Below are 142,082 nucleotides of genomic sequence, written 5' to 3'. Positions count from 1 at the left end.
ATCCCGATTCGTATCCTAAAACTTGTCCTATACCGGAACACATCCTTTTTAACCGTTGGGGCTTGGAGGATCAAGTATGAATTAAATTTCGAATAATCTAAAGTTAAGAGTGATACGATAAGACTTATGAGTTGCACTAAATTGAAATGAGATTATGAAAACAAACTAATTGAATTGAGTTTATTTTTCTCTCTTGTATTTACCGTTTTTAACGTAAATTTATGACTCTTGTAGGACGTAATTTCTTTCATTTTGTATGTCCTCTAACTATAGCCTCTTCTACTTTTCTTTAATTCTACTTGTCTATTAATAGTGCTATCACTTTATGGTGGAATTGGCATTGGAGGAACCTCCTGACTTTCGGGCGATCTCAAGACATTCCAGTGGATGTAGGAACATTTATTGCAAAGAAAGTAGAGGAGAATGAGAGAGCTCTCAACAGTAACACGCTAAATATAATGGCTCCTAACATATCTAGAGGAATTCGTAGAGAGATTTTCATCAGGTGGATTGCGCCGCCTATGGATTGGGTGGCTTTAAACACTGATGGCACAGCTAAAGGTTCGCCTGGTGATGCTGGAGGGGGTGGGATTCTTCGTGATAATCGGGGAAAATTCTTTCGTAGTTTTTCAGCTAATTTTGGTACTTGCACAGCCTACAAGGCTGAACTCCTTGCAGCCAAAAGAGGATTGGAAATGGCACTCGAATTCGGGGTCCAGAAGCTAATCCTGCAAATGGACAACAAAACCTACATTGAAAGCCTGCATTGAAAGCCTTATGAATCCAGATTACCACAGTGGAAAATGTTTTCATATTCTTAATAATTGTCGTAGGATCATTAGCTCTTTTGGTTGTAATTTTAGTTCGTTTCATTGTTTTAGGGAGGGGAATAGAGTTGCAGACAGGCTGGCCAACATTGGGGTTGGGTTGAGGGAGAGTATTGTATTTTTTGATACACCTCCCCCATCTATATCCCTCCTCTTATGGGAGGACATTGTTGGTGTTGCTTCAGCTCGTCTGGTTCCTTAACTCTTCCCTTTTAGATTTTGGTTTTTTATTTCTCACTTTTGTACCGAAGGTTTCTTCTCATTTGCACGAAAAAAAAAAACATGTCTATTAATAGAAAGTTACAAATATTCATGTTTTTATGAGCATTAATTTAAAAAAATTGCACATACTAAGAAGTCTATGATGAATGAAATATTAATTGACTTTTGATATACTCCACATGTTTCAAAATATAACATATTCACGCTTTACGAAAATTTGTTTTGACCACAAATATCTCTCAAATACAATAAATAAAAATTATACTCCCTTCGTCACAAAATATAGTTCCCATTTCTATTTTGACTGTCCCAAAACATAGTTCCCATTTTCATATTTAGTTCCATATTTTTTCATAATTTGTCTAGAAAAATCGTGTCCTATCATTTATTTGTTTTTTGAATTTTATTTTTTCCTTTGTTTATTCAACCAAAATGTTACAATTAGTGCTCTTTCACCAATTATTCTCCATTCTCTCTTCTAAAATCATCTTTTCTCATACAATATTTATTTGAATAAATAAAAAATCTTTATTATCTCTCTTGGATTCTACTTGCATAAATTATCGTAAGAAAAAGGAAATGGAAACTATATTTTGGGACGCAGGGAGTAAAAATTATACTGTTGTATTCGTCTTGAAAAATACTATAATAATATTATTTTTAAATTTTTTGTTATCAATCCTATTATTCTTGATCATCCTTCTCTATACTAACACACATTTCCCCTTTCTCTACACGTTCCGTTTTGTTTTTGTTTCGGGAAGTATACTGTATTGGGTATCCACAGTATCCTTATATCATTAACCCTTATTTGGCAAAACCTAAGTGAAAGATGGATTGAGGCGAATGAAAGAAGCAAAGATGGTTTTGGGCCAGTCTTCTGCCCATGGAAAATCAGCGGTGCAGCACACATCAGCCCACATTTCTTCCGTGGCCCAACACATTATTTCTCAAACACATTTGCATTTTATTAACTAATCTACTTGTCATGTGGGGTCTTGTTTGATTCGTCTCAATGAGTACTTTATTAATATTCAATTATTATAATTTTTACTAATATGTAATGAAAGATATACTAATTTTTAAATATAAGCATGATCTGAACTGATCTGATCTGAACTTACTTTTTCTAATTTGATCTGATCTGATTTGATTAGATCTGATTTGAAATAAGCAAAAATAAGGTGAACTGAAGATAGCCTAAGAAACTAACTCGCCAAAGAGATGCTTCAAAGTAGTAAATTATTCTCTAGAGAGAGTCGAGTGTGTAAGTGTAGTGTAACCGTGTAAGAGACTAGCCTGATAATCACCCAAACATTTATTTTTTCCGTATTTGGCAATCCAGTTTAAATTTTGAAGCATTGCAAGAAAAAGTTATTATTCCAAATCTACAAAATCCCTAATCCCCAAAACATGTTCCCGCCCAACCCAAAACACCCCCGCAAAATCAAAAATGAAAATTTCAATTTCATCACCACCTCCATTATCAATAATCCACTATTTCTTCCTCTTCTATGGTGACTTTAACCAGAACCAAAAACCCTACAAATTCACTCTTTCTCTCTCCTTATAAACAAAACCCTTTATCATCACACCTCCATTATTCTTTTTCTTCTTCGAATGGGAATGGTGGGACCCAATAGCTTCGCCAAAACAATATGTTCAATTTGCTACGAAGATCTAAAACCCATTGTTGAAGACCTTCAAGCTATCTCCATTTGTGGCCATGTCTTCCACGAACTTTGGTAATATTTTTTTCCTTCTTTTTTAAGATTAATTTGTATTAAATTGATTGAAAATGTGATTGAAATTGTAAACCCTAGTTTGCAGCAATGGTTTGAATACTGTACCAACACAAAAAAGCAGACTTGTCCTGTATGCAAGCAATGTTGTACACACAAAGATGTGGGTCGTCTTTATTTTCAATCAGTTGGAGATCCGATTCTTTCTCAAACACAGGAATCTGGCAAAAATGGGGATGCTGAATGCCCGGAATCTGGCAAAAATGGGGATGCTGAATGCCTTGAATTATTGCGAATGGAGGTTAAAAGATTGGAAACTAAGGTTTCTGGCCTTGGTTCTGCTTTAGAATTGCATCAGAATGACCTTAAACAACTTAATAATGAGGTATTTATATTATGTTAGTGTTGTGATTGTTGTTTTTGTATATGTTTGGAGTGTTAGTGATGGACCGGCTTTGATTTATAAGATTGGGTGCGAATGCAAATGCGACTTCTTTAGTTTTAAGCTTGTGTTTTTTTGTCTTGATGTTATTGTTTTAGCTAATTAATGAGATTGTTCTGTGTATTTGAGCATTTTGTTTAAGTTGGATGTTTGATGTTTGTGTTCCATAGATGCTGTTTTAAAATCGTCTTTGGTTAATGTTCTCTTGATGTTCGTTTGGTCGGGGAAGATCAGTTGACGCGGTTGGCTTTTTACGTGTTTCAGCTGGAAGTTTGTAAAGAACAGTTATCCAAAGAACTGAAATTGAAGAATGAAGCTTTGAGGCAAAAGGAATGTATCCAAGCAATGCTTCAAACAAAGTCGAGTGTGAGTTTTAGCTTTATTGTTTATTTACTGATGTTGTCTAATGCGTCAGATTTCAGCTCATCATTTAGCTTTTGGTTAAGAAGCTTAGAAGCCTTGGTGAATTGTGATATAGGATCTCGTCAAATCGAATTTGGAATGCTCAAAGTTGCAAGAGAGGAATTTGGCGTTAGTCAAAGAGATGGCTGCCCTGAAATTGTTAGTATAAGGGTTGTGGATATGTTAAATCATTTTTCTTATCCTTTTCAATGGTATTCTTGCCATCACACTGTGATTGAACTGTGTGTTTTCTTGGCTTTGTCATTTGTGCTCAGGGTATCTGATTGTAATCTAGAAGAAGAGGAGATATCGAAGCTTGCTACCGTGGGTCATGCAAGCAATGCTCAAGATGCAATTGACGTACTCAAAAAGTCATTGGTTATTCGTAATAAGTAAGTGATGAATGTTGCCATTTTTGTGTTCTGCAATGTATGTTGATATGAAAGTCTCTCTCTTCATTTCACAGTAAGGCCTCTAGCTTGCACTTCACATTTGATGATTTAGGCAAGTCTTGGCATCAACTGGCTGAAATGTATTCTACTTTTCTCTATACTACTCCCTAGTTGTAAATTACAGTGTTGTGGTGGAGTTTTCACAACTAGAGGCTACACAGTAGGATGGGAACATGAGAAATTTTACTGAAGCTTTAATTCTGCTATTTTGGTGGCCGCTGAGCAAGTGCAAGTTTAACCCTTCAAGGCTGAATTTGGATTTGAGTTTGCATTATTAATCTTGAATTTTCTTTACCTAGCAACATATACCTGCAAGGGGTTGTTTCTTAAATAGGTACAAGTTGTCATTATCTTTTTGCCTTCTGTAGTATGTTCGTAGTTCACGAGCTCCTTACCAAGGAATTTTATTGACAACTCTTATCTCACTTTTTATCCTGATCTGTTGATAGCTGAATAGCCCAGACCAATTTCCTCCTCCCTCCATTGCAAATATCTTCAATTATGGATTCTGTTCTAATTATTCCTCTAAGCAGTAACATGAACTTGTGAATGAAATGAAGTCCTTTGTCACCTTTGTGGTTTCAGTTTCATGGTATGGTTTCACAATAGTTGCCTGCAGAGCAGCATTTGGTTTTGAATGAAGCAGTTCCAACTTCTGCATAAATCTTCCAGCTGTCTGTTGTTACTCTTTTTGTAGTTAGGCACCCAATATAAACCTTCTGTAAGGGAATAAATTGCATGAAACCGCCATTGATCTTTGATTGCTGGCTTAATTTTGTCTCATCTATGACTCAATTAAAATTGTCTACAAGTTTAAAACTTAAAATCAGGAGTTTAGAGCTAAAACATGTGAATCTTTTTTAAAAGTTTCCTTGACAACAATGATAAAATGATTTACTCCATTGATAGTAAATATCTATGATGTATAGTTTTCTCTTCCTCTGTTTCTTCTTCTGTTAGAAAGGTCAGTGTATTTACACCAGAAATTTCTGACATGTTTTTCTTTTGGATCTGATTTTGAGAATTCACTTGCAGTAAGTTTATTTTATGTTACTTCAGTGCTGTGCAACTTGTTTCGTATGCCTAGCATCAAAAAAAAAAAAAGACATAATGAAATTTCATTTTCTCATAGGAGCTACAAAGAATTGATGGCTAAGTGCAATTCTCTGGGAAGGGGAGAAGCTCGTTCCACAAGAAAGCTTGAGAAGGCAAAAGAAAAGATATTGAAGCTCAAGGTAATAAAATTATTATCATTATTATTTTAAGACTTCATACAACCTTCAATGGTTGACTTCATCTGATTATCTGCTTCTACTCTATTGCTATTAGAATAGAGTTCAGGAATTGGAGACAGGTATTGAAGCAAAGGAGAATGAAGTATTAAGGTCCTTAAAAGCCTCCAAAAAAATAAACTGTAATGATGTGACTTTGCCAAGTGCTAACAAAAGCAAAAACCCATCATCTGTTTTCATGCGTTCACCTATTGAGCAAAAAAGCCAGTCCCCAACATCAGTGATTGATTTGGATGAAGAAGAAACTGATAATCCTTTTATGGTTAAGGAAACAAGTAAAAGTGACGCCACTGCTAAATGCAAGGGTGATGGAAGAACACTTCAACATAAGGAAGTTAAACATTATGACTATTTAATTCATGATGAGGATGAACCACAGAAGTTGAAGACTGTGGATACCTATTCAAAAGCATGTAACAGCAAGGATGGATCTTATGAGAAGGGCAAATCAGTGGAGCCTGTTGATTTGGAATACAAGGAAGATCCAATGCAGCCAGCAAATCAGCAATGTGGATTGTCGGGTTTTGCTGGGAGCAAAATGCTCAACGATCATTCTGTTGCCAAAGGAGCTTCAGGGTTGCTTCTTCAGGATATAAGACAAGTTCAACCTTCATTTAAGACCAACGTCGATTTCTCTTCTCCAATTCCCCTTGCTGAGCCAGGCATGTAATATTTTTGCAAATCTCTAGTCTAAATGTAATTTATAGTTTTTAAATCTTATTAATTTGCCAAGACTGTGCTGTACTTTTAAAAATGTATAATGAGTCATGCTAAACTAAATTATTCTGCCATTAAAATTTGATGATTTCCCTTATAATCTCCAGGAAATCAATGTTTTACTGGAGGGTTGCTTGGACCGGATGGAGCTAATAGGTATCTTGGAAAATGGTGCAAACGGCCACAAAACAAGCCACCTCTGGGATCAAGCAGTGATACTGAGAGTTTGATAGCTATGGGAGCAGATGGAAGGGGTGGCAGGGTCAAAGTTCTGAAATCTCTAAATCAGACTACTACAGTAAGACTTCGACCTCTAGTATTGGTTTTGGTTTATTACGTTCTCTGTTGGCTTTATAAGCGTATATGGTGTCGTATTTCGGGTTATTTAGGGGTGTTTTCAGGAACTTTTGCTAAAAAAAAGAGGCAATTTTTGGGTTTTGTGGCTGCTATATGTAGTAAAACTATGCTTTTATCATAAATCACGCAAGGACAAACAGGGGTGTTATATAATTTGCACAAGTATTATCTGCATGAGGGCAAACAGGTTCTCGGGCTGTTATTTCTTGACATTTTGTATGTAACATTGCAATTTGGTGTTCCTAGTTGATAGGGTCATCATCTGAATCAAAATTTCATCTCAGTCATTTCTGTTCTATGTAGAAGAATCCTTTTGTTTCTCTAGGAAATAACAGATCCACAACTTGACTTCATATGCATAATTTTCAAATGTGAATGCATTTATTCTGTGAACACAGGACTCAAAGGATAGCTTTGGTTCAGCAAAGAGATTCAAGTTTGGAGCAAAATCAAGCGGCTTGCAGTCTCAAGGGTGTCGACAAATAGATCATTTCTTTAGGAAGGCAAATGATAATTAGGTCATAACTGTATATTTTTTTTGTTATCGTATTGTAAAAGAAAGAACATACGACAAGCCATGAGTGTAGAACCTACCTATCTCATCCTTGCGAATGATCTAAGACAACCCGGAAATGAAAGAATCATACCAACTTGAAAGCATAGGGAAAATTTTAAGGTCATGAATGTATATTGGATGGAATTTTGGGTTTTCTAGCAAAATTTTATGTAGCCATTCCTAGTGCATTTAGACATGGCAAAGGGGTGTAGAAGGGCACAATTATTGTCCCTATATGCTTCCATTACAGTTGGGGACTTAAAATGTAAATAGCATGGAATGAAAACTTGAAGTTCTAAAGAGTTTTCTAATTTAAGTTTCTTGTACTTTTTTTGCCCTTTATATATCATTATTTTATTAAACGAAAAATATATATTTGAATTCGAAAAGTCTTTTCTCAAGATTGATCTTTTTTATCATTAGTGCAAAGATATGGAGTATTACTTCTTTTTCTATTATGTGTCTTTTAAGGTTATCCATAATATTGTACAAGTTAGTCTTTATGCAGTACAATAAAAAAATGTCAAGTTGCTTTTTATGCATTGTACTAATATATTTCATTTGATTTTTTTTTCCTTATAATTTATAATACTACTTCAGTTTACTATTATTTGCACAGATTAGATATTTTCTACTCACACTTTGGCTCCGTTTGGTAGGGCGTAAAACGTTTTCCCGGAAAACTGTTTTCCTCTATTTTCAGTTTTACATTGTTTGGTTGGCAAAAGAGTGTAAAACCATTTTTCCTTGGGGTAAAATTACTCTCCCAAGGATGGAAAACCATTTTCCTTTCAAAATGATGGGAAAACTATTTTCCTTCTCTCTCTTGTACACTCCTCTCACTACCTCCTTACTCTCCCTTTCATTTTCCTTCCATTTCATCATTTTTTTTACATCGAACCAAACAACGGAAAACTAATTTTGGAATTGTGTTTTTCAATGTAAATTGTTTTCCATGAAAATCATTTTACACTGAAAATATTTTACGCCCTACCAAACGGAGCCTTTATGTCAAATTGTTGCAAATAATATGAAACGGAGGTAGTATACTTTGATAGTTCAATGTATATCTTAGACCTTCCATGCATATCTTGTACCTTTTGATTCTTAAAGTTCATGTATACTCTTTTGCAAATGATTTTTTTTTTATTTTTTAGCTATAAAAGTCTTTGAAGGCTATAACCTAATTTGGATTGTTTTCACATTGCTAATTATACTCAACTTTACACATATTGTACGTCTAATTATAAAGTCATATTCCTTTTAACTTTTGAAAATATAGTCTTGCTAATTATTAATTTTGATCAATAATCAACTTAAATCAATAACTTCATACAATAAAAATTATCGGTGACTAGTAATTAGTTTAGAAGGCATATTAGACTAAAACTGAATTGCATATATAAAAATTGACTTCTCAAAGTATTGATTTCAATTGTAGTAAGCTACGTAAATTGAATTAATACATTGCAGTCTACCAATTAAAATGGGATTTTATATCCAAATCTCTAATATTATGTGGACCGTCAAGTTTTCTTCTCATTAGAGACAATTCAATTCAAATAATTCTTTCTTTTCCAAGATTCTGTTCTGAGGAATAGAACCAACTACTACAAAAGTGAACCAGAGATTGACCATGGTTCTTCCACATTGACATACTGATGCTCAAAGAAGTAAGGTAAAACAAGCAACTATATCTACATTGACCTCTAATTTCCACATGCCACAATTTCAACGAATCACCCCCTCCCCTTTTCTTACAATTTTGTGTCACAAGGTAATTACTCCTTTTATAGAGCAGAAGATTTAGGCGTGTTTGGCACAAACTTTTTAAGTAGCTTTTAAACTTTAGTATCTTGATTAGGTCAAAACACTAATTAAGAAAAATAGTAGTGTTTGGCAAGATAGTGATGTAAGTAGCTTTTAGTGATACAAGTAGTGTTTGTGAAAAGCTACAATTTATAGCTTTTGGGGTAGCTGTAGTGGTGCATAAATTATATATTAAAGTTTTGTTTGAGTTTTTTAATTAATTATTTGTAAACAATTACTTTGACAACTTCTTTTCCCGATCGAACATCAATATCTTATACCGCTACTTGGACAGCTAACAACCACACACTAACCACTAACAGCTACCAGCACAACTAACAGCTAAAAGCTACTACTACAACTATTGTTGCCGAACACGCCCTTAGTCTCTTCCGTAATTCAAATATGACGATATGGACTACTAATATAAAATAACATAAGTAATGGTACAAAAAAGTGGAACATAAGTTTATCTCTTTTGATCTTTTTTTTTTCATTCATCTAACGTTTCTAAATTTGATGTTTTGATATACAGTATCATTTTGGATGACCTATAGTGATGTTTTTCATTACAATTATGATGTCAATTTTTCATCATAAGTTATTAAATGTGATATAAGTGGAGCATTGTTGAACTTCCTAGATTTGTTTGGAGATGTAAGTTGGTCCAGGTGTTGCACTTCCAGCTGCATGACTAGATCATATTCATATCTATATATAAGTTGATAGTTGATCATATGATAGAAACTGTTAATTAGCGTACCGTAGTTGATCTATCTTTCTCTTTTTCTGCATGATAGTGGCTTTCATTTTCATTTACATTATTAATTGTTCATTAATGAGTTTTCATGTAACTGGAAAAGTAATGGGAAAGAGCAGTGAAGAAGAAGCTGTCATATAATAAAACTAGGACTATGTAAACCCATAGATTAAGGAAATCTACCAGCACATATGAGGGGGTTGTTAGTTGTTACACAAAGCCAATAGATTCAAATTTCAGCATTTACTTCCATCGAATACTGCAGGTTGCGCGTATATGCATCAGTCAATGTTTTAATGATTTGTTAAAGTTTTACTGGCTAGATTTGCTTTTACACGGTTCTCAAAATCAACTTCTGACAATATACTAGTTTTTACCCCGGACGACGCTCCCGATTATTAATATTACTATTCAAACCATCTTTTTCTTCTTGAATTTACATTACTACTCAAATCATATTTTCTTTCTCACATATCTAATTTACATATTTTTAGCATGAAAATGTTAATAATCCGGTATCGTTCGAGAGTAGATGTGTGAGAGGGAAAAGGTGGTTTGAGTAGTTTCTACGTGTGAGAGAAAAGGTGGTTTGAATAGTAATGTAAATTCAAGAAGAAAAATTTACAGTTGGAGGTAGAGGTGAGCATCTCAAGGCCCGATCCGGCCCGTTGTCCGCTTCGTCGGACGTGGGCCTGCCACGGTCAAGAATTTCTATTTCCAGCCCATCCAGACACGAGCCCGCCAATATGGCCCGTGGGCCGAATGTTCATTTTCTATGTTTTTAATCTAAAATTGCTAAAAAAATCAAATAAACAACATAATACACGGGACTGGCCTGCAGGCCTGAGTCGGACCGTAGAGAAAATCTGAAAATTTCAAGCCTGGCGTGGCCCGCCATTCAAGGGTTCAGACCCGACCCGTCGATTCCCAAAGTTCGCGGGCCGAGCCCGTGAACAGACCAGCCCGGCCCATGTCCATGTCTAGTTGGAGGATAAAATTTCATTATCATGAACATTGATAACGACATTTTGCTACAAAATATATTACCTTTCTTTTTAGATATGTTGATGTTCTTCATTTTCTTGTGTCTATTGAGAGGAAAGTGTTTTACGTACGATTATAGTATGGTGTAGTATTTAAATTTTGAAAATGTGTTACACGTTTGTAAAGAAAATTATCTGTTAATGTTTGTTGTTAGTTGTTACTCTTCCTAAATATCTGTGTTTGTTTGGTTACACATGAAAAGTTAAGGTCCCGTTCGGTAATACTGTGGTTTTCTGTTTTTTGTTTTTTTGATTTTCAAAGTCATATGATATACTACCTCCGTTCTCTTTTAGTTGCAACATTTGACAAATTGCACTATTCATGTTCTCTTATTTGACCACATTTATTGATTTATATGTTAAACAAAATATAGTCATGTGGGGTCTTGTTTGATTCGTTTCGATGTAAGCTTTCATAATATCAAATTTTTATAATTTTTACTTACATACAATTAGAGATAAAACGATTTGAAATTGTATATTGGCAAGCGTGAAAGTCAAAACGTTGCAACTAAATAAAAACAGAGGTAGTATGTACTATATTGAATAAAAAATTAATCAAATGTATTGGGAACATGATGATTTTGAGAACTGACAACTAAAAAGTGAAAACCACTTTTTCTAGTTTCCCGTTTTTGGTTTTTAGTTCACAAAAAAACTAAAAACTGAAAATAAAAAATGGTAACGAACGGGCCCTAAAGTTTCCAAGAATTAGCATTATGTAGAATTCAGAAATAATGAATAATAGTAATATTTGTTTGGTTGAACACGGAAAGTCCCAACTTACCTAGGTATTGGCTACTGAGCTTTAGAAAATAGCTAGACATTCCACCAAATAACCAATTACTTTTTCTTCAAAAAGTCCTCATTATTTTTTTGAAAGACAACATTAAAACCTATGATCTATTTGAACTGAAGTTGTATTACCATGAATCCAGAACTTCTTTTGCAAGATTATGTATATATTATAGGCAAAATAATACTCAACACCACAACTTATATCTTGAGTGTACCCAACAATCCAAACATTCACTAGTAGCCAAAATACCACAAATCATTGGTTTGGGTGCGGTGTATGTTCTAAATGATGCTGCAGATAATGATAGTTAGAAGAACTTGTCGAGTAGTGTAGCTAGAGGTGGTGAGAAGTGACACGACCTGCTAACCCTACCCAAAACCGTCACGAAATTAGCGGGTTTGGGTTAAGTTTTTCAACTCGTTTAAGTAAGCGGGATGACTTGACCTGTTTATTATACGAGTTAGGTTAGGGTTGAACATTTAACCTGAATCCGATGCAAAAATCATTTTAACTACTATTCTACCATCAATATTATTAGTAGGAGTACTTGAGACAATATGAATATTTTTGGAAAATTATACATGGTGGCTCCAACTTTCAATTTTCTATATGGTGGCAAGACAAAAAAAAATATTATACAAAGTGACTGCCAACTTTGAAAAATTCCACCTAGTGACCTTTCATTAATGGCTAGAATTATTTGTCAACCAAAAAATGACTTCCTCAATCATACTTGTCAACAATATGATCTTTTTGGTCCTAATTGTGTTTAGGGCAAATTTCGCATTAAGGCTAATTTGCTTGGAGAGGGAGTTGATAATTAACTTGTGAATAGAAATAACTTGTAGAAAATAAAGTTGTGAAAAGTAAAGAAAAGAACACAACAAGTTTTACGTGGAAAACCCTTTGGAATTAAGGGAAAAACCACGAGAGAATTGGTATCCTGCCAATTCACTAAGTTGCTTGAGTTTGTGAGAGAATACAAGTGATGAAGCTAAAGAAAGAGTAGATAGAGTAGTAAGTGATGATTTACAAAGTGTGAGGTAGCATACTATATATACTGATTTAGAATTATAACGTTGTGATGTTGCCGTTTTCCTCCTTAATCGATCTTCATTGGCCAAGATCCTATTTTGTTGGAGGATTGAAAATATCTCTGAAGTAGTTCAACGTCTTCCCACGTCCTTGATCCTTGCCTTTTTCGGCCAACCGTTCAACCGCTGCCACTTCATCATGCAAACTAACACATTATGACTTCATAATTTGCTACCACGTCAAATAAACTGGCCCATAACACTTTGTATTCTTCTTTTCCATACAACATGGCTAATAATAACTTTGCTCTTTCTCGCTAATTAATTTCGATTTTCTATTTTTCTTTTTAGTAATTTCAATTTTTAAATTTTGATTTGGTGTAGTAATTTGTCGAAAAAAGAATCATGTAAAGCAGTTGATACTTGGTATTGTCATCTGGATTTTCGGTCATTGGTTTTTTCTTGAGTGATTGAATTTACTTTTATTTTTGAGTAATAAGAACAAAAAGGTCGTCAGTTAAGGGTTTTGTAGTTTGGTGCTTGATTTTCGGAGGGAAGGGGATTGTGCTTTTAAAGGGTAATAGTAATTAGTAATCATCTAATTACACCTGAAGGGAGCAGCTGGAGTATTCTGAAAATCATGTCACTAGGTTTTTTATAAAGGGGATGAGAGACGAGAGAGAAAAGTTATATATATATTTTTGAAAGGAAACATGCAAGTTATAGTTATAGTTATAGTTATTTGGTTAGCCATCAATTAATGAAATAAGGTCATTCGGTGGGATTTCTCAAAGTTTGAAGTCACTTTGTATAATTTTTTTTTTCCCTGCCAACATATATAAAAATTGAAAGTTAGAGACCACCATGTAGAATTTCTCAATACTTTTTTTTCGTAAATATGATATTTATTCTTTGGTTATTTGACTTCGTTGTTTAGGTATAATATTAGTATATGAGACATGAATTAATTAAGAAATATATGACATACATTTATTTAGTTTATGTTTATATGTGCATTTGATAAATAAGTCGGTAATACGTTTAACAAATGGGTCGGTAACACGTTTAATAAATGGATCGGATTATAATTGAGTATCGTTGACCCGTTTAACAAACAGGCCGGATTAGTATTATAGATGTTCAACACATTTACAGTCGGACCCGACACAAATTTAACACGAACCGACACGTTTACCAACTCTAAACGTAGCATAGATCGACTTTTCCGATGCAAAGTCTCTGTCAAACAAATTTTCCAAAGGGTCAATGTTTCCACAAAAACAGGAATAGGGTTCGTGTTTGATCTACTTGGTCGAATACGGGCTCATTTGAACACTCGAATGAGTATTTGACTATTGAGGATTGACTATTAAGGGGAAAAAAAGTAGCTCCTACTCGCCAACCAAACTGATAAACTCTAAGCTGAAAGCACTTAAAAACATACACTAGCTGATACATTTATTAGATTTAGTTTTGGTAAGAAAACACTACCAAATTATTTTACTTAACTAATCTCTATTATACTTACTGTCTCATTTTAAAAAGTCCTTTTTGTTCTTAGATAAATATATAATTGGATATTCAAATTTTCTATAATATATCCTTTTCTAATTAAAAGATGCTGTCAAAATCTTAATGATCAATTAAACTAAATAAGCATTAATAAAGTAACTTGACACAATGAGAAAAATGGTTATTTAATTTTAAAAAATTACAAATTTAATTTGACTATGAGATCTTACATCTAAATGTTCATTACAATTTCTAAGCATTTTACATTAGTTTGTACAAAAATTTTATTATGAATCACACTTCTAATTATATTTAGATGAAATATTAAGAACGGACTCAAACAATCGACGCACGCATTGTGTGCATATATAGAAGGCTAGTGTCTAATAAGCAAAGTTTCGCTCAGTTAATAAAGAGTCTTACCTTAAACTCACGAATTTTGAAGTTCGGATTTTACTAAACATATTTCAAGATAAAAAAAACCTTCTTTTTTAATTACGAGCTTTTTTCCTACTCTCAAATATCTTACCTGTAATATTGGACTAAAATTTCAAAAGAGTTAATCAGAGTTGTTTTGCAATTTTAAAAAATAATACTCCACTATTACTCCCTTCATACCAAAATATAGTATTTAATTATCTTCTTTCACTGACATTAAGGTAATTAAAATATAAGAGGAATATAAAGAGCTTTGTTTAATTAGTTTTTCTACATTAATACCATTGTATTTTTTGGTTTATACATTATACCCCTACCTTTTTAAAATTACATACAATAACCTCAAACTTACCAAGTTTAATAATGCACAATGCCCTCACTGCAATTATACATCATTAATTTTGTTTACTTTTTTAATCTAGTAAAACTAATCTAGTTTGTAAATATTCCCTTCAAAAGTTAAACTATGAATAAGTTAGATTAGTTGCATCGGATTACAAACAATAAGCAAAATTAATGATATTTAATTAGCATTAGGGTTTTGTGTATTTAAAAAAAGGTAAGTTTAAGAGTACTATGTAGAATTTTAAAAATGTCAGGGTACAACATAGTAGCTTGAAGAAACACAGAGATATAATTTAGAAATACCTTGTTTATTTAAATAAGAAACAATAAAATAGTAAATAGGTACTATCACTAAGAGAGTGAATGATGAGGATTAAGGGAAAAGAAAATTTAAAGAAAAGGATCAAAGATGTCATATTTTCTTTATAATATTAAACATGTATACTTGTCCATCAAATAAGGATACGAGAGGTTTTTTTTTTTCCTGCAATGAGGGTATATTAGGGGAAAATATGTTTTTATATAGAGACAAGTACTATATTTTGGCCATATTTCGTAAATGGATTTTTCATTGACTTTTGGCTTTTCAATTTGGTCAAACAATAAAAAAAAAGTATTTGGTACAGGCTTTTTGGTTGGCTGAGAACCTGACTTTCAAGCCAAAATGAAAAAGTTACATGAAGCAGCTTTTTGGATTGATTTATTGGCCGACAAACTATCTAATAAACAGTCAACCACCACAACCAATTTTACCAAACACTTTTGCAAACAGTTAGTTTAAACAGCTAGTTTAAAAAGCCAATACATACCGTCAATGCTTTTCGCTAATCATAAGCAAAATAAACCAGCCAAAAGCCAATAATTAACAATCGATTGTCAAACGACTCTTTTGAGATATCTAAAATGAAAATAAAATAATACTATATTTTGAGTCGAAAAGAGTAAAAATGATATATATGGAGCATAGGAGCAGGATGTCTTTTCTTCCAAGTAATTTGACATGGTATGAGAATGCCAATTTAACTTTCCCTACTCATCATCACACCATGTCGAGTTCTTTTGTCGCACTTTGTTCTAAAGGCTACTAATTCTCCACTGCTGACTATATTTTCTACTGTAATAATTTATGGAGTTTTGACTCCATTGGCCTGTCGGTATTAGATATTCTTTATGTAACGTATTGTCCAAGGCTAACTTTTCTTTTCTAATTAATTTTTTTTAAAGAGTTGGCATGAACACACTATTCTATACGAAGTGTTATATGTGTGCAATGTTGTGGGGACTGCGGGTGATTTCTCATCCAAGTGACATCAATTAAAAGATGATGTACTCCTTCCGTTTTAATATACTAGAATTTTTTGCACGCGATGCGTGCTTGAATTTTTTTTCGAAACAGAAACTCGATTTTCTTCGGCATAAGAGTCAAAATTTGAACATTAGACATACGAAGTATAATTGTTTTTAGTTGCAAAATTGATTGGTTTAGTTTCTGTCACTTAAGTCTCTCACCATTCTTTTTTTTTGTTTTTTTTTTTTACTTTTCAAAGTTAAATTCTATGAACAAAATAGAAATTTTATTGAATTTATTTATGATTTCTAATATTATAATTTTTAGTTGATTTTTGAATTAAGTACAGTACTTCATAAATTGTAAAGAAAGTAGACACTTTGATTTCAAGTCAATTTTTTCATAGGTTGTAGTTTGTAAGTGAATTTTTAAGTTTTTGTAAAGTTTCCTCATTTTAGTGATTTGCATAACGTAAATTATCAATTTTATGATTTTAGTTGACTTGTGAGTGATTTTATAATTATATTTTTGATATTTTTGTTTGAAGCCCCCTTTGATTTGTAAGTGAATTTGTAATTTAGAATGAGGAAGGTAACATAGTCTCTTCATTCGGGAACACCATACTCCCCTTCCCTTATATAATAGAGATATGTTGTACTTTAATTCTTGAATGATATTTTACATAAACCTTTTTACCTTGATAATTAATCGCTATTATATAATAGAAAAAATAGGTCCAAATATATGTAAAAGTTTCATTATATATAGGAAACACTATAAAAAATAAATAATTTTTTTCCTTGTCTAACTTCTAAATTTGATTTCACTACAAATACACCTCTATTTTTTTTATCATGACCCACCATTAATTGTGAATGGTTCTTGAGAATAGTGATTTGTAAGTAAATTTTTGTAAATATTTTGTATGTATTGACTTCTAGGTTATTAGTAGTTTAGTTTGTATGTTAATTTTATGTTTTAATAAAGTTTCCTGATTACTTGAGTGATTTGTGTGATTTTTATAACGTGATTTTCTCAATTGTATGGATGAATTATAAAGTTTCTTCTTTTAAGTGATTTGTGAGTGAGTGTTGTAAATTTATTTTTGTAGTTTTATTTGAGTGTCAGTTTTGATTTTAACATTCCTTTTGTAATTTAGAATGGGAAGGGGGGCAAAATAGGCGTTTCAAAAGAGGACACCATTGCTCCCCCCTTCCCTTATATAATAGAGATAAGGCACGTACGATGTTTGAGATTGAATTTTGATCGTTAGTTACTCTTAATTTATGTGGATAAAAAATTTAGAAAATTAATGTTATTATAGTATTTTTCATGACGAATCCAACATTATAATTTTTAATTATTATATTATGAGAAATATTTGTGATCAAAGCAAATTTTCGTAAAGCGTGAATGTCTTATATTATGAAACGGAGGAAATATGCGTTAGTTTGTAAATCCAGTTGACAACATATAATTAATAGGACGGATTAAAAGAGCCAAGATACCGGACATGGCGAGTGATTGGAAACCTCCTAGGAGTATATATTAGGAGGTGTCGCCGGATTGAGGAGAAAGTGGAGTAGAATGTAACAACCTTTGGCAAAGATAAACTAATATCTCTACAAAAATGGATCTCAATCCTATTCAGGGATCAGGATATCAAACATATATCTAGTCTAACTTTGTAAGTCAAACTCTTAGGAATGGAGAGGATGGGTAACATCCTCAAAGATTGCAGTTAGTAGAAATCAAACCTGCTGTGATCAAGTTGAATTCCTACCAATTACAATACGAACTCGTGATCAAATTTGTGTACTTCCTCTGTTTCACATTATTTGTTACACTTCTTTTTTGGACATTAAACTCTTTCTATCTCTCTTCTCTCACATGGATCCCTTTTCTTTTTACTCTCTACCTCTTTTTTCTCTAAAAATTGTCCGTGAATTGAAAAATATAGCGAATACTGTGAATATGAAACGAAGGAAATATTGAAACCCGCGTAAAAAATGGATCTACTATATTAGGATGCATGGAGGACGAGTAACTGATCTAAGTCAAAAGTTTGAGTAGTTTTGAAGACTATTGATAAATTTAATACTCTCTGTCTCAATCTATATAAGTCAAAGAAACAAGTGAACAACCATGTACAAGTACAACACATTCTTCTTAACGGATATGATAGCATAGCCACGTACTACACTACTACTTATAAGATCAACCAAAACACGTTCTTTGGTTAAGCCACCCAAATCCTCAAACTCGTGTAAACTTTCCGTGCATCATAATTCATAAACATAAACACATGTTTAATGACTTATGTTGCCTCCGAATAAAACTTCTTTAATCATATATTTATTCTATAATTATATAACTTCGCAAATTTAAGGAATTATTATTTGGTGTAATATACTACCTCCATTTCTTAATAAGTGCAACATTTCCCTTATTTGGAATAGTCACAATAAGTGCAACCAAGCTCAAAATGGTAAAAAAAAAGTTCAATATTATACAAATATGCCACCCAAAACCAAGAGGGGACCACAACTTTTTTGTTTCATCACTTGAATTACTCTACTTTATTGTGGTCCCAACTTTCTCTCTCTACATTCCTTGGTATTTCCCCACTTTCTCTATGTTGCAGTTATTAGGAAACGGAGGAAGTACTATATTAACAATGTATCAAGGGCATAGTCTAACTCCTGATCTAGTGGTTTTTCAACACTAATATATATTTAAAAATTATTGTCGATATAAAAAAATCTTCTAGTCACTTTGCCTAATTAATATTTTAATTAGATGAAATCATTCTTACATAATTCTATTAAGTTATACTTCCTCCGTTTCCTAAAGATCTTTCTTGTTACAGTTCCTACAGATACCAAGGAGGATCCATTTATGTGGGGGTGTGGGGTAAGTAAAGTAGGAGAGAGAAAGAGGTTAAAATAAATAAACAAATAAAAAAGGGGATAAAGTAGGAGATAGAAAGGGAGTAAAATTGAATTAATAATGTAATGGTGGATCATATGATAGTGACATGAGAGGGTAAAAAGGAAAAAAATTCCAAATAAGGAATAAAGTAAAAGAGGGAAGATCTTTTGGAAACGCACTTAAACGGAAAGAAGGAAGATCTTTTGGAAACGCACTTAAACGGAAAGAAGGAAGATCTTTAGGAAACGGAGGGAGTATTAATTGATAAAAATAGTAGATTTCATTAATTAAATATACTTTTGCTACCCATAGAAATTTTTTATGACAAGTACTATCAATAGAAATTGATATGTATGATTTGAACTAATTTCCTAATTAACAATTTATCTTAGCCAATTTCATAATTTTGCTAGAATATTGTCACTAATAATAAGTTTATTATTATTGTATTATTTTTCAAGTAAAATACTTCTTATTTTCTTTAGTTTTTTTGTATTACTACTATTACTTAATACTTACTACTATTACCATGAAAATGCAACCGATGACATAGTTGTATTTGTATATATACAGAGCTATATATATGCATGAAAAGTTTATATGTATGAATATAATGGAAGGACGAACAATTTGTTGAAATGATATGTGAACTAAATTATACTTCCTCTATATCTCTCTAATTGCATCATTTTATTTTTTACATTTTTTGAGACATTTATTCGAATGTCAATATTTTTAATTACAAAAATATTAAAAGAGACGGTCTAATTTTAATATAGATTAAACTAGTCATCAAAAGAAATTAACCTAATCGTTATTGGGTCAATTCTTTTTTTAATATTGAACTTATTACCATTGCCTAATTTTAATTTAAAAATAGGACAAGCTCTTTTAATTATGTATAAGTAACATAATAAAGTTTTAATATTTAAAATACTTGCATTAAGAGTTAAGACGAATCTAATAAGATTCTATTTAAGTAGATATTTGATATTATTATACTCCCTCCGTCCCAAATATAGTTCCCATTTCTCTTTTTTCACCGTAATTTATGCAAGTAGAATTTAAGAGAGATAGTAATTTTTTTTATTTATTTAAATAAATGTTGTATGGGAAAAGAGGATTTAGAGAGAATGGAGAATAATTGGTGAAAGAGCATTAATTGTAACATTTTGGTTGAATAAACAAAGGAAAAAACAAAATTCAAGAAGCAAATAAATATATGGGACACGGTTTTCTAGACAAATTACGGAAAAATGTGGAACTAAATATGAAAATGGGAACTTTATTTTGGCACACCCAAAATAAAAATGGAAATTATATTTTGAGACGGATGGAGTATAATGATGCGAGATAAGTTAATGAGGTTGGTTGAGTAATGGGGTCAAAATCGAAATGGCACAATTAAAACAACATAGGAAATATTTTGTAATCAAAGTACAAAATGAAAGTGCGTAAATACGTCATTTGTGATCTAAATCGAGGAAATTATTGTGGGTGCGTGTAATGCCGAATATGAAAGCTACATACGCAAATTTGAGTGGGGGAATGGCCACGTTGAAAGCAGTTTTAAGTACTCTATCCACATTTTTGGGACGAGTGCGTGGTTGATTAAGGTAGGATTGGCTATTTGGCTATGATGAGTCACATAGTATTAGGCTAAAAGTCCATTTCACTTGGTTTTGAAAGTCCATACAACAAATGAGCATAATTGTTTTGACTTTTTTTCTAATAATTTTTAAAGGTTGTTTTTAGCATTACTTAATTATTTATACGGTTGAAAATAAGTTGGTGTTTGGTGAGGTTCAAAATCACATGAAAAATCACTTGATTTTGGTGTAGCCTTTTCTTAAGTAAAAGTCATGGAATTTAAGATCGATATTTGTAATTCTTTTTGACAAATTTAATTTAACTATAATGAAAGCACTGCTCCTCAAACTTATAAGCTGATTGTTCTTTCCTAAACTGTATGTCTGTACCTACTCTCATGTGTACAACGAACAAAAAATTCAATGATTTTCATTTTTCCTCTTTAATAACGATAATGATAATAAAAAGTTAACTATACAACTTGTGCTACATCCTAGTTATTCGTGTTGGCATTTGTTTATAGTGAGGTTGAACAACTTCAAGAAGCAACTTTTTAAGATGTCATAAGAGTAAATACATTAAAACAGTTTGTTTACACATCATAACAAAATTTGAATGAAAAACTAAATTACTAAAAATCCCAATCCCGCATTACATGAGCATAAATAACTCAAATTCCACACTACTTTGTAGGGGTGAAAGTTATTCGGATAAAATCCAAAGTCCAATCCAATCCAATCCGAATTAGTAATTCGGATCGGATTTGAACTGTGTTCGGATTGGATTCGGATTGAGATTTTTTGATAATTTGGATTTTCGGATCGGATTGGATTGAGGGTGATCGGATCCAAAAATCCAATATAACCAAATAGTAATATGCCTTGTATTATGTATCTGGATTGGGTTTAAGTGTTTAACTGATTTTTTGTATAAAAAAACTTACTCCATAACCCAATACACATAGCATTTCAACCCTTCCCCTAAAACACTAAGTGCACTTAATTCCTCATTTCCTAAATCTACTAAGTTATTGTTGTGCTTATTCATTTAATCGAAAAACTAGAGTTTTTAAAAAATCGGATTTTCGGATCGGATCCAATCTATAGTATGCAAATTCGGATTGGATTGGATCGGATTCAAACCCTAATTGGTTTGGATTCGGATTGAAAAGTTGAAATCCAAATTTTGTTCGGATCGGATTGGATTAGGCCCTAATCCAAACCGCACACCGAACTTTCACCCCTACTACTTTGTTTACCACATTTTGGACAAGTATCTTAAGTGTTGACCTAATTTTAATTAAGGGCTTATAAGTATCAAGCTTGTGGAATACTCTTTATCTACAATTTTCATTATTTGTATTTGACTGAAATTCAATAATCATAAACAACTACTTCTTTTATTTTTTAAAAGTTCTTACTATTTTGACCAATTTTTTCGTAAAAAGATTCTAAATACAAACACCAACAAAAAAACGGAGACAGTACCCGAAGATGCGCCGTCCAAATACAAACAACAAAAGAAAACGGAGACAGTACCTATACATGTGCCGTCCAATTAAGTACAGGAAAAGAGAAGAAGATCTAAAAATAGGAACAGTCGTATTTTCTGCGATATGCAAAAGATAGTTTCATGGACACATGTCAATTAGATGTGGGCTTTGACTAAATTACGTTAACACTATGAAGTATTTATGAGTAACAATTAGTCGAGCAAGTCCCACTATACTGTAAAGATGGAATACTTTAGATTTATTTTTCATAATATTTAACCGAAAGCAAAGCAAAATTGTCCACAAACGTGTCCGGATCCGCGGTTTGCTTGCTCATACAGACGCAGTATGACTCAACACAACATGTACAACACCTAAAGTAGTAACAACGGATCCCAAATTGATGTTTGACCTTTGCATTTTGTAGTCATCGTCATACTCCTTTTCTTATGTTTCACATGAAACTTGATTTTCATCTTTTCTGATGGAGATTTTTTGTTTTTAAGTGTTTTTTCAAAAGTATTGTTTGTCTGATGGGTTAGAGTCTGTTATTCTCAACTTATTTTCAGTTCAGTTCAGTTCAATTCAATCAATTCAATTCAATTCAGTTCAGTTCAATTCAGTCCAGTTCAGTTCAATTCAATTCAGGTTAGTTTAATTCAGTTCAATTCAGCTCTGGACAATACTTTTACTCTCACATAGCAATATTCAATCCAGTTCAGTTCAGTTCAGTTCAGCTGTTTTATGCCGAAGAGAACATACCCTTAGTTTAGAATTATAGTAATTAGTAATATGAATGAAAGAGAGAGTTAGAAAGGGAAGTGATAATATTTTGGAATCATCATCGCCACAACATCAATAATGTTTGTTATAACGGATGTGAGAAAAAACAAATATTATGAATGCAGAAAAGTAATATATAACACACAGATTTACGTGGTTCACCAATGGTGTGTTGGCTACATCCACGGACAAAGAGAGATAATAGTTTTATTGATGTTGAGGAATTTCATATACAGATGTGATTAATGACTTAATTAACGAACAAAATAATTAGGTTGAAAGCCACCCGACTTGAAAATCGCTTCCCCGCGCCGGTCCCCTGAGACACCGCCCAGTCTGGCGCGCAAGCCAAAATCGCAGCCATCACACGAACACCTATAGCTAGGTCACCCGTGCCAAACCCCCCACCGCCCAGCTGGGTGAGCTCCCAAACACGCCAATTTGCCTATGCTTCACCAAATTCAAGGCACTCCATCTTACAATCACTACAAGAAAATAGGTTTTGGGCGACGAAATTGAAACTTAAAGGCGACAAAACAAAATGTTGTGGCCCATAGTTGAAAACAAGGGCAACGAGCTGTATTTGTAGCCCTTAGTGTAAATTATGGGCGACTAAATTCATTGTTGTTGCCCAAATTTATATTTGGGCAACGAGATCAATTTTGGGTTGCCCATTACTAAAATTAGGCGGCGGAACTTTATATTTTGTTGCCCTTGTGTAGTAAATTGGCCCATTTCAAATTATATTTCGTTGTACAAAGCCGAAGGAAAATCGCGAAAAAAACCTGCTAATATGTTCCCACAATCCCACGAAATCACGTTTTGTGTACAGTGTATTTCACTTGTTCAACACATCAACTGCTCATCTCACAGACTCACACACACGGCCCACCCACTTTGGTCCGCCAAACTCTCTCTTCTTTTCCGGTGAATTGCTGCTGCTTCCGGCGACTTGGTCCTGCTTCCGGCGACTTGGTCCTGCTTCCGGCGAGATCATAACGGTTTTCAGGTGACGTTTCTTTAGTTAATTATGGGGAAAATTGGATTTGTGGACAATTCGATTGAGTAACGAATTTCTGCTCTACAGTTTACCGTAACTTGTTTAATCATGGTAGGTGGTGAGTCGGGTGGAGGTCAGTAGCGAGGCTAGGGGCAATTTTGGTGTCAAGGTAACTCAAGAATCAAACTCTATTGGTTACCTATATTTGATTGATTAATGTTAAAGTCTTAATACTATTAGAAAATTTCGAAGGATTAGTAATCAATAATATTTCATCTTCAAAAGTTGGTTACGTATTTGCTTATTATCGATCTTCACAAAATTGACTCCTAAATTAAAAAAGACATTAAGAGATTTTATTTCAAGCTTACCATTGATGAAGCTTCGCTAATAATGAGGGAAACAAAGATAGCTCATTGAGACGGGAATGATGTGCTTGGCTTAAGATTTAAGTAATATGAAAACAGAGTAAGGGAGAATAGAGAGCTCTAGATATTTGACAACTCAAAAAAATTAATATATTTTGCATCTTCATGGTTAACATATTTGATTGATTATATTTGCGCTAGTGAAAGTTGTAAAGTTGTAAAGTTCTATTTTTTCTTCTCTTAAAATAATAGTTTAGCAATGCAATCTTGGGTTTACTTGGTGATTGGTAAATTAATTAGTGAAGAGAATTTATGGATTTATGGATTAGTAGTTAATAAATTGTTACTAAATTGTTAATTGTATAAAATTTTAGTGACTTTTAATTGCTAGCGAGCATTAACAAATGTGTATTGGAGAAATTGGAAATCTATTAGGGGACGGAGGGAGTATAATTCAGTGTGTTGTTAGTAAATGAATATTTAGTGCATTGTAATTGTGTGAATTTTTAATTGAATTAATTGTTAGTGAGCTGTAATTTGTGTGAATCGCCATTAGTTACTTGTTAGTGAGGTATAATTTGTGTGAGTTATCGTTTATTACTTGTTAGTGAACTATAATTTGTGCAGATTATTAGCAACTTATCTTGAGAAAGATTTGTTTTCGGATGTAAAAGTTGATCGAATTTTAAATCGTTCCAAAATATCCAGATACTTTTTAATATTTGATAGTTCCGTAAAATTACGCTATCCCCTCAGCGTAAATCCTGAATCCGACCTGTTTGTGAGTGACATCTTGATTTACTCTGCTTATAAATACTCATTCGTTGTTGGACCCAGCTTGGGAAAATAAGGAGGCTTAGCTTGTAGAGTTGTCATAGGTGACTTCCAGCACTATATTAGATCACAACGAGTCATATACTCATATTTGCCACAAGATAAATGAAATGAGCTATTAGAACGTTCTAATATGTAATGATAGATATTACAGTTAAATCGTTAAATTTGTTCAATAACTTTGTATATATTTCAAGCGAGTAGAACTTACGAGAATGAAAGAGTACACCACTACCATCTTTACAATTTGGTAATGACTAACATGACCTCTCTTAATGTTTAACTCCTTTGGTTTTAACGTTGAGAAAGTACTTTTATAATCTTCATCACCTAATTAGTCGATTCTATGAAAATGTTATACGTAGTCGTTAGGGATCACATTAAGAAGTTTAAAATGGAAATATTAAGCAAAAAATAAACATTAGTTATATCGATTGACGTGTAATTGTACCATCAATTCTTCAAATAATACTATATCTAAAAATGTATTTAATATTTTATAATTAACCCTAAGACTAATGAAGAATTGCTTAGAAAATTATTACTTATGCGAAGAATGAAAAAAGGAATAATGATAAGAACTAACACTAGACGGAATGAATATTGAGTATTGACTAGATAAGTAAAAGCATACCATACATCTACTTTCTTCCCCTCACGTGCTTGTGAGACATTAAAGTAAACCCAAGACGCAAGCAATTACGGAATTAAACCGGCCAACTGCGACAACATTTTTTTTGAGGTACATATGGGTCCATTCTTCTTAACTTTTTTTTTTTTTTGGTTAGAAAGATATTGATAAGAAGACCAATATCTGCTAGGCTACTAGCATGTAGGACACACCAGTTTAGAGGCTGGGTACAAAATTAAGCAGTACAAAATTAAATGCCCAAAATATTATCGGGATGAGAATTCGAACCCCGGACAACGCCCTAGAATTCGGGTGGTACTCCACTGAGCTACCACCTCTTCCTCCTGTTTACTACTTTTTTTTCATCCTCTATTAGGTTATGCTTAGGCAATTTCCTAAATTCTTACTTTAAATTTTATTATTGAAAAATAATAATACCTTTCTAAAGGTTTGAAATGGACTTTTCATTCATTTCTTAACCTTGATTTCCTTATAAATACTTGGCACATTATCCCTTCTTTCTTATAATCATCTCTTATACTTCTTGGTCTTTGGTCTTAACAACAAAACATTCCTTCATAAATTTTCTTCATTTTCTCTACTACCATAACAACAACTATTATCCTCTAGTTTCCTTATACCCAAACAACACCTAACCACCAACTTTGGTCTTCATCAAGATTTCATAAAAAAAACTCTTAATACTAGTTGAAAATATCTTGTTGATTTTTCAAAAAAAAAAAATGGAGTCATCAATGAGTAATGGTGCTTACCATGATCAACAACTTCTTTCAAAGATAGCAACCAACAACGGTCACGGCGAAGATGTGGAGTACTTTGATGGATGGAAGGCTTATGATAATGATCCTTATCACATTACCAAGAATCCTAATGGTGTTATTCAAATGGGACTTGCAGAAAACCAGGTTTTTTTTTTTTTTTGAACTTTAGAACTTTTTATGTAATCTTAAGAAAATAATCATATATGTAATGTCAAATGTCATTAATTCATAACATTTAACATATATATGGTCTTATTACTAACATGTATGTATGTGTTTGTATTTGTCATTGCAGCTTAGCTTTGATTTGATCAAGGAATGGATGGTGCAAAATCCACAAGCGTCTATTTGTACCAATGAAGGCGTCGATAAGTTCACTGATATTGCTAATTTTCAAGATTACCATGGCTTGCCTGAGTTCCGACATGTACGTTGTTAAACATTTTCACGTGTAGTCTTATTTGAGAGGGTTAACTCGTGTCAATACTTCATCCGCGTTCTGATACTCATAACTTCATAAGCGAAACACTTCTCTCCTTTCTATGATGAGAGGTTTTTGATAAAAATGTTTCACTTATTTTAGAATCGAGGAAATTATATATAAGAAAAATTCACAAGAGAAACCCCAACTATTTACCTGTTTTCTTTTATAAGTATCAATTATAGATTATTCCCTAGAGGTTCCAAGTTTACCATTTTGTGATTTTTATAGGTAGTGACTTACTTATAACCGGTTTAAAATGTAAGATTTTTAATGTTACTCCCAATTTATAAGTGTCTGTCACTTGCTGGAACTGCAAGTTCGAAGATGGTAAACGTTTAAAAATCTTATTTTCTAAACCAATTATGAGTAACTCCAGACCTATAAAAATCACAAGATAGTAAACTTGGAACCTGTAGCGAATTATCCATAGTTGAGACTTATAAAAAAAACAAGTAATTGTGAATTTTTCCTTATATATATTAGGAAAATTACTAAAATATATTAAATGTACAAAATATGAAGTATATTTATTTTTCCTTATACTAAGTTTTTTGTTTTTATTAGTACGTAATAATAATTTCATGTGTGATATTTCCTATTGACAGGCTGTCGCAAAATATATGGGGAAAATGAGAGGTGATAGCGTTAGCTTCGACCCGGAACGAATAGTAATGAGTGGAGGAGCAACCGGAGCGAATGAAACACTCATATTCTGCTTGGCAGATCCAGGAGATGCTTTTTTGGTCCCCTCTCCTTATTATCCAGCGTACGTATGACAAATCATCATCATCATTTATTGCAATTTGACATTAATAGAATTTCGTAGACTTTTTCTATTTGTCCAGATTAAGTAGGTAAAGATATAATTAATTGAGTTGTAAAAGTGCAACTTCATATAATACTAATTTCCTCATTTGTTGAATCTTGAGTCTTAAGGAAAGATAAGTACAAGAAAATGCTAGATTTGTTTGGTATATGAAGTATAAGTTTAGGTACCACTCACAAGAAATACGGTGTTTTAACCTGTAAAAGGACACAAAATTAGTACGGACAGGCGACAAATGAATTTTTGCATTAATTAGATAATATATGTTCACTGTAATATTGATTGCCAAATAACTTATATAGCTAGTAATAGACTATCGATTAGTAGATTTTCATACTCCGTCTATCTTGTAAAATTTTACCCTCTTGTTTTTCCACACTTCTTATGATAAGTACTTCCTTCATTTCTTTTTACTCTCTACACTTTCCATTATGGGAAGTTTCAGATTACTTGCTACACTTCTTTTTTTGGACAATAAACTCTCTCTATCTCTCTCCTCCCACACGGGTCCCTTTTCTTTTTACTCTCTACCTCTCTCTTCTCTAAAAATTGCATAGGAGTCCGTGAAATGAGAAGTGTAGCGAGTAAAAAGAAACGGAGGAAATATATAACATTGTGGATTATAATCAACTTGTTTTAAATTACAAAAATATTTAACCACAATTATATCTAATTACGTATTTATAACCATTGTAATATATAGTTGATGTTTGCATGATGAAAGGAGTAACAGTAGTTGAGTTTCCACGATCAGCCATGCATTACAATTAATTATTTGGGCCACTTAAATGGAAAGATGTCTTATAGTAACGTTATAGAGGTCATTAGGTCAATAGTCAATACATGTATTTACCTTGGACTATGAGGTGTATTATTTAAATTTGACTTAGGAAGTAATAACATAGAGTAGTCAAAGTGTGTAGTCAAGTACGTGGGGGTATTATTATACAACACAAGTATGTAATTCCTCGTATATACTTGGTAGTAATCAAATAATTTCAATGTCAGCCAAAAACTTCAACAAAATAATATTCCCTCTAATCAAGTCCATATCATATCTATGTGTCAAAGAGATGGCTGTTGCAGATTTGTACACAATCTAATTAGTGGTTGACAACTATCTAGCAACAAAATCTCAAATTGCGGTTATCTAATTAAGATGATTTCCCAAAGCACACAAAATCTTGAAGAGCGAATATTGAATATTTGGCTAGTCTTATAAATTAGTTCCTCCGTTTCAAAATATACGGTATTCACGTTTTACGAAAATTTGTTTTGATCACAAATATCTCTCATAATATGATAAATAAAAATTTTACATTGGATTTGTCCTGAAAAATACTATAATAAAATTAATTTTTAAATTTTTTATCCACGTAAATTGAGAGTAATTAACTGTCAAAGTTCGATTTCAAACATTGTAGGTGCCTTACCTTATATTTTGAAACAGAGGGAGTAGCACATAAAAGTTTCAAAAAATTAACCCTTAAACAAATAAGTATTGACACGGAATTTAACTTCTTGGCTTTATTAGTCTTACAATTTGTCAAAAAGAATATTACTAGACAAAGAAGTTCCTTGTGTCCTACAACAAACCAACATATAACTTATACGTGTAGGATACATTGAAAATGATTTAGCAATAGTATACTAATGATATGTTTTGTCATTTTCATACAGATTTAATCGTGATTTAGGGTGGAGAACTGGTGTGAAACTAATTCCAATTACTTGTGAAAGTTGGAATGATTTCAAAATCACTAAAGAAGCCTTAACCTCAGCTTACGAAGATGCACAAAACAAGAATATTAAGATTAAGGGAATAATCATCACAAACCCTTCTAATCCTTTGGGAATTGTCCAAGATAAAGACACCTTAACAATGTTGGTGAACTTTGTTAATGACAAAAGAATTCATCTAGTATGTGATGAGATATATGCAGGAACTGTCTTCACCTTGCCAAAGTTCACTAGTGTTGCTGAAGTTGTAAAAGACATGTCCAACATTAACCTTGACCTAATTCACATCATCTATAGCTTGTCTAAGGACATGGGCATGCCAGGGTTTCGAGTTGGGATTGTGTACTCTTACAATGATCGAGTAGTTACTACTGCTCGTAGGATGTCGAGTTTCGGCCTCGTTTCCTCGCAAACGCAACACATGCTAGCAGCCATGCTATCTGACGATGCTTTCGTTGCACAGTTCCTAGATACAAATAAACAGAGACTATCGCGCAGGTATGTACATTGCTAGACTATTTCTTAAGATCATATATGGATGTACATGCATAATTGTACTTTACTATGTGTAGTGTAGTTGCCATGCATAATAAACTAATGAAGTTATTTAAATCTTTTGTTATACATAGCAACACTTAATATATGCATGACAAGTCACAACCATAAGTCAAATTTTTCTAGCTATATGTTAGACCTAAGAATTTGTGTTATTGTATTTGTTGATGTCTCGTGTAGAAGAGTCGATAATCAATCATACCAGAGGTGATCATGATCCGGGCCGAACCTAAAAAAATTGCCCATAGGTCTGGCTGGGCAAAAATTCAGGTCAAATTTTTTGTGTCCAAAATCCGCTATTTTCAGGTCAGAGTGAGCGGTTTTCGGGCTAAAATAAGACCAGGTCAAAAAAAATAGACTAAAAAGTCATTTTGGCCTAAAGAAAAAAAAAATCGGGTCGGGCCGACAATGAGTCAAAAATTCTGCCCAAATCCGTCCAAAAAACAAGGCGGGCTGGGGTGGAGTTGATCAGCTCTAAATCATACCTAACATAGTCATTACTATTAGTATGCAATGTTATGTACATGTGATGATAGCTCTTATTAAGCACATCAAAACACAGCTATGAATATTAAAAACATCCACATTTAAATTGCATCACATTCTTCTTCTTATAACATACAAAAGTACTAAATTCTCTCGTTACCCTTTCCATCTTATGTAGGCATCAACACTTCACAAGCGAGTTAGCCCAAGTAGGAATCAAGTGCCTAAAGAGCAATGCAGGGCTCTTTGTATGGATGGATTTACGACACCTATTGGAGGAAGCGACGATGGAGACCGAGTTGAAGTTATGGAGAGTAATCATTAACGATGTGAAAATCAATGTATCACCAGGCTCATCTTTCCATTGCTCCGAACCAGGGTGGTTTAGGGTTTGTTTCGCTAACATGGATGACGATACTGTAGAAGTTGCCCTACAAAGGATTAGAACCTTTGTAAGCCATGGAAAAATGGAGGAAAGACCAAAACATACGCTAAAAAAGCGAAAGGAGCAAATGAAACTTGGTCGTCTTAGCTTTAACAACCGAAGATTTGAGGAGAGTCTCATGTCACCACACAACAACTTAGTGTCACCTCATTCTCCTATTCCTCAGTCTCCACTCGTTAAGGCAAGAACTTAAAACGTATAGTTTGTGTGGATTTATCATAAGAATATATATATATAATTAACGGTCCCAGTCGTGGGTCTGCCTCTGATATCATTCAAAGGACCAACTCAACCAACAGCTTAAGCTGATGGATGGTTGAGGTCCCATGAATAGATGTAAACTCTATCATATACAAGTAACGTATGTATAGTGTAGTTTGTGTGGATCTATCATTTGTTTGATCAATAACTTAGAAGTTAGTTAAGATTTTTTTAAGGTGAAATTTTAATGATTTTTGTAGCTTTTCTGATCACCCAGATTAGCTACTATTGAGATTGTTGTAAGCTTATTATAGGTTGAAGATAGTAGTATTCTAAGGGGTCAACGATCTAATTCCGAGGGTTTTTTTCCCCTAGACAATATGTTTAGGGTTGAAATGTTATATGTATTATATGGAGTACTCCATAAGTGTTTACTTGTTCATGTAGTACCTATATATTTTTAGGGTGCTAATGATTGAATAAGTTATTGACCCCTCAATCGAGTTTTATTACTATTTTATTAAATAATGAACACATATTTGTGAAAATATTCATTTAGTTATCAAGTTCTTGCTTTGATTATTGATGTTGGACATTTCTAATGTGTATAAAGATGAGTCATTTCATTGGATGAGTATAGATTAGAGATAATTTCAAAAAAAAGAATGATGCCCATTATAAATATTACTCAAACCCGTGGGCCGAGCCCGTGAACATGCCCGGCCCGGCCCATGCCCACCTCTAAGTTTACCCCTTTTTTTGGGTCACATTTGTTGAGACGCTAATTTGAATTTAATATCTCTATTTTTCGATAAGCAAACATTACAAAAAGTTGATATTTGAATAATACAAATTAAGACGAATGTCACGAATCCAACAAGATCTTACATGACTATATTTTTTCTTAAATACAAATTACAAGAGATAGTCAAAGTCATGTATGTGAATAGTATCAAAAGTCAAAACGGATAAACTAATAAAGACCGGAGGGAGTATATTGGAACTTGTAAGTTTCCAGGTTTTCAATGAACCTAATGAAAATATGTTAAAGAAAATTTTTAGGAATAATTGATTCTAATACAACTTTTTACCGATTAATTTTTAATAAGTCAACCTTTCAATTATTCTTGAATAATGCAACTTTTTGGAGGTATTTTCTTTTAATGGGCTTTGACGTGTTGATAATCAATTTGTTTTGTAAGCGACATTTCCTAACTCGTCCATTTTTCCCTTCCCATGCCTCCATGCCTTTACTTTTATGGTAAAGAGTTAATGTTTTAGACGATTTTAAGTCATTTTGACTCACTAGAAGTAAATATGGTATAAAGATTGTATTATTCAGGAATAATTGAAATGTTGGTTTATTAAAAATTAATCGGTGAAAGGTTGTATTATTAGAATCGATTATTCCAAATTATATATATATTAACAAATAGCTTATATTATTATTTTCTTTTTCAAGAAAAAAAAAAATAATGTAAGCTACATATTCATGATGTCATCAATGAAACTCAACTCCTGATTCCTGATTAAGTATCCAAGTTTGAGTTTTTTTGGGCAAAGTTGGCTTTATCAGCGGGGAATAACACCAAATTACAGGCCTGTTATAATAGTGGCTTTTGGGCCTCTTGACATATATGCAAAACGAGAACTTCACGCAGTCCCTTTCAGATAACTTCTTTACGGGCCTTGGCCCTTGAATATGTATATTGTGTACCATTTTGCACAAAAAGAAAGGAAAAATAAAAAACTATATAAAAGTGATATTCCATATTAATGGAATGGCTAAAATATTATTTGGGATGATTACATCATATCTATAACCTATGTTTTTTTAATAGGTAAAAAAAAAAAATCTTTGGAAATTCTTGCACAAGACCTCCACTTATAGACCCATTATAACCATACACCCCCTAATCTCCCCTTGAATTTCAAGCAAATGCTTGGGTTATGAATGAACCTTAAACGTCGCTAGAAAATATGGAAAAATTCACCACTTGAGCCAACCTCAATTCCCTATTATATCTACAACCTAGCTATGTGAATATATATATGATCGATCAAAAATTATTAGAATAGACGGTCTAATTTTAACATAAAATTAGACGAATCCAAGATTGAAAAACCCGTTCCATTTCACTCTAACCCAACACTATCTTAGTCCTCCCTTCACTTCTCCTTCAATTTTTTTTTTTTTTTGATTATCGAACTACAACAGATAATTTCAAAAAAATAATTTGGTAGTTTTACCGAACAGATTAAACTAGTCACTGAATGGATATAAAGAATGTCATTAATGTATAGATTAAACTGGTCACGATATAGATTAACCTGATCCCTAAATAGATTAAACTAGTCACTATATTTAAAAAGTAGCATGTTCTCCTCTTAATATTGGACTTGGACCGTACCTAATTTTAAGTTAAAATTAGACGGTCTCTTACAAAACCAACTGATGATCGTTATATCATAGTGTCTTATACAAAGTACACTATAATTTTAAACCCATGCTCCTGGAGAGTCATGTGCTGAATCAATAGGTGCTGTGAAGTGATATGTCTGTGATGTATTGATGCAATTGCTAATGTTCATATGGTAATCTTATAAGGCACACGTTACATATATCTGAACAATTGAACATGGTGGTTTCAATAATTCCCGAAATCATAATAAACCAAAATAAAGCAACTTTAGGAATTATCGTAATTCTTTTTCCTAGTGCATGAATCTTTACGTATATTAAAAGACATAGATTTGGATGCTATCACTTCATTTTGGTAATGGTTTGGACAAGTTATTGGTGCAAAATACTTCAACAAAAAATTATGAGTGGTTTAGATATCCAATAATTGAGCTTTAATAATCAATTACGTGATTTAGATAACCAATTATAAAAAAAAAAAATCCTTATATTTAGGATAACATAAGGTATAACTTATGATAACCTACCAACTATCAACAAATATACAATAATAGGTTTTTGCTTACGAAATCAAAAAAAAATTGGTACATTACATGCTACATATAGTACATGGAGAAAAAGAGCATCCTTACATCAGAAAGACAACAATTTTGCCTAAAATTTTGACATTTTGCTGATAATGTCATGACTTGGCTTATTATATTATAGTTGTATAGTTTTGTAGAGTAGCTTAATTTGCGTTGGCTTAATTCGTCAAGCGTCACAACTTTTGGAGGAATTCATATTAATTTATGGGATATAACATTCCAATCATTCTAAGGCCAAATAAATACTTGTGAGGTGGATGATGAATTGATGATAGTGTTTTCGTCAAACAACCCTTCTGTTCTTCTGACAGCCACCAAAATCATTCTCTCTTCGTCATCGATCATCAGCCTCCATATTATACAAGGTCCTTATTTTTTCAAATTTTTTTGTGAACTTACCTATTTTCAAACTTAGGCAAACATTATAGGTAACATTTTAATACTAAGTTGTCAAAATTATTGTAGAATTCACGCTCTTTTATCATTATATCATATTGTATATCAAAGTACACTTTCTCTAAATTCTTACTTAGGGTTTTTTTTTCCCAATAGCATGTGTCATGTCGTGCGATACACATGTGCATCCAAAATGACGGCGTAATCACCACAAACCTTGGCAATGCGTATATTGTCTCCCAATGCACGACCGAAGCATGGTAGATCCAATGTGGCGATGTGTTAGTGTCATGCATGCGTCACGCGTGATAGAACCTTGTTACATCACACATGTTAGCATTAACATGTGATACTATCGTAATTCGCACACGTTGATAAGAGTCAAAGCCTAAATTACATATACATAAATGTGGAAGTATAATATGAAAAATTTCAATTTTGTAAAATTTGTAAAATTCTTTTATTATATAGTCATGAAATTAAATTTAATTATGATCAAAGTGGTATGTTAGAAGACGATGAGAGTATTACTTGATTACTTGGTTATTCATTGGAGCACATACTTGTATCCCGTGTGATCAGGGGCGGATCCAGCGTGGGTTCAGTGGGTTAACTGAACCCACGTGGATCCGGGACAAAAACAAGAAAACTGGGCAAAACAAATGATATAATATATATATTAAACAAAGCAGATTATATCACTTAAAGTCATGGTAGTTCAGCGGTGAAGCTGATGTAGATAGTAAATCATAGTATTGCTTGGTCTCAAGTTCGAATCTCGGTAATGTGGCTTATTTTTTAATTTTTTTTTTCCTTTTTTGATCCTCCCTTAGTCCCTTAGGCTTACTGCATTATATCCTTAGTCTATTTTTTCCTTTTTTTTTATCCTCCCTTTATTTGGCTAAATTTGGCTAATTCACATTATCTTTCAGTCTACGTCATGTGTGTGCTATCTTCTTGTCTTCTTTTTTTTTTTATCCTTTTTTATCCTCCCTTAGTTCCTTTAGACTTACTATATTATATCCTTGGTTTTTGTTTTTTCTTTTTATTTTATCCTCCCTTGGCTTATTGCATTATATCCTTGGTCTTTATTTCCTTTTTTTTAATCCCCCTTTATTTTTTATGCTCTCTTTTTTTATCTATAAATCTCCCCCTCCCACCAAGCACAAATATTATTGTAAAAGCTAATGAATTTGGTTAACTCACATTATCTTTTTGTCTACGTCATGTTCGTGCTAGCTAGTTGTTAAACTTTCATTTTTTTTATACATATAAGTGTATAACACTCAATTGATAAGTTAATTAAATGAAAAAAGTCTTAATAGTTGATACTCGATTCGTAGTTTGCATAACTATATAGTTTGTTAAAAAATTGATAGTCTTTCAGTACTACAAAAGATTAAGTATCATATTTTTTGTAATGATGTAATCAACTCGCTAAGTATAATTTTTGAAAGTTTATTTTTTTCCTTTTCTTTAAAAAATTGCAATTCCAAATAGATACTTAAATTTGAAATTTATATCAAAATTAGTCCGAACCTACGTGGCTCAATTCCTGGATCCGCCACTGCGTGTGATACTTGAACTTTGTTACTTTTAGCATAAGTACTCCCTAAGTAGGTTCTCTATTAGGAGCCATCAAGTATTTGCATATGAGTGTATGACAATTGACATATTCTCACAATGCAATATATTGGTTGTTATGGTTGGACCAAAGCAAATGTATGATTTTGGGGACCAAGGCATACAATATTGAGAAATGATGATAAAAAAAAATTGTGGCTGATAAGACTCTCTCTTCCCCCACCAACATGCAATTGATGACATTTTTGATTTGTTTGCCCTTTAATCACCTTTTTAAGTGTTTTAACCGACCTTCTTTTTTGCATGTAATAACAGTGCTAGCTTTCAATTGTTTAGATTATACGTTGGTGACAAGTGACAAATGACAATTGACAATTGACAAGGACGTTGAAATTTCCTTTATTTTTTTATCCATATGAGCCACAAAGGCAATACAAAGTACAAATAAGGGGAGTGGAGATTCGAACCCGTGACCTATTATTCACAACACCTCAATTTTAACCATTAGGCCAAAACAAGGGAAGTTGGGAAATTTTCCTTTGTTTTCCTTTATAATTGTTGTTATTCTTCTTTTTTGAGTATAAGTGTTGTTATTATTTGTTCATGTGAGGTAAGTTTTAGGTTTAGATTGAGGCTCCGTTTGGTAGGGCGTAAAATATTTTCAGTATAAAATGATTTTCATGGAAAACAATTTACAATGGAAAACACAATTCCAAATTTAGTTTTCCGTTGTTTGGTTCGATGTAAAAAAAATGATGAAATGATGAAAGGAAAATGAAAGGGAAAGTAAGGAGGTAGTGAGAGGAGTGTACAAGAGAAAGAAGGAAAATAGTTTTCCCTTCATTTTGAAAGGAAAATGGTTTTCCATCCTTTGGAGAGTAATTTTACCCCAAGGAAAAATGGTTTTACACTCTTTTGCCAACCAAACAATGTAAAACTGAAAATAGAGGAAAACAGTTTTCCGGGAAAACGTTTTACGCCCTACCAAACGGAGCCTGAATAGCGTTTAATCATTTAGTATAATCTCTCTGTTTCTACTTATAAGAAAGTATATAAAAAAATTATTTTCAAAATAAAGTATTTTACAGTACCTGTGCAATATTAAATATGAATTCCTAATGTTTGTATAACATCAAAAGTTACATTAGCATTTATTGGTTCTTCAATCTCCAATTCTCGGTCAAGCATGCTACATGCTGGATTGGCGATTGCTAGTTGATGTCTTTTAACAGCACATGATTAGTTCATCAGTGATCACCAAAAGCAATCAACTGATTGTCATGCACATAAGGGCATAAGGCTGAAGCGGTACTTATACCATGAAATCTCATACTGCTTGATTCGACCCAACTATACAAGTAAGACCCTTTGAGAGCGAGAGAAAGGTAAGGGAATCTATCCACAAAATACCTCTACGGCCCGTTTGGTAGTTGGTCATAAATAGTGGTAATGGGAATGAATTTGTGTGTAAAATTGTGAGAAATATCATTGTCCATTCCCATAGTAATGCTAATTTATCCAAAAGTGTCCACTTTTCTTGAATTTTCATTCCCATCCAATACCACCTTGTAAGGTGGTAATAAATGATAATGAAAATTGCTTCCCTTTGGAGACAAAAACACAAGTTTAGGAGTGAGATTGCTTGCTCATGGAGAAAAAATGTCTCCCCATGGAGATTTTAAGGGTGGTTCCCTAATAAAATTACACTTAAAATTCATTCCCATTACCGCAATTTATTAACGTCTACCAAACGGGCCGCTAGTGGGTTTGATCCCACAACCTTAAGATTATGAGATACAAACTTTACTATTAGACTAATTACTACTTACAATTTTACCTTAGTAATTAGCGAGCTTAAATTTTTATATGTACCATTATGACATTTAAACTATTTATAAAAAGAATAAAAATTATCTAACTAGCTGGTACTCACTAGAGATATATATTAATATAGATTACAACTCATCAATTATAGTTGTTCATTACTAGTAAAGAGTAATTTACCTGCTGCTAAGTAAATGTATCAATTTTCCTTTCAAAAGGTGCCAATTTAGAATTAAAAAGACGGAAAATTATTTTTATATACTCCCTCCGTCCCTTAATAGAGTGCCCATTTCTTTTTTGGACACTATTCAAAGGTAAAGAAAGCCCTCAAAAAATATTTCTAATATATAAGAAAAAACATAGTCATGTGGGGTCTTGTTTGATTCGTCTCATTACGTACATTAAGAAAATCAAACTTTTATAATTTTTACTAATATGAAATTAAAGATATTAACGATACAAAACGTGCATTGGCAAACGTGCATTGGAGAAATGGGCACTCTATTAAGGGACGGAGGGAGTATGTTAGAGCAACTCCAATGGTTGCTTGGAGGTCCTAGCTTGCAATTTTCCAAAAGTTAGAGCTAGTAGCTTTATTATTGGAGAGAAATTTAGCTTGTTGCTTTGTGAAGCCAAGTAGCTCCACAAAGCTACTTGCTTTGTCAATTTCTTGTGGGCTCCACTTTCATTTTTTTCTTTCATATTTTACTTTTCAATACATGTGGGACCTACAAAAACTACAAATAGTTATAGTTTTCCAGTGGAAGAGGTTATAGCTTGGGAATGTTGTAGTTTGAAAAGCTGATGTGGCATACAAAGCTACAAGTAGTTGTAGCTTACCATTGTGGGTGCTCTTATTGTTGTTTAGTTTCCATCTTTTCTTCTCCCAACCCATAAGGTAAAAAGCCTAGTTTATGTACTTTTCCCGACCCATTAAGAAGGATCACAATATAAAATGAGTTGAATTAAATCTAGTTCTACCTTAAAACTACATAAGGTCAATAGGTTCCGTCGTAAAATATTGTATTAGACAGCGATATGAAAGGCAAAGGGTTTCATAATTGTTATACTTACTCAACGATTGCAATTTTGTCATATTAAAATTGTATCTATTTAAACTTGATACGTATTTATTAGTTTTTTTACTCATATTATAGATGAGCGCTGATCAGCGCATACCCGGTATGTGTCCATACCGTGGCAAAGTTGTAAATAAATACAACTTTTATTATTATTTTTTTTGGTTTTTTTTATATTTTTTTTTTTTGGGTTTTTACTTACATACATTCATGATCTGATTCACATTATAGTTGATCTGATTCACATTGTAGTTGATCTGATTCATATAACAGTTGATCTGATTTCTCTCCTACATGATCAGAGTTTTCTAAATTGCCATTAAGTCAACTTTTTTGTCTTTTTCTGACAAAATTATTAACATACTCCGGTATGGACACTGTTGGCTCATACCGGATATGCACCAATAGTTTCTCTATTATAGATGTCATATGATAATGAATTTTCACGAAAAAAAGGTGGTAGAGTGGTTCTTTTATAAGATATTGCTAGAGGCATGTGCAGGCTGCAGCACGCATGCATGGTGTAATGCTAGTGCTACCAGCCTACCATGGGCAAACCATGAAATTATAGGTGTTGTTTGGTTGGAAGCTATTTCTCTTGGAAATACAAATTCCTAGGAAATACATTATGGGTGTTGTGTTTGGTTGGAGGGAAATGGGAGAAGCATAGGAAATACAAATTTCAAGGGAAATAGAATTTCCCATGGAACATGGGAAATCACTCACCAAGCCCCCTTGGTGAGTAATTTCCTAGGAAATGCAATTTCCTATGATGTCAACCAAACAATTTTGTCTAATTCCTAGGAAATTAACAAGGGAAAAAATTTCCCATGAAATGTAAATTCCCATGGGAAATTACTTCCCATGTGAACCAAACAAGGCCATATTGTTTGGTTAATTCGCTGCGGCATGAGATTTCTGACCTTTATAAACCAATAAAAGTGCGATATACCCTTTCTCTTTATGGCCAATGGCTATGCTTCTTTCTAACGCAACATATTCTTCCTCTTGTAATATAAAACAAAAACTTCGTCTTACTCCGCAGCTAATTTAAGTATATAACTATTTGCCGTTGCTAGCTCCCGAATGCATCAACGTACGCGCGCTCTCCTTCTCACCACAATCTAATAAGGGCTTGTTTGGTTGACAAAATAAATCATGAGAAGTGCAAATTCATAGGAAGTAGAAGTATATAAATTATAAAGTTGTTTGGCTGGCAAAACCATGGAAATTTGCACATCCTAGGAAGTTCTACTTTCTCCAAAATGGAGAAAGTTACTTACCTAGGTCCCCCTAGGTGAGTAGAGCTTCCCATAGGAAGTTCTAATTCATATTATCAACCAAACACAATTTTACACTTCATAGTTCATAGGAATTTCAAATACATGAGAAAAATAACTTCCTAGGAAATATGACTTCCTATATACAACCAAACAAGGCCTAATATTTTTATCCTTATGGGAGAAAAAAGAGAAACTCAGTTCATTTATTTGATTTCTTCAAATTATATAATTTTCTGAAATTTCGATGAAGAATATATTTGCCTAAAATAGATGGTTGACATAAAAAAAAAAAAAAAAAAAAAGAAGTGTCTTATGAAATAAAGCACGAAATAATGTATTTGGTTGATATAGTCTTGCATAATAAATACAAAAATAAGTGTCTTTTCCTTTAAATTAATATTGTTTTCTTTGAAATTAGTACTATTTATCTAATGAAATAAGCTTATCTATGTGAAATTAGTACTATTTATCTAATGAAATAAGCTTATCTATCCTCTATTAAATAAGTGAAAAATATAATCTTCTTTGCATTAGGAATTGCTATTATACATAAAAGTAGAGATGGTCAACCGTGCGGGCCAATCTAGCCGATCCAACCCAGCCACCTCGTGGGCCGGGATCATAAAAAGTTCGGTCCAGCCCAACTCGAACCGTGAAATTGGTATGTGGGTTGTGGGCCAGATTTCTTGAGCCTAACCCACTAAAGAACGTTACCAAAACCGCCCACCCGGACCACGAAACTAGTTCAGTCAGGCCCATGAACCGGACCAGCCCAATCCAAGTAAATATTGAACCAAATTGTGTATATTTTAATCAAATTGCATATATTATAATTTTAAAATAATGAAATTATTCATTAATATTAATAATTGTATATATTTTACTTCATTTTAAAGATTTTATGTATCAATAATGGATAATTTAAATGATTAAATAATTTTGAAAAAAAATTCTCATGCCGGCCCGCCAGCCCGTCCAGCCCACTAGACCCGCGAACCGCCAGAACCGCTTCCCAAACCGTGAAAACCAGTAACAGACCGGTGTGGGCCAAGATCTTTCAGCCCGCGGACCAGCCCGCCCAACACATGAATTTCACGGTCCGGTCCTGGGTCGTGAAATCACAGCCAAGCTCGCTACGGTACACGGCTCGGTCCGCCCAGCCGGCACCAATGGCCATCAATACATACAAGTGATACAATCAATTGACTACTAAAAAGCATGGGAAGTGTTCGATTAAAAAAAAAACATAGGAAGTTAACTTTTTGTCAAACGAAAAACTGGGATAGAGTTGTACTATTGGTTGACAAAAAAAAGTGTCATTCTAAATAATTAAGTGAAACTTTTCGTGACATATCTTAATTAATGTACTCAACCGTACATTGTTTACTTAGAACTTTGCGCACTTTCAAATAGTGTTAAACAATTTTGACTCTGAACATATACAAATTTTGAACAAATTTTGTTTTCCTTACCATCTCCTCGCCCTCCAAGGAGTCTGACCAGCAAATCTGGTTGTTTTGAACAAATTTTGTTTCGTTTCAAACTTAGGAACTCTTCTTTTACTAATACTTATAGGAAATAAAATATCATGATAATTAATTTGTAATAAGTACTTTTCACTTCTTAATTTGAATTAACTACAATCTATTGTTAAGATTGGAATTTACCTTACTATGATCAAAGACATACAACTTGTATCATATGAATACAAGTATAGACTGTCTAGCCTAATGTACTAAAGTCTAGCTGTTCTGATGTTGCAATGTGGTTAATTAGGTGCATTATGCCTGCATATTATGGACCCCAACTAGATTCGTGCGTACAAAAGTATAAAGCAACAAATCCAGGGTCGGCATTTCTTAGCAGATGCCCATGCCCATAATAAGCATGAAGATGGAATTACGATATGATAGACTCTACTAAATAATGCATCGCAGAACAAATTGTCCTGAATTGTCCCACCAAACATCATGCATTTTGGGCGTAAGTTGTGGGGATCCTAGCCTACGAACCACCCGTGAATAAGTCCTTTATTTTCTTGTTGCAATTCGCCCATTATATCATCTCTAGTTCTAGGTTTTACTGTTCTAGTTCTATGCCCCCACAAACTAAGAGCAAGAGGAGTAAAATTTGTCTTGGTTTCGTGATGTTCGAAAAAAAATTCAAACCCTAGAATAGATTGAGAATTTTGATCAATTTAGCTTAATTGGTTCACAACTCAAATGCAGTTTAAGACGACTCAGAGTAATTCAAATAAAATTTATAAAGTTGCAGCTATATATATAACTCTGGTCGATTGTTTACTAATAATTTACTAAATTAACAAATTTACATAATAATTTGCTAAATTAACAAATTTACATTTAAGTATGTATGTGTCTAAGATCAAATTAAACTATTCATAAGTCAAATTGAATTCAAGTCAAATTGAGTTTGGTAATAATTGAATTCAAGAAACTTGCAAGCAAATAGGACTAGTTATGAATTCCTAATTGATTGTGACTTTCATGATTTTCCCTCATTACCTTTTTCAAAACACCAAATTCTATCTACAACGACTCTTACTTATCACATCATTTACTTACAGAATGAAAGAAAAATAGAGAAGATTAGCCATACAAAAAATGTGTAACATCTTTTAGATGTACATATTAACCAATTAACATCTCTCACATCAAAAAAAATTACAATCACATCAAATATATATGCACTTCATCCAACTAGAAAACGCAATATACTTAATCTGTCAAAAACTCACAGCATACGCAAATATCATTGAATTATATTACACTCTAAAAAGACATCTTACATTACCGAGTAAAAAAATATTTACAAAGGTCTTGATAGGAAACTAACAAGATTAAGATACTAACTATTAATCTAACTACCAAAAAAAATTATTTAAGGTGCTTTACATACAATTTATCATTACCAACTGCAAAACAAATAACAAAAACAACCACCAACTTACTATACAATTTTTTTTTGTTCAAGAATCATTTGCTCTCAACCTCTCATCAATAACACTTAAGAGTTCAACCTCAAATCCTCTCTTGTAACTAACAATCTAGTTAATTACAAGGAGAATTAGAGAAGGGTTTTTAGGAATACAATTTCTTAAAAACAGAATTCTTCCTCTCTTTTTGAATCCAATATGTAAATGTCTTGTTATTGGATTTCTCTTTTGTCAACATATTGCACAAGCATTTGGGTTTTCTTCTATGCTTTGGACATAATAATATGTAGTCATTTGAGGGTTATATTGTTTATAAGCTTTCACAAGCTCTAGCACAGGATCAGGCTTCTTCTCTTCCTCTTTTTTGCCCTCTTCTTTCTTTGGCTCTTCTTTCTTTTCCCCTTCTTTTTTAGGCTCTTCCTTCTTGGCTTCCTCTTCCTTCTTCGGCTCTTCTTTCTTTGGCTCTTCTTTCTTTGGCTCTTCTTTCTTCTCCTCGTCCTTCTTCGGCTCTTCCTTCTTCTCCTTTTCCGGCTCTTTCGCTGGTCCGACGAGTACTATGTCTGTTGTTGGCCAATACTTGCGCAATTTACTCACTATACTTACTGGATCTACCGAACCAATCACAGTTAATTTCCTCTCCTTCATGTCCATTGCGATAGAGTCAATCCCTACACATTTAACAAACATTAACATTGGATTAGCTAGTTTTTGAACGTGATACATAATACTCCCTCCGTCCCATAATATAGTGCCTATTTCATTTTTGGTGGGTCAAACTTTAAAATCTTTGACAGAATATTCTCATTTATATATATATATATAAAAACATATTCATGTGAGATCTTGTTAGATTCGTCTCAATGTATAGTTTCATAATATCAACTTTTTATATTTTTTATTAATATGGAATTGAAGATATTAAAGGTCAAAGTTACGTCTTGGAGACTGTGTAAAAAAGAAACAAGCACTATATTATGGGACGGAGGGAGTATGTAATTTTCTTGGTTACCAATCAAAATTGGCTTAAAATCCAATATGATCTAGGGACTAGGAAATGGGAAGACTCCTAGAAACCTTAAATACCTTGCTACTAATAACAATTCTCAAGTTAGGTAAATGTGGAGATTTGTAGAGGGTAATAAAGTTTGGTAACATTCCAAAAACAGTTATATTTTGACAAACTGCAATCCAAATTTGAAAAAGATAAACGTTGTGATGGGGATTGAACAAAAATTTGGACTATTTGACCATTTAGTTTATCGGGAGACAAAACAAGCTACCATTTTGAAGGGTAATGTGGGCCCACGCAGTAAATCAAATAGAATGGCTATAGGGAAATAACTAAAATAAGTGATAAGTAATTAAATTTGGGACATATTATTAAGAAACATCTAAAATCGCCAAGGTTAAAATACCTTGCGGAAAATAATAAATTTTGGGGGAACACTACGCTGATAAGTGATAAGTAACCATACAACAACGAAGTATTTCTACAATTTGTAGGAAGGATAAGTTTTCATAAGATTTCTATCAAGTTGGTAGTAATCACCAAACATTATTAGTTTGAAATGTTTGATTATGACTATCTACCTATTGTAGATGGATACCATCATTACTTGTCGGATGAATACAAATTCTTGTATCGAACTGTAAAAGTTAAACAAAAAAGCGATAACCTTATAATTCTATTAGTTGAAGAATCATATATTTAAGTAAACTTATCTTTATCTATCTCTATATTTATTTAGGAGTTAGGACTTCTAGGATGCAATTTCTTAGCAAAGGTTTAATACTCTAATATAAAGAGGGGGGAAAATTTCACCATATAATCCATGTTCATAGCAATTTTGACAATGATACATGCTAGGCTAGCTGCCGGCTTCCCTCATGTCAAATTGTCAATTTTACTAGAAAATGATAGGCCGATAAAAGTTATCCATCCTAGTCATGTCCTTGTCGACCCTAAAATTAATAAGATTGTTTTGGGAAGCACCCTTACTTCTTTGGAGATAGTTCCCAAATAAACCACATACTTCATCATAAATACTCACATAATCTATACAAATATATTAAAAAAACGTGCGTGATAATGTATATACGTCACGTGGCACCTCTGTTAGTGCATTAAAATTGTTCAATGTATATAAGTCATGTCAATTAACAAAAGTAAAATTGGCTTGCAATAATATTTGAACTCATGACCTATTGCTATTATGCATGACACAATTACCATCTCAAACCAACTTTTAATCATGTCCTTTAATTAAGCTAAAAATAACCTTTAATGGGGCGAATCTAAGCAACTTATTTTTGCTAATTTGTACATATTAAAATTTGTTAGTTCTTATCCGAACTTATTCTATTTTTATTTATTTTTGTTCAACTGTATATATCTGAACTTACATATTAGTCTTTATCTAAATTTTTTTTTTAATAAGGGTTGAAAGTAAAATAAACACACCATTGGCCAATATGACAATAAGTCACATAATATTCAAAATAAAAATTAAATTTGATTGAAGGATTACTTCGGAGAAAATATTGAGTATTTACCCCATAAAATTTTACTAATTAAACAAATTGACGTCACTATTATCTATCGATGCAAACAAAACAAAAAAAATACTACTAGTTGACACCACGAGAATTACTGGTGATTAATAATCAATCAATCAAACGCAAGCTTGCATCACAAAAAATATTCCAGATAGAATGATAGAACTTCATAATAAGTCAAAAATCTAAGAAAAACAATTAATTTAATTAATCATCCAATTAGAGAACAGTTAAGCAGAACTTAAAAAAAAAGTTCCAGGTGTTGTTTGGCGATTTCAGGTACCTGGAAGAGTAGAAACTGTCTTAAGAGCTTTCTGCTTCGCCTTATCATCATGCAAATCCAATTTCAACACAATTTTCTGTCAGAAAATCAACCAAACAAACATCATTCCACAGTTAAATTAATTTTCATTTTTGCTATTCAATGCCCTAAAAAATACGTCTTGTCCTCGACATAAAACAACTGAATTGAATAGTAAACGTATTATTCGAAACTGAATTGAACTGAACTGAAAATAAGCCGGGAAGAACAGGCATTACGAAGTCTTAGGACGGCTTTTAACTAACTCTAAAAAAAATTATTGATAATAAAATAGAGCATCATATCATAAATTCCCAACTTTACTTTTCCACTTTTTTTTAGCAAATCATTTTACATTTAGCACAAACATAATAGCTCAAAATCAAAAGGGTATGATCAAAAAATGATACTAAGATTAAAAAAATATTCCCTTTAAGTAAAGTTTATACTTTGGAAAGTTCTATGATAGAATCTTATAAAGAAAAATTAAGAAAAACCCAAATTCGATGAGAATCAGAATCAAAGTGGGTATTTGAGAAATTTATACCTTCATTATTGTTTTCAGAAAAAGATTGTTACTTTATCTCCTGTGGATCTGAAGAAGAAACTGAACTCTGAAAACAGAGGAAAAGAGGAGAGAGAAAATTGATGTGTGTTTTAGAGAGTTAGAGAGAAAGAAGGATACGAAATCGAATAAATTTTGAACTTTTATTGAAGAGATATGAGTGACATTTGGACTTGAAAGACGTAATAATAAATTTTAAAGAGAGAAAAAAAGAATTGCAAATACAAACAAGAATAATGGTAGAAAGAGGAGAGAGAAAACGTGAGGAGGGGAAAAAAAAAAAGAGAGGCAAAAAACCAGTGTATGTTAATAGGTGGGGGAGCTATGTGAATGTTGTTGGTGGAAACTTCCTCTCTTTTTTTTTTGTTAATAGAGTCCATTAGTTTCATTTGGATGACTAAGCTTTAAAGAAGGATTGCTTTTGGGTATCAAATTTGACGTGGTTGATGATGTATCAATTGTATTGGTGAATTAGAAACCGCCCTTGGAAAGGTAATCCGCTATTTATTTACCTTTTCTAGTATAGAGACCGTGATTACTGTATGGGGACTGACTAAGTTCTATACCGGTCCTCCCATACCGATATGAATCATCATGGTCAAAGCACTCACTACAAAACCGTTGACTTTGTCACTCCGATTTCATTAAGATACCAAGACGGTATTCCTCCCTGGGTTATTACCCATGGGCCTGGGCTTGGTCCCGTTTCTATCTAAATGCGCCTACGGGCCTACAGATAAACATCCGTATAGGATAAAAGTATATTCTAAAAGGATATACCTGCGTCCAACCAATAGGAGCAGAGTCCTACTTGAACAAGGACTCTTACCGGCTCCTATAAATACCCCGTTGATCTGAGTCATAAGACACGTTCGCAAATACAATCATACCCCACTTAAGAGCTATATGTTTACCCATTACTGACTTAGGCATCGGAGGGGCATTCCTCGGATCAACCCCCGAGGTTAGTTTACGTGCTCTGTTTTGCAGGACTTCGAACCGGCTTACATATACGCAGAAAATACCGATTCACACCCTACCATTTATTCCATACCGGAACAATTACGATATTAAGGTACATTTCTTTTGGATTGAAAGAAACTGAATTGAATTGAAAATAAGTTCAAAAGAATAGGACCTAATCGGTAGAATAGTTGAGCAATGCTTATATTGTACATTTGAGAGTATTGAGAAGGATAATTAGGTCGTGTTCTTTTGAACTTAATTTCAGTTTAGTATAATTCAACTAGTTTCCTTTTACAATTCCGGTTTAGTTCAATACATTGATTCAGTTAAATTCAATTTTGTTATGTTCAATTTAATTAATTTTCAATCCAAAAGAACATAACCTTAAGCATAAGTATGGTGTGGGAGCACACACGAATACACATTTCATCTAGTAATACATTTTAGTGGAATCCTTGATCCTTGTGCTTAATAATAATTTGCTAAAGGTTTCCTTCTAAATTAAACTCTAAAGTTCTAAGTAAGAGTTGGTATCATGTTTAAGTCAAGTTATAAGCATGTCAAATTAATGCATTCAAGGGCTATGATGCACGGACACTTCAGTTTGGTAGAAAACGTACTTGTTACATATTGCTAGTCTTTAAGAGTGCATATATCAGAACTGTAGATATATTTAAGGCATATATAATAGTTATAAGATTAAAATAATCAAGATGGACATACATACTATTCAACATGCTAAATGGGTATCTACATTTTTTTATTTTGATAATGAGTTGGGCCATTTTTTTTTTGCATAAATGGATATCTATATTGTGTCAAAGTTTTAACTCGGAAGAAAAAAGCCGCATATATTGAAAAAATGGAGGTAATTGGATACATATTATTGCATCTCCAGATTTGACTAATGGAGCAGTTAATAATTTTACAAGAGATAATTGATATATTAATAATAAGATTTTGAACAAATGTCAAATAACACACAACATATAATATTCAAATAGTGATTTGACCTTTAAACGATTGAAATCCATCAAATTTACATAGCTAAAATTATGCGCCATTTTCACACTTGTAAGAGCAAAGAAAAAAATGGATTAACAGTTCAACATATTCTTTTAAAGGCCTAGGGTTTTGCTTAATGGTCCAATTCTCCCCCTACTGGCTACAAGGACACCTTTTTTTATATATTTTTTTAAGTTGATAAGATGAAAGACCCTATTGAACCGATACCATCCGCACAGGTAGGGGTGGCAATGATGCGAGTCTAGTCAGTTTGAGCTAGCTCGACTCAACTCGTTAGCAATTTGAGTCGAGTTTTGACCGAGCATTGACCGAGTCGAGTTTTGACCGAGTCGAGTTTTGATCGAGTCGAGCTTTGATTGAGTAGATTTCGAGTAGCTTGCAAGTAAGTGTCTCATGTTACAAGCAACAATAAGGTAGAAAAATGTTGAATTTAGGTATTTTGCTATTGATAATTAGGTCTTCGAGCTTCTCACGACTTTTCGAGTAGAGTATCGAGTTGCTCAACTCGACTCACCATGGCCAACATCTCGAGTCGAGCTCGAGTTCGATTCGAGCTCACTCGAGTCGAGCTTCGACCGAGTTTTGACCAAGTCGATCTCAAGTAACTTGCGAGTTGTCTCATCTCATTGCCACCCCTACGCACAGGTACAACCAGCCAGGTTTAATTTGCATGTCAGATTCGTTGGAGAGAGGGGATGGTAAGTGGTAAAGAAAACCTCACCCTCAAAGATCCCCTAATGAAATTTGATCCCATAGGCTACAATACACTTTACCTTACCTTTTTTCCGTATAGGGTAATTAAGCCTCTTTATAATCCAAATTATTATTGTAATATCAGTCTTCTTTTAAGATTTTTTTACTGGAATTACATTATGATTCTAAACCAAAATGTTCCTCCAATTATGAGGGTTCACCAATCATTTTTAAAAAAAATAAAGGTCAGAAAAAATTATATTAATTAGAACTTCAATTACAACCTAAAGACATTACAACCTAAGTTCTAATATTTGTAATCCCTCCATTTCAAAATATAAAGTATTTACGCTTTACGAAAATTTGTTTTGATCACAAATATTTCTCATAATATGATAAACAAAAAATATAAAAATTATACCGTCGGATCCGTCCTGAAAAAAATACTATAATAAAATTAATTTTAAAATTTTTTATCCACATAAATTGAAAGTAATTAATAGTCAAAGTTCGTCCTCAAACATCATACATGCCATATATTTTGAAACGGAGGGAATATATTAATACTACTTCAAATGTTTAATGGATTCCCCATCATCAAATATGACTTCAGAGTGCTACTTGGTCAAGTACAACCAACCGGCAACCGCATCACCACAAAACCCCATGGGCGGCTGGGTTAAGAAAACTCCACCACCCAAATGACCCTCTAGTAATTAATACTAGTACTACTATATCAATCTTTTTTATTGTTACGTGGTTTTTCTTTTTGCCTTCAAGACAATAATTTAACCATTAACATCAATCTTTTATCTTGTGTAATTAGAACTTCTTAAAAAAAAAATGTGCTGAATTATACATAAGGACAAATTAAACAAAATCGATTTACAATATTTTTCATATCAATTAGTGAAACTAGCTTCTAGCTCATGCTATGCATGAGTGTGTTTTTTTCCAAAATGTTTAATGCTTACTTTCACAATATATGAGTTTAGCAATTACTAAAATTAATTTCCAAATCTTACACACCCACCTAATTTTCTAGGTCTTGCAGCAAATTAAGGATTTTGAAGTTTCTAAGGTGAGATATTGGTAATTTTCTTTAGAGTTATGATCAACTCAACCAAAAGTTTAAGCTCATGGTTGGAGTCCAAAAAATAGATTTATAATATATCACGGCCTCCTCAATGAGAGCCCATTGGGCTTGAAGTGTGAATGCAACACATGTCTCCCTCATACCTGGCGCTAAATTCCACTTAGAAATAAGGGGTGAATGAGTGAACCCGTGATCTTTATGTCACGCTAGCTCTAATACCATGTCAAATGACCAACTCAACCAAAAGTTTAAGCTGGTGGTTGGAGTCCCAAAAATAAAATTATACTCTATCAGTTTTTTTGGTTCATCGCAACTTTGCTTTGTTCTTTACTTTTAAATAGTTTTTTTATGTCGTGTGATTTGTTTTATGATTTTGGGAATTCGGATAAAATCAGTTCAATTTGGGACTAATTGTAACGCCTCGACTTCTAACATCAATTTTAAGTTAATTAATCCATTAGTTGCGGCTGAACTTAGATGGCCGATGTGCTACTGTCATATTTTTCGTTCGAGAAAATACAAGGCAAACATTCGTTCATGACGCTAGAGGTCGGGGCGTTACACTAATGGATAATGTAGATTATATTTTAGGTGAGAATTTTAGGAGGTTAACTGGGTTTTTTTTGCAAAAGATCTGTAATTTTCTTCATTTAATTCGTTCTGTGAATCTTTGTTTTTGATGTCAAAGTTGTGATCTATGTAATTTTTAAAGCGGAAAAGTTTTGATTTTTTATTTACTTTTTTATGCATTATGTGCATATAATACTAATTTCAACTTTTATCTAAAGCAAGAGACATGGCGTGTTAAATTTTATGCTGTAAAATTTAAGTTTAGATTTGAAGCTAATTTTTTAAAAATAAAGCAAACTATAAAAAGTGTGGGAGTAATAATATGCCTACTAATGTCAAACACCCAAAAATGAACAAGTACTGTTATGATCATTCTGATCAACTTTTTCTCGAGATATTAGGAAATTTTTTAATGACTATATAGTCTATATTAATACAAGCTTATTTATTTTTATTTTTCTTTAAGAAGCCTATACAGGTAAATGTCACTCTAGGACTCAATCAGAAGATTTGAGGTGTATTTGTGTCGGCCTAGCTAGCCGCCTAGCTACCAAGTGATTTGATATACTTCATTACATGATAATACTATAATAGGACTAAAATTTAGGGTGTTAACTTTGCATTATTGCATGTGGTTGTTTTCTCAACAAAATATTCAAATATACCCCCGACATACCTCTTCCGTTTAAAAATACTTGACACGGTTTGATTTTTTCACTAATTACTCTTTTTTTTTATTTTGTTTTGCAAATTTTATATAAAAAAATATATATTCATGTGTGATTTTATTAGACTTGTCTCGAAATATATACTTTCATAATATTAATTTTTATAATTTTTACTTATACATATTAGAGTTACTAATGGTTAAAAATAACATTGATAAACGTCTCGAGTGAAATATGTTAAGTATTTTAAAACAGACTAAGCATATCCATATGTGCATTAGTGCATGTACTTGAGAGTTGAGATAATGCATTTGTACTTTTTACGGTGTACAACGTGTACACATGTTGTGGGATATGACCAAATTGCTTGATATAGTTGGTTAAGGATTCACCTTCTAACCTTAAAGTTACAAAGTCTCCCGACATGTGGTACTTCGAGAGAGAGTTTCTCCTTATCTTCTCTTCTATTCTTAAGTATTAATTAAGTGTCTGGTTATAAATGGTAGACCAAGAATATTATGTGTGTTGAAGTTTAAATAGGGTTTTTCTCCTTACCATATAAAAAAATGTTATGACATACGAGCTACAGAGCTACAACCTATCCATGTAGTAATGTAGCACGTGTAGCCATGTGTTATGCAAGTATATCATAGTGTAAAATATAGGAAAAAGTTACAATAAGTTAATTGTGCAAAACGATCTATAATATAGGACCTCCTTTTTTTATAGCCCAAAGGACTCGTAATAAATATTTGTTTTAGTCATTTTATTAAAGTCGAGATTTATTTTATCAAAAATACTTATAATTATTTTATATAATATATTTTTATAATCTATGCATAATATCTATACATTTAGACCTAACTTATAATTTGCACAGGGGCCCTAAATCCCTAATATTTTCAACACAACCCTAGCTTGGTTACTTAGGTATTTGTAAGAATTTGCAATTGCCATCTCGAAATTAAATAACAAAAGTTTTTTACATCAATTCCGTAAAAAAGTACACCTTAAGAAAAGATTCCAAAAAACTATTGTTCATTGCTAAATTCTGATATTCTTACGTTTTGAGGACTGTATTTTACCATCCCTTGGATTCTGGGACGAGACACTTCAATGGGACATTGACATGGTTCACATATTCACTTCATGGTATTAGCTAATTTGGGGTGTAAAAGACAAACAAGCAGATGAACATTTAGTTTTTGTTAAACAAAACATTATTATTGGTTCGTTTTCCCTCGTTTTGGAGATCATGTGATCCTTATAGAGTTATAGCGTACTATAAGGGAAATTAGCCCCTTTTTTTCTTAAAAAAAAGGTACATTAGATAGTTAGCTTTGTGGAAAGTTTGTGATTATAAAGATGTGTTGAATTATGTCTTGAATTAATTATTAGGCATTATGATTAATAAAGTAGGGGGTAGGATTGCCAGCCAGAGAATCAGGATCTAGGGGTGAAACGTCCTGGTGGGGGAATGGGACAATGCTCCCAAAATATTTTGGTATATGTTGTTTAATACATCGAGTTTGTTTTGGTTTTGGGTATAGATGTGTTGAACTATGTCTTGAATTAATTATTAGGCATTATGATTAATAAAGCAAGGGGCAGGCTTGCCAGTCAGAGAGTCGGGATCCAGGGGTGAAACGTCCTGGTGGGGAGCACAGGGGCAACACTCCCAAAATAGTTTGGTATATGTTGTTTAATACATCGAATTTGTTTTAGTTTTGGGTATAGGCACATCTGTTTAGGTTAATTAGTAGGGTAATATATAAATCATGTTATTAACTTCTGTCTTTATATTTTGTAATATGTGTTCATAGGACTTGTGAGTTTGAGGTTTTGCTAATATTCGTTGAAGGAATAGTGAAATTGATTTGTGGTTTTTCCTCTACTTGTTAAGAGAGAGATTTCCACTTTAAATTTGCATTTATCATCGCTTTAATTTTTCACAAATTGTTAAAAGACACGGTCTAATTTTAATATAAAAGTACACCTAATCACAAAATGGATTAAACTAGTCAATGAATGAAATCAAATTAGTAGCTATTGGGCTAAATATGTTTTTAATATAAGGATTGTCATTGCCTAATCTATACTAATATATTAAAAAGCGTGCGTAAATCAGGAACGGTGCCACGTGGCGCTCTCCCTAGGGAGTTTTAGTTCATGTAATCCATGTATAATGAAAAAAAATTAGAAATTGCATAATATAGGTTTTGATCCCGTGACCTCAAGTTCATGTACTAAAGTTTTAACCACTAGATCAAGTTGTATTTAGTGATATCATATCAAAGTACAATATTAATAAATGAAAATTTTCTTACCCGGAACATAGCCCGGGCCTAATAACTAGTTTTAATTTAAAAGTAGACGGCCTCTTACAAGACTAACTTTTAATTTTTACTCCTCAGTTACATTGTTTACTTGCTATTACTGCTTTCGCACAAGTCCTAAGAGCAACTCCAATGGGTGACTTTAGGTCCTTGCTTGCAATTTGTTAAAAGTTAGAGCTACTTGCTTTGTTATTGGAGTAAAAAAGAGCTTGTAGCTTGGCAAAACCAAGTAGCTCCACAAAGCAAGTAGCTTTGTTTAATTTTTTGTGGGCCCTACTTATATCTTTCCATCTCACTTTCTAATTTTCATATGTAAATAACATGTGGGATCTACAAAAATTACAAATGGTTGTAGCTCTACATTGGAAAAGGTTGTAGCTTGAAAATGTTGTAGTTTGGAAATCTTATGTGACACACAAAACTACAAGTGATTGTAGCTCACCACTGTGGATGCTCTAACAAGCCCGTCAGTACTACTAAGGCGGGCTGCAACCAAGATACAACTCCTGTCATAGACTACTGTTAGAATTTTAGAAACTTGGTAAATAACAAATTAGAGTGATAGAACATTATTATTAGTCCATTCCACAGTATTATAACTATATAATGGCCCATATTGCTACATGGCATTCTGTGGAATTTGAATTATGAGGCCGAAAGTCCTACGGCAGTGTCCCTTGTTGTGTTGAAATTGTTTTACTATTTATCTTATACGTGGCTTCACACTTGTTTCGTCCTCGAAAGATCAATAATCCTCAACATTTTTACTAGATATGAGACCAGATGTATTACCATTAACCTTACGGAGCTCTTTTCTTTTAATCAACCATAAATACAACGGCCTTAATTATTTGGTAAAGAGATATTTCGAGCAAAATTAGAGGTTTCAATTCATATTAGAAAATTTTGCTAGTTAATTCTTTAATTTGATTGTTTGGTAAGGAGAGGTTTCATTTAGCTGATTAGGATAAAAAAGCTCTTTTTAAAAAAATTGGGGGAGGAGCTCTTTGACTTTAGACGTTTGAAAATGAATGAGTCAATTACATTGATATCCTAAAGTTTTTGTAAATTACACTAATAAATAATAAAAAAAAAAATACAACAATAAAATATGCACATGTTTTTATTGGTCATTCTACACAATTATGTATCAATCAACTATCAGCTACCTACCAAATTTATACAAATAGCTAATACAATCAGCTTATATAATAAGCTATCAGCTAATATAATTAGCTAACAGCTATCCGCTAATTGCCAAATAGGGCCAGCATTTTTATTTAGTAAGTTTCATATTGCTTGCAATATTGATATTTTTGACAATATATTTTCTGTTTTTATCTTCTAGTATTTCGGGGTCTTTTTTTTTTCTCTCTCTTCTAGAGTCCTAGTAATTTTTTTTTTTTTTTTAAGGGGATAGGAATCTTTTGTCATATCTCAATATTACAAGTAAAAAAAAGCAGAGAAAGTATGGATAAACGTAAGATTTTGTATAAATTTAAACAAACACTGATTTCACAAGCGTGGTCTGATTTCGTTATACAATACAACAATATTTTATCAAAGTAATATAAATTTATAAATGTAAAAATAACTCAAATTCTTAAAGTGGGAAACTTGTAGCTCCTGTGAGTTTTCTAGTTGTTTTCGTCCTTTTTATCTTTTTATTTATAGATTGATGCAATCTTCCTTTGGATGGTAGTTGCTGTCTTCACTTCATTTCTCAATACCTCATTTATCATCATCTTCAGTCCTTTGATGGTTTCATACTTTAGTTGGTAGCTTTATATATTTCGTGGCTAAGATTAAACTTTAAAATTATCTCTATTATATATAGGTCAGGCCGTCAGGGACAGTTATGGTGTCTATTCTTGAAAAAACTTATATATCCTTAGGGTCTGTTCTCCCCAGCTTATTTTCAGTTCAGTTCAGTTCAGCTCCAATAAGTTCAGTTCAGTTCAGCTCAGCTCCATTCTTTTATAATCATTTTGTTAAATTTTATTATTGTGTTGGTATAATTTATTTTACTAATTACGCTTATTATTATTATTATTATTATTATTATTATTATTATCATTATTATTATTATTATTTAAATATATATCATTACTATTAAGTATTATAATTATTATTGTTGTTTCTATATATTATTTTGTTTATTATACCTTTACTCATTATTATTACTATTATTATTAGGAGGAACATGGTTTAGGTCAAAGCACAAATAAACCCACTTTTTTTAGCCCATAAACCAATCAAATCGCGTCAAGACGTTTTATGATGTAATTTTCGCGGTCCAACCCAATCATTATTTTTATTACTAAATATTTTTATATTATTAAATTTAATTATTAAAATAGTAATTAATTTACTTCTTAGATATTATTGTTATTATATATCATCATCAAGTATTAATATATTAATACAAATAATATAAAAAAATTATTATTAATTATCATTATTATCATTAATTATTATTATTATTATTAATTTATGATTATTAATATTATTTATTTATAACTATCATTTAAAAATATCCAAAATACTATTATTATTATTATTATTCATTATTATTACTTATCATTATAATTATTATTTAATATTCATATTATTATTGTTTAAAATATTATTTATATATTTATTACATTCAATGTAATTCAATTTAATTTAATTCAATTCAATTCAGTTCACTTCAGCTCCAATAATTCAGTTCAGTTGAGTTATTTTATGCCGAAGAGAACAGACCCATAATCTCACAAAAAATAAAATATTTTCTTAATTCTTTCCTCATTTACATAAAAGACATACATAAAAAAGGTGTAGAAAGAGGAAACTTACAATTGAAAATATAAACTGATGACTAAATTAATTTTCAAACAATTATAAAAACAAAAATTTAAAGAATTTTTTACTATCCGAACTAATAATAATTTCACATAACATGCATAACCAAACCATAAAAGAATTAGGAAACTTGGAGAATATTTATTTTTTTTCATTTTTTGGAGCTCACAATGAGTTGAGATAATAAACAATCAAAGAGATTAACATACATCATTTGTATATCAATTTAGATTTTTCTTATTGAAATTAAATTGAACTACTGATAAAATACGTCTACAAAATTTATGTATTTTTAAATAAATAAAAAGCATAACCTAGATCATTATTTAAACGAAGAGTTGTTGAATTATCTACCAAATACAAGATAATATATAGTCGCATGCATCGCGTGCATATAGTGCTAGTATCTATGAATGTCAATTTACCAATGACACATCTTTTATGTAATGCGTTGCACGCTTAAATAATGGTATCACACCTCATATATACACATAATATATAAACATCTTTATTCTCATTGTTGACTCATATGTATTATTACTGATAACCTCGTTTTACTTAGGGCATGCTATTTTCGACATAAAACAAATGAACTGAATTGAATTGAACCAAACTGATTGCAACTGAACTGAACTGAAATGAATTAAATTATAATTAATAGAAATGATAGTTAGAACTGAACTGAATTAAACTGATTGTAACTGAACTGAATTGAAAATAGATTAGGGATAACATGTACTTAAGTAATTCTTATCACTAACCCCATTTATGCGACCAGCGACTATGTATGGACCTAAGGTTAGGGTTTAGGACTTTAGGCTTATGTTTTAGTGTTAACAAGAGTGGGCAGACAAAGTAAAGCCATCTCTGTCAAAGGCACTCTCAATCAACTTGGATAGGGTGTGTCACATATGGGTCATTTGCCTATACTGCTTTTTAGGATAGCCTAGCCCAATCAGCCCTGTCCCTAACTAGTGGATTTGCATTCTATCACTCTTTGGATCAACTATGTTAATGATATTGTCCCTAAAAAGGAAAATTCCGTAAAGTTATTGATTAGTAAAACTTCATCTTCCAATAATGAAGTTAGTATATCATTTATATTTGAAAAAATTGCCAAAAAAAAAACCTTTTACGAGTTCAATTTTGCGGAAAAAATCTTATGAAGCAAAAAAACAAACCAAAAGGTTAATTATTTTTGCAAGATAAAACCTATCTTTCCGGCTTTGACCCTAGCAATTTTCCTTCTTCCTCCATAATCACTACCTAGCTACCACTACCAACATCTGCCGCCAGCCCACCACCACACCAGCCACCCCTCTCCCTATTTTCCTCACTCATCCTCTCCCTCTCACTTTTCATGGTTCCCACTTTCTTCTCTCGCACATCTCCTCCTCCTTGTGTGCTATTGCTTCAGACTTTGCCCCATCCCATCCTGAATTACCTCCCTCTTCCCTCAACTTTTTGGAGTTTTTTGTTTGAATCTCAACTTCAAACACTTGTTTTTGAAAAATACAGCTTGAATCTCAAAGTTTTAAACCCAATAATTGAATTTTAAGGTTTGACTCTCAATCGAACCCAAAAATTCAATTTTGGGTTTTTAAGTTCGAGATCTGCTCATTTGTGATTTTTGGTTTGATGTTGAGCAAAGGTTTTAGAGGTAGTTTCCGTTTCATTTGTGGTGGTAGTGGGTTTCGTGGCGGTGGTAGTGGATAGTGGTTGGGGGGGGGGGGGGTTCGTGGTGTTATGGACTTATGGTCATGCGATGGCGGTGGCTTCAGATTTTTTGGGTTGCGAAGGGAGAGGAGATAGGGTAGGGGCGAAGGGGGGTGGGGGGTTGCCGCTTGAGGGGGTGGAGGAAGGGGTTAGGGGCTACTGGTGGGGTAGGGTTGGCTGCAGTTGGTAGGGGACTGGTTGGGGGTGAAGTGGGGGCTGCAGGGGTGGGGGGCTGGCGGCAGGTGTTGGTAGTTGTGGCTTAGTGGTGATTATGGAGGAAGAAGGGAAATAGAGGTGGTCAACACCGGAAAACAGTCTCAGGTTTCATCTTGCAAAAATAATTAACTTTTTGGTTTGTTTTTGCAGAAAATGTTTTATAAGATTTTTTTTCGCAAAAATGAACTCGTAAAAGTTTTTTTTTTGGAAAATTTTCCTTTATATTTATATGTGGACTTGTGGTGGTGGTTTCTCTAGGTCTAACATCTAACTTCTTTTATCAAACACAATTAATCACACAAAGAGATCCTCAAATAAATGAAAGCTGAAATAGGGTCAAATTTCTAATGGAGAGAAAAATAAAATGTACTAAAATTTATCTCATTTTATCTCTCTCACTTTTGGACTTCCTCTTTGATTCTCCTTCACGTGAAGTGAGTAAATTAAAAAGAAATGGAGAGAGTAATAATCACCACTTCTTAGCTAATACTTAAATAAGAAATGGAGAGAGTAATTAACAAATGCAATATAAATTTGTATGTAATTTAATAAGAAAATTCCATATCAAATTCAATTACAATGTAAATTAGCAACATGTAAATGGGCTGGACTGAATGGCAAACCCATTGAATCCTGAATATGGTGATAACCTCCCAAAAGTTACTACGATGAACCCATTTCTATATGCAAACTCAGCCCACATTCACTAAAATATTAAACATTCTAAGCCCAAATAAAATTTAAAAAGTTTCTTTTTTCTTTTCCTCATTGGACAAAGAGAGATAAGGCCTGTTATTATGTTATCCAAAACAAAGGGATCACAAACCACCTGCTATCCACAAGATCAAGTCTCATTATCAGCAATGCCACGTCACACTGCAATTATCTGACAGGTAATCACATCTGACCTATCAAATGAAAGTAAATAGATTCTTCTCTCAAAATTCCCACCAATCAAATGACAGTTAGGATTCCCACGTGTCACTCCTATGTCCACCAAATTAAGCATTTAGTTCAACCTTACAACATGCACATTCACTTCACATACACTTGAAAGTTGTTACAAAACCAAAAAAAAAAACTCAACCTTAATTTTATTAATCTTATCCACCGGAGTACAAAAAAAAAGGGTGGCGGTAATGGCTTCGGTGGCGGCATCGACGGCGGCGGCGTGCCTAGGAAAGTCAGAAATGTTGGGAAACCCACTCAACTTAAGAAATGCCACTTCTAGTACTCCTAGTAGCACCTCAAGTGTTGGTCCTTGTAAGATAGTAGCCCTTTTTGGTAAGAAGAAGGCGGCTGCTCCTACTAAGGCTAAGCCCGCTGCCGTATCGGCCACCGACGATGAGCTCGCTAAATGGTATGGTCCTGACCGTAGGATCTTCTTGCCTGATGGTCTTTTGGACCGCTCTGAGATCCCTGAGTACCTCAATGGAGAAGTTCCTGGAGAGTAAGACTTCCTTTTCCCTATTTCAACTCTTTTCTTACTTTATGTACCTCCTTAAGGGTTCGTTTGTTATCGTTTTCAATTTTCAGTTTTTTTGAAAATCAGAAAGAGTAGTTTTCATTTTTTAGTTGTCAATTTTCAAAATTAGCATGATTACTATTATCATTATGGCCAAGTTTAAGTTTATAATACTATTTATATCATATGATTCTAAAATCATAACCAAAAAACTGAAAATTGACGGTGATACCGATTGGACCCTAGGTTTTGTGTCTTAGATTTGGTTGTTCATAGTTAGAATCAACTCCTCGTAATATTTTATGATATATAGTTAAAGATATTGTTGTTTAATGAAGTATATATGAATTGAGAATGGTGGAAAAATTGTTGCTAAGAACAGGGAGTATATCAAGATGAATATAGGGGAATGACGATTAATTTTATCAGCATAATATGTCCTTATTTTTAAAGTCGTGATTTAACTTTTCAATTTCTAGATTAAATTTCAATGCCACATTTGTCGTAGAAAAAATACAGATAATGGATTATTGTGATTTGTGTCCTCCTAAGTTAAATTTTACTATTTGTATGAAGAAAGATTAGGTTTTATCGTGCAAGAACTTCCTAAATTTGTATTTTACATGATTTATATAAATTGTTAAAATGAAAATGTATTCGGAGACAGAATTTTTAAGCAATGATGCATCATTACGCAAAAGCTATACTGATGTGAATCAAAATAATGTTTGATTCCTTGACATTTACCCTATCCTAGATAGACATTAACTTTTAAAGATATAGTTCCTTCGTATTTCAATTATATATTTATATTCTCTGTTTTACATGTTTGCCAATGAACAATTTTGAGCATTAATATCTTGAATTATGTACAACTATTTAAAAATATCAACATTGAAATGAATTTTAGTAAGATTTAACATAACTACATAAATAATACAAGGTGATCAGATAAAGTACGTGAATAATTTCAAAAGTCAAAATGATGAAGCTAAAAACCATGGAGGAAATAGCTATTGCCTTTTTTCCAGCTTTGATTGTTTTTGTTTAACTAATTGACGTTGTGAAATTTGACTAACATAGATATGTGGTTTTGTGTATTGCAGCTATGGTTACGACCCTTTTGGTCTCGGCAAGAAACCAGAGGACTTTGCCAAGTAATTAAGCAACTTTTCTTTTATTAATAATCTTCTCCATTAGAAATGTTCATTATTGAATACCATATATTTCCTTCGTTTTAAATACAACAAAAGGGTAATTTTTGTGAGATATAAAATATTTCTTTGTTGAATAATTTTCAGATACCAAGCATATGAGTTGATCCACGCCCGCTGGGCCATGCTTGGTGCAGCTGGTTTCATTATCCCAGAAGCCTTCAACAAATTTGGCGCTAATTGCGGTCCTGAAGCTGTTTGGTTTAAGGTTTCTCTCTTAAACTTGATTATATTGATGATTAAAGTCCCTAATCTATTGTCCAAAACTGATTTATGTACATTATTATGTCACTAATGAGAAGTTAATCAGGTAAAGTACTCAGCCTAGTAAACGTTAAGAAAAAAAAAACAGATCAATTAAGTTCAAGTTTAATAACGGCGAATAAGTTAAGATAACTTCTAATAAGTGAAAATCAAGCGATGAGAACGAACCAGTAAATTCAGAATAAGTTTTGGTACTTAGGGTGAGTTTATCACATGGTTTGGAGGTGAGTCTTTGGCAAAGACTCTGACAAGACCAATAGCATTTTGGCGATAAAGTAAGGTGAAGTCTTGTAAAGTCTTGAAGAGAGTCTTTAAATACCAAACTCTACTCAAGACTATGGTATTGCTTCAAAGAAAATTTTACTTTTCTTTGCCCAACCAAAAAATGCCATTTGTCTCTTTTTTTTTAATGTTAAAGTAATGTGGAGTGAGACTGGAGAAGATTTAAGGGATAAAGTATAAAACTAGAATGAGTCTGAAGTGAGTATGTAAAATTAAAAAGTAGTGAAATGCTGATGTAGCACAGTCTGATGTTTGGAATTGAGTCTGAGGAATAAAGTCGCCCTTTTGTTAGTTTACTAGCTTCATATATGACATTGATCACTAAATTGATGTAACTAATTTGTGGTACAGACTGGTGCCCTGCTGCTAGATGGGAACACCTTGAACTACTTTGGAAAGAACATTCCCATCAACCTTATTGCTGCTGTTGTTGCTGAGGTTGTTCTTCTTGGTGGTGCTGAGTACTTCAGAATCACCAATGGTTTGGTAAGTCATCCTCTCTTCCACTTATCTTCATGTCATGGTATTATACGTAATACTAATGAATTCTCTTCTAGGGTGACTTGTAACTATTGTGGAGATCATAGGTGTTACACACTGTGGATGCCAACTATTTTGATATAAAACCTACCCCATTTATATTATTACGCTGTGTGACCCTTTATAAACAGAAAAAAAAAAAATGATTTACTTTGTTCATCTAAAATCATCAAATCACTAGTTACCTATGAGGCTGTGAAGTATGATGTTCTAAATTTTTTAAAAATAGAACTTTGTAATAGATTATGACTTATTTTTCAAAAATACTATGATGATTGGAGTTTTAGACCCTTATACCTGGCGCTAAATAATCCACTCACAAAGGAAGGTCAATGAGATTTGAACTTGTGACCTTTATTGTCACGCTGAAACTGGTATCATATCAAATGATCAACCCAATCCAAATAAAGCTTCAGTTTATGGCTGGATCCTAAAAATATTTTATACTCTATCATCGTGTCTCTATTCTAATTTTCAAATCTATAAGGATGATCGTTAGGTGATTCTAATATGAGCACTCAAGTGTAAGTTGTTTAAGTGCTTATCAATTTGAATATTTTTTTTTGTTTTTCGGCCCCTTTTCGAGAACCCGTGATAAGATGAATTTCCTCTGAACTGCCCTCATATAGGACCACCCACTCAGAGGCCCAACAAGCCTTGCTTATCAATCTAAATATGCATACTATATGAGGACAACTTAGATTGTTCACTACAAAAAGTAATTGCTAATATTTTTATATGAAGATGTGCTAAGTAATGAATATGTATGTACCATGGTTGGCAGGACTTGGAGGACAAACTTCACCCAGGAGGTCCATTTGACCCATTGGGCCTAGCCAATGACCCAGACAAGGCAGCCTTGTTGAAGGTGAAAGAGATCAAGAATGGTAGACTTGCAATGTTTTCAATGTTGGGCTTCTTCATTCAAGCCTATGTGACAGGCCAAGGCCCAGTTGAGAACTTGTCTGCTCATCTTAGCGACCCCTTCGGTAACAACTTGCTCACTGTCATTTCTGGATCTGCTGAAAGAATTCCCACCTTGTAATTTTCTACTATGAATCAGCAGTTCATTAGTGGCCTTTAATTTGTACATCTTGGTCCAAGAACAAAAACCTACATTTTGCAAGGCTCACCATGTTAATGTTAATCTATCTACAACTATGATTTTCCATATGAGACCCAATTGTGTTTTATATCGACCGCTGATATTATTACTCTTCATTATCCTTTAATTCGAGTCTTGAGTCCATCTTTTATTTGACAACCCACGTAAATTATACAATTAGATGTGTCGTGGGTGTCATATAATTTAGTTGGAAAAGTTTTGTGAGGGTGGTACCTATATATCACTGTGTTTAGTTGCTCATTTGCACCAAAAAAAATATTATCAGATGTGCCGGCATGACTTTTGTTTTTTTGTTTTTTTGACGAGAAGCATGACTTTTGTTGGAGATCTTTAATTCACAGATAATTTATTTGAAACTTCAAATATAAAATAATATTCATATATTATCGTAAGCCTCCAAATATGTAATAGAATAGGACTATTGTGACATTGTCTAGAATGAGAAAACCAAATATAAGTTTTCATAGTGACTGATCACGAAATTGGAAAATTATGAATCGCTTTTCACATTCTCATTATTCATTGCTCGTTCTAACTGTTTCAAGGGCTATGGCACTAAGTTATGGTTTTGGAAACAAATTATCACTTTTGGTCAATTAGGGTGATTTTATTTTGTGTTCATAGTAAAGCAATGGAGGAAGAAGGGGTTTACTTATAGTGACCTACGTGCAAGACCAAATTCATTGATTACCCAAAAAAATTTATAATTTTAGTCATCAAATTTATATAATATGCACGTATTCAGAGAACTAAGTAGAGCAATAGATGTTTTCTTTAAAAAAAGTTCATACTCCCTAGAGGTAATAATAAAATGAGACAACTCACGAGCGATTATGTCAAAAAACTCGACTCGAGTGAGCTTGAACGAACCCGAGCTCGACTCGAAATATATTCAAGTTGAGTTATTCGGTATTCAACTTGAAAACTCGTGAGAAATTCGAAAACATAATTACCAAAAGTAAAATACTTAAATCAAATAGTGATTAATCAAGTGAGACAATAATTTCTATGCTAAGGACACTAATTAATCAGGTGAGACAACTTGCAAGTTATTCGAGATCAACTCGATTAAGACTCGGCTTAGTGGAACTCGACTCTACCAAAACTCGGTTAATACTCGACTCAAGTGAGCTTGACTCAACTCGAGAGTCGAGACCGACTCGAGAAGTTAGAGCGTCGAATCGAGCTAAACTTAACTCGAACTCGACTCGCATCATTAATTACCACCTCTAAGCTCCCTACATATCATATTAATCGATACATTTTATATTTTTGTGTCCCACATTAATTAATACACTTCCTAATTCTTGATGGTCCTACACTCCTAACCAATTCGATACAATTTCTCTCTTTATAGGAAACCCAACAACAATACTAATAAAGAAACATCACTTACCCTCTTACTTAAAAAAGTTAAAGCCTCACAATCCTCTCTATATATAAAAAAATCCCATTTCAAACTATCAACAATAAAATAAAGAAGTCAAGTAAAGCCCTAAAACCTTTAAGCTGATCAAACTATATCGAATCTATCGATTAATATGGGAATGAGGGAGTACCATATTGTTGCCGTACTAATAAATGACAAGATGAAGTGCTCAAATTAAGGATGGTTTTGAATCAAGATCTCATTTTAGATTGATTAGGAATATCTATTAAGAGAAAGTTGTCTTAAATGCTACTCCCTTCGTTTCCTAAAGATCTTCCCTCTTTTCGTTTAAGGGTGTTTCCAAAAGATCTTCCCTCTTTTGCTTTATTCCTTATTTGGCAAAACAAATTTCCCTATTAACCCTCTCATGTCACTATCATATGGTCCACCATTACATTATTAATTCAATTTTACTCCCTTTCTCTCTCCTACTTTAACCCATTTTTATTTGTTTATTTATCTTAACCCCTTTCTCTCTCCTACTTTACTCACACCATGCCCCACACAACTTGATTTTCCTTGGTATCTGTAGGAACAGTAAATGGGAAGATCTTTAGGAAACGGAGGAAGTACATTTTAGAGTAACTTTTGCAAAAAAAAAAATTAAAGTAAAAAAAAATAGGATTTAGGGTTTAAAGTACATTTGATTCGTAATTTTGGGGCTCCCAGAAACGAAATCAATTACCAATTTCCTTTCTTTTTGTTTGTTCAATCCCTAATCCATATATTATAATCACTTGATGGTAATGGACTAACCCAATTTATCACCCTTCCGGCCTTCCCTCCCCCTCAAATAACAAAATATATTATTTGATGGTAATGATTACCATTACATATCCTGATTTTGATTCTATAGCTTGATCCAAACACCTAATAAAAGTGAATAAAACTATCTTTATTACCATTCCTCTTCTTTATTTGTTTTCATTTCTATTTCATACCTTGAACCAAATAGGTTAGAGTTTCCCTATTTCCTGTGTGATTTTCTCGGCAACAAAAGTAAAGATGTGGCAAGTGAAGTGCAAGATATTTTGGTAGTAACACATTAGGCGAGCCACTTTTGTCGCATAGTAGGTTTTGGAAGATGTGAATAAAGTCAAGATACAATCTGATTCCTGATTCAAGAAGCACTGAGTTTGAGGAGAAATGAATTAAAAATGGCGATGTACCATGACTGTACTGTATCGATTAAGTACGTGTTCGTCTCTCCTCGCGCAAATACGCTGTAATCCCACAAATGTCACTAACGTTAATTGAGAATCAGACAAAACGCCGCAACATGCCAAATTGCCAACATGGCTCATTTTTCCTCTCTTATTTTAATTTTGCAAACAACTAATATTTATTATTTTATGAGAATATGCTAAATGGAATAAATATTAATGATTTTACTCTGTCTTTTCTTTGACGGCATTATGATTCAACTCTTAATTAATCAAAATAAGCCATTTATATTATTCTTTGTGCCCAACCAGCTATTTTCAGATTAAAATTTTATGCCCAAAGCTAACCGATTAGAAATAAGGGGCATTTTGAATCTTCAAACCAGGTCGAATTTTAGACCTAAAAAATCATTTACGACTTGCCCAAAACCTATTTCAAAGTCAACAAAATTCGAGCCGAGTTCAAAAACAGGGCCAAAATTCTATCCAAGTCCAATGACATTGAATCGAGTTTATTTGATCAGCACTATAAATAATAAATTTAATTTCAGATAAGTCCATATGAAGAGATATGTCTGATATAGAGGTGATCATTCTGGCTCCGACCCATTTTTGGGCCGGGTTTTGGGCAGAATTTTTCGACCCACAGGCCGGGTCGGGTCCGCCGTATTTTTTGGCTTTGGGTAAGCCAAAAATCACTATTTAGTCTATTTTTTGACCCGCAAAAGCTTGCTAATTTAGGACCGAAATAGCGGGCTTTGGACACAAAAATTCGGCCCAAATTTAGGCCTGATCAGGCCCGACCAATGACAAATTTTTTTGACCGCGGCTCGACATATGATCACCTCTAGTCTTATAAAACGACGAAAATTGAAATAACTTGCATAATTTCTTATCCTAAACAAAAAAAAACCTCAAAATTATGGTAATTAGAATTATTAATTAAATAAGAAGTAAACCCTTCCAATAAAACAAAACTTCTTCAAAAAATATAATATCGTCAACTCCATTGTCCTATTATTCCTAAAAGAACTCTCACTCCAACCATCTTCCTTCGTCTTCCTTTTCAACCTCTCTTTCTCTCTCTCTCTCCTCTTTTCCCTCTTCTTCTCTTCTTTCTACCTTACTTTCCTCAACAAATTCATCCTAATTCCCAACAAAACCCTAATCATGTCCCTTAATTTCTTTACATAATCCCATTAAAATTTCCCCCAAAAAAACACCTCATTCATCCAATGGATCATCATCATCATCAATCACAAAACAAATCAATCTCAATCTCAAAACCAAATCTCCACCGTCTGATCACATCAAGTAATGGAGGAACCCCTAAATCACCACCGTCAATTTGGTTCGAAATCCGTCTTTTTTACGTCCGTATTGCACCTTGCGCAATTGACGCCACACCAGATCACCTCACCCTCAAACACCATCGCCAAGAACTCGGAGTTTCACTTGAAATCAATGGCTCTCGTGTCCCTGCTTCTGAAACGGCGTCGTCTACTCTCAGAAGAGATCGCGTTGACAGAGATTCTTCCGAGGTTACCTATGTTAGCACCGACAACGTTAAGATCTCTGGAGGCGTAGAATTCGAGGTATATGAGAAGGAGAATTTGCTTCTGTGTGGGTCCCTTGGAAGGTTCGAGAATGATTGGAGTATGGATTTTTACGCCGGAGGTTCTTCGTCGGCGTTTTTTCAGCCGAAATTAGGGATTTCGTCGCCGTTGATTGAGGTTTATGTTGCCGGAAGATGGTCGGATACGCCGGTGATTTTGACGAAGATGATTAATGTTAGTCCTAGGAGGAAATCGCCTAGGTATAGCAATTTAGATGCGATTCCTGAGGTTTCTGATGAGATTGAGAAAGATCATAAGGTTGTTGTTGCTAATGGTTTGATTCACCGGAAATTGCAGGTATACATTTTTGTTAGTATAGTATTGTGTGGCGCTCTCGATGCTCTCGAAAATGCTTCATTTATATACCTTATTGATGTTCGTACTTGGAATCTTGACACAATGTGAAGTCTTATTTCATTCGTCTCAATGAATATTTTCCATAAAATTTGCATTGCATTGACAAATGTGCAAGTCAAACAATTATTGATTTTTTTTTAAAGACAAGGTGAAGTTTTAATAGCTCTAGAAAAATGATGAATGTGTTTTTATGTAATGGGAAGGATATGCATTGGTAATTTGGTATGTTAGATTTTGGCATCATAGGTTAAAAAATTAGCTGAAGGTAAGTGTTTGCTGGAAGATATGTAGTTATTGCTATCAGATGGTATTAATCAATGAGTGATGATGTGCAATATATAACCGCCACTTCGTCCACTTGATATAGAAGGTAGACATCTCACATCTGGGATGTGTTTGTTGTGTGATGAGGAGAAGACCTTGTGTTTTGGTTGTGAGATTGAATGAGCAGGAATCGTGTACGTGGATGTTGAGAGTTATCTTTTAAGGGCCTGATTGTTTGTGTTCTGTGAGAAGTTATCATCAGATGATTGAGGTCCATCATGTTATCTATGGTCTTGACTAATTACACAGTACACTGGTAAACTGGACAAGGTTAAGTTTTTAGGATTTTCGGGGTTATCTAGTGTGTCGCATTACATATGGAGGGGATCATAAATGACATTGTTTGCTTAGACCATGTTTGGCTCCTGAGTGATGAAAGAAAGAAAATGAGTTTTTGGATATTGAATTTTAGATTGTCTTGTGGAAAATGTTTACTGAGTCTATTTCTCTTAAGTAGTATAAAATTGAACGTTAGTCTTCTGATCTCCAGATATTATCTTAATACATTTCCAGCCGACGTTGATCTTGTAGACTTGATTGCACATTTTAAAGTTTATGTGTTTGTGGACTTCAGAATAGGGGAATAGAGACGTTTCCTGGCTCATGTTGTCTAGGGTGTAAGGTTTCATACATATGGACGTTTCAGACCTCGATGTATTGGGGTTATAAGTTTATAACTTAAAAGTCAACCATTAGTAGCAGGAAACATGACTAATTGTGCCTCTTGAGCTAACAAAGCCAGTTCCTCTAAGCCCTAACTCCCCCACTGTCCAGCAAGTGTATTGATTGAGAACCATTACCGTCACTAACGCCTAATACTGTGCTTGGATGGAGCGATTTATTTTCACTTAGGATTTAACATGGGGGAAAAGAAGGGTTTGAAAGATTTTTACCTTATCTCCCATCTTAATAAACCAAATTCTTCCATTATTTAAAAGATTTGAAAGGAAAATACAAGTCCAATCTTCCGTCATCTTCTATTGCCTACGTTTTTCTCCATGATTGTTATCCAAACAAAGTGTAAGGGATTATAGTTTGTTCTATTTCCTCAAGTTGGGTTGGAGGTCTGGTGTGGGCTTCACTTTGTCTTGTGTTGATGTTTAATTCTACCTCCATTCCACATCTGAAAGGAAAATGCATGCCCACTCTTCCCTTCCCTCAGGCCTCAAGTATATATTTGCATATTGCGAGTCCTTTGTTTGTTATCTTTACCAAAATGTGTCTAATGTCTTCCACTTGTTTACTAAAATCTTAACATGAAATTTTTGGTTATTGCAGCTCAATGAGACTGAAGATGATTATGAAGCAGAAGGGAAATTGATACACAATTGGTACCCAGAAGAGGTTTACGAGGGGGAGGATGGCCAATTGACTTGGTTTAATGCTGGAGTAAGGGTTGGTGTTGGAATCGGTCTTGGTATGTGCCTAGGACTTGGTATTGGTGTTGGACTACTTATGCGATCATATCAAACCACCACCAGGAACCTTAGGCGGAGATTCTTCTAACTTTAGTCTTTACATGAGTGCTCCCTTGATCTAAGAAAGGGCAAAATATAAAGTGGGAAAAACAACGAAATGTATCTATTGCAACCCTGCGAGATTCCGTGATGATGGATTAGAAGCCCTTAACACTAACGACCGTGTTTTCTCCTCAGTTGGAGGCTAGAAACTGTACAAAAATGTTATCAGTACAGCTAATAATGTCAAGCAATCAAGACAGCCTATGAAACATAGGTCTGATTGGTTTGAGTGAAATTTAGAGGTGTATCCCTTGTGATATCCGTGAGAAAGTTTAAGAAAGCTGCATTCCACATTAGCTTTAGATGTCCTTAGGGTGGTTTGCAGCATGTTGTCTGTAGTGGTGTGGCCTTTAGCTTTGTGTCGAGGTAGGTGGTGTAAAAATTGTGTGTCTGGGTAAGTTTTTTGTTGTCTGCATATATTTGTTCATTTTATAGAAAAGCAATTTTGGCATGTCTGTTGAAGAGTGTATATTCTGTTTCACAGAACAAAATTCTTGAGATCAGGTTAAGTTGTTGATACCTCTTGTTAGTTAAAATGATGAGTTCATAAGATCATATTTCATGAGTATATTTAGCCTTGGATGTGTTTCCTTTGACTCGTTTTTATTGTACTTCATTTTTTTGTTTTTTTTGAGGGGAAAGAGAAGTGCATTAATTAAAGGGACAAAGTGTCCATAAGTACATAAGGTGTTATAGTACTAGGACAGTGATGCTCCTAACATTGTTCAACACTAAAAGACACAACTCTAGCAAGGTTATGGGCAACAGTATTTCCATCCCTTTTAACATGAGAAAAAAAAAACAGAAGAAAATGCATTACACATAGAAAGAATGTCCCCGAGTATCTTGGTCAAAAAGTAGTAGATAACTTTTATGATTTGCGGTTAATTGCGTTGTGAGTTTCCTAGAAAATGTGAGGTTGATACAGGTCAGAACTCATTATGCTGTATGGGATGTCCATTCATGATTCTTTGTTCGTTTTGCGGTCCTTATCTGATGTTGATATAAATTTGTAGTTGTTGATGATGGTTATGAATTTATGACTTGTAACTTGTGAATTAGTGACTTGTGAACTTGTTATTGTGGTTGGCAAGTATGGCCATTGGCCACCTTAATTGTGGGAAAATTGGCATTGGATAGTTTTGGGTATGGCTAACGCCCTGTTATCTAAAAATAACAATTTAGTGAAAATCAGTTTATGTTGGCTAAAAATATCTAATATTGATAAGAAATTATTCTAATTGGTATATATCATTTTTAAATTATAAAAGTTGGTTTTAACACTAATTATTAGAAAAGACTGGTCTATTCTTTCAAAAAAAAAAAAAAAAAAGGAAAGACTGGTCTAATTATAAGTTAAAATTAGACCAGCCCAGGCCCAACTAAATGGATAAATCCCACCCGAAATAGATACCCATCATTGCTCGTCTGCTCCAATAATTTGCTACATCAGCATATTTATAGCCCAAATTAGCTCATTAAATCAGTAGCTCCATTTATCACGCTCACCTCTCTCCCTCATTTCTCTCTCAATTTCGGTGCTTTCTCTTTCAATCATTGATGCAATTTTTTTTTGCAAATTCTACAATCATCACTGCAATTTCTTCAACGCACATCAACACATAACAGATCTTGAATCTTCCTCCATCTATTTCGCAATTTATTAAGTGACTTTGTTATTTAGCAGTCCAGAAATTTGAAGAAATAAGCTACTTGGTTTTTGAACATCAATTGCAGTTGTAAGGTTCTTGTTTTTTTGGCTCAAATCTATCAATTGCAATTTCAATTCTTTGTGCGTTTTTTTTCTTTTTTTTTTTGATGCTTTGATTCTTGTAATTGTTGCTTTGTTCAATTCTGAGTTATTGAATTCATTCTTTGGTCTTTTTTTCAACTCATTTTATTCCTATCAATATTTAGTGCCGTTTTGTGTTTAATTCTATTGCATTGTTTCTTATTTTTGCCTTTTATGTGTATTTTGTGCTTTTTTGTAGATGGAATCAATGTATGAAGGTTTTGAACAATTTTTATTGGAGGATGCTAATAAGTCTACTGCTTTAAGTGCTATTACTTCAAGGTTTCAACAATTTTTGTTGGAGGTTGCACAAGGTGATGAATTTAATTCGGATGTTTCTGTCACAATCACGAGCTTACGAGGCTAGAGTGGCAACATTCGGTCGGAAAGGTCGATCGGGGATCAGAAAGATTGTGGAGAATGGCTATAAGCGTGATCTCGGTGCTGTTGAGGCTTTGTTTGCTAACCTTGATGTCGCTGATTTACCATCTGATTCCATAGATCCCACTACATCAAGCGCTTCTACTGTCACTGTTTTGATCCTCTTCATTGCAAACCCAAGGGAAGAAGTGTGAGGCCCAAATTAGGGCTTGAGAAAAGTCGAGGCGGTGAAGCTGTTGTTGTTTCTAATGCACCAAAGGAGTTTGGTTCTTACACTCTCCTGCTAGATTGTTGTAGTTTCTTGGAAGATTATAGTGGTCACAAAATGATTTATGTTGGTGACAGAATGGTTTTTGTGGGTCACTTATTAATTTTTTGACATCGAGAACCCACATATGTAATCAGATTGACATTTTTGTTAGTGATTATGGTAAATGAAATATATTTTTTCTTTCCATTTCTTAAATGTTCTGTAAATATAGTAAAGTGGTCACCAATTAGTTTAAATTGGGTACCAAATGAATTAAAATTAGCCTTCTGTTTTGTAATTTTTTATAGTAGTCCCATAAGGGATTAAACTAGTCACCAATTGGCATATCATGGTCTCTTATTGAAGTACCTATTTTATTGGAGTCAAATTTAAATTAGCCCTAAATGGAGTTAAATTAGTCTTTTGATGACTTAAAGTACTTATTTTACTCATTTATTTATTTTTTCAATAATGAGGTCTAATATAATTGTAAAAATTAAAGTATTCAGCAAATGAAAAATAGGTGACTAATTTAAACAAGCATTCAATGGACATTAAATGGATTAAAGTACAACTTACTGATTAATATTAGTAGTCACTAATTGACATATCATGGTCTCTAGTTGACATATAACAGTCACTTAATAAAATACAACGAACTTACACATTAACATAAGTTGGAATTATAACCTGACTTACTGATTAACAGACACTTGAGTATCAAAACAGAAACACTTGATTACACATTCAGCAAAATAACTAATTTGATGTAATTGTCCTTTTTGGTAATAACTAAGTAATCATCGCATAAGCATGCAAACTAAGTAATTGTCACAAAACGGTTCAAACTACTTTTTTTGGAGACGATCTTGTTACTAGTCTTCATTCCTTCACAAAGGGGTTTTGCTTCGTTGGAGACGGTTTTTCTTTGTTGGAGATGGTTTCTTCTTCGTTGGAGATTTTTTTTCCAGAACTACAGGGAATGCAATGTCTTGACGTCTTTTTGATCTCCTGTAATACGCTAGATTAGGGTCAGCTGCTTGTGTCTGTTGTGGTGGCTGTAGGGGTATGTCGTTGAGCCCAAGTATACCCAAGTCAAACGAGGCCATGTCTGCAGTAAAAACAAAATTAGGAATATGGAATAATTAAATTAAACTAATCACCAATCAACCTAAACTGGTTACTAAATGAATTAAAGTAGTTACAAATACACTAATACTAGCTAATTCAATTGATTTCTTTCCTTTAGTATACTTTAAATTGTTTGAACATAAAACAATGATACTTAGAAAACAAAATAGGAACTTCGAATCTAGAATAATAATATGCAAAGTGATGGAATTAAACTTATCACAAATCAACCTAAACTGGTTACTAAATGACTTAAAGTGGTTATTAATAACTGAATAGTAATATGCAATCTAGAATAACTAATTCAGCTCCCATGTGCATTTTAATTGTCAAGTAGTGCACAAACTAGTCAGTTGTGGGCAACATGAAGTTTGAGAATGTTGTTCTTGCCATTAAGATACAGTATGAAGTGCAATAATTCTGATGTTTTGCAATAGCACACTTGTTACTCAACAATTATATGTCAAATGCTCCAGTAAGCAATTCATATGAACATTTGCAATTTTCCACTCCCCAATTACATCATCTACTGTATTTCCACAACAATTAAGTTACACATTGATGGAAATAAACAAACAAGAAAGATAATTTGAGAGATTGAAGAATCTAAGATACAAACTGAAATTAAGCTGATTTTCCACCAAATTAAGCTGAATTTAAGTTCAAATTTTACTCTATAGTGATTTTCCACCAAACAAAACCCTAAGTTTGCTCAAATTTAACACACATATGCAAATTATTGAAGAATCTAAGCTACAAACTGAATTTAAATCAAAAATCAACTCGAAATTGCTTACTAAACTTTTCGAAACAATTATCCAACTGAATTTTGGGGGTTCTTCGACAAACAACAAAGAGATTTAAATTTCTCTGAAATTTGGAGCGTTTTTGAGCGTTTTTTGGGCGATTTTTGGGCAAAAACCCAGCTGAAATTTGGGTGTTCTTCAACAAACAACAAAGAGAATGAAATTTGGTGAGTTTTCGAGTGTTTATGAGCGATTTTTGGGCAAAAACCAAGCTGAAATGAAGAGAGAGCTTGCAGTTTGAGGTTCTGAAACGCATCAATGGCGTTTACAGTTTCATTTATTTTTGTTTTTGGTTGGGTTTATGGATTGTGAGCTAATGGACTGCTATGGGTAAATGGTATTGGGCCTGGGCCTGCCTAATTATAACTTATAATTAGGCGGTCTCTTGCAAGACGAACTGTGGTTTTAATCGGTAAAAGTCACTTATTATAAGAAGGAAAAATAATAGTGAAGAATAATTAAGAAAATCAACTTTTGTTTAGTTAAAAAAAAAGCAATTATAACAAAACTCAAATTTAACATAGCTCTGTTGCAATGAATGAAATTCTCGTTGTATTTATAAATATGATTTTTTTTTTAGTGAAATCATGTGAAGAAATAATAAGATAGAAATAGTATATTATGAGAAGTAACACCCTTAGAAAAATATCAAATTGATGAATTTTTTCTTCTTTTTAAGTTGGCCATTTAAATCATGAGGTGTGATTGTCATCTATCCTATTAGACTATTGGTTGTTTACATGTTAGAAACAATAGACCTTTATGGATATTTCAACAAACTTGATTAGTTGCAAGTTGTGATATTGTCACATATATGATCGTTACCCGTTACCCATTCCTATAACATTGATTTGCAATAATTACTTTTTCATTTGTGTAATTTACAACTACAGATATTATTGATTTCGTATAATCAAATACTCACTATCAATGAACTCTTTAGAAAAATAACTTAATTGCAATCTCAAAAGAATAATGGAAATTAACTTATATAAAATGTTTTTTTGTGAGAAAACATCTTATATGGATAAATTCTTCTTTGCACAAAAATGGGAGGGCTTGGTATCCCCTAAAGTAAAGGAATGTTAAACTTCCATATGACAACAAGATTGGCAAAGCACCATCGGTATGAGCAATATAACCTTGGAGTTAGACTCTTTAAGTGTAATTTCCCAATTGTTTAAAGCAGCTACTTTCTCTTCCAATTTGAACGCCATTCTTGATCATGTGTTATTTTCATGTTCGCATTTTGTTTCGGTTTCCTTTACATAAGTTAAAAGGGATGAGAACAATGTTTTTCATAACCTTGTTAGGCTGATATCGTTTGCAGTGAAACAATGTTGATAATTTCACTATTCTTTGAAGATTTTCGCTTATATACTCATGAAACTTTGTAAAAGCCATGTTTGGTAAATGGCATTTTTATGGACTTTTGGCTTTTTAATTTGGTTAAATAGTCAAAAAAAGTGTTTTGTTATTCGCTTTTTGACTAAAGTAGTTTGCAACATCTTCTTAGATTGGCTTTTGGCTTTTTTTAGAAAGAGAAATTTCATTAATTGAAGGCCAAACGACATCTAAAATAGATAGTAAAAAAAAGCAAAATACAATCAGAGAATGTTAAGTTAGATTCGTCTTCGAAGAAACTACAATGAGCCAGATCGAGTAATACAACGCAGCCCCCTCTGTATTTGTTGAATCCAGCAGCTATTGATGAAGAAGTATATCGTTCGAAAATAGTTTGAGAAGAACATTATTGATCGAGCCATGTTTACTACATCCAAGATGCCAATACCTTCATGTTGAGTCTCGAACTTCAACCAATGAGAACATTTTCTCATACCTAAAGACAAAAAAAAAACCCATACTCAAAACTCTCATAGAGAAAGAAATCTCCACAACATAGACTAAAATTCCTATAATAGATTCGAAAAAATCTCATAAAAAGAGACTAATTTATTAAACAAAATAAAAAAGATGAACTAAAAATTGAAAATAAAAGTGGAAAAGAGGCTTACCATCAATAAAATCATTCGTGGCAACCCCTAGCCGATGAAGAAGGGGTAAGAGAGGCTAGTGTTTGAGAGAGAAGAGAGAGAGAGGAGGGAACGACTTTCGCTTTGACTTGCTGACCCACAAACTCTCTAATAAACCACCAATAACCACAACTAATCTTACCAAACACTTTTACAAACAATTGATTTAAACAACCAACTTAAAAAACTAATACATACAATAAATACACCCACTCAGTCACACAAGCTAACTAAATCAGCCAACCGCCAACAAACATATCGCCAAACAACCCCTCAATCTTTCATCCTTTTTTTTTTTTCAAACAAAAGGTGGGAGGAAAAACAAAAATAAGACTGAACGTGCCTTCAATTTCACACTTCGTTCTTATAATTTGAATCACCAGCAAAAAAAAAACAAGAAATGAGATTATGAGAATCATGGAACACAGGATTCCGACAACCAATTTGTAGTTACTTCACTCGGATTCCTCTCTCTCTCTTTATCTCGTCTTCTTCCACAGTTCACCACATTACATCACTCTCATTTCTTCACCTTCAAATTCACATCAACAACAAAAAAACCCCCCAAATTCAACAACCAAATTCAATTTCAGTTCCAGAAATCACACCCAAAAAAAAAAAAAATGAACCTTTGAAAAAACTTCCCCCAAAAAAATGTCAATCACAACCACCACCAACAAAGGGCCCAAATCAACAGCCCATCACAAACCCACACCACAAATCCCCTTAATCGTAACCCTAAATTGCATCGAAGACAACTCTCTAGAAGAAGAATCTCTCGCCGGCGTAGCTATCATTGAACATGTCGGCTTAAGCCGTTTAGCCGATGGTAAAATCGAGTCAGCCGCCGCTGTTCTTCTTCACTCATTGGCTTTCCTTCCACGCGCCGCTCAACGTCGGCTTAGACCATGGCAGCTTGTTCTTTGTCTCGGCTCATCCGACCGAGCCGTGGATTCTGCTTTAGCCGCCGATCTAGGTTTACGGCTTGTACATGTCGATGTTTCTAGGTCTGAGGAGATTGCTGACACTGTTATGGCTCTTGTACTTGGTCTCCTACGACGGACACATTTGTTGTCGCGACATTCTTTGTCTTCGTCTGGTTGGTTGGGTTCTGTGCAACCGCTTTGTCGGGGGATGAGGAGGTGTCGAGGGTTAGTTCTTGGGATTGTTGGAAGATCTGCTTCTGCTAGGTCTTTGGCTACTAGAAGTTTGTCGTTTAAGATGAATGTGCTTTATTTTGATGTTTCTCAGGTAAATTGTTTTAAGCTGAGATTTTAAGATTGATTTGTTATTCAGTTGATGAATGGTTGTTACAGTCTTACAGATGATATAAGTTTGTTTTAGAGATCGAATAATTTGTGTGTGGATTGGTGTGTGGTGCATTTGGATATGCTGTTGGTGAAATGTGTGTGATTGATGAATGTTTTTTTGCAGAAAAGAAAATAGTGGAGTGTGGTTATTGAGTTACTTTGGTTGGATGTTTGAGTTAATATGTCTGGCTTGTATGAATCATTGAATTGATTTGCTAGAATGTGTGAAGCCTGAGGTTAATTGTGTGTAAATTGATTCATGTTTTTTTATGAAAGGCTGGTTATTGAGGATGAACGACGATTTTGATTGTTTTAGTTTTGGATTTAGCTAATTTAGAGAGTGAATGATGCTCAGTTCTTTGTAAATTGACCACGATTCCCTCAAAAGAAAATCCAACCTTGAAGTATCAATTCATTTGGATATTTCTACTTTAGTAACATTTGGTTATAGAAATTAGAAATGCATAGAGGACAACTACATTCACTTTTGTGATAGAAACATAACTCTCTGGCTTGCATACTTATTGCATGGGAATGATATTAGGGGTGAAAGTTCGGTGTACAGTTTGGACTAGGGCCTAATCCAATCTGATCCCAACAAAATTTGAATTTTAATTTTCCAGTCCGAATCCAAACCAATTAGAGTTTGAATCCAATTCGAATTTTCATACTCTAGATTGGATCTGATCCGAAAATTCAATTTTTTAAAACTTAGTTTTTCGATGAAATAAATCAAGCACAAGAGCAGCCTAGTAGATTTAGGAAATGAGGAATTAAGTGCGGTTAGGGTTTTAGGAGAAGGGTTGAAGTGCTACGTCTAATGGGGTATGGACTAGGCTTTTTTTATAAAAAAATCCAATTAATCACCTAAATCCAATCCAGATACATAATACAAGGCATATTACTATTTGGTTATATTGGATTTTTGAATCCATTTACCCTCAATCCAATCCGATTCGAAAAATCCAATTTTTCAAAAAATTTCAATCCGAACACAGTTCGAATTCAATCCGAATTACTAATTCGGATTGGATTGTATTGGATATTGGATTTTATCCGAATAACTTTCACCCCTAAATGATATTCTTGGGGAGTCAAGTATGAGTTGTGTTGTATCAAGTGCCAAATTTTGAGATCCAGGTTAAGTATAGGGCTCTACTTATCATTTTGACACGAGGGAGAATAATTCAGTTTCTTATAGGGCCTCCTTTTTGTTTCACAATTATTTTGTTTTTTAGTTTGTCAATCTCAATCTATACCTCCCCTCTAAAAAAAGGGTAAATTGAGTGTAAGAATGAGGGTGCTGTGTATATACATTTCAATTTTCTCTTACATCATGTGAGAAGTATGCTTTCAAATTTGCTTAGTGTTTGACGGGTGTCATACTCGTTGATAATTTCTCCTGCTACATTCTTTTGCCAAATGACAATGAGTAATCCTGGATCTATGTGCGGGATTGCATCTGGTTTCTCGCTTAGTGGCTGGAAGATCATTGGGAAAAATTTCTCTTCTGAACAACTCGTGATATATATTTTTTTGCCAGGGACAAGTAAGCAGGTCGATAATATTCCCACCTGCTGCCAGGAGAATGGAGACACTTAATGATTTGATGGCTGCAAGTGATGTGATCTCTCTCCACTGTGCGTTAACAGATGAGACTGTCCAGATCATCAATGCAGAATGTTTGCAGCATATCAAACCTGGTAATTTAAAATTTTGCATGCTATTAGTAAATATGTTCAATCAATTTTCTTTCACATTTCTTTTTTTTGATTTAGATACTTATCTATACTTCTTGCAGGTGCATATTTAGTGAACACTGGAAGCAGTCAGCTTTTGGATGATTGTGCTGTGAAGCAGCTATTAATTGATGGGACTCTTGCTGGCTGTGCTCTGGATGGTGCTGAAGGGCCTCAATGGATGGAAGCATGGGTATGCTCACTCTTTCAGAAAAAAATAAAAATGTGCTTTTCCTCTTTTTTATTTGGTCCTGATGATGTTTGAGTTTTGGGATAGTGCATTTATTTTTTGTTTGAAATGATCAGTTATGCTTTTCCTCTTATCTAGTTGGTTTGTGATGCTGTTTCAGGTAAGGGAGATGCCTAATGTGTTGGTACTTCCACGAAGTGCAGATTACAGTGAAGAAGTATGGATGGAGATAAGAGAAAAGGCAATTTCTATATTGCAAACTTACTTCCTCGATGGAGTTGTTCCAAGTAGCGCTGTCTCTGATGATGAGGGTGAGGAAAGTGAAATAACCTATGAAAATGAGCAGTCTGATAAACAAGACAGAGAAAGGGTGTCACAAAGTCCAGCTCTTGAATATCTGGAAGTGGATAACTCAATGATCCCAGAGAGTTCTTTAAGGAAATCGCCTATAGAATTAGACTCTCCTAGCCAGCATCAGGTTTCAGCTGTGTCGGCAAATAACTCTGCTCGATCTGAAACAAAGCATAGTAGATCCAGTAAAAAGGCTAGAAAAAGACATGCTCGCCAAAAGTCCCAACTGAAACCTGAGGATATCTTAGAGAAAGAGAGTACTTCACCACTGGAAGATGATACTGCTATGAGTGGTACCGAGCAGGTGCGGAGTTCTGGTTCTCGTGATGCTTCACCTGAAGACGCTAGAAGTAGAAAAACACCGATAGAATTGGTTCAAGCATCATCATCAGACATGTTACAGAAATCAGGCAAGCGCACTAATAGGAACTCCGGGGAGCTACTTAAAGACGGTTGTGTTATAACGTTACATGCAAGGGACCGCGATATGCTGCATGTCTCAAGACAAAGGGTAAAGGGGGGTGGTTGGTTCCTAGACACCCTGCATACTGCAACCCATAGAGATCCTGCAACTCAGTTCCTTGTTGTTTTTGGAAGCAAGGTCAGTTGAGATGTGCATTTTATTGTGTGCTGTATATGGTTTGTTTGGTTGATTCTGAAAAGATTCTAATTTTCCCCCTTTTTGTCTGATGTAATTATATGTTGTATTTTATAGGATACAATTGGATTACGATCTCTTGCAGCTGGTGGGAAATTGTTGCAGGTATCTTTTTGAGATATTTTGGTTCCGTCATCAAGTGTTACATTTTTGAATGTGTAATTTTATTTATTAGCATTGCAGAAGTATTGTAAGAAGTTCAATAATTGTCAGTAAAACGAACTTTTTGATAATTTGTGAACGTATTACTGTTTTGTGGATCTATTCTTCTGTAATAGGTTCTTGGCACTAGATATGTCGCATTATAGTACTGATTTTTAAGTTGTAGTTCTTGCTATTTGCTAGGCTTACATGTTACTTAGTGTTCTTTTTCCATTATTTTTTGTTGCTCTGGTTGGTCCCTCAACCTCTGATTTAATTGCTCAATATTACGGTATTACCTATTTTCACTTTCAGATTTCATCAATCTAATACAATCTATTTCAATGTTTTCTCCCTTGATGATCAGGATTTGGGTGTTTCATAATGCGTGTAGTCAGTATTATGGTTAAGTTTCATTGCTCATGTTTGTAAGTTATAGCTCAGAGTTCTTTTTAATTTTGCAGATAAACAGAAGGATGGAATTTGTATTTGCCAGCCACAGTTTTGATGTATGGGAGAGCTGGTCACTAGAAGGTCCCTTGGAGAAGTGTAGGTTGGTTAATTGTAGAAACACACAGGTAACATTTCTTACGTCGTATAATGTCACATACTAGGTTTCATATAATTTTATATGTATTTACTTTCCTATCGGATGTATTCTGACAAATTTTAGAACTCTAGTGTCAGTTCTAAAACTTGTAGAGACAATGCTTTTCAAATTGCAAGGTTCTGTCACTAAATGCTACCTGCGCTTCACTACTGGTTATCTTATGACAAAGTATAGAATGTACTGAGTTTATGGTCATTTGCTCTGATATTAACCATAACCTACAGTTGTAACTCTTACTCATGGTTTTGGGTCAACACATCTTTAGAAAGTAACGGCCTTGCTGCGGTCTGACCATCAATTTGCTTGATCTTTTCAGCAATTATCTTATGATTAAAAATCGGGGGGGGGGGGATTTTGCTCAAGGATTCCCTAACTATAATAATAATCATCCTAGTACTTTTTTTTTTTAAAGGTCCCTGGTGGTATTAGTACACATTGCGTGCATAGTTTCTTGTGTATAATCTCAAACTTGAAATAGAATAGTCTCGCTAATAAGAATTCATGAACTACAAATTTGGCACTTCTCTAAAACTCCTATGACTCAAATTAACAAAATGATGATCTATAATTTGGTATAAAAAAATAATTTAAATTGGGATTATAATGTAAATTAACTATCAACACTAAAGTATTAGTTTGTAAATCAATAACACTATTAGTTTTGTGTATCGCAGTGTATGATTATAATTCGATCGGATATGGTATTTATATTTTTGTTTAGGTGTACAGTGTGTTGGTAAAATGAAAACATGATTCAATATCAATATACAGGAGATGATATAAGAACGTGATACTTTTGTGAATCAAATGTATGATTAAAACTATATTAGTAGAGAGTTAAACACCCACTCCTCTCTCTCTTACTATTACGTTTGACCCCCCTCCTACCCTCGCTCTCTCTTCATTGAACCTAAACCCCATTCACTTCCTTCTCCATTTTTAGAACAAAGTAGACACCATTTCTTTCTCTCTTAATTTTCTACCTCTATCTCATCAACACCATACACACTACCCCAACCACCTTCAACCACCCTATCTCTCTACCGGAACTGAACCCATCACCCATACTTGCCATCTTTCTCTTTACCTAGAACCATTACCGCCACATCAAGAATCGTCGTCTCCGTTGTAGTATTAGTCTACCATACCAAGCAAACTGAAAGTGAATGGAAAATTAAAATCAGATGTTCGATAATGGACAGTAGGATAGGAAGAATGAAGAAAAGGAAGAAGTGATCTCGCACCTTGTAACTATGATACGAATCAACTGCCACAAGCCCACAACCCCATTACCTCGGTCCTGTATACGTCTTGCCGAAAATTTTACCAAAAAAATGTAAACAAACCATTGATATACATTACGCTTGTATATAAATATCAATTTTCACTACCCAAAAATCAAAACTTGATTGACAAAATAACAATAATATAATAATAATGAAGAACTTCATCAAGAAATTTCTGGGTGCAAAGTGCAAACACTTTATATACAGTCAGTGTTACATATATAATATTCTTTACTACCCAAAGACATCAAAGTGTTTTTTGCTGTGTTTTGTTGGTTTTTGTTGTTACAATGAATTATGGAATAGAGAGGAATAAGATCATGGAGCATTTAACTACATATTGCATATTGGCAGTTAATCGTGGGATTTTTCCCACCAAATAAGGGGTTTGTATTTTTCAAAAAAATATAGTTTTGATATTGGAGAAGTTACTGATTTGATAATCTACGTTTCTCCTCTGATTTTTTTTATTTTCCCCTTTTTTCCTTTCTCTTATTCTATTGGATGTAATTTGCTTAATTTGTTGGGGGTAAGATAGGGATTTATATATTTTGGTGTCCTATCCCTCTTCAGATATAAAATAGAGATATTATCATTAACCCACTAGTGGAGTAAGAAGTTCATGTTAGTATGAGCAAAGATAGTTGCAGCTCATACTTGTTCTTTTTGCAAGTGATATGCCGTTTGTCTCAGTTAGCTGCTAGAGATGTGCCATGCAAATCAAGCTAAATGCATTGTGCTGTGCTATTGAGGAGGCTACATCCTGTGGATTTTCTTCTTGTACAATGTGATAAGTGTACAAAGAATCTCTTTGTGCAGTATTTTGCTATCCTTCCCCTCCTATGCTACTCGGACTTGCCAAAGGTGTCAGACTTTGGTACAGTGTCTTGAAATGGATACGTCTAATATTCCTTAAGTTTATTCTTCTTTTTTTTGACGGCTCACACTCATCTCCGTGTCTGGCATGGGTACACTGTTGGTGGAGCAAAGGCTGGGGGGAAGAGGAAGGGGGGGGGGGGGGGTGAAGGATCCAAGTTTAAAGTTTAAGCAATGCTTTAAACAGAACTGATGTATACTAGTGCATGGCAAACAGGAAGACTTAAGTTTTTTAATTTAAATGCAAGGTATCTTCACCTCCTATTTCTGGAGGGGTAAGGGAGCGAATGTTAATCCCAGGTGAAGACCACGAAATATGAGGGTATGCCACTGGGCTACACCTCACGGCTAGGAAGATTTAAAGATTTTGGCAGTGTAACCGTGTTATAGAAATATCTTGTATATTTTAGAAGGTCCAACCCATAGATTGTTACTTTTAGTTTAAAATTTAACCGGTTTCATTTTCATTCTTTTGTTTTGCAGGCTGTTCTTGACGTACGAATTGAAGTTCTGGCCTCCTTAGGAGAAGATGGAGTTTTACGTTGGCTTTATTAGGTTGCAGAGTTTGAGGACTGTTGGTTGGTCCTACATCTCATATCTTAGGTTGCTTACAGTTTATCATGGCTTGTATATCTTTCAGTATGATTTACCCCCATCAGCATTTAGTGTGTTGTTGTTCAGTTAGTATTTGTTTCATTATTTGTCTCTTGGAGAATCATTTGAGTTTATGTTGAGCATTCACATTCACTCTATTTGGCGACGAAATGCCAAGATTGAGAGTTGATCCAATTTTTGATTATGGAAAAGACCAGAAATGTAACTTCCATATTCTTATCATGTTTATTGTTTATGCAGAGAGCTGTAATTTATCAGTCAATTTGTGAGAGGCGCTGAGATTATGTAAGATGTTTAATTGCATAAGTCAATGGTCATATTTCATGTGTCCTTGGCTGAAATGTAGACTATCTGTGTAAAGAGTTGCAACTAATTGAATATAACTATATAAGAGCATACTTTTTAATTTACATAGCAAATCTTAAGTCATCACTTTATTCAATTCATACATTTGAGCCGCTATAAAATCTTTTTGAACTTTCACTCATGTAAATCAAACCATGCTCAACACATTGGCCCTGTTTGGTGATTAGAGTATAGAGTTTAAAGGTTAAAGTTTAGAGTTTGTGGTTAGATGATTACTTTTTTGTTCAGAGGATTTGACTGCTGATTTAAATAATTGTTGCGTAAAGGTGTTTGGTAACACTTAGCTGATTGTCTAGAATTTTGTACTTTTTAGAGCATGTAAAATGACATTTATGGACATATGTTTTTTTTAAAAAACAAATTTTAGTATTAATTATATGGATAAAATAATCATTTGTTTTTTCTCTCTCCAAAACTCTCATGAAAAAGCTCTTCTCTCACTAAAAACCCAAATTAGAGTTTTTACTGGTCAAAACTCTAAACTCTCTCTAAAACTCCCTGCCCCAAACACCCCCATTATCTAGTCAAGTCGACTTGAGCCAAGCTTGGGAATGTGGGACTTGATAGATCACAAAAATGTCTATATTCAAAGCGTTTATAATTATCCCATTACATATATGATGTATCCGTACAAGTTCATCCCTATATCGTAGACAATTAATTCATGTATTATATAAATTTAGTATATTTATCATCTATAGTTAAATTTTAGTTACTTAAACTTTTGACTTATTAGTTTTAAGATATTATTTTAGCGACCTTACATTTAAAAAAAAAAAATTTACCTATTTTTTTTGGAGAATATTTATCTAGGTACTAATTTGAATCTTAATATCTCTAATTACTAATAAGCAAAAATTACAAAAAGTTGATATTTGCATGATACGCATTGAGACGAATCCAACAAGACCTCATATGACTATTTTTTCCTTAAGCGTAAATCACAAGAGATAGTCAATGTCATATATGTGAATAGTATTAAAGTCAAAATGGACAAACTAATAAAAATCGGAGGAATATCTAGTTAACTAACTAGATGGCCTCTCACAGGGATATTATTGACATTTTGCGCAAAAAGACAAATGGTTGTCCCATGAAGCTGGTACCAAAGTTTAAAAAAATTGGTGTCAATACCAAAGTAACTCGTACTAGTACCAAAGTGTAAAGTAAGTTTTAGTACCAACTTATACCAAACCTCAGTAAAATTGGTACCAATACCAAAGTAACTCGTACTTAGAGCCTGTTCTATTCGGCATAAAACAATTGAACTGAACTGAATGCAACTAAACTGAACTGATTGTAACTGAACTGAATTTAATTATAACTAATGTCTAATAGTAATGATAATAAATAAATTAGGAACTGAACTGAACAGATTGCAACTGAACTGAAAATAAGTTGGAGAGAACAAGTTAGTACCAAAGTAAAAGTAAACTTTAGTATCAATTTTGAATTTTCGTACTAGTTATACTTATTTTAGTATTTCCATATATCAACGAGATGTCATTTAACCTCTAATAATAAGACGTCTAGTAAAGCTCCTAAAATTTAGCAAAATAGAGTTTTCCCCTCATAAATTCAGGAAAAACTTTATCTATGTAGTAGGTCAATAACCCACTACTAATAGAAATAAATAAATAGTGGAATCCAATTCATAAGTTCCAATGGTTTTTAATGCTCTATTTTTAATGAGTTAACTATGTAGCATTGGCCATTGCACATAAATTCACACACAGTTACACTCACGACTCATGAGGTTCCACCATGACTCCATGAGTCTTTGCATTAAACTACTCCCTCCGTCCCTTAATATAGTGCTTGTTTCTTTTTTACACGGTCTTTAAGACGTAACTTTGACCTTTAATATCTTCAATTTCGTATTAATAAAAAATATAAAAAGTTGATATTATGAAACTACATATTGAGACAAATCTAACAAGATCTCACATGAATATATTTTTTTATATATACAAATGAGAACATTCGGTCAAAGATTTTAAATTTTGACCCACCAAAAATGAAATAGGCACTATATTATGGGACGGAGGGAGTATGATATACAATCATCATATATCTGCCAATATTGCCATCCAATACTACAAATACAACCAGCAAGCAAGCTCACCAATCTTGAAACATAAGATCATCAATTCCAAAAAACTAGGGCGTGCAATTACACTGAGCCTTGCCCACACGACAACACATCCCTTAACATTTACACTAGCATCCTCACACAATGGCACGTTATTATTTATATTGGCAGTACTCATCAAAAATCAATGCCCTAAAACCCCATATCAAAATTATTATTCTACCCCTGCTTCCTCAGTCCTGCAAACAAAAAAATTCATAAATTCAATGAATGGATTCACAATAACTTATTGTAAATCGAAATACTCTCATTTCCTTTTTTTTACTCGATACTTTTGACTATACAATTACATTTAATATAGTCAATTTTTATATAATACTCCCTCCATCCCAAAATATAGTTTTCATTTCCTTTTTTTCACGGTAATTTATGCAAGTTGGGATAGTAAAGATTTTTTGTTTATTTAAATAAATGTTGTATGGGAAAAGATGATTTTAGGAGAGAGAATGAAGATAATTGGTGAAAGAGCATTAATTGTAACAATTTGGTTGAATAAACAAAGGAAAAAACAAAATTCAAGAAGCAAATAAATGATGGGATACGATTTTTCTAGACAAATTACGGAAAAATGTGGAACTAAATATGGAAATGGGAACTATATTTTGGGACACCCAAAATGGAAATGGGAACTATATTTTGGGACGGAGGGAGTATCAATTTTATAATAGGTTAGATTTCCGTACGATATAGTCGATTTTTATATACTTCCTCCGTTTCAAAATAGATGGTACATTGTTGACTAAAACACTTGTCGAGGCACTACTTTGACTACTAATATCTTTAATTATGTATTAGAGTAAAGAATAAAATTTTGATTTTCTGAAAATATACATTAAGACAAATCCAACAACATATTACATTATAACATTTGATTTTACCTAATAGTAAATTATGCATGGTCAAACCTCATTCATGAATAGTGGAAAAGTCAACAATGTAGCATCTATTTTGAAACGGAGGAAGTACAATTTTTTTGATCCTATCATGAGGAGTTTCCCACCATCTTCAATTAGTGGACTAATCTCCTACGGAAGTTTGCATAAATAGTTAGATACCTTCAAAAACAACATCTCTGAGTTAGGATTTTTTCCATACTCAAAATTAAACCCAAAATCTTAATTAAGGAGGAAGAAATCTTTAAACACTTACACTAACCTCAATTAATATAGTCAAATTTTATATGATAAGTCACAATAAATTACTATACACCACCCAAGACATTTTATGCCTCCATAGTCCAGCACCACATAGATAAAAATAAAATAACTAAAAACAAAAGGCGGTTAGTTACTCATCTTATTAATAAAACCACTAGAAATTCTTGCCATTTTCCAGAAACTTACCAAATTCATAAACACAAATACAAAATCAATCAATTTACGAACAACAACAAGAAATTATCAATCAATTTTATCAATTGAAAGTTGTGTATTTCGATGCAATCGCAAGAATTAGACCTAGATTTTTCCTCTGGTTTTCCACTTACCGGAGTCAATTCTAGTCCTCCGGTAAAATCGCCGGTTTCCGGTCAATCTGTAATTCCATCAGTGGAGGATCACTGTAAGAAGGTGAGGAAGCCGTATACGATCACTAAGTCTAGAGAAAGTTGGACTGAGCAAGAGCACGATAAGTTTCTAGAAGCTCTTCAATTGTGAGTTTCTCTCTCTTCATTTTATTTCGTCAGTTAGGTTTTCGTGGAGTTGATTGATTGCGTTAATTTGGTGATATTGATTGTATTTGTAATTCTAATTGATTTGGTGATGGTTGTTTATTAGGGATTTTAGAATATATACTCTTGATTTTGTTTTTTTAGCTCTGTTTTTTTTATAATTCCTTGGAATTTCATGTTGAATTGTGCTGAGTTTTGAATTTGCTTTACATGTTTGTCGGTTGTTTAAGTTGATTGATTACAATTGCAAGTAGGCTGTTTTATACAGTTGATTTATGCTGCGACCTCTTTTGTGTAGCAATGCTGGGTCAGAATTATGAGGAACCACGAAAATGTGAGTTAGTTGCCAAGAACTGAGAAGCGAAGTTCGAATAGACATAGTTGTTACATTTGAAAGTTTGGGACTATATGACATGTTGATTTTAAGTACAGAGGATAGCTGCATAATAATGTGATATTAGCCGGAGACAAGTTGAACTTGGGGGTCTTGTCCATGACTTCATTAGTATGTCGATGAATTTGGGGCGGTTGTATGTATGAGGAGACTCAATAGTCTTGGCCTTTGGTAGGGAGGAGAGGAATGTTGGTGAATATGATTGTGTATTGTTTTTGAATATTCAGAAAAAAATTGTCACCTTCCTTTATATAGGGATTGTTTTATGATTGGACCTTTGAGATGCTCTTATCTTAGGTACTTCGACCGTGTGATGGAAAGTGCAAATTTTTTCCAATAATAGTGAAGGATTTTTCCAAAACATGTCACATATTCAAATTAAGCGATTGCAAGAATCTAATTCACAAAAAGTGTAAGTTGTGCAGCTTTATTATGTGTGTGTGTGTTGGATTTGTTGGCCTTCTAATTCTACTAACTAGACCTCACTTAAATGCTATGTAATTAAAGTGCACCTAAATAACTCCATAGTGACCTAGATGTTATACCAGCTATTAAGCTTTGCTGTTGCTTGATCATGGGAGGTTTCTTGAGAGTTCTACTCTTAGAAATGAACCTAGATATTATATTCGGCTCTTATCTCGAAATATTCCTTGATCTTGGGGTCTTTAACTTTGCGTCGTGATCTTTGTTTTACTTATGGCGGTAACCGCATCAAAGCTGTCACTTTTGGTTGATCAATCATATAGAGAAGACTGACGTTGGATCCAAAGGTTTTATTTGAAATGTTAACTTGAGTGGAAGCTTGATGTAGATCTTTCAAGTATAGGAAACCACAATCTCGGAGGAACAATATTGGATTTTCATGCAGCTGTTTTGACTTCTTTGCTTGAATAATTTTCTGGAAATTTCTGATTAGAATGTAGGAGTTCTTTCTTCATCTTCGTTTGTCCTAGCTATCCAATGAAGGAGGTATGGAGCTAGTGCCTTTGAAAATAGTTGGAGGAATGCTTCTTTGCAGCTCTTGCAAGCTATATATGTGTTTGTAGTCTGTTAATATTAGATGTGTCCCAAAAAACTTCGCTTTTAACTTCCCAGTTCTGTCTCAGATTTGATCGTGATTGGAAGAAGATTGAAGCCTTTGTTGGTTCCAAGACGGTTATTCAGGTATATGATATAGAATCTTCTGCTTTTCAATTTTTCTAAGGGCTGGTTGGCCATTTGTCAGAAACATCTGCCATTTCTTGTTCGACATCCATAATTTAATTTTTGTACTTTGAGTGTAATTTGACCTTAAGGGGTTTCATCCGCTATAGTCTTAGAGGTTAATGTATGTGGTAAAGTGTGCGGGATAGTTTAGCTGCGATCTTGTTCCTTTGTTTTAGTTTTGCAAGTCATGTTAGGCTCTCCAGGGCGTGGTTATAGGTTAGTTTGTGCTTGTAATACCCCTTGGCATTGAAAGACCATCCACATGCCTTAGTATGTATTCTATTGTTCTACAGCTCTTAATCTGATAGGATATGCAGCTGAATGAATGCTTTTCAGGAACTCCTATGTATAGTATTATATTTTGAAGTCATACCTGCAATGACTATCTGTGTTGGGAACTGTGAAAGTCTTGCCATTGTGGTACATGTTAAGTTTTCTGCTGGTCATGCCATTTGCAAGTGTAGGCATGGAGATCAATTGCAGAGTGCTACTTTTCACTTGTCAATGGTCTCGGTGTTTTTAATCTAAAACCTCCACCTCCCCTACCCCACCCCACTCCACCCCAGGTTGTGGTCTCCACACTTCCACAGTCTTATGGAATACATATGGTCTTCATATTTCATGCTCTTTTTTTCCTCTGGTTTTGGGGGGGGGGGGGGGGGGGAGGGAGGGACTTTTGTGCTTCTAATTTGTGTGACAAGTTTTCAGCTTTGTAGTTCTCCATTTATTGTATGACTTTGGTGCTAATTTCCTAGAATACATAATTCAAATTTAACGCACATTTATATGCAAGACCCCTCCATCTCCCCTCCCCCCAAAAAAGCTTGTAGATTGTGGTATTTACGTATTATAGACTGTAGACAGTCTTCATGTTGTTCACTCTTTTCTCTCTTTCTTTTTTTTTTTTTTTTTGGGGGTATTCTGAATCTGGGCCCATGACTTCTCATATACTTACGGGGCGTTTGGTTTGGGGTTTTCAGAAAAGGGTAAGAGAATCAACTAGCTCAATTCCTTTAGTTGTTGTTTGTTAAGACATATCAATCATTTCCTTTACCCTCTCCTTTCCCCCAAACTCCTCTACTTTCATTCCCCACCCACCCCCAAGGTTTCACTTACCCTTTCTTTCTTCTACCCCTTGGTGGCTTTGACCAATCATTGACCATTACCCCAACCACCAACCCAGCCACACAACCACCACATCCACCACTGAACCCACCACCCCAACAACTGAACCACCAGTCTAAGCCCCCTAACCACCTTGACCACCACTGAAACCACCATGACCGCCACTAAACCACCATGACCGCCACCTAAACCACCATTACCGCCAATAAAACCACCACGTTAACCACCACCGCAACTCCACAAGCACCCTAACCATCACCTAAAGCCACCGCACGCACCCTAGTTACCCCCTCCGTCAAAAACCCTCATAACCCAATCGAAAAAAAAAACCACCACCGTAAATATCCACCACTAAGGATGGGGAAAGCTTCAGGGAAGGCAGAATGGTGGAGGAATGGTCGAATTCGACCATGAAAACTTCAGATTTGAAGATTTTATGGTCGAATTCGACCATTTAAACCTCGAATTTCACTTTTATGAAGGTGGTGAGATAATAGAGAAGAAATAGTGAGAAAGGGGCGACGACATAGGGGCTGGGGACGGACCATTCGCGGGGATGGGGAAGCAGCGACAGTGTTGGAGTGATGTGGCGGTGACGGTGCCGGCGGAGGTGCCGGTGCCGGCGTGAGGAAGGGTAGCGGCAGCCGGCAAAGCTTCAGGGAAGGCAGAAATGGTGGAGGAATGGTGAGAGGAGGAAGAAAGGTGGAAGAAATATTATAGCAACCAAACAACCTTTTTAATCAAAGGGTTTTTGTTTCCTTTCCCCTTGTACCCCTTTCTTGATTCCATTCCCTTTACCCTGTTGAAACCAAACGCCCATATTAAGGTTCATTATTCATCCTCAGCATGCGTATTCTAAATTCTAAATGATCCAAATTGTAAATTTCCTGCTCCATGAACTTTGTTTTTTCGTTATTTTTGAGTCATATTGTGAACAACTTGTTACAACGTTCGAGATGACAAGCTAGGTCATCGTTGCTCATTGAAATATAATGGAATTGTATTTGTCTGTGAGCTATGATGTTGATGAGGCAGTAATACTCTAGTATCAAAATAATGTGCCTATTCTAAGTCCCTCACTCCCTCTTTTACTGGTCTGAGGTGGTTGGTCATGATTTTTGCAGATACGTAGTCATGCTCAAAAGTATTTTCTTAAGGTTCAGAAGAATGGGTCTAATGAACGTGTGCCTCCTGCTCGACCGAAGAGGAAAGCAGCTCATCCATACCCGCAAAAGGCTTCCAAGATCGGTTAGTACACTACTTTGCTATGTCGGCTTGCTTGTTACTGGTGGCCTTTTCCTGTGTACTAGTAATTCTTGTACATCTGACTTTGTGGTTTGATAGCTCCTGCAGCTAATCAATTTACAGGGCATGTTTACAATCATGACCCGTCATCGGTACTCACGAATCAAAGTGGCAGTACACCAACATCATCCTGGACTTTTGGATCGATGCCGGCTGACAATTCATCAAATATGAAAAGAGGTAGTGCTCTTATCCAACTCCAGGAAAAAGGGTGATGCTTGCTCAAGCAATCTTTCTTTCACACCATCTCCTTGAATATTAAGAGCATTATTAGCAGAAGATAACACATTGAGGAGCCTTGATTTTTTGAATTTTTTGTTGTTGGGGGGGGTTGCAGGGGAGACGATGTTCAAAAAAAGGAGAGTGAATTAATAGTTTATAGGAACTGGACAAAAAATTTATGCTTTCTAAGAACTTAAATACTAGCAATAGAGATCGGTTCTTTCGTGAGCCTTCAGTGGACTTACATTGAGAATTGGAAAGAATGTATAGTGGAGTTTCTAAAAGCAAAAGTTGCAGGCTAGTGTTCTGATATATGCTGTGAAGGGTTATAAAAATTTCCTGGAAAAATGAACACAAAATGGAAACTTTAGTCTGACATGTCTTTCCTGCAGACGATGCTGCATTACCAATGTCTTCAATTGCTCACAATAGTTACTGCAGCAGTAGCAATGAGAGCGGAAGCCCTTGGCCGACGACTGGAGCTTTTGACCCGACAAATCAGGCAGAGCGCATTAAAGGTATTGCACGTTTCAGTTTAACTTCATATAGACGCTGGCAAAGTCTGGCCATTTTTTTGGCACTCTATTGGCTGTTTCAGTTGTTTTCTCTTGATTATATTCTGGTTCTTAATCCTAATGGACTTGGACGTATAACAATTGCATGGTGGAGGACAGAAACACATGTGCTGTTTTTAATATGGAGCATTTGTTTGAAAATAGACTGATTGATTGTTTGTATTACGTTGATTTCATTTTTTCAGTTCCCTCTTTTTCCTCTTCTGGAGAGTGTGTGTGCATATGCGTACGCAGACATCTTGGACACCAGTGTTTCTCGTATCTTCTTACATGGTTGTTGACTACCTATTTCTTCGTCTCCGTCAGGGGGGTCAGCTATGCCTTCCCCAACTTCTGAGTGCTTGTACAATTTTATGTACTCGTCTCAAATGACCTAGTCTATTTCAAAACAAGGAATTAAGCATAAAGTGAAACTTGCTATTAGTATTTGATGGTGCCCTTAGCTCTCACTGTTACCCACTGTCTTCAGTCATTACGGCTTGGCAATACCAATGAAACTACTTTCTGTTTGGCTTCTTGAGTTGCTTTCTAGTACTACATCCATGTTCCCCTTTCTTAACATTAGCCATATCCATTCTTGATGACAATTTGTTTGTTCTCTTGCTTTTCTGTATGGCCTGAGAAATTACGTGATTTTCTTTATCAGCTTCCACGTAATTTTGCTCTGATATCTTGTTTTTCAGTATAAACTATGGAAATTATGATGTATATCTAATGCTAACTTTGTGGTTTCTTTTTCGCTTGGAGCAGTTGCGCCAGATTTTGCTCAGGTTTACAGTTTTATTGGAAGTGTCTTTGACCCCAACACACGTGATCACCTGCAAAGGTTAAAGGCAATGGACCCAATTAATGTTGAAACAGTAAGCTCTTTGGCCTTTCTTGATTAATTTGGGAAAGGTTGCTGGATGTAAGTGTAGTTACTGATAGTAGATAAGTAAATCTCTAATGTTATACAACTCACATGAAAGCACAAGTGTAGATTACAGTATTTACTTACTATCATTTACTAGTTACTTTTCTCCTGGAGTCCCAGAGCATTGTGAATGCTTTGAATTTTAGTCTTCTTATTTGAAGCACTGAGAATATATGTGATGAATAGCTTCAGTAATTTCAGAATTTTCCAGGGAGCTTTTCATATGTTTCTGATCAATTCCTGCCTGAGAAAATTAACGGTGTTTCCTATGTGACCTTACCAGGTATTGTTGTTGATGAGGAATTTATCAGTCAATTTGCTCAGCCCTGAATTTGAGGAACATGTGAGTGTACTTTGTCAGACATTATTGACTCTTTATAGTGGTTTTGTACAGTTGTATGCTATCGAGAAATACATTCTTGATGTTCTTCACTTACCTGTGTTGCACATAGTTTATGCGCAAAGGGGTGTCTCTCGTTGTTATTCGGTTGTTTTTTGTATGGAATTGTTCTTTTGTGATTAGTATTGGTGATCAGAATTTCTATGAAGCCGGGTTTTTGTCAAGATTTTTGCTGAGATATGATGAAATAAACAAGTCCCCCTCCCAAAAAAATAAAAATAAAAATAAAAATAAAGGAATATTCATGTATTTGAATCTAGTCAGATGGTTTAATAGTTGGCTGGGTTGCGATTGCACTTTCTTAATTGCTATTTGTTTTGCACTGCAGTACCTTTCCTGTGTGACTGAATTGTAGTTATTTTGTAGGTTTCAATATACACTGAACAGGTTGCTCAGTTGTCCATTTAACTTGGCTTATGTGATTAATGATTCGTAGTGTCAGCTAGGATGAATCTATAGTCTTTTCTTTTTGGAATGTGATCCTCAAATGGAATAAAAGGGTGTTGGGTAGAAGTTGCTATATGAATCACATTCAATTTTTGCTTTCAGTTGAGTTATTTTGGGTGGGTTCCTTTGTCATGGCTGGAAATGCCCTAGTGTAAACAGGAGATAAAAACACTTGTGTTGCGGCAGTAGCCTTTGATTTGGTCATATTTTGTTGCTTGAGCTGGCCCTAATGTGTCTGCCATGGTTGCAGAGGAAGCTCTTTGCATCATATGATCAAGAGTCTGGTAAAAGCAGGTCATGTAGTTCCCTCTTGCCAGCTCCGGATGACTCCAAGAATGCGATGCATGCTGTTTACTAATCACCAAGGTGTTCAAGAAGAAGAGGTATTGAAAGTTTAGATTTGTCAAATTATTTCTTCCCTTCTCCATATTCTATCATCTTGACTTTTTATATATGCTGACAAACCATTTTTTCAGGAAAAATTAGCAGAATACAAGTTTGAGTGACCTCAAACAATATGAGATATTTCATATACACATCTTTTGTATAATATGCATACTTACACAAGTTTAAGTAGAGGCAGAGACGGATCTCGTGAGGGAACAAAGGGGCCTCCCTCCAGCCGTGTTGCTTTGGTTTTGCACTGGAGCTGAGTGGGTTGCTTTAGATGTTAGCTTAGGTTTGTAATATAAATTTTGCTGTCCTGGTCATGAACTCATGATGTCTGAGACTCTGAGGTGTGGCTGTAAAGTGTTCGAGATCCTTTCTAGAGGTTTTTGTAATATAAACCAAGGAAGTGATGCTTCTGCTATTCGGAAGTTTTTGCAACTTTTTTTTTCATAGCTGCGAGGTAGGATCTGTACATATTGAATCTGAGAAAGTTGTGCATGTGTGAAGCGATGAGGTTTGTTTGAACATCAACATCGTCAATAGTTCCTTTAATTTTGAAGACCATTTGTCATTGGAGATAACTTGAACAAATTGGAAAACCTGAAGAAATTCTAGATATACGGACATGTTGTCAAGAAGAATTTCATGTCAATTGTCTCCATTATGACCTTTTTTTCTAAACAATCCCAGTTATAGATTGTGTCCGGGTATAAAAGTTGCTGCTATCATTATGCAAAACGTGAATTACATAATAGGGTACAATGTTCATTGTATTTAGTAAAGAACATATAATTTTTTTATAAAGAATATATAATTTAAAATTAAAGAACATGTAAATTTTAAATTCGAAAAGAACATATGTTATAATGTAAAGAATATATAGTAAATGAATATTTAATTTGAATTAAAAGAACATATTTTTTAGAATTTTTTTTTGTTCATGTGAGTCACGAAGGCAATACAAAGAAGGAGAAGGGGGATTTGAAGTTGTAATTTATTTGTTCACAATATCTTAATCTTAGTTACTAGGTCAATATATCTTTAGTTAAAATTCAAATTTTAAAGAAAGTAATTTTGCTAATAATTATATTTAAAAAGGTGAAATAAGTCACTAGACTTAAGAAAATAGATAACAAAATTTTTCTCAAAATTATGGACTCTTAAAATGTTAAAACTACATTTGCAACTTGTTATAGAATCAAATTTGTGAGTGTTTTATCAAAGTAAATAACCAAAAATTGATGTGTGTAAGAATCGCAAATTTGTGTGGATTTTTATCTAAATAAATCCTATTATATATGACATACACGAAAAAATAGAAAAAGAGAAAAATGAAAAAAAAAATGAGGAGAATTAACTGTTACATTTAAACGAAAAAAGGGAAAAAAAAAAGTAGCACATTCAAAATGAAGAGTAGTTTTTTTGAAGATGCCGTATTAGCTTTCCGTCTTAGTTGAGTGGCTAACTTTGTAATATAAGATGCATACTTGATTTGATTCCGACTTAAGCACAGAAATATAGAACTATATTATACGCCTAGCAAAGCTTCACATCAAAATTCTGATTTACATATTTATAACTCATGTGCCATGATGATTGATGCAATTTTTCTCTATTGCGTTGTAGTTTTTTAAATTTGACATGATTATTACATGGATAATCTTAAATATTGAAAGCAGATAATCTACAAGTTTATTAAACAATATCATATGAGATTTAATAATATCAAAACAAAAAAATTGTACAGAAATGGGACAACAACAACAATATAATCACTTATGTTGTCATTAGGTTTAAGGAGTTTATGCAATGCATGTCTGAATAATAATAGTTAAGATAATCGAATTATGCAAGCAATTTATACTTATTTTCTTCTCGTAAATCCTCGAGTGAAAAGGCCAAAAGTTTTAGCCAAAGCCACCAAATTCATTATATTTGATATGGATTTACTATAGAAATGTTTCCTCTAGTTTTACTTTTTGTATATTCTCTTTTATTTGTATCAAAAGTCTCTCGTTTAATTTGCTTTGGTCTAGTTAATCAACAATTCATCTTAAGTGAACCACTCTCATTTGTTTATTAAGGGATATATTTCGTTACATTGTTCATTTATACCTCAAAAGAAAATGACTCTCGTCTTAAACAATCTACTACAAATACAATTATTGTTGACAAAATTGATAGACAAAAATCAATAGTACTCAAAAATCATGTTAAGGTTTTCAACTTCAAATATCATACCTCTTCTATTATAATCCAGAACACACCTAAAAATCTACATTAAGTTGTTCCTCATATAAAATATACTAATGAAACATTCTACAACACCTTTCACTAGAATTATAATCAATCATCGTAATTCCACGAGTTTAATCTCTGTACATTTAGATATACCTAGAGCGTAATACATCCTTTATAGTTTTCTATATCAACATTCATTGACCAAGTACCGTAACTCCACGAGTTTAGGCTCTATTCATTTAGATATACCTAGAGCGTGATACATCCTTTACACTTTTCTGCATCATACATACATTTATTGACCTAGTCAAGAACTACTAACAATGTTATGAGACCAATCAAAAGACCAAGTTCATGGATGCCTTGGGCAGGAAAAAAGTCGTTTTCTTTCCATAGATAATTTCCTTTTCAAGAACTAAAGAGGTGTCAAATTGGCAAAAACAAAAACACTCCTTAATCTAAAAACTCTAAAGAGCGTAACATCTACGACAAGTTAAAAGCGCGTGAGTTAACTTAATTGAATTTCTCAATATCTTTTTCATTGGAGAACAGAGACCCTTCCCTCCCTCTTTCTTCTGAGAACCCTTCTCCCTTTCTTTCTCTCTCCTCAAATCGATCCAAAAATTTCAAAGAAGAAGAAAAAAAACTTCAAATTTTGCGTTTGAAATTCTCTCTCCTCCGATTTTCTTATTACAGGTAGTTTTTCCCCTTTTGTGATCTTGTAATCATTACAGTCAACCTAGATTATCGACGAAAAACAAACCCTAATTTTGTATTGAAAGTACTGTGTGATTTCAATTGAGGAAAGAGGGAGAACGTCAAGTTTGAATTTCTGTCGTTTTTGAATATGTTGTTTATCTGAGGTTTGGTGTTATTGGAATTCAACGCGGGATTTGAAGGTTAGACATTTCTTGATTTAGAAGTTCAATTTTGATGTTGAAATGGTTTGATTTGTAGAGATGAGTGTAGTTGTGAATATATGTTTATGTTGAGCTGGAATTTTGTAGATTTTTAGGTTGTGATTTATGTTTAAGATTATTGGGGAATCTTATATGAAGTATTATGATTGTATATTATTTTGACTAGATCACGAAGTGGAATGAGCTAAAGTTGATCTATCTAGGGTTTTTTGGTTGATTGTTATTCAACTTTTTTAGCTGGGATGTTGATCTTTTGAGGGAAGGAAGAAGGTTTTTGGTGCGGAAGATTATTTGATTTTGAGTAGAAAGTGGAGGTTGGAAAAATGATTTCTGTTTGAACTTTACTGGAGAAGGGGAGGATATTTGCAATTGATATCGTGGGATTTGGTTCCCAATTCTACATTCTGGTTCAACCCGAAATATTCTAGTGCGAAGAGTAGTGCATTTGGCTAAGATCACGTGGAAGTGTTCTAATTTATGTCTGTCATGTCTGGCATGAGTACTGAATCTGAGGAACAACTCTCTGTGTTGCAGCACGAGGAGTCAAGCGCAGAATCTTCAAAGTACTTGATCACTTCCATTGTTCATTGACTTGATTTAGTGAATTTCTGCCTTTTGTTATCAATCTGCTGATATCTTTGCTTTGATGCCACAGGAAACCGGAAAGATCATACACAAGGGAGTTTCTTTTATCATTGAGTGAGCTGGAAGTTTGTAAAAAGCTACCTAAGGGATTCGATGAATCACTGCTTGGGTAAGAGGTTTCTTTTGTAGGACTTGCAAATACCATTTGTTCGTCAACTATTCCTTGTTAATTAGCTTTTACTTCTTGTTGCTTGCTAATTTGAGTATGATGATGGATCAGTGAGTTTGATGCATCCTATGGCATCCAAGACCGTCAACGAGTCCTAGGAAGTTCATCACTGCAAGGTTTCAGGCGACCTGACTATGGATCATCCATACCGCCAAAAGGGGATTCAGGTAGTTATCCTAGAGGACCGAACAGGTGGGATAGCCGTTCAAGTGGACGAAGTGATACTGATACGGATTCAGGTATATAGTTCAGACTCAAATTTTAGCACTACAGTTCTAAAGGCATTTCTTGTTTGTGTTAATCAATTTGCTTATTATTTTTCTTTGAACTTATATTTTCTGATTCATTGAAATTGATTATTTTCAATATTTCGGTACTTGTACTTCTGCAATGAGGTCTTAGTTTCCCTGAATAGTATTATCGTATAATTTTGTGTTAGTAAAGTGATGTACAATAGCCTTTCATAATTGCTAGTAGTTATAGATGAATGATTCAATGCTAAAGAGAACACCCGCCTCCGACCCCTAATTAACACTTGTACAGATGTTTTGTACTCCCTCTGTTTTTTTTTTATCTTTCTCACTTGGAATCTTGTCACTATTTATGCATAGAGAGAATCTTCTCAAATGTTCTCAATTTATAAGAAAAAACATAGTCATGTGGGGTCTTGTTTGATTCGTCTCAATTAGTACTTTATTAATATTCAATTGTTATAATTTTTACTAATATATAATGAAAGATATTTAAGTTTTAAAACGCGCATTGGAAGACGCGCACAGAAAAGTAGGAATGATAAAAAAAACAGAGGGAGTATCAAAGAACAGATATTTAATGACCTTGTTCACTAGCTACAGAGGACAATAGCCAATAGGTCTAGGGGAGTAAATAAATAATGGTATCTGCATGGCCGCACCCCTTCAGGGACGGGCATGAGACGTTTTGTTGTTAAAGGGAAAGCTGTGTGATGAGAGGCTCCCCATACAGTTGTGACAATAGTTAATCAGGTGTGGAAACAGTATCTGCTCTAGTGTGCTGATGAATTGGTTCGGCCATATTCAATGTTGAAGAGTTGAACTTGCATTTCCTGATTCATTGAAATTGGAGCATGTTCCTTGTATATCTCCGAAAGGATGAGAACACTTGGGTTGCTTCATGCCAACGTGCTCTCTTAATACTTGTATTGATGACAAGCTTGGTTAAATGGGGTTACTAAACATGGAGAGTGGAGAGCTGTTTTCTGTAAGAGTAAGCGTCCGTCATTTTTCTTCAGTTACAAAAAATACTTGACTAACATTTTTCCATGTTTGAAGCTTTATTTGGATGCTTGGGGAGTTAAGGAATCTAATTTACACAAATAATGTGGGATTAATAATGTTGTCAAAGGACTTCCATTCTTATATTATAATTTTTATGTTGGTTGGTTTTAGTTTAGATGGTGACTTTCATGAGTGGTGTTAAGTGAGTGTTTCTGCATATGAATTTTCGTTGAAATAGGTCTATAAATTTGGAGCTAAATATTGATCTTTCATCCGCACTTGGTCTAATAATATTTGAAAATCGTAATGCTACTTAGAGTCAGGAAGACGTCATGGAAGCCAGGCAAGGAGGTCCTGGCAGAGCCCTGAACATGATGGACTTCTTGGAAGTGGTTCCTTTCCGAGGCCTGCTGGATATACAGCAGGTGCGCCAGTTCCAAGGTTACGTCCTAATGAGAACGTCCATCTTAACAGGAGTAATGAACCATATCATCCTCCTCGCCCATATAAGGTAAGGTTTTCTATGATGTTTGTTGTTTGAATCGAATTATGACTAGGTGTGAATTGACAAACGTGTTGTTGTACTCTCTCTTTGCTGTGGCAATCATGTTTAATATTTGTTTAGCACTGGAGATTCTTAATATGAAACTTAGCTCTTCGATTATCTTGCCACTGAAGCTATGGCGATGCATGATGTGATTTGCAATGTCATTTTCTTTTCTCCAGGCAACTCCTCATTCACGAAGGGAAACTAACGACTCGTTTAATGATGAGACATTTGGGTCAGCTGATACTACCAGTGAGGATAGGGCTGAAGAGGAGAAAATGCGAAAAGGTTTGTTCTTGCTCTTTACATGTGGAGTTTCAGAAGTTTGGTTCTTCGACTTTATTGTCTGGATGTTTCAATGCTGTTGGTCTGATTTGAGTTATCTTCTCCATTAATTTCAAGTTTAACAGTAATCACCTCTTTTCCAGCTGAGTTTGAACTTATGAGGAAGGAGCAGCAAAAGTCTCTGCAAGAGAAGCAGAAATCAAATCAAGGGAAGATGGAAGATCCCTTCTCTGCCATGTGTTCGGCAGAGCATCCGAGTGATGGTAAAACGTCGACTGACTTGGATAAGATATTGAAACAAACTCCACAAAATGACTCCAGCAAGCTTTCTGTTCCCTCACAAGCAACTCCATCTAGACCCCTTGTCCCCCCTGGTTTTGTAAGTAGCGTTGTCGATAAGAGCTCAACGGCCAAGTCTCTTTTGCATGCTGAACCATTGGAGGTATATTTTTATTATCCCTCATCTTTTTTTATCTAGATGAGTTGTAGTTCTGCTATCTAAAGTCTAAACCAATGCAATGGTTACCTCGTCAAAGTGGGCTGAGATTTATTTCCTCCTCTAAATGCTTATGCTGTTATGCATACACCCTTTCCTGTTGTAGATAGGAAAGTCAGAACCGGTAGACAGTCATCAAGATGCGAGAAACAAAGTTCAAGGAAGAGGTTCTGGTGACTTTCGCAGTCAGACGAGTAGCACATCAGATAATAGGCCTGAAAAAGTGCTGGATGTATCTTCAATTCTTCAAGGTGCTGAGCATAAAAAGGCTCCAAGACTTCCTGATGCTACTGAGGTCCTCCAGAATGGTAAAATGATGGGTCTTGATTTTGAGGCCTCTGGTCCTAAGCTACTGGGTGAACCAGCTCGTTCAACATCCATTTTAGACAAGCTATTTGGCAGTGCTGTAACAGTTAGCAATGACAGCACATCTAACTCTGTGGAGGTAACTAAGCCCCTTTGGCCTTTGTTGTTAGATTTCCTTGTATACATTATATGGCAATTATTCCGTGTGAGTTTTTGTTATACTGCTTTATAACTGACTGTGGAGGCCTAAAACTTTTTCTGAGGATACTGTTACTGCATTTACTTCCTTAGCTTTTTTCCATGCCTGATGAGATACAAACTTAATGAAGGACAACATGGTGTCCCTTCTTCCCTGGCAACTCTGGCAGTTTGCTTTGACTTCTCTCCTGTATTACTATCTTGTTTCCTGTGCTTTATACGTAGTATGTATGGCTGAGTTCAATATGTGCTTTGTACACAGTTTTCTGAGCCTTTTGGGGTCCCCTCCCCCCTGTAGCGTGCACAATTATGGTTGTTTTTACATCAATGACTTTATGCTGGATAAGTTGAACATTAGATATCAATGGTGATGATATTTTCCTTCATTTGCAGTCAGGTTTCAAGATTGAAAAATTGTCTTTGTTTATTGACTCTTACTTACAACTAAATTTTTTCCCCTTCCTTTTGGTTGATATCTAACTATGCTTTCATGTACACAATGTCATCAGGATGCTGCTAAAACAGATGATATTCGACGCTCTAATACGTTGCAATCCAAGTTTGCTCGTTGGTTTCCTGAAGAAGGTAAGCTCTATTGGAATGCCATGTGATAAACTGAATATATATCAAATGACTCGTAAAAAATTGATAAACTTGCTACCTTTGTAGACCGGAAACTTCCTGGAGGTATATCATCTGAGAAGCCAAATAATTTGCTCTCACTAATTGTTGGTGGTGAAAAAGGTGGATCCAATGTGCCTGACGTTTCATCAGTGGGATCAATCGCTGCCCCTGAGACAGTGCTGGGGCAAAATACATCCATTCCAGCATCTTCTACAGCTGAGATATCAGAGCAGGTTTCTAATAATTATGTTAAGGAAGCAAAGCCTGCTGTGCTGACATGTGAAGATCTTGAGCAGTCAATACTATCAGAAATTGGTGGAGATAGTTCAGGTTCTCAGTCTACTGGAAACGATCATCGTGCTCTGGAAAGGAAAGTTGGACGTCCTGGCAATGATATTGACAATCGAGCTACAAATCATCTTCTTTCATTGCTGCAGAAAGGAACAGGGTCAAAAGATGTGGCATCAGTCTCCGTTGAAGAAAGATACCCTGATAAACCATGTGATCACAAGGTTGGCAAAGTAGGTCCACCTGATGGCTATGTAAATGATGCTACTGCTGGATCGAATAGTTCGGGAAAGACATTGACCCTTGAAACACTGTTTGGGACAGCCTTCATGAAGGAATTGCACTCTGCCCAAGGAAATACTATTGGTTCTGCAAGAATTGATGCTTCAGACGGTGCTCTCTTTCCTCTTGCAGTAAATGAAAATGGAAATAATCATTTGGCATCAAGTGATGGTATCACCAAGATGGATAGAGTAGGGGACTGGTTAGGGTATAATGATGTTCTAAAGGAGATGGAACTCTCTAAGCAACCAACTGAAGTTGATTCTAGATTTGGTGGCATTGACAAGGGAATGGAAGTAAGACTTCCTGAAGAAGATAGCTTGATTAATCTCATCGATCATAATTGCGCTGAGAACTCCATGTTGGTGCACAATTCAGGTATATCCAACTCAGACTTCCTACCCTCGTCATCAAGCATGCCAGCTGATATTCTTGAGAAACTAGCAGCACTGGGTGGGGCTCTTAAAGAGGAACGATCCATGGCAAGGGGGCATGACCCACGTTTAATGCATGGTCCTCGTGATATGGTGCAACCTGAACGTTCATACCAGAATATGCATCCACAGGCTTCTTCTCCACTCCATAGCTCCCAAATGAACCACGGCAGACCTCTATATCATGCTTTGGATTCAAATCCCATACATCTGGATCCACAGTTGAACTTCATGCCTCCCGAGGGTATTATTCATCGTGATGCGCCAACACATCATCAATTTCCTGCAGACATGGGCCACCCTTCTTTCCCACACCGTAATGCTGGTTTAAGAGGGTTCGATCGTCCCATTCCTTCTCCTATCTTGCAGCAGATGCACATGGCTGGCAATCTTCCTCCACCTCATTTGGCTAGGGGGTTTCCCGGTGCTGCACCTGTGCCTCCTCATCCCAATCACAATCATGCTAATTACATTCAGGAGCCTAATCCCATGCAAAATTTCACATTTGGTCAACGGCATTCACATTTCGGTGGCCCTGGAATGGGCCCAACAGGTAAAGCTTTTGAGCTCAAGCCTATAGCGCACTCTTTCTTCACATCTTTCTGAAATGCTTAATGGTTTATTGGTGTGCTGGAACGGGAATGAGAAAGTGGGAGTTAAATGGGAGGTTGGAGTTGTAACTTGTGGCTAGTATGTTTATACTGAAGGGTAACATAAGTGATGGTCCATACGTCTTTTCTCGAAGTTGAAAGAGAATTTTTTATTTCTAGGAATGGTGGAAGCTAAAGTTACACTTCTCTCCTGTTCCATCTTGCCATCTAATACCATTAAGAAGTGGAATTATTCCACTAGGCTGAAGTCCAAACAACTAGCATGGAATTGGTTGGGTCTGAAAGCACACAACTGAGGGACCCTTCTTTTGGTGCATCATATGTTTCTAGGTTTTCATTGTTCTCGCCTTGATGTCAAGAAACATCAATTGCCTTATTTTCCTTTGCTGTCAGTTAGATTTGAACTTCTCGTTTGTTTTGTTATATAGGTCCCGAGCTCGGTGTAGCTAACAGCCCCCCTGAAGCATTTCAAAGACTCCTGGAGATGGAACTTCGGGCAAATCCAAAACAAATGCACCCTTTTGCAGATGGCAATCCTGGCCGAACTATGTATGGACATGAACTGGACACGGGGTTTAGGTACAGATAGTGTATTATGATTGTGGGTGTATTCGAAAAGGAAGACATATAATCATCTTCATCCCAGATGACTATTGCAGGATGGGTTGTATGTGCTTACTGTAAACTGTTGATAGTGTAGCTTCTTTCTTCTTCCCGTTCCATCAATGTCTAGCATAGAGGTTACTTTGCTTGCTCTTTGTTTTTACACGAGCGAAAAAAGGAAAAAGAACTTATAAAACAAATTGGAAAGGTACTAGAAAGTAAACTTTCTTTGGGCTGTGCTTTCCATATGCAGATGATTGTTGGCTAGTAACAAGCTCACAGCTTCTGTGGTGTGGAGAAGAGCCTCTGTTTCATGATTTCTTTTCATGTTTTCTTGCACTTTCTGTCTATACAATCTGTTCGGAACCATTTTTAATGTTGAAATGTGAAGAAAAGTTCATCTATAAAAATCTATGAAAATGAACACAACAAAATAAAATAAGAATCGTAGAAAGATCCCATCGACATTTTTACTTTTGCTTTTCCTTTCTATCTTTCCAATCACATGGGGTCTTTTTTTTTTTTTCCTCTCTACCTCTTTCCTACCCAAATTTTGTATTGGAGTTGATGAAAAAAAAAGTGTTGCAAGTATAAAAAACGGAGAAAGTATTAAAAAGTTGGTGGTGTCCCATTTTCTTATTTGAGATATCCATACTTTTTCCTTAACAAATGTTTTTTTATTCAAAAAGTAATGGTCTTTCACTTTCTTTATGTAGCATGTATGAAAAAAACGGAAGAAGTATTTTTTAGCATCACAACTTTTCTTTTTATATAAATTTTATAATTATGGTAGGCCCCGCAAGAGGGAGTAAGGTATAATGTAATCTGATGGGCATTGGCGTATTGAAAATCGATGATTTTTGTGTACGTTTGATGTTATTGTACATCTATTCGGAGGGTGTAAATAATCCGTTGTGTTATTTCAGCAAATCCATCTGGTGTGGTGATATTTATTGTATAATTGTACAAACTGATTTAGCAATAAAGAAGCGAAAAGTGTTTTAATTAGAATGAACTTGTATTGTATAGCAGAAAGTTTTAAAGTTTTGTTAATAAGAGCTTTCATATAGTATGTATGTATTGAAGGACTGTTTTTCCTCTACTTCTCATGTAATAGGATTTTAAGTGAAAGCAAAACCAACACTTTCTTGTTATGGTTTGTATCTTGGTTTGAGAAGTTCAACTCAAGGTTCAAGAAGTTCATTTCACCAAAAGCAACTAGCCACAAGTGACAATACGGTATATTTCACAATTTATTACGCGTATAGTATGTTTATAGATTTAATACACCCGAATTTATGAAAAAATAGTTTTATCAAAAATAGATATTAACTAATTTTTTTATTTAAAATTTGGTTATTTTGTTACGCACACAGAAAAAAAATTTCTTTTGCTTAAGGTTAAAAAATTATTGTCTGAGCCCGGGTTCGAACCGGGGACCTCTAGTGTGTGAGACTAGCGTGATAACCGACTACACCACCCAGACACTTTTGTTTAAATTATCACTTCAAAACTGAAGTATAAAAACTCGTTATGTACATTTCGTGTCTGGGTAAGGCTAATCCTCAAAACAGTTGAACCTTGTCTGCAAAATCCTAGCTATTTAAACAAAGCAGCAAATCATCGCTTTCTCTCTCTATCTCTTGCTTATCCATGGCTTCCACTTCGCTGCTGCAATCAACCTCCACTTCCTTTGCCGGCGTCAGACTTCCATGCCGGAGCTCCGGCGCTTCTCGCGTCGGTATTTCGTCGTTAAGTGTTAAAGCGTCGGCAGGAACGGCGGTTTTCGTCGACAAATCCGAAGCAGAAACAGTTAGTCGTCTGAAAACTTCTTATCTCGAGAAAATCGTTCCTCTTCTTAAGGAGGAGTTCGCTTACACCAACATTCTTGAGGTATTTCTCTCTCCTCTGCTTAAGCATTTCATTGCTACCTTTTTTTTTTTGGAAAAAAAATGGAGTGAAATTGTGGAATTTCAATTGCTAAATAGATAGAATCGGCGTGTTTGTTAAGAATTGTTCGTTTATATTTTGAATTGTTAGATTAATCAGAACGATAATGCTAAATTTAAAGAAATGTGTTGTGTTTTTGTGAGAGGTTTAGATATGCGAACTAATTTCAAGGATTTGATGAAATTAGTTACTTGATTTTTTGTGTTTAGGTTTTATGATGTAAAGATTTAGTAGCGCAAATGACTAATTTCTTTGTTCGTTATGTTGTAAAGATGAAGATATACGGTTTTGTTTCATTTCGCACACCTGATTGTTTGGCACTTTAGAAGTGAAATTCATGAAGTGATGAAATGGAGATGAAGTCATATTGTTTGATTTTATGTGTTAAATTTGATTCTAAAGTGCTTTAAATTGTCAATCCTTCAGTTAGTTCAGTGTATTCGTTGTATTTGGCCAAATACTTAAATTTATCATAATTTGCTTTAACATTGCTAGATAATGCCTCTCTCCTTGAATGATGGAAAATTGGAATCTAATGTATAAGTTGTTTCTTTCCTGTTCATGTGTCTTACTGAATTTGAGGAAATTTATAGAAGAGCGAGTTATAGTTCAGACTGAAATTTGAGTGCAGAAGAACTCAATTAGGATTTAGGAGGCATTTTATATAGCGAATTAGCCGTTTATTTCGGTAGGGCTTATTGCTGTGCTTGATGCTCTATTCTAAGCTCACAATAAGTATTTCACTCCTATACTCAATGTGTATCACATTATTAGCCATTGTTACTTCTGGAACCGAAGTTTTGATCGTGAATTTCTCTCGAAAGATAGTTGTAATAAAAATTTGTGTTAGTCTTTGCTGATACTAATATGACATTAACGTTTTTATTATTATTCATGATCTATTTTTAATGCATATATTGTAAAATTGAGGGAGTGGATTACGGAAGGACATTGTTTTTCTTAAAATTGTAACAGGATGTCTGAATCTCAATATTTTGGTCTCGTGATCAGGTTCCCAAGATTGAGAAGATAGTAGTGAATTGTGGAATTGGGGAAGCTTCACAAAATGCAAAGGGTTTGGATGCTGCAATAAATGAGTTGGCACTGATTACTGGGCAAAGGCCCGTAAAGACTAAAGCCAAAACTTCCATTGCAGGTTTTAAGGTCAGAGAAGGTATGACGCTTGGGATTGCGGTCACACTTCGAGGAAATGTAAGCCTAATAAAATGCCTCTATTTTGCCCGCTTTTTCTGAGTGGATTTTTATTTTTACTCAATTTAGAATTATTTTTGTTCAGTATAGTATTCGATAAGTTATCTTGATTGAACTACCCATATTTTTTTTTTTAAAAAAATCTGATGATCTTTGATACCAAAGAAAGAGTTTTGGAGACGCTGCATCCCTGTTTGGTCTCAACTAAGATGTTAACGTCGTTTATGAGATAATATTGATTCATTATAACCAATAGGTTGCGGAAGGAATATAATAGAGTGTTACAGGGGGTAGGGGAAGTGTTGGACATAAGTGGCGTAGTTCTTTCTTTCGGGTTTTGTTCAACCACAGAAAATATAGCAGATTTTGTGCTGGAATTTACTGCTCTATGGGATTGACTGATGAGTAATAGTAAAGAATGAACATTAATATTTTACCTTTATCGTTGTATAGACAGCTACAAGGGTACTCATGTAGACGGAATTCGCTCTCAAGTCTTAGGTATCGTTCACAAAATTAACATTGATATTGACATAACAAAATTCTGTTCAGATTCGAAAAACATCAGCTTTTGTGCAGGCAATCTGATTCATTAATGTCGCACTATCGTCCTAGCTTGAATATGCACATCCGATTCCATAATATAAAGTTTGAACTGAAATGTATTTAGATATCTGTCAAGTGTTTTCCTACTCTCTTTGTTTGGCATATGGCATAAAAAGACCCTCTCAAACATTTATCCACAAATGTTGACTTCTATGCTTATTGACGAGGTGTAGGTTATGTATTCATTTTTGGACCGTCTTATCAACTTGGCACTTCCTCGAACAAGGGATTTCCAAGGTGTAAACCCAAATAGCTTTGACGGGCATGGAAATTACAGCATTGGATTTCGCGACCAAAGTGTGTTTCCCGAGATTAAACCTGAGCTTGTTGGCAAGGCTAGGGGAATGGATGTTTGCATAACAACCACAGCAAAAACGGATAAGGAAGCCTACAAGTTGCTGGCCCTTATGGGAATGCCGTTTAGAGAGGGTAGTGGGCCGTCTACTGTTGTGCGCAAGAAGAAGTTGAAGTCTCACCACTTTGACTCGAGGTCAAGGACGAGGAAATACTAAGTAGAGAGAAATTGCTGTTAGTCCTGAACATTCTTTTTTCTTTTTCTTTTTCTTTTTGCATTTTCCATGTACCTACTGTATTTGGTCTTTTGGCATGCCATGTAACAAATTGTAACTTTGTATGAACAGCGAAATTAGCTTGTGCTATGCTATCAATCTATCCTCAACGGAGTGTTCATTTTTGGGTACTGAAATCCTGTTGAGCAGTTTATTATCAAGTTTGGCATAATTTTTGGGTGGGTACAGAAGTTGTAGGCGGATTTTGAATCCAAAACTAGTATTTAGGTCCGGATGATGACTCGGGGTTTCTTTGTGCTACAATTTAGTAGTAATTAAATAAGTCATCTCATACTCATTTAAAAAAGTTTTCTCATTCATTATATTTCAAATGTTTTCCTTTCATATATCACTATTAATTTTGATTAAATAAGCAATAATAGTATTTTTTTTTTTTGGTGAACTATGGATGGGATTAATAAAATATCAAAGAGGTTTTAAGGCTTAAGCCCCGATACAAATTCGTCCCATAAGTCCAAAATATAATTGGGGGGGTGGGGAAAATCCTAGTTACATTAATATCTAAATAATCCTTTCTTCCTTCCTTAGCCATTTTATCCGCAACGACGTTGTGCTTCCTTGGGCAATATTGGACCTTCGTCTCTCGAAAATACTGGTTGTGATCCCTGCATAAGCAATAATAGTATGGTATAGTGATGGTTGGATCTCTTTATTTCATACTCGAGGTTGTGGGTTTGAATCTTCATGTTAACATTGCTTCTTTATTTTACTACATGAGAATGACTTGTGACGTAGGAGTATGTATGGAGTTGATACAGTATGTGTAGGGTAACTTGCACATAAGTTGATGTTCTTGTCTAATAAGAATATAAGATACTCCTAAGATCTGATCATGTGCTGGGCATTGTTAAAACTATCCATTTTGTAGTCTCGAACTTGGATAATACTGTACAATTTCTACTTTTTTTAAAAAAATTGTACCATATTTACTATTGACACTATTCAATAAGAAAAAAAAAATGATCTTGTTAGGTTCATCTTGTAATATAGTTTCATTGCATCAACTTGTATAATTGATCTTTATATATAATTAGAATCATTAATGTTTTAAAGTTGTATGTTGACATATGTGTTAAAGTCGTTGGATACAACTAAGACGTTGATAGTATTCATTTGAGTAAGCCGTGCGGACAATCATATCCCCAATTTTTGAAAAAAAAAATACAAAGGTTTTATGTAAAGTTGACAAATTGAAAATATAAAATCACTATATACGCAAAAGTCAAATAGATTATGCTAGTACAGAAAAGGTTTAAAAAGTAACAGACGATCAATATTGCAATTTGCAAATGCTAAATAGGAGTAATGAAGACTGTAAGACTGTAAGACTGTAAGACTGTAAGAGTTTATCCTCAAAGCTAGAAGAAAATAAAATAAAATAAAATAAAATAAAAAAGGGTTTATCTTGCAAAGTATTGCAACATTATTATACAGTAGTATAACTAGAGATTAAGCGGAGATTAGTGTCTAATACAGAAACAACCGCCATAACATAAGTCTGGAGGCGTGAAAGAATTAACAGAAGAAAATGGTTTATGGAATAGCAGTAAAGATGGGGTTTATTGTAGCTCAGAATCTTCCTCCTTCAATGGCTCCTGATTTTTCTCTCTCCTCCACTACTCTTCCTTCGCGCCGCTCCGATCTCGTCTTCGTCGTCAATCCTCGAGGTTTTTTTTCTCTCTCTCTCTCTCTGTTTTTCTCTCAAATTTCTGCAACTGAAATCTGATATGATATTCTATGTCTGTTGTGAAATTCATAATCTGCAGGAGCAAATGGTAGGACGGGAAAGGAATGGAAGAAGCTTTTGCCGTATTTGAGGTCTCGTCTTTCTTCCGACTGCAATGTGAGTTTGTCCTTTTTATTCCTTTAATATTTCATAGATTCGTGAATTTCATAATTAATTCGTGAAATTTCGTCGTATTTTATGTGATAGTGGTGATGAAATCGGGATAAAAAGTAATATTGAGTGAAAATTTGCAATTGTATGATGCCATAGTCAACTTTGATGTGTGTTGCTAGGAAATAAACCATAGTACTATGTATAATTGTATATTAATTGTGGTGTATTATGGCTTGAATGAAAATTAAGCTCCTCTTTGAAGAGTGCAAGCCTTTAGATGGAGAAATTGCGAATTCATAACCGTTATGCACGATTTTTTGTTCATAAAATGTTTGCGTATATTCAACAATAAATGGTGCACATATGTTGAAATCGGAATTCAAGTAATATATTGAGTGTAAAGTTGCAAGTATATGATGCCGAAGTCAACTTTGATGTGTTTTGCTAGGAAATAAGCCACAGTACTATGTATATAAGAAATTAAGTGTAAATTTGTGATGTATTATGGCTTGAATGACAATTAAGCTTCTCTTTGAAGAGAGCAAGAGAGAGCAAGTCTTTAGATGGAGAAATTGTGAATTCATAACTGTTATGCACTATGTTTGTTCATAAGATGTTTGCGTATATTCAACAACAAATGGTGCACATATGTTTCTATATTACAAATGTTATATATGACTATATGAGAAACGAAGTATAGCATTCATCTATTAGTTATATTAAGATGGAGATATTTTAGTTTAAATAAATAACATCTGATTTGTGATTGAATATGCAATTTTTCAAAAATTGAACAAATACTCTTCATTTAAGTTGTTAATCTAGCAGCTTTTAAATGGAGAAATTCATTTTGGGGTTCCTTCAGCTCATATATTAACTTTATAGTTATATTTTCTTTTCAACTGGTTATGCGAAAAGTTGTTTGATTTAACAATTGGTCAATCTTTTTGAATTATGATTGCTGAAGAGCTGTAATGACTGCTGTTGTTATTTGTTAGCTGCCAATTAACAATATTAAAATTGCTTACTGTACCCTGAGTCCCTGATTAGCTACTGAAATTATTCATTTAATATTGGAGTATGAAGTTAACTGAGTTAATTGTTCAGACTGCTTTTTTAGTTATTTTAATTGCTTTATCATGTGTACGCCATGTTACCATCTTATCTACTGTTGCTGGTTTCTGATAGCTACTTGCATTTGACCAGATATGTGAGTCCTTTACATCAGGTCCCTCCCATGCAACTGATATGACGAGAGAGGTATACCCTTTTTCTTTGTGGTCTTATGGCTTCAGTAATTTGTGATTGCTTCATTTCCCGACTTTGTTTGTATAGGCTATAAGGGAGGGTGCAGATGCTGTAATTGCTGTGGGTGGTGATGGAACCCTACATGAGGTGTGCTTCCTTTCACTTAATCCAAACAAATATTAAGAGTGGGCTGTTATTTGAACTTGCACTTTTTGGTTATAGCTGTATTGTTGCACATGTTAGAAAATTTGTGCTTGACTGAAGGGTTGCTACATGATGTGCAAGTGAAATTTTTAATTTTGCATTGTATTTCAGAATTTAGAGGTAGCCATAATTGATCTTTCATAAATGCACCCTCGTCCCCTTGAGAAGAAAAAGAAGAGCTAGGATCAGAGTATCCTTGCAATCTAGGTAAGTTTTGGTCGGTCTTCTGTCGTGCAGAAAATAAGATAGAATTGATTGCATTTAGAGTATTTAGGTCAGTGATAGGTTCAAACTCTTACTATACTTAAGGTCAAGGCAAATAGTTTAGCCATCTTGAACATAGTTGGAATATGAACTTCTTATGCTGCATCTATTACTTCTTGAGATAATTTAAGATGACCTGCTAAAGTATCTTTAATTCCTACAATGAACACAGTTGGATTAACTTTATAGATCCTTATTCCATACTTTGCTTCTCTTCTGATTCTGTGTGCTTGAACTTTCAAGTTTTGTTTAACAACTTGCAATTTCACATTTGTGAGTTCTTGGATTAATGAAAATGATTTGGAATACAGGTGAAATGAAGTAAATATGTACAATTAAGCAAGAGGCATATACCCTTGTAAGTGAGGGATTTAAAAATATCCTAATTTTCACATTATGAGGTGGCTTTGACATGTAATTGTGTACTAAATAACTTAAGTAAAAAGGGATGATGGTAAGAGAAAAATGCTTGCAGGGAAACCCTATGAATGCTGATTTACCAAAAGGAATGTGAATCGTAAAGATAACTGTTATTTAAAGAATATATGTTTGATACATTTAATGTTGGTGAGGAATGCAACCAAAAAAATCATAGAAAACTGTGATGAATAACATTTTACTTTTTCTAAAACAAACATATATTCAGGAGATTTGGAAGTATTATCTTTCATTCCTTCTTATTAGGCACTGTCTTCTTTGGTATTCTATGAGCAGTTATACTGTTCACATCATTAAGGAATTTTTGCTTGCAATAGGTTGTGAATGGCTTCTTTTGGCAAGGAAAATCTGTCTCAAGTCAAGGTGAAAAGTCTGCTCATGCAACCGCACTTGGTGTAAGGAATTACTAACTCAAGCTTGTTGTTAAAGAGTTTCTGAGTTGTCGTTGATGCAAATTTCAGTGTGTATTGTGCTGTGAAATTTTTGCAGCTCAATCTTGAGTTACTTGCTGTTTCTTTCTGCAGCTTATTCCCTTGGGCACAGGTTCTGATTTTTCCCGAACATTTGGCTGGTTGGTTATTTCATCCCTGGCTATGCTTGTTTGAGTTTTCCAATATATGCCTAGAAAGAGAATCTAATATCTGTTCTCCATTGTTGTTTCAGGACAAATGACCCTTATGAAGCTGTTGAGCGTATAGCAAAAGGTGAGCAGACAGGACGAAACGTATTTCCCTTTATCAATGAGTCATACAGATGTGTAAACTACATCATAATGTAAAACTATGTTTTATCTGCTTTATGTGAAACTTCTGCATCCGATGCATACACGTGCTAATAAAGTTGCTTTAAAGGGATGAGATCGCGTGTGGATGTTGGTGTCATAACTGCGGAAGATAAAGAGCATCATTATTTCATAAATGTTGCTGATATTCACTTGTGAGTTTGAGTTACTTGTTCATCCCCCCCCCCCCCCTCCCTAATTTTAAAGCTTATGGTGCTAGCATTTTTACAGGGCACATTTTGTGATTTTTTTTGTTTATGTGGGGATTTAGGAGTGCAAAGGCGGGTTTCTATGCTGCCAGATATAAAACATTGGGAAAATTATGTTACGTTATTGGGGCTTTGCAAGCTTTTATGGGGCACAATAATGTAGATCTCAGGGTGAAGGTGAGCTGCAACTCCTGTCAGATCTTGTCATCTTAATTACCATCTATCATATTATTTTGTTTGCTTTTTAATGCTTAGATTGATGATGGTGATTGGATGGAGTACTCTCAAGTAACAGCTCTTTGCATTGGAAATGCAAAATACTTTGGTGGTGGCATGAAAATTACTCCCAATGCTAACCCTTCTAGTGGAAATCTTGAGGTGACTTTACTTCCCACTTCTTTGGATCCTCAATGGTGCACCACCCTCGCTTGTAAATTGTTTCGAGTCCTTTGTCCCTTGTACCTGTTTTTTTCCTTACATAATGCTTTGCATTCAAGAATTCAATATCACCAACTCTTTCTCTACAGAGGATCAGTACAAGTACATTTTTATTCCTCCATGATCAGCTTGCTAATTATCAGTGTGTGCCTGTAGCTGTATTAATTGACCAATGGATGTTTGTGATTTCTTTTAAGTACAAAAACCTTATGCAGATTTAGTTAAATATGAGTCCATCATCAGAAGTTACAAATACTTTTTGGTGAATAAAACTTTTAAGAGTTGTATTATGATCAATAATAAGCATGGTCATCTTGCAGACAACAGTATGACATGATCTCTATGTGCAGGTTGTCGTCCTTCAGGATTTCAAGTGGTATGACTTCATATTTAAATTGCACAAGCTGTATAATGGTACACATCTATCAGTTAAAAATGTATCATCAAGGAGGTATGGTTTCTATCTTAGGTTTAAAAAACCTGATCCACAGTAATCTGCTTCTCTTTTCTCTTTTTATTTTTTGAAGTAATCTGCTCTGTCTATTAACTTGCTTGATATACTTCCTGTGCAACGATCATTGGTTCTTTTCTTTTCCCCTATCTTTGGTGATTGAGTTTTCTGCAATGACTGGCTCCAATTCTAATGGAGGCTATTGCACATCTAAAAGAGATCATTCTTAGACAAAGCTGTCACTAGTACGGCAACTTATATTGTAAGCAGAACTTTAAATATTCAATTGTCATGAATGTATTTAGATTTTTTTTTTCTTTTTGTTACCTTTTCCGGTTTGAAAATCTGAAATTTCAATATGATACTGACTTAAATGCTCTTTGGTAAACATACATATAGATTAGCTTCCTACCATGTCATTGAAATCAATCCCCGTTAAGCTTTATTTTACAGTTTAAGAATTCAATGTGTCGTGCGTTAAACTAGGATTATGGATTTTGGCATCCGGTTACTGGGAGAGAAATTCTGCCATCTCTGCTAGTTATTGTTTAAGCTTTCTTTCTCTGGAATTCAATTGATTGGTTCACTATATTTAATTGTGGTTTTGAATTTTGATTGATACACTTGTACTTCTGTCTGGTGTGATTGAGTGAACAAGCCTCTTTTTAACTTGTTGCAGTGTACATTCCATTGAAGTGGAGCAAATGGATGATAGTGGCACCATCTATATCCAGTCTGATGGAGAACATTTAGGTTTTCTTCCCAGAAAACTAAGTATTATACCTGGTGCTATCGAGATGCTGACATGATATTCCCAGTACTATCAAATGCAGTTCCTCTGTATATGTGATCAATTATCACTAGGGAATAGGGATGGCTCAATTACACACGAGTAGGTATGTGAGTGTTGATCGCACGATTCCCATCTCCCCAGGCTAACTGACAGTTTAAGCATTTCAAAGTTGCCTGCTCTTTGATCAGTTGGTTTATGCACACATTTGCATATGCGACGGTGCACACTCGGCAATTTCATGATGTTGAGACAGTGGACAATCGAAGGCAGAAAGATTATAGACAAAGTGTTGAATTGTTTTGACACAAGTCGCTGGTCACTGCAGCTGTTTAGTTTGAAATTCAGTAGTTTGCTGAACGACACAAGTGTAATACTAGTCAAAATAATTGTTTTTCCCTTACAGTTTTTTGAAGTTTTTGTAGTCAGTAGATTAGATTCATATGTAACAAGTTCCATATTAGTTATTTTATCTCTTTTTCTTTATTAGATTTTTACTTGCCCTTTTTCCTGTCATCTTTTCTCATCTTGATTTCCCCCTTTTTTTTTTTTTTCCTCATATACTTAAATTTCTGAATATTTTTTTATTAGGAAAGATAATTGGTCCCAAGACCAACCTCTGTTAGGTTACTAGCCTGCAGGGCATACCAGTTCAGAGACTTGATACAAGGCTAAACAGTTCAGAATTAAATTCCCAACATATTGTTGGGATGTGTATTCGAATCCTACGCAAGTTAGATTTCTGAATATATATTGACTTTATGGATCCTACAAGTTTGTGGGCCAGAAAACTTGATTGGTAGGAGTATGAGTGTCATGCTTCTCAAAATTTAAGTCTTTTTTGCTTGATAAATGTAAAATAGAGAATGTATATATGAACATGACCCCTCATGCTCCTTATGTGGCACGTTGTTGGAACATTATTGGTTCAGTCTTTCCAAATTTTCTTGGCCACAATCTTCTTGACCTCTTTTGTCCACATAGACAAAAAGGGAAAGAGAAACAAATCTCTCACTAGTAAGACACCCGCATAAAAAATGGCTGCTATTCTTTCACATACTTCTCCAGCTCCTCATTTGAGCACAGATTACAGGTATGTGACTTCCCTTAAGCTGCATCATCTTTCTCGTTGCCCGAAAATTTACAGGCTCAAGTGCTGTGGTCTTAACAAGGAGAGTCCTGCAACAAAAAACGATAATTTTTCAGTGTCAACACAACAAAAAGATGGGAAAGAACCTGAAAATGTGGTGCTTAAGGTAGCGTGGTATGCTTCTGAATTGCTTGGTATTGCTGCTTCTGCTCTTCGATCACCGCCCTCAGACGTGATCGATGAATCTCCTGAGCTTCCCTGTGATGCATCAGGAGTTGTTGATCGAGCTGCTGTTGTGGAAACGATTAAACAAGACTTCCAAAGATCTTACTTTGTTACAGGTATGCAGTCACTCTGCAAGATAATTTCTTGTTATGACCTTGATTTATATTTCTTACTTAGTCCCTAAATAATAAACTACATTTAATAAAGAACTAGTTATTAGGCCTGGGGGTAAGAAAATTTTCATTTATTAATATTGTACTTTGATATGATATCACTAATTAGAACTTGGTCTAGTGGTTAAAACTTTAGTACATGAACTTGAGGTCATGGGATCAAAACCTATCCCATGCATTTTCTAATTTTTTTTATTGTACATGGATTACATGAACTAAAACTTCCTAGGGAGAGCGCCACGTGGCATCATTCCTGGTTTGCACACACCTTTTAATATATTAGCTCTTTACATATCATCTACTTTATCAATCTTTTAGAAATTACAATCAGTCAAGGATTGTGTTACCCGACTAGGGTACTCGTGCCAGACACTGGTACATGTCCATGTTGTAACTGTGCTACTTCTTCCGTTTTATATTACTCACTACACTTCTCAATTCACGGACTCCTAATCAATTTTTGGAGAAGAAAGAGGTAGAGAGTAAAAAGAAAAGAGACTCATGTCCAAAAAGGAAGTGTAGCAAGTAATGTGAAACTTTCCATAATGGAAAGTGTAGCGAGTATTATGAAACTGAGGAAGTATTACATGAAAAATTTTCATGATTTTGGTCCAAAATGAAGTTTCAAAATGTTTGGTGATATTGGTGATATTGGAAAGGATTAATTAATTTTATATTGAAAGTAGCGTTGTTTAAGGACAGTCTAAATTAAAATGCAATATCATGTTTAGGGACAAAGAGAACTATATATGTACATAAACAAATTAGAAGTGTAGAAGTCATTGTCTAAATTGTGGATACAAGCTAGCTCAAGTTAATGTAATGTTGTATACCAGAAACTTGAGTTGGAAATCCATCAGTATCATTTGCATTTGCCTATTACTATGCTCCCAAAAAGAAAGTAAGAACTCATTGTCCAAATTTCTTATGTTTACAACCATATTTCAGTATGTGATCTATAGGTGCTAAAATTCAGGAAATTTGACACTTGATGCGTATGAAGAAGACTGCGAATTCGCTGATCCAGCAGGTTCTTTTAAAGGGCTTAGACGATTTAAGAGGAACTGTACCAACTTTGGCTCTCTTATCAAAAAGTCTGACATGAAACTTATGAAATGGGAAGACTTTGAGGTAACTTCATCTGGGTTTTAACAACTAACTTTCTTACTAAATTTTCTTTTTCCTGATTAATCTGGTGCAACTGCAGGACAAGGGCATTGGACATTGGCGTTTCAGTTGTATCTTGTCTTTCCCTTGGAGGCCTATCCTTTCTGGTAACTTTCTTATAAATACATGAATCTTATGTTTCGTTCAACTCGTTCGAAGCTAATTAAGGCCTGATGGAACTATAGACAATCAAGTTGAATTCAATTCATGAAATAAATTGACGGAGAGGGAAAGGGGAGGAACAGAAGGGGACTGAAGAGTGAGATCGCATTTGCTTTTTAACATTGGAAGGACTTGGTTTAGGGTCTGTTCTCCTCCAACTTATTTTCACTTCAGTTGAGTTCAGCTGTGGACAATACTTTTACTCTCATATATCACTATTCATTTCATTTCAGTTCAGTTCAACTGAGTTCAGCTGTTTTATGCCGAAAAGAACAAAGCCCTTATTGAAAGCAGAGCGAAAATGAGTCTTTCCAATTCTTTCCCTTCCTTTTTCCAATTCAAACAAGAGAAATCTAATCCACTTTCTAAACAAACTCTTAAGTCTATATATCATGTTATGCTCAATCTCTTAATAACAATATAAAACTTTTGACCTTTCCATTCAAGTTCTGAATAGATTCTTTGAAGCTGAATCATTGGATAATCATATGATGTTGCAGCTACAGGTTATACAGAGTACTTCTTTGATTGCGAATCTGGCAAAGTTTGCCGGTAAGTTTGAACAAGATGATAAAGTTTGTTTACTCTCATTTTCTTCTCTATTTTTTCTCTGCTGTTTAGTTTTAGTTTCATGTCTTAAATACGTATGATTTTCTTGTTGATGTGTATGTCAGGCATGTAGAGAACTGGAATGTCCCAAAGATGGCTCTGCTGAAGCAAATATTGAAGCCTAGTAAACAGATTACTCGTTAGGCGGTTGAAAGGAGATTTAGTTATTGAAATTACCAACCACAAGTCCACAAGAGTGGAATGATATGATGCTTGATCCCCCACTTTGGGTAGAATCATTTTATGATTGATATGGCATTGTAAGTTTGTATAATTTAACGAGATATATAATCTTTTTTGCTAAGTGGGAATCAAGCTCTATCAATAAATTAAGCGTAGGAAGTTGAATACAACGCTCATTACAATTATCAAATTGTGTGGATGTCATTTAACTTAGTTTGAAAAGTTTTGTGGGGGTGGTCCTAAGATCTGAGATTGAATCCCGTTTATATCATTGCGCTTAGTCGCTCATTTACACCAAAAGAAAAAAATAATCATCAAATTGCAAGAAATTGCAAATTGCAATCGCAGTGTAGTTCAGTACTTTTTTTTTTCTTTTTTGAAAGTCTCTTTGTTGCTATATAAATCGTAAAATCTAGTTATAGTTACTTCCACGTGGTGGACAAGGTCTCTGTCGTGTGATAAATTTGCACAATGTCTAAGGTAGGGGAAATTAGAGATTCAATCACAATAAGATTTCAGTTATTTAGACTCATGACTTGGGAGTTTTTACTTGGATGAAAAATCAATACAATCAAAATATACACAGAGAAGACTTTAAGCAGTTAAGCTTGTTTTGTAACATTTATCTAGATTTCTAGTTCTAGCGATGAAAAAAGTTAAGTTGGTGGACATTGATTAGGCATTTAAGGTAAACTCTTCTTTAGTTTGTTCCGTAATATAAGAAAAATTTAAATGCAGTCTTAAGAGTTGCATATAAGAAGTTAAAAATGGAAAAAACAAGCATCAACTGATCATTTATTACATAGAGTAACACAACCTTTTGTCATAAATTGACAACTAATTTTCATTTTAAGCAATGTAGTTATATCTTATATGTAACCCTAATAATTTGGAACATCTAAAATGTAATCTAAGACTGTAAGCACTATACTTCAAAAAAAAAAAATTGACCTTATATAGAATGTAAGACTTAAATACTATACACCCAAATTGAAGTATTAAGGAACAAAGAGAGTATTAATTGATCTTATATATGAACCGACCACACCGTTAACTATAACTATGGTCGATCACATTATTTGAACATAAATCATAGAAAAATGGGTGCAGTATCCGACTATTTTCTTTCTCATGTCCAAGTCTACGGTTTGACCCGACCAAATATAACTAATAATCGGGTCATATTTCCACACTCCTATAATAGACCTCACTCTTCCTCTTTCTTCATCCGGGTTCTCAAAACTCTTCTTCTTCTTCTTCTTCTTCTCTCTCTCTCTCTCCAAAATCCAAGGAGCAAACTTTTCTTGATTCAGCCATGACGTTTCCTTATCTGGAAGCTGTAGTCGGTAATTCATTCTTCGCACAATTGAATAATTAACGCTTTCTTTGCTTTTAATTTCTCTTTTTTTTTTTGTTACCTCGTTAATTTGAACCTTATTTTTGATTTTTTTTTTGGCTCATACATGTTGATTTTTGTTCATGTTTTTCTCGATTATTCCGTTATTTTTGTGTTTTTTTGTTTGTTTTGATTTCAATCGCAATTTATTGTGAAAAATGATCTAAGTATAATGAGGTTTTGGGTTTAAGACCTATCTTGATTTGTTTGGATGAATTTTACATTGTGTATGTGGCACAAAATGTTCATTTTAGTGCATTGGAGTCAAAATGATGTGATGCATGCGTGTAATTGTGTGGCGAATTTACTGTTTCTAATTTCGTTCATTTGATTTGTTATACAATTTGATTAAGCTTGTTTGATGTAGAAGATTTGGCGGTTTTAGTGAAGTGATTATTGGGAAATAATATCGGGGAAATGGTGTAATTGGCGGGTTGATATTTTGCTTAAATGGAGGTAGCTGGTTGTGTAGAATACAGAGAGATGTTTAAGATGGTTCATATGTTTATAATCTGGATGAAGAAAAGCTGGTTTCTTTTATCATAAAGTTATCGGCGGAAAATGTCTTGTCCTTAGGAGCAGTGGTAAATAGTTGTTTTGGGTGTATTTTGAGGTAAATTATTGCTGTAAGATTTGTTGAAATATATTTAAAGCATGAGAGCCTGTTCTTTTTGCGGTATCTGTACTAATTTTAGGGAAGTTTAGGAAATGTAGGGACTTAAAGAGAATTTGAGAACCTCAGATGACTTTCAATGAGTTTAGAAATGTTCAGATATGCTCAAGAACAAAGATTGTATAAGGACGAGGAACATGGGAAAGGGTAGAGTTTTGTGCGAGTCTCTAGATCACAGTCCAAATGTTTCTGACATAACGTGCACAGCACACTCTTGAGCCTGGTAGGGCAAGGGTCCTACTTTTGTGTGGTGTGCACAAGAAAGGGTCTTTAAGGTGAGGTTGTACACTCTTGGCTTTTGGCAACAAGAGCGTGAGCCTGGTGTAGGTTGGGGCTTGGCTGAGTGAGAGTTTAAACTTTTAAGGGCACAAGCGAGGCCAAGTCAGTGAAAGCGGAACTTTGAAGAAGATAATTTTGAAGGTAGAAGCTTTGAGACAAGAGATGATAATTAGTTAATTAACAACTTGTGTACTAAGCAGAAGGTGAGATGTAAGGTTCTATAGATCATTATTCATTACCTCATGAAGAGGCGTAATCACAAAATAGTTATTTTCCCAAGTGGAATCATAAGCAAGGATACAGTTCCTCCCCCGCCCCTTCCAACTGTTTTTATGATGGTAAATTTGGTGACATGGAAAAAATGATGGCGCGTCAAGCTCTAGTACGCTAGACATGGGGAGGGGTCAAGAGAAAGGAAGGAGAAAACTAGAAGAAAAGAACAGTTTTACAGATACAGTGAGTTAATCAAGTTATTGGTCACTTGTATCATTTTGGGTATGCACCCCTCATAGTAGGGATTATTCAGTGTCTGTGCGTGCGTGCGTCTGTCTTTTTGTTTCTTGGTTCTCTGTCTTGCCTAAAACTTCAGTATTGGGGCTATTTTGCTAAACTACTCTCTTGATCACATTTCCATGCTATCATCCGATTTCAGGTTTTATGATACTGATGTACTTCTTTGAGACTTATCTGGATTTGCGTCAACATGCTGCTCACAAGTTACCAACACTTCCTAAGCCTCTGTTAGGAGTGATAAGCCAAGAGAAATTTGAAAAGTCCCGGGCTTATAGTCTGGATAAAAGGTTCTTTGTTAGTTTTTTTTGTCCAAAACTTTTGCTTCTGCATCAATTTATCATTCTTTCATCTACTTTCCCCTACTGCACACGACGGTTAATATTTATCTCTCTCCTTTTACAAATGCAGCGGCTTCCATTTTGTTCATGAATTTGTAACTATAGTGTTAGATTCTGGAATTTTGTATTTCGGTTTACTGCCATGGTTCTGGAAGGTGAGTTTCTGAATCATGTACTGCAGTTTTATTAGTGAAACAACTGTGAAATATTGTCACTGACAGAGGCTTTTTTTCGATGTCGATCTTTTTTCCCCTGGATACAGAAAGCAGGAGACTTTTTAGTACATGCAGGCTTTGATGCAGAAAATGAAATACTGCACACCTTGGCTTTCCTTGCTGGGGTTATGATATGGTCGCAGGTATTGTTAGTACTTGCCTATGCACTCTTGCAAGTTTAATTTATTAATATCTAATATAAGGCTGCCCCAACAGCTAAAGCAAAGCTTGTGTGCTTGAATGGCTATATGGTTAGTGAGTTGAGGGTAGTAAATAGTATGTGATGGTGTGACTAATATCGGTAGTATTTTAAGAAAGTGAGATCTTTCTGCCACACCAGAAACTGAGATAGACATTCTGCTTGAGTGTTTGGTATAAAAATAGTATTTCATTCATTCATTTCTTCTATTTTTAGAGGAAGTGTCTAAGGTGCAAGTTCTGTGGAGGAAAAAAAGGAAATGTGATAAACTAAGAGGAGTCTTTTTGAGATATATGTTGCAAATAAATTGTGTCTTGTGTGATTCATATATATCCTTTTGGAACTCCCTCTTCAGGTTTTCATATAATATAGATTTGTGTATGTATATACACTAGGTAACTTTAGAAGGATATCATAAAATTATAATGTAGTATAATCTAAAATGTATATATGCTCTTAGAATTAATTTTATTTGGAAACTTTCTTTGAGTTTCAAGCTTACAAGTATTCTGTTGCAGATTACTGATTTGCCCTTTTCTCTCTACTCAACTTTTGTGATCGAAGCTCGCCATGGATTTAATAAGGTAGATCGTCTCAAATGTGTACTTCTATAATTTATTTCTCTGTTGATAGCCCCAACTGAAGAGAAACAGAAGGATGCATTCTTTGGTATCTCATCATACATCACTTCTGTTACTTTCTAGAATATTGTCCTGAATATTATTATTGGTGCTGTGCAGCAAACTATATTGTTATTCCTAAAAGATATGGTGAAAAGTATTGTCCTTGCAATTGTGATTGGACCTCCTATTGTATCTGCAATCATTTTCATTGTACAGGTATTCATCCCTGCTCACTGCTATCATTTTTCTTCTTTGTACATGCCTGATATCATGTATTCTTGGTTTCCTCTAAATTCTATAAAGGTTGTTTTTCTTTTACTTGCTTCAAAAGTAGTAATGTTAACCTAATTCTCTATGGAGGCTGCTAATATATTACAATGCATGGTTACAGAAAGGCGGACCATACTTGGCTATCTACCTCTGGGGATTCATGTTTGTTCTGTCTATAGTGATGATGACTCTCTATCCTGTTCTGATCGCCCCTCTTTTTAACAAGTTCACCCCAGTATGTATAATGTAACTCAGTATCTTTGATTGTTTAGCCAGATTATACGTAGCCTGACCTTTTCTTTAATTTGGAACGTGGTGATAAATAGCTTCCTGAAGGAGAGCTAAGAACGAAAATTGAGGAGCTTTCCTCCTCACTGAAATTTCCCTTGAAGAAATTGTTCGTGGTTGATGGATCTACTAGGTCAAGCCATAGCAATGTGAGATCTCAGCTCTTATATGCGCTTACATGCATGTTCTTCATTACTAGCTGCATTAAATATGTTATGGGTTCTGTGTAGAAAGATATTGTTGTCTAAAAAGGCAGATTTGAATGCTTGACTCAGTGAAACCAGGAACGCGGGACGTACGGCCGAATCGCGTCTTGAGTCGTTCGTACCGAATCGCGGAACGAACGCGACCCAAATCGCTGCGGTTCGCGTCTCAGTACGGTGGTCATGGCCTTGACTCATCTTGGGACTTACACATAGTCTTTAAGGCAGATTTCCTTCGTTTAAGTGATGTTTAGTGCGGACATTAATTGTGCCCTGGAGGTTATAGAGTTTGCTGGATGGAATAGCTATTGGAGTATGTCTGTGTCTAATGTGGAGAATATACTTTGCATCCTTTTGCTCTCACAATGATGTATTCCCTTTGTTATTTGTTTTTCTAGATTTATGTTCAGAATTAGATGGAGCAAATGCAACAATTGAGACTTGAGGTTAAATTCACAGAGTTATCACTATGGTCAGTTTTTGCATGGTAGCCCTAACTCGATCATTCCATGAAAATTCCAATCATGGGAGGTGCCTTCTCAAGATAATTGAGGGACCTTAAAATTTTCGATTTGTAAGATCAAATAATATGGTATTAAGCTCCAGTTGGCTAGGAAAACGAGAGAAAGGGAAATGTCTCAGAGAACAAAACAAATATTAGCTGGATAAAAAAACAATGGTCACTTGGGATCAATTTGGGAAGCTATCCCCATAGTTGAGATTATTATGGGGATACTGCAATTTTTAGGATTACTCTTGTGAACTTTTCCAAAATAAAATGCGCTCAACCAAGTTTTTCTTGGTTAACGGTAAAGTTCTGTTAGTGAAGTTGGTCTCTTAAGTCTTAACCAGCTCATGACCTTAACAATTTACTTTTACTTCAGAGTTAGCTCAATAAATGATCTCTATTTGTGTTATATTCTGCTTTTCATTGAAAATCGGATGTTTCTTAACCTGTAAAGTTGTCAACTTGTGCCCTGTTAAGTGTGTGATCTGAATCATCTGATCACTTGGCGGATTTGGAAATATACATATCCAATATTCTAGATGATTTATTATGGCTGTGTGGTTGAAGCTCTCGAATGAGATAGGTTGTATTGAGATTGTGTTGGATTCACAGGCTAGCATGTTGACTCTCCAGACTCAAACCCGACCCTTCTATGAAATGGGTTGGAAACCTTTAACACTAAGTTAAGCCTTTTTTCAAATCCATTTGAGAAATGAGCACGTATGTAAAATCAAACAAAATAGCTTGATATCATGGATCCACTTTGTCCACTGCAACAACAAACCATAGAACAAAAGTTTAGTCAAAATAAGAAAATTTTGAATTATCACAAAGCACGTTAATATTACTCCTATATTATAATTTTTAAAAGTGAACGGGTTGTCATGATTAGCTTGCTGGTGATTGAGTTACGAATTGAGGCTAGTGCTATTCTTTTCAGCATGAAGCTTGCTTTAGAGTCGGTTATCTTAATGTGGTGGTGGAGAACGATAGCTTGAATATGTTGTGTGGTTGATGCGATACGATAAACTGCAAAGAAGGCCTTAGTTTCCGTTTAATTATTGATGACATTTTAGCTCGTGCTAGTTTCTTGGTTTTTTGTAGGTAGAGATAGCAATAAGGTTGCTCACGCTCTTGCAAATCTCCTTTATTGGGAGATAGGTTGAAGAGTGGTGGGGTGCGGATTTTCCTTCTCCTATTGAATCTTTGGTGGCCGATGATTTGGAGTTGAATCAGTAATTGTGGCTCCTTTTGGAGACTCCTTTCAAAAATAAAAGTGAAGGGGTTGTCGTATTAGGTTTATGTTTGATAACCTATGCATTTGATGTATGGGTTGCGTCGAGTTAAGTTAACCCACCTAGTTAAATATTTTACTACTGCTTGTAGTGATGTTCATCTTTTCCTTATTTTTGTGGTGACAAACATTGAAGCATTACTTAAGATAGTGTACAGTGTACAGTGTACAGACTACTGAAATAAAAGGCATGGATGGAACTGAGCTGAAGTTCTGCATGTTGGAATAATCTGTTGGTTTAGTTGTTGGCAAGGAATGATAAGACTTTTTTGGAGTGGTTTTTTCGTTAATTCTCTGCTTAAGTTGAACAACGATAACAAATAAATGGGAACTTTCATTATTGTGAAATGAAAATTGTCTCTTATCTAAAGTTGAGGTGGCCTTGAAGTTGCTGTATTGGTTGTTAAGTTGGAGTAAATGAGACTTGACTGCTGCTGTTGGTAACTTTATACATCTCAGGCGCTCGATGGAATCCAGAAATTGAATGCAATTACGTGAATACCTTATTCTCTTAGCTTCCAATGCTTTGTTGATTTGAAAAAGTTTAATAAAAGAAACGACAATATGCAAATTTGCCTAATGAGAGTGTTAATCAAAGAAAAGATCTATAGTGAAGCAATCAAGGTGAACACACAAAAGCAAGCATGCAAATATTCAATATGACAGACTATAATCACCACAATATCACGTAACATCCCAACTTAATTAGGTCTGTTATGGATGACAGTCCATATCATGTTCCAGCCAAACCACTTGCATGTTTCCTGTGTGCGGGTCTTTCGAATGTTATGTTTTTGGTAGTTATCATAATTATTATCAGAAATTTGTATTTGTTATCTTGATGTCTTTTGTGCAAAGTTTTCATATTTATTTTTCTGTTTGCCTAATGAATTGCAGGCTTACATGTATGGTTTCTTCAATAACAAGCGTATAGTCCTCTATGACACTTTGATACAGCAGGTAGGCTTTTTACTTCACTTATATATCCCTTACTGTGCTATTCATGTCATTTTACCTTCTTTATTCTGACTCCCGTTTCATCATCTTAGACTAGGTGCCCAGTATTCTTTTCTGCTTTCCAACAGTTTTAAAATATTCAGTTCTTCTCCTATATCCTATGCATATGCTAGGAGAGTTCTCAATTCATGATCATCGCATCTGTATCTATAATATATGATGTGAACAAAAACATCCTCTTTGTGCTTCTTGCCTTCTTTTGCATGCTCTGGAGCTTCATGCCTTTAGTGGTTCTCACTTTTCAGTCAAGATGCATGCTTATAATTTTTGCACCTCAAGTATTACCATTTTGGCACTGCTGGCAGATGAATGACTGATAGTTTTGCAGTGCAAGAATGATAAGGAGGTTGTTGCTGTTATTGCACATGAACTAGGGCACTGGAAACTCAATCATACCATGTATTCTTTCATTGCTGTGCAGGTATAACTTGCCATCGCTTTGTCCACTTTCTCTTTTCTTTATTTGTTTGAGTCAAGCTGTCAAGGCCACGTGGCTGTGTGGTATTTATTCATCAAATGCTATCTTTGTTGCACCTGTTTCATATTTCCCTCAAAGTTTTGTTCTGGTTACATAGTTTTGATGTACTAGCAAACAAAGGATAAAATATTTGGAGCTTGATTTTCTTTTTTTATTTATCATAGTTTTCATGTTCTAGCTAGTCACTTCATATCTAGGAGCTGGAACTAGCCATGGTTGTTGAGTTGTTGCAGAAGAAATGGTCCATGTAGTTACCATCTGACATGCAGATGAGGCTCTCTTAATAGAATTATATTTGTACAGCATATTTTTTTATTTCTTGTTTGCTATAGTTTTTAAACGTAATAGAGGTACACGTGGAGTGGGTGTGTGGACTCATATCAATGAAAGGTAGGAATAAATAATTCATCTCGGCGAAATGTAGTTCAGTGAGTGGGATTGTCGTCTTTTTTGAAATCTGATGTGATGTGGGTTCTACCAAAATCCCGGCTGTGGAAGCTGTCAGAATATGGAGATCTGTTGATAATTTAGCTAAGATATTACTCCCTCTGTCCCATAATATAGTGCTTACATTCCATTTTGGGTGTCTAACTGCCTACTTTATTTTTTATTAATTTGTTTTTACTAAATTATCCTCAATTTTTACACAAACTTCCCAAATTATTCCCACCTTCCTTTAAAATTGTGTGCTCCTATTTATTGCTTTGCACCATTCTAAGGAAACTTTATTGCTTTTTGATTTTTTTTTGAAGGAAAAAGAAAATAAAGGGAGTATTTCCAAGACAAAAGCACTTTATTACATATATTTTTTTGAGAATCTTATTACTCCCTCCACTTTCCTTAATTCTCGTGAAAAGAAAGAAGTAAGCACTATATTATGGGATGGAGAGAGTAGTTTCTTAATTGATGTAGAATTATCTTTAGAGACTAGATATATTTGGCATGTAGATTCTATCTAGGATTACTGTTAGCTTGTGGAATATATTCCTAGTTGGAGTAGGATACTCACATGACAATAGATATGGGTCACTATGTGAAGGGTGTTTGCATCTAAAGCAGGTTAGGGCTCGGATCAAGGAGCTCTTGTGTGATCATGAGGGATTTGAGTTATAGGGCGATTAAGCGTTTTAATTCATAGTATCATTTATCATACACTTAGTTGAAAGTTTTGGGCATTGTTGGTGGTTTTTCTCCTGTTTCTCCGATTTACATGCTAAAGCTTCTTATTGTTGCTTCTTGTGTTTGCATTTGGAGTTATTATTGCTTGCAAATTTTCAACTGGGTAAGCCACCTGTCCTTAAAAAAATAACACATTTTACTTGATGTAGTCTTCGCCCATCTTTATGCCTGCCTTTATGCCCTTTCAATTGAGATCGACCTCAATTGTCTGTGATGGTTTGTTGATATATTAAACTTCTGCAGATTCTTACATTTTTGCAATTTGGAGGATATACACTTGTGAGAAATTCAAAGGACCTGTTTGAGAGTTTTGGATTCCATGGTACGCAGCCGGTGCTCATTGGTCTCATCATTTTTCAGGTTTGGATCAATACTTATGAACCATGCAAGTGTTTTCTTTGGATGTGTTGTTGCCTTGGAGGGTAGACTTAGCTGTCAATGCTTCTTGGACTTCTACCTTAACTTTTTCTTGAATAGTCTTCCTCCTACCAAGTACTTTACTCTTTCACTGTAGATTTTTGGAATTGGCGTGACTCCCTCTCTCTTTCTTCTTTTTGACCTTCCTGTTATCATATGTGTGTAGTCACTGTAGTGTGTACTCTTGATTGTATGTGTGTCTGCGTTTCAGACTTATTTTCTGTGTTCTTTTATTATTGCTATGTTTCCCTCTTATTTAAACTTTTCATATTAATTGCTACATATCCTCTTTTGGGAAGTTTTGTCCTCCCACTTCCCCTTTTTCCCTTAAAATACGATTTTTCTCTCGTCTATTGTACTTAATATACAAGTTCGTGGGGTCCCCCTTCCTTTTTTACCCTTCTCGTCAATACTATTGTACATGTAGCAAGCTTTCCTCTGCTCTTCTTTTCCCTCTAGTTGATATCCCGTCATTTTCTGTTATCTAGATTTTAGTACTATATATATTGTATCTGTTTCCTACTAGTATTATTGTTATTACTTCCACTATTCTCACGGAGATTACCCTTTGTGTATTGCTAAAGTTGCTTTGTTATGAAGTGTTAACTTGAATTAGCTTTCTTCAGTATAGTAGGTTCCTGTTCGCTTTTGGCACAAATTCCTGCTCTGAAGGAGTAAAGGGAACAGGAAATTAGTTTCGAGATGTTCAGATTTGGTATTTAGGAACATAATTTTGAGACATACTAATTCAGATGGGAACGTAATTTTTGGACGTGGGAGTTATAAATTTGTTTGCTTCATATTGTAATTAATTTTAAAGAAACGTCTTTCTGTTAGGTTTCTACAAACAGTCTCTACTCCTTTTCCCTGGTAGCGTCGATACTTCATGCACGATTCTGTATCTATCAAGACTAGCAAGGCCCTTTTTTTTTTATGACTCGATCCGATACACCTTGCTTTCTTGCTGGGTGCTTTTGTTCTGCATTCTGCTTTGTATCTTTCCACCCCCCCCCCCCCCAAAATAAGCTAAGATATTTGATTTCAGGGAGTTCGGTAACATTCTGATTTCTTTGCTTGAATGCAGCACACTGTGATACCTCTGCAGCACCTTGTAAACTTTGCCCTGAATCTAGTGAGCCGGTCTTTCGAATTTCAGGTAACATTGAGGAAGACTATAATGTCTCTCCTACTAGATTTTTCTTTGGATCATGTTCTGATCAATTGTTTTCTTTATCACAGGCTGATGCTTTTGCAAAGAACCTGGGATATGCAAGTGAACTCAAGTGCGGTCTTGTGAAGTTGCAGGTAATGTGTTAAATCATATTCCTGAAATTCGTATAATGATTCTAAAGCAAAATTTACAGCACCTTCTAAAATTCATATTCTCCATTTTGACCCTTCCTATATAAAACCTCTGCTTGTACTAATTACACCCTATTTTGTTTTATGTTTCTTTCCTGCCATTGTAATACTTTGGTTTTCACTAGTGGTAATTTTTGTGAAGATAACTTCACAAAACAATCCCTTGTTCTCTTGTAAAGTCCTGAAATACCCTTGAGATTCTTCAAAATTATCAAAATAAGACCGATATATATGCACTATTTGCATATTGTATCTTAAAGAGTATAAATTTGGACCTCGTAAATTGTTGTATGAGAAGCATGTTTCTGAGTTTACGGTAACATAATATATGCTGATATTGCAGGAAGAGAACTTGTCAGCAATGAATACAGATCCATGGTACTCAGCTTATCACTATTCTCATCCTCCCCTCGTTGAAAGATTAGCAGCACTAGACGAAACTGACAAGAAACAAGACTGATACAAGTGCGACTTTGGCCGGAGATGTACTCATTATTCAGGTGTATGTAGCACATTTTTTTTTGTCGCAATTCGAACTGTACGAAACTTGGCACTAACTGATAGATGGATATACGTATGCTCCAGAATTTTACCACTACAAGTCGTTGGGAAGAATTAGAAAGGGAATGAGGTTATTAATTTATTATGTGAATTACATGTATGAAATTTTCCTTAGTTGAAATTTATGCCCGTAGTTCTTGCTGCTGTTTTTGCCTCCTAGATTGGTGTTTTCTACCATATAGATATCCTAGATGGATCCAGTCCTTTAAAAACTAGAATTTCCAATTCTCGCTGCACTTTAAGGTAGCTTTAACAATCATCAATGTTTTTTTTCAGTTGAGATAGTAGTTTTGAGGTAGTGCGGTGGAGCCTTGGAATGACTAGTGACTTTGAAAGGTAGAATGTAGTTCAATTTTTGTTCTACTAATTCAATGGTTTAACATGATACTTCCATTATAATTTTACACTGGGATGTAATATTACCACCTTATATAACTACTTACCAAACGAGTTGTTAGAGGAGAATAATCAATTTTTATTTCGGATTCATATGAGTCACGAAGGCAGTACAAAGAAGGAGAAGGGGATTCAAACCTGTGATCTAACATTCACGGCACCTTAATCTTAACTACTAGGTCAAGACATCTTTGGTAGAGGAGAATAATCATTAACTGTGTTGTCAAAATGGAGTATTTTTTTTTTTTTTTCTAGATAACCCTCTGTAGTCCAAGCTAAATTAAAAAGGGTTGAAGGAAGAAAATGATTTTCTTTTCTTATGAAAGAAACTTGGTTAGAAAGTACCCGATCTACAGTCCAGAGTCTTTCTTTTTGCTGCTAGAGGAATCTGACATGTTGAAGCCACTTTGTATGATCTTAATTATAATTCTTTATGAGGATGCGTTGTCAATTTGTAATTTAATATGGCTATGATTTATGAACATAAATAAAGGTATGTTTGATTCAACTTATTTTGTCTTATTTGATCTTATCTTCTTTTTTTTTTTCTGAAATGAGTAAAGATAAGCTGAACAAAACATCTTATTTATTTGATTTTATCTAATCTTATCTTATAAGATTTTAAATAAGTTAAATAAATTGAACAGAACATGATCTAATAGTGGAACTAATGTAGCCATGAACATAAATAATAGTATGGCTTACAATTACATGTAATATGAAAATTAAATTTGAATATGTGATATATTTTCTCAAACTAGCTATATGCCAAATTTGCTGCATTAGGCGACCCTCCTCACGAGGCAAACACCTTATATATAAGTTCGGATCAATCTTTGCTTAGATAACGAATGTTTTTATTATGGTTTCATATTATAGAATAGGCACAGTTTGAGAAACACTTTCTTGATTGAATTTTCCGTCTAAAAGAATTGTTAATTTTAATCTTGTGTCTTACAAACACTATCAGATTGTGAGATGTGTGCCAAGAATTACCTATAGAACTCCTTTTCATATAAAAAGATAGATAAATATATAATCCAATTTGTAAAGGTTGGCTAATTTATAAATTAGAAGAAACTCTAGTGGAGAAGGCCTTTCCCTTTGCTGGGTCGAATTTCTTGTTAAGTAACCTTAATCACCAAGCTTTATATTGTGCTCCAAATTTCTAGATCAAACTTTTCTTTTTTATCTCCTCTTTAATCTGTGGGTTGTTTTTTGGATCTATAATCGTAATTTAGAGCCATTTTTCATATACTACAGTTTAAGCTGACTTTTCATATCTTATGAGATATTAATTTCTTCAATAAGTTTCGATCACAATTAATCACTTAATCATAATTTAAGCCTAAAATTCTGTATTGAGAAAACATTAAAGTTATCTAAAACAAATAAAATAAATAGCGGAGATACATGGGAAGCCGAAAAAAAAGTTGCAGGCTAATCAGTCATGCAATTACGGGTGACCAAGGGTATGTTCTCTCCAACTTATTTTCAGTTCAATTCAGTTCAGTTCAGCTTTTGACAATACTTTTACTTTCACATATCACTACTTATTTCAGCTCAGTTCAGCTGTTTTATGCCGAAGAGAGCATTCCCCAAATGCAAAGAAAATGTATATAGTTATACACTTATATTAAATGCAACAAATGGGTATTATTTGTGAGATACAAAATATTCATTTGTTACATTTAAAATGAAACGGAAAAAGTAGATGAAATAAAGTTTTCAAAATTATCAATTATCTTTATACCTAAATCTCAATTATTTGCATACATTAAGGGATGGAAAGAGTTGAGAGAAAAGCGGTTAATGCACTATTTCTTACATAAAGCATCATCTTTTTTAGGGGTCTTGGAAAAGTAATGATTTTGATAATGCTGGTTGCTTAATCTTACTTCCTGTTGAAGATTGGTAGTCAAAAACAAAAAATGGCATCATTTACTTTGTGTATCATCTTTGATATACTTTATCATTACTTACTTTTGTCTTTTCTATACCTTTGAACTTCTTTTTTTGTCCAATTATATTTATATTTAGATTGAGATGGCATTGGATTATAGGTTACAGCCATAAATCTGTGATAAAAGGTCCATTGACTTCCTTCAAAAAAAATACAGTCCAAATTAAAGGACTATATGACATGGATAACTTAAATTATAGTACTCCATTTCGTTTCTATTAGATGTTTTTACTTTAAATATTGGGATTTTTGATCGGTTATATGCAATAAAATATAGGTCATGTTTGATAAATGATTTTTTCATTGGTTTTTGACTTTTTAATTTGGTCAAATAATAAAAAAAAAAGTGTTTAGTTATTGGCTTTTTGGTTAGTTGACAAGTTGGCTTTTAAGCCAAAATGAAAAAAACTGCATGGAGTAACTTTTTAGATTGGCTTTTGGCTGTTGGCCCACAAACTCTCTAATAGACAGCCAAAAGCCAACAAGCACAACTAACTTTACCAAACATTTTTGCAAATTGTTGGCTTGAATAGCCAACTCAAAAGGTCAATACATACCGCCAATACTTCCAACCAGTCAAACAAGTCAACTAAAACAACTAACAACCAATTGTCAAACAACCCCATAATCATGTATTATCTAGTTAAATTCGTCTTAACATGTAATTTCATAATCTGAGATTTCTCATAAATTTTAATGATATGAATCTTAAGATAATGTTGGTCAATTATGTACTTCGAAAACTATGAACAACAAAATGAACAACAATAAGGAACAGTGGGAGTAACATATATTGATATAATCTTAACTTGTCTAAGGCAAAATAATATTTCCTATGTTCTTTTTTTTATTGCAACAATTATTTTTTTAGGTAGTTTTACATCTATTGCAATAACTTTAATAAACAATATTGCCATTACTTTATCATACTAAAACCATCATTAATTACTCTCTTTGGCTCATAAAATTATTTTTACTTTATTAATTATCTACTAGTCTACTTATGACTACTCATGCATGGTTGATAATGTTTTTATTTTCTAAATTAACGAGTGAAATAGGTATCGTCACTAACTCATACCATAACATTTGTATACAACTTATTATATAGGTCACAGATCCTCCATCCAAAGGTCCATTACAAGCTAATAAACATCCCCCAACTCCCTAAATCTCAAACAAATGAATTAAATCCAAAACTTCACTAATAAAGATGAAAAAGCTCACCATTAAAACCAACCCTAATATCTAAGTCAATACTTAGGCTATGTTTAGTTCACCTTATTTTTGCTTATTTCAGATCTAATCAGATCAGATCAGAAAAAATAAGTTCAGATCACATCAGATCAGATCAGATCAGTCAGTTTTAAAAACTCATTTTTACTATTAAATATCTTTATTACATATTAGTAAAATTATAATAATTGAATATTAATAAAGTACTCATTGAGACTAATCAAACAAGACCCACATGACTATATTTTTTCTTATATATTGAGAGAAATCTAAAAGATAAGATCTTGTAATCAGATCAGTTCAGAAAAAATAAGTTCAGATCAGATCAGATCAGAAAAAATAAGTTCAAATTAGATCATATAAGTTCAGATCAGAAAATTTCAGGTGAACTAAACGTAGCCTTACTCCCATGAAAGAAGCTATGTGTTCTAGAACAAATAAACTACAAATATGTAACTTTAACCCATGACAAGAAAAAGAGTATACTACAATTATAACATGATTACCGGATTCAATATATTAGTACTTCCCCATATCCTAATAATTATAACCAAAACCTAAATACTATCCAACCCTATAATCGTATATTAATTTCACAATTATGTTATCTTTGACCATTCACCCACCATCTCTCGCCACGTAGAATATCAAATAAAAATAACACACAAGATCAAACACTAATTAAAGTATAGATTGTGATTACAAGTTTTTTAACGGTATAGTAGACTTTTAGGCACCACCCATAAAAAAATAATAAAATCATACTACTTATTACTACTCCACATTACATTACTACTACATACTCCTCTGAGTTTTTTGGATATACCAGGGTATTAAAGTATTTTATAGGGATATATTTCACTATTTTTTTTTGGGATATACCCACTTAAATTAAATTTTATTAAAATGTATTAAAAATACTAATTCTGGCGACAAAGTCAAATTTTCGACCTTTGACTTGCTTAATTTCTCTTTGTATGGTGTGTAATATTCAATTGCTTCTATTACATTCATTCTCCTCCAACTTCCTCGTGGCTCATTCGCGAGTGGCTCATTCGCGAGTTCCTATTGAGTCAAAGGCTGAAAATTTGTCTTTCTCGCCGAGAATAATATTTTTGATACCTTTACCAAAACTAAATTTAGATTGATATATCCCTATAAAAATTTATTAATAAAGTATATCCCTACAAAATACCCTATTACGCTCGTATAAAAAAAAAAAAAAAAAAAAAAACTCTACTCCTCCATAATCTATCACTTTATCTCCTTGGGGTTATATATATGGATATTGAACCATGGAGTACAACTCAACATTATAATATAATGTTCATTATTAATTTATTCTCCCCCCTCAAAAAACTAAAAAATTATAATATAAGGTCCCATTATTCTACTATATACTCATAACTCTCATACAACCAAATCTTTTTCAACTCCCGATTCCTCTTGTCTACCTTCTCTCTCTCTCTCTCCAGCTCACCACTCTTCTCTTTTCCACCGCCATTTTCATTTCGCCGGAAAACCTCCGATTTCCGGCGAAAACCTCCATTTTCCGGCGAAACTCCGACTACCCATTTTCCCAAATAAAGGAGAAAACAAAGAAAAACAGTTTTTTCTCTCTCCTAAAATTTAATTTTTCAGTGGGTAGTAATAAGAGTGAACAAAAATGTCAATATACGACGCCGCATTTGTGAACTCAGAGCTTTCAAAACCAACTTCAATCTTCGGACTTCGTTTATGGGTTGTTATCGGAATCTTTGTAGGGTCCACCATCGTCCTCCTTCTGTTCCTTCTATCACTCTGCATCACTTCTCGTAGGTCCCACAATAACAACAACAATAACAACAGTAAACTTTCTCTCTCCTCTAATAATAATAATAATGCCGTTAATGCTGACGTCACTCCTCCGATCTCAAAGGAAATCAAGGAGATAATCCCAGCCGTCCATCAACATAATCATCATCATCATCACCGTCCGATTAATGGGGCACCTGAGATCCAGATCGACATCGGAAAATCCGAACATCGTGTTGTGTTTTCCGACAAAGCTCCGTCAAGTGGGGAGAGTTTAAGGTCTAATAATTATACTTATGGGAGTAGTGATAATAATGGTAATGTTAATAATAGTAATAGTAATAGTGGGAATAATCATTATAATCATAATACGACGTCGTATGGAGGTCCAGAAGTTTCTCATTTAGGTTGGGGAAGATGGTATACTTTGAGAGAATTAGAATTGGCTACAAATTGTTTGTCAGATGAGAATGTCATTGGTGAAGGTGGCTATGGAATTGTTTATCATGGGATTTTGCAGGATAATACTCAAGTTGCTGTCAAGAATCTCTTGAATAATAGGTAAATTTTTATCAATTTTTTTTTTTTTTTGTTTATATGAGTAATTTGGTATGCAATTTTTTGTGGGTTGTTTGTTTTAGGTGTTTTTTGGGGTGTTAAAATGATGGGTTTAGGTAAATTTTATAAATTTTTTGGGGGTGGGGGATGGGGGTTGGGTTAATTAATTTGTTTGACCTAATTTATGTATGTTTTTCCCAAATTTGGGTTGATTTGGACATGTGGGTGATGTGGGTTTTGCTTTTGATTACTTCATAATGGGTAGTTTTTGCTTTTTATATGGTGTTATGTTTGAAAGACTCAATCTTTGAAAATCTTATCTGTTGTAGGAGTGATTTTTAGATGGAAATATAAGCAATTTAATGCAATGAAACAGTAATAAGAGGGATGAAGCTTGATTATTGAATCATCTAGCTTTTAGATTTTGTAATCTTGATTTAATTTAATGTCTAATTTCATGGGTAACTTTAAAAAATGAATAAAGGGTTTAAATATTGGAGCTGTGAAGATTGAAGCTGCTGCTTCTCTGTAACATGTACCTTGTGTAAGCTTCCAAGTAGTTTACATATATGGAGTTTGCTGTATTTTCTAATGTTGGGTTGTTATTATTCTTGTCTTGTCCTGATACTATCTTGTGCTGTAAAGTGGCCTGATTACTCTGTGAACAGCTTTTTTTATATGCCTTTTTCAATTATTGTATTGGAGATCAAATCAGAGCCTCATTTTCTTTTATTCTTTACTGTAATCATTCCTTAGCTAAGTAATGGATGGATCTGTACTAATGAATAATACAAAACTTAAAGTTATAGTTATGGCCTCATGGGCCTTCTACCTACTGCTAGTGTTGGATGCAGCACACTCCCTAGGGGGCCACCCGCCACCCACGAGAATTGATTATGGTTAATACTTAAGGGTAGTTTCTCTGATCATTATGTTATTAAACATATATTGTGGAGATTAAAATATTTCCATTTGACGGACTTTTGATTGCATTCGTTCTAAAATGATCATTTTACAGGGGTCAAGCTGAGAAGGAATTTAAAGTGGAAGTTGAAGCTATCGGACGTGTTAGACATAAGAATCTTGTTAGGTTGCTTGGGTACTGTGTTGAGGGAGCTTATAGGTATTAATTTATCAAGTTTGAAACTTTTGGTTCCTCTTCATTAGAACAGATGGTTATTTGACCTTTTTTTGCTGTCTAGGATGCTTGTATACGAGTATGTGGACAATGGCAATTTAGATCAGTGGCTTCATGGTGATGTCGGTGAAGTAAGCCCTGTTACATGGGAAAGTCGAATGAACATCATTTTGGGAACAGCTAAAGGGTAAGTTGCTGCAGTATGTACATCTATTATTAGATGATAGATGATGCAGCTTTTCAAGTTTGACTAGTTAATTTATTGATAAAGATTTGTCACTTATGTTGGTGTAGGTTGGCATATCTTCACGAGGGTCTTGAACCCAAGGTTGTGCATAGAGACATCAAGTCTAGCAACATACTTATTGATCGGCAATGGAATTCAAAAGTTTCTGATTTTGGCCTTGCTAAGTTGCTTGGTTCCGAGATGAGTTACGTAACAACTCGTGTCATGGGCACTTTTGGGTGAGTGTGACTCTGCATGATAGTGCCCTTTAGTCGAACAAATGCACTCGCTGTTTATCTAATCAGTCTTCATGTTGCAGATATGTAGCTCCAGAATATGCTTGTACTGGTATGTTGACTGAGAAGAGTGACGTTTATAGCTTTGGAATACTTATTATGGAGATAATATCAGGGAGAACCCCTGTTGATTACAGTCGCCCACCTGGAGAGGTAGATTACTATCTTATAACTTGCACCCTTCTACTTATATTTGTTCTGATTATTTTTTTGCAATATATCCCCTGTTTTTACTAAGAGTTAGATATAACAATTTATTATAGGTAAATTTGGTGGACTGGTTAAAGACAATGGTGGGTAATAGAAGATCTGAGGAAGTTGTGGATCCTAAATTGCCTGAGATGCCAACTTCAAAAGCATTGAAACGTATTCTTTTAGTTGCTCTTAAGTGTGTTGACCCAGACGCACAGAAGAGGCCAAAGATGGGACATGTTATCCACATGCTTGAGGTGGATGATTTGTTATTCCGTGATGTAAGCAATCCCTACTCCCTAAATTCATCTGAATAATTTGCTTTGTTTTGATGTAATGCTTAAGTTAATTAGTTAAGGACTTAGGGTTCAAAAAATGCTAGTTGAGACTTGCCACAAAAAGAAGTTATGATGAGCCTAGTTGGTGGCCGGTAACCTATGGTAGTAATGACAATGAATTTATACGTAATTTTGTGAAGAAAGTATCATAGCTGATGCCCATGCTAGTTGGAACTTCATTCCCAAACATGTCTTTCTCTTCTCAAAGGAAAAGGTATTTGGAGATCGATAAGCATTACCATGGACTGTCTTCATAAAATTACCTATAGATTAGTGACCATTGTCACCATAAAGACTGCCTATCGAACGGGCCATGAGTGCTAGACATCTCCTGACTGAATATGAATCCTACTATATGCAGGAACGTCGAGCTGGGAAAGATTCGTCCACTTCTAGTCATGACCATCCACAAGAGAAGTCTATTGCAGTTAAAGCTGATGCTAAGCATTTGCAGGAAGGCAGTAGAGACAAGAGTGAGAGTGAGAGTGAGATTGACAGAGACCATCATCACCAACCAGACAGACGGAGATAGTTTGTAAATGGGTACCGTCTGCTTTCATTTTTACACTCAAATTCTAGAAGCTCAGTTTATCCATTGATTATATTCCCTCATTTTTCTCACTCTGTAACTTTATCTTCTACAAAGTAATATATTTCACTCCACTATATCCTTATTTTTTTCATTCAAATTTCTCTCCTTTAAGAAAAATTCTACCTGCTTCTTAGGACCAATCTGTACAGTGAGACTTTTTCTTTTCTTAGTTGAAACTATTTCATAATTGAAAGAATTAATATCTACCATATTCCCTCCTTTTCACATAACATTTGGATGCTTTGACTAGATTAAATAAAAGAAAAGTCCTTGTCAATCTTGAACATCAGATGGATCCATGAGTTTGTCATTTTATGCATCACTATTGTAGATCAACTATTCAACATCACTTGTAAAATAACTAAGTGTTTGAACTTTAGCGCTTTGCTATGGGGTTTGTGGACCCTTTGGAACAGCTATGCTGTGATGTTGCCTAAATACACAAACTCTTGCCTTTACTCACATTGTGGGCACTCCTAGTTTTAGCTGTACCAGCAAGATGGGGAACTTAACATTCTAAATAATTATTTGTGGCTGTGTTTCTGAATATCGCTGTCGTTGCCAGAACATGATCTGTCCTGGGACCTGAAAAAGATTCATTTTTTGTGTGCCAGCCAGCGCCACCACCTTGAACATCAAAGGTAAGCTTCCAAATGCACTGGCAGTTTTCGGAATATTGTTTGTCCTTCATTCTTCATCTCATGATGTTTTGTAGTTTGCTATGTGCTTTCATGAACTATCCCTGTAGCATCAACTCCTATAGGCTCCTTTTAGTGCTGGAAACTCCGGTAGGATTTTTGCTAGAGCTGGCGATGCGGTTGAATATCTGGTGTTCATGTTATAATATGTATCAAAGATTATATCATGATATAGAAATGTAAGATCATTGCTTTGTATGATAAAATCATCAAATCAAGTCAGGTTCAATTTGTGTGCATCTCGTTAGCTTCGTGTTTCTCTCAAAAGTACTCCTGTCATGTCATAGATTTTCAGCTCTAATTTTTTTTATACTCATTAAGCAAACTTACTTTTTTCTTTCAATATATGAATTCTGTTGTGTTTGGCTTTTGGTTATGGAATGGGATGGGCCTGTTCTCTTCAGCATAAAACAACTGAACTGAATAGTGATATGTGAGAGTAAGAGTATTGTCGAGAGATGAACTTAACTAAATCAACTGAACTAAAAATAAGGTGGGGAGAACAGGCTCTACTCGATTTTTACATGTCTAACGTAAAAAAGTAGTAATTACTTATTAGCATGTGGATGCCTTAATTAGTTCCAGCATATATAATTGATAGTAGTATACTATATAGTATATATTTTCTTTGGTTTGACAATGGCATGTGAATGGTTTTAATGGTGAGTGCTGAGAATTCAAATATGATTGGTAGTAGTACTTAACTTACTTTGGTGGTACCAAGTTGCCATGAAGCTGGTCTCCGTAGACACTAGACAGGGGAAGTGTACTCTTTCTATACTTATATCAAGTCTTGGCCATGCAA

General features: G+C 34.2%; 12 protein-coding genes, 1 long non-coding RNA gene and 1 other non-coding gene across 18 annotated transcripts; 11 read left to right on the top strand and 3 right to left on the bottom strand.

The window, feature by feature from the left end:
- Positions 1-2,374: 2,374 nt before the first annotated feature.
- Positions 2,375-7,335, top strand: LOC104886966 (uncharacterized). Of its 2 annotated transcripts, XM_010671537.4 has the most exons (9): positions 2,379-2,794; positions 2,873-3,176; positions 3,498-3,599; positions 3,712-3,794; positions 3,911-4,027; positions 5,220-5,322; positions 5,417-6,041; positions 6,204-6,394; positions 6,852-7,335. In XM_010671537.4, the coding sequence occupies exons 1-9, from the start codon at positions 2,670-2,672 to the stop codon at positions 6,969-6,971; spliced, it is 1,770 nt and encodes a 589-aa protein (XP_010669839.2). In that variant the 5' UTR covers positions 2,379-2,669; the 3' UTR covers positions 6,972-7,335. The 2 variants fall into 2 exon arrangements, with proteins under 2 accessions (XP_048493987.1, XP_010669839.2); XM_048638030.2 differs by lacking the exon at positions 6,852-7,335 and having other exon boundaries at positions 2,375-2,794; positions 5,417-6,045; positions 6,204-6,388.
- Positions 7,336-26,184: 18,849 nt separating this feature from the next.
- Positions 26,185-31,726, top strand: LOC104886974 (1-aminocyclopropane-1-carboxylate synthase). The gene is made up of 5 exons (XM_010671549.4): positions 26,185-26,592; positions 26,744-26,875; positions 27,538-27,698; positions 29,439-29,996; positions 30,718-31,726. Exons 1-5 carry the CDS (start codon positions 26,410-26,412, stop codon positions 31,175-31,177), a joined length of 1,494 nt encoding a protein of 497 aa, XP_010669851.2. The 5' UTR covers positions 26,185-26,409; the 3' UTR covers positions 31,178-31,726.
- Positions 31,727-43,122: 11,396 nt separating this feature from the next.
- Positions 43,123-47,036, bottom strand: LOC104886981 (heavy metal-associated isoprenylated plant protein 39). The gene is made up of 3 exons (XM_010671560.4): positions 46,721-47,036; positions 46,156-46,231; positions 43,123-43,984 (listed from the first exon to the last, which is right to left on the bottom strand). The coding sequence occupies exons 1-3, from the start codon at positions 46,724-46,726 to the stop codon at positions 43,548-43,550; spliced, it is 519 nt and encodes a 172-aa protein (XP_010669862.2). The 5' UTR covers positions 46,727-47,036; the 3' UTR covers positions 43,123-43,547.
- A 12,876-nt stretch (positions 47,037-59,912) lies between these two features.
- On the top strand, positions 59,913-63,810 carry LOC104886989 (chlorophyll a-b binding protein CP26, chloroplastic). The gene is made up of 5 exons (XM_010671568.4): positions 59,913-60,319; positions 61,441-61,491; positions 61,636-61,756; positions 62,446-62,580; positions 63,419-63,810. Exons 1-5 carry the CDS (start codon positions 60,009-60,011, stop codon positions 63,677-63,679), a joined length of 879 nt encoding a protein of 292 aa, XP_010669870.2. The 5' UTR covers positions 59,913-60,008; the 3' UTR covers positions 63,680-63,810.
- A 3,548-nt stretch (positions 63,811-67,358) lies between these two features.
- Positions 67,359-84,560, top strand: LOC104886995 (C-terminal binding protein AN). The gene is made up of 9 exons (XM_010671575.4): positions 67,359-68,265; positions 69,928-70,145; positions 77,231-77,813; positions 79,416-79,575; positions 79,674-79,804; positions 79,962-80,753; positions 80,868-80,915; positions 81,416-81,529; positions 84,207-84,560. The coding sequence occupies exons 1-9, from the start codon at positions 67,588-67,590 to the stop codon at positions 84,276-84,278; spliced, it is 2,796 nt and encodes a 931-aa protein (XP_010669877.2). The 5' UTR covers positions 67,359-67,587; the 3' UTR covers positions 84,279-84,560.
- LOC130591714 (uncharacterized) lies at positions 73,156-74,852 on the bottom strand. Its single transcript, XR_008969754.1, has 2 exons — positions 74,521-74,852; positions 73,156-73,703 (listed from the first exon to the last, which is right to left on the bottom strand). It is a non-coding gene; the product is annotated as an uncharacterized LOC130591714 (long non-coding RNA).
- A 3,525-nt stretch (positions 84,561-88,085) lies between the features above and the next one.
- On the top strand, positions 88,086-96,060 carry LOC104887002 (protein REVEILLE 6). Of its 2 annotated transcripts, none has more exons than XM_010671587.4 (9): positions 88,086-88,507; positions 90,026-90,083; positions 92,375-92,498; positions 92,604-92,735; positions 93,170-93,295; positions 94,103-94,212; positions 94,549-94,608; positions 95,363-95,495; positions 95,589-96,060. In XM_010671587.4, the coding sequence occupies exons 1-8, from the start codon at positions 88,293-88,295 to the stop codon at positions 95,468-95,470; spliced, it is 933 nt and encodes a 310-aa protein (XP_010669889.1). In that variant the 5' UTR covers positions 88,086-88,292; the 3' UTR covers positions 95,471-95,495; positions 95,589-96,060. The 2 variants fall into 2 exon arrangements, with proteins under 2 accessions (XP_010669889.1, XP_010669883.1); XM_010671581.4 differs by having other exon boundaries at positions 88,087-88,507; positions 92,595-92,735.
- A 2,235-nt stretch (positions 96,061-98,295) lies between these two features.
- LOC104887015 (hypothetical protein) lies at positions 98,296-105,746 on the top strand. Of its 2 annotated transcripts, XM_010671592.4 has the most exons (10): positions 98,296-99,226; positions 99,319-99,417; positions 99,529-99,716; positions 101,051-101,244; positions 101,460-101,568; positions 101,709-102,007; positions 102,168-102,506; positions 103,075-103,150; positions 103,235-104,746; positions 105,233-105,746. In XM_010671592.4, the coding sequence occupies exons 1-10, from the start codon at positions 99,141-99,143 to the stop codon at positions 105,391-105,393; spliced, it is 3,063 nt and encodes a 1,020-aa protein (XP_010669894.2). In that variant the 5' UTR covers positions 98,296-99,140; the 3' UTR covers positions 105,394-105,746. The 2 variants fall into 2 exon arrangements, with proteins under 2 accessions (XP_010669894.2, XP_048494008.1); XM_048638051.2 differs by lacking the exon at positions 101,051-101,244.
- A 1,073-nt stretch (positions 105,747-106,819) lies between these two features.
- TRNAV-CAC (transfer RNA valine (anticodon CAC)) lies at positions 106,820-106,893 on the bottom strand. The gene has a single exon. It is a non-coding gene; the product is annotated as a tRNA-Val (tRNA).
- Positions 106,894-106,986: 93 nt separating this feature from the next.
- On the top strand, positions 106,987-109,881 carry LOC104887024 (50S ribosomal protein L5, chloroplastic). The gene is made up of 3 exons (XM_010671604.4): positions 106,987-107,300; positions 108,369-108,569; positions 109,349-109,881. Exons 1-3 carry the CDS (start codon positions 107,061-107,063, stop codon positions 109,685-109,687), a joined length of 780 nt encoding a protein of 259 aa, XP_010669906.1. The 5' UTR covers positions 106,987-107,060; the 3' UTR covers positions 109,688-109,881.
- A 1,310-nt stretch (positions 109,882-111,191) lies between these two features.
- On the top strand, positions 111,192-116,944 carry LOC104887031 (sphingoid long-chain bases kinase 2, mitochondrial). The gene is made up of 12 exons (XM_010671614.4): positions 111,192-111,432; positions 111,532-111,608; positions 112,812-112,865; positions 112,941-113,000; positions 114,077-114,154; positions 114,284-114,330; positions 114,423-114,463; positions 114,611-114,695; positions 114,812-114,926; positions 115,005-115,127; positions 115,538-115,638; positions 116,318-116,944. Exons 1-12 carry the CDS (start codon positions 111,294-111,296, stop codon positions 116,445-116,447), a joined length of 1,050 nt encoding a protein of 349 aa, XP_010669916.1. The 5' UTR covers positions 111,192-111,293; the 3' UTR covers positions 116,448-116,944.
- Positions 116,945-117,091: 147 nt separating this feature from the next.
- On the top strand, positions 117,092-120,227 carry LOC104887036 (hypothetical protein). Of its 2 annotated transcripts, XM_010671620.4 has the most exons (5): positions 117,092-117,859; positions 118,893-119,047; positions 119,124-119,190; positions 119,746-119,797; positions 119,920-120,227. In XM_010671620.4, the coding sequence occupies exons 1-5, from the start codon at positions 117,466-117,468 to the stop codon at positions 119,996-119,998; spliced, it is 747 nt and encodes a 248-aa protein (XP_010669922.1). In that variant the 5' UTR covers positions 117,092-117,465; the 3' UTR covers positions 119,999-120,227. The 2 variants fall into 2 exon arrangements, with proteins under 2 accessions (XP_010669922.1, XP_048494048.1); XM_048638091.2 differs by lacking the exons at positions 119,746-119,797; positions 119,920-120,227 and adding an exon at positions 119,269-119,739.
- Positions 120,228-121,223: 996 nt separating this feature from the next.
- On the top strand, positions 121,224-131,994 carry LOC104887043 (CAAX prenyl protease 1 homolog). Its single transcript, XM_010671627.3, has 14 exons — positions 121,224-121,383; positions 123,038-123,185; positions 123,307-123,391; positions 123,499-123,594; positions 124,169-124,234; positions 124,391-124,489; positions 124,665-124,778; positions 124,870-124,980; positions 127,734-127,796; positions 128,182-128,274; positions 129,754-129,870; positions 131,012-131,083; positions 131,167-131,232; positions 131,633-131,994. Exons 1-14 carry the CDS (start codon positions 121,353-121,355, stop codon positions 131,747-131,749), a joined length of 1,278 nt encoding a protein of 425 aa, XP_010669929.1. The 5' UTR covers positions 121,224-121,352; the 3' UTR covers positions 131,750-131,994.
- A 4,680-nt stretch (positions 131,995-136,674) lies between these two features.
- On the top strand, positions 136,675-140,790 carry LOC104887050 (probable serine/threonine-protein kinase At1g01540). Its single transcript, XM_010671634.4, has 7 exons — positions 136,675-137,800; positions 138,816-138,920; positions 139,000-139,122; positions 139,230-139,400; positions 139,481-139,610; positions 139,721-139,930; positions 140,349-140,790. The coding sequence occupies exons 1-7, from the start codon at positions 137,112-137,114 to the stop codon at positions 140,517-140,519; spliced, it is 1,599 nt and encodes a 532-aa protein (XP_010669936.2). The 5' UTR covers positions 136,675-137,111; the 3' UTR covers positions 140,520-140,790.
- Positions 140,791-142,082: the final 1,292 nt, after the last annotated feature.

The sequence above is a fragment of the Beta vulgaris genome, chromosome 1 (genome assembly GCF_026745355.1).
Source record: "Beta vulgaris subsp. vulgaris cultivar EL10 chromosome 1, EL10.2, whole genome shotgun sequence".
In the NCBI taxonomy this organism is placed as follows: Eukaryota; Viridiplantae; Streptophyta; class Magnoliopsida; order Caryophyllales; family Amaranthaceae; genus Beta; species Beta vulgaris.
Note: the sequence above shows the minus strand (reverse complement) of the source record. Positions and strands in the feature narration are given on the sequence as shown.

What these genes read in the sequence shown, in the direction of transcription:
- LOC104886989 (XM_010671568.4), top strand. Translation starts at nt 60,009, where the DNA reads ATGGCTTCGGTGGCGGCATCGACGGCGGCGGCGTGCCTAGGAAAGTCA. An exon ending in AAACCAGAGGACTTTGCCAA is followed by an intron (nt 61,492 to 61,635) that starts GTAATTAAGCAA and finishes AATAATTTTCAG; the next exon opens with ATACCAAGCATATGAGTTGA. An exon ending in TCAGAATCACCAATGGTTTG is followed by an intron (nt 62,581 to 63,418) that starts GTAAGTCATCCT and finishes CATGGTTGGCAG; the next exon opens with GACTTGGAGGACAAACTTCA.
- LOC104887036 (XM_010671620.4), top strand. Translation starts at nt 117,466, where the DNA reads ATGGCTGCTATTCTTTCACATACTTCTCCAGCTCCTCATTTGAGCACA. An exon ending in TGAAATGGGAAGACTTTGAG is followed by an intron (nt 119,048 to 119,123) that starts GTAACTTCATCT and finishes GTGCAACTGCAG; the next exon opens with GACAAGGGCATTGGACATTG. An exon ending in GAATCTGGCAAAGTTTGCCG is followed by an intron (nt 119,798 to 119,919) that starts GTAAGTTTGAAC and finishes TGTGTATGTCAG; the next exon opens with GCATGTAGAGAACTGGAATG.
- LOC104887002 (XM_010671581.4), top strand. Translation starts at nt 88,293, where the DNA reads ATGCAATCGCAAGAATTAGACCTAGATTTTTCCTCTGGTTTTCCACTT. An exon ending in TCAGGCAGAGCGCATTAAAG is followed by an intron (nt 93,296 to 94,102) that starts GTATTGCACGTT and finishes CGCTTGGAGCAG; the next exon opens with TTGCGCCAGATTTTGCTCAG. An exon ending in ACCCAATTAATGTTGAAACA is followed by an intron (nt 94,213 to 94,548) that starts GTAAGCTCTTTG and finishes TGACCTTACCAG; the next exon opens with GTATTGTTGTTGATGAGGAA.
- LOC104887015 (XM_010671592.4), top strand. Translation starts at nt 99,141, where the DNA reads ATGTCTGTCATGTCTGGCATGAGTACTGAATCTGAGGAACAACTCTCT. An exon ending in TCAAGCGCAGAATCTTCAAA is followed by an intron (nt 99,227 to 99,318) that starts GTACTTGATCAC and finishes TTGATGCCACAG; the next exon opens with GAAACCGGAAAGATCATACA. An exon ending in TTCGATGAATCACTGCTTGG is followed by an intron (nt 99,418 to 99,528) that starts GTAAGAGGTTTC and finishes ATGATGGATCAG; the next exon opens with TGAGTTTGATGCATCCTATG.
- LOC104886974 (XM_010671549.4), top strand. Translation starts at nt 26,410, where the DNA reads ATGGAGTCATCAATGAGTAATGGTGCTTACCATGATCAACAACTTCTT. An exon ending in TGGGACTTGCAGAAAACCAG is followed by an intron (nt 26,593 to 26,743) that starts GTTTTTTTTTTT and finishes TTGTCATTGCAG; the next exon opens with CTTAGCTTTGATTTGATCAA. An exon ending in AAACAGAGACTATCGCGCAG is followed by an intron (nt 29,997 to 30,717) that starts GTATGTACATTG and finishes CATCTTATGTAG; the next exon opens with GCATCAACACTTCACAAGCG.
- LOC104887050 (XM_010671634.4), top strand. Translation starts at nt 137,112, where the DNA reads ATGTCAATATACGACGCCGCATTTGTGAACTCAGAGCTTTCAAAACCA. An exon ending in TGTGTTGAGGGAGCTTATAG is followed by an intron (nt 138,921 to 138,999) that starts GTATTAATTTAT and finishes TTTGCTGTCTAG; the next exon opens with GATGCTTGTATACGAGTATG. An exon ending in ATGATTTGTTATTCCGTGAT is followed by an intron (nt 139,931 to 140,348) that starts GTAAGCAATCCC and finishes TACTATATGCAG; the next exon opens with GAACGTCGAGCTGGGAAAGA.
- LOC104886995 (XM_010671575.4), top strand. Translation starts at nt 67,588, where the DNA reads ATGGATCATCATCATCATCAATCACAAAACAAATCAATCTCAATCTCA. An exon ending in TTTATTTTGATGTTTCTCAG is followed by an intron (nt 77,814 to 79,415) that starts GTAAATTGTTTT and finishes TTTTTTTGCCAG; the next exon opens with GGACAAGTAAGCAGGTCGAT. An exon ending in TTTGCAGCATATCAAACCTG is followed by an intron (nt 79,576 to 79,673) that starts GTAATTTAAAAT and finishes TACTTCTTGCAG; the next exon opens with GTGCATATTTAGTGAACACT.
- LOC104886981 (XM_010671560.4), bottom strand. An exon ending in GACAGTTTCTACTCTTCCAG is followed by an intron (nt 43,985 to 46,155) that starts GTACCTGAAATC and finishes TTAAATGTGTAG; the next exon opens with GGATTGACTCTATCGCAATG.
- LOC104887031 (XM_010671614.4), top strand. Translation starts at nt 111,294, where the DNA reads ATGGTTTATGGAATAGCAGTAAAGATGGGGTTTATTGTAGCTCAGAAT. An exon ending in TTTTCCCGAACATTTGGCTG is followed by an intron (nt 114,331 to 114,422) that starts GTTGGTTATTTC and finishes TTGTTGTTTCAG; the next exon opens with GACAAATGACCCTTATGAAG. An exon ending in AAAAATGTATCATCAAGGAG is followed by an intron (nt 115,639 to 116,317) that starts GTATGGTTTCTA and finishes AACTTGTTGCAG; the next exon opens with TGTACATTCCATTGAAGTGG.
- LOC104887024 (XM_010671604.4), top strand. Translation starts at nt 107,061, where the DNA reads ATGGCTTCCACTTCGCTGCTGCAATCAACCTCCACTTCCTTTGCCGGC. An exon ending in CTTACACCAACATTCTTGAG is followed by an intron (nt 107,301 to 108,368) that starts GTATTTCTCTCT and finishes TCTCGTGATCAG; the next exon opens with GTTCCCAAGATTGAGAAGAT. An exon ending in CGGTCACACTTCGAGGAAAT is followed by an intron (nt 108,570 to 109,348) that starts GTAAGCCTAATA and finishes GACGAGGTGTAG; the next exon opens with GTTATGTATTCATTTTTGGA.
- LOC104887043 (XM_010671627.3), top strand. Translation starts at nt 121,353, where the DNA reads ATGACGTTTCCTTATCTGGAAGCTGTAGTCG. An exon ending in TTATCTGGAAGCTGTAGTCG is followed by an intron (nt 121,384 to 123,037) that starts GTAATTCATTCT and finishes ATCCGATTTCAG; the next exon opens with GTTTTATGATACTGATGTAC. An exon ending in ATTCTTTCATTGCTGTGCAG is followed by an intron (nt 128,275 to 129,753) that starts GTATAACTTGCC and finishes AAACTTCTGCAG; the next exon opens with ATTCTTACATTTTTGCAATT.
- LOC104886966 (XM_010671537.4), top strand. Translation starts at nt 2,670, where the DNA reads ATGGGAATGGTGGGACCCAATAGCTTCGCCAAAACAATATGTTCAATT. An exon ending in TTAAACAACTTAATAATGAG is followed by an intron (nt 3,177 to 3,497) that starts GTATTTATATTA and finishes TACGTGTTTCAG; the next exon opens with CTGGAAGTTTGTAAAGAACA. An exon ending in CTCTAAATCAGACTACTACA is followed by an intron (nt 6,395 to 6,851) that starts GTAAGACTTCGA and finishes CTGTGAACACAG; the next exon opens with GACTCAAAGGATAGCTTTGG.